At 36.2% G+C, this 144,179-nt stretch overlaps 1 protein-coding gene across 1 annotated transcript; it reads right to left on the reverse strand.

The window, feature by feature from the left end:
- Positions 1-9,901: 9,901 nt before the first annotated feature.
- Positions 9,902-54,197, reverse strand: LOC150092541 (putative fatty acyl-CoA reductase CG5065). The gene is made up of 8 exons (XM_090414229.1): positions 54,117-54,197; positions 48,796-48,912; positions 48,019-48,194; positions 47,002-47,074; positions 44,014-44,120; positions 42,699-42,876; positions 38,174-38,292; positions 9,902-10,352 (listed from the first exon to the last, which is right to left on the reverse strand). The coding sequence occupies exons 1-8, from the start codon at positions 54,195-54,197 to the stop codon at positions 9,902-9,904; spliced, it is 1,302 nt and encodes a 433-aa protein (XP_090270355.1).
- Positions 54,198-144,179: the final 89,982 nt, after the last annotated feature.

The following is a 144,179-nucleotide window of genomic DNA, read 5'->3' on the forward strand; positions in this document are numbered from 1 at the left end:
ATGGCTGACTTGTCTCCTTTCAGGGAGATAGATACGGGATTGCTTTCATGCTGTTGGGTAGATGCAAGATCAATATGACGGCTTATACAGGATGAGCGTTAATTGTGGAGCCCAAGGTTTGAGTACAATTGGAGAAATACCATCTTATTCAGGAACCTTATTAATATCAAAATTAATCAGGATGTTTCTGTGGTTCTTCTAGTGCGCAAGATTTTCCTTCTATTCTCGTTTAAGTGACCAATGTAAATCACATCTGCACCACCGCAAGCTACCCCGCTGCATACTGATTCTAAGAAGTCTGCCTTATCCTGGAATGGAATTCTTAGGATATTTTCATTAGGGTGTGAGAGATGGAAACAAGCAAAGGCAGAAGATGCGCCCAATAGCCTTAGTAAAAGGGCAATAAAGCTCGAATGCGCTTTGAGCAGGAGGCAAGATCATTACATTGCATTCTTATACTGCTTTGGAGTTGAGTCTATACGTTTTGACTTGATCCAAGCTGTATTGGAAACTGAGTGAGAAGCTGGAGTTTGTAGTTTCGGCCATCGAACATATGCTGCATTCATATCATGGATTGCAGAGGCACATTTTAGTGAATCAAGGCCATGAAGGATGTTTTCGGTTTACATTGGAGTGGGGAATGAATAGCTTTATTTCAGAGAAGGTATGCGGATCAGGAGTGCGAAAATACTCTGGTTATCGATAGCACTCATAAAACATCCGGAGTCCCAGTTGAGACAATTGTAGTGCCATAGGGTTTGAGGCTGGAATCTATAGAAAAGAAGACTTGATAAAATATCCAAAAGGCTTCTGTTAAGTTAACAGCACCTATTTAATATACCTGCACGTTAACAGGCATAATCATTAACATAATGTTTTATTCAAGTAGTTTGACATACCTTCGTAATACAGGTGCCAGACGATCTAAATACAAAAACTTCTCTGGAAGCCCATTTATTCATTCGACTCACTTAAGAGGTGGCGTCATAAGCAACGTTTGGATATCTGATAGAATCAATGTGGCCTTGGATAGGAATGACCGAGAGAGAGAGAGAGAGAGAGAGAGAGATCATCGTGCAGTAAAAAGAAGATACCATTAAATTAAACCTACAGCTCTTTCAGGAAAACAAAGTCCGATTTTTTTTTCGATCCTTATCTGTGCCTTACACAAGGTAGATGTGCTATAAGCTCTCGTGTGTGGGATAAATAAATCAAAAATTGTAGCGGTAAATTTTGGTACGATGTGTTCTTCCTGAAGTGTCGGTATGTCGTCTTGGTTTTCGACATAGTAGGTAGCTTTTTTTTCATCACGGAGGATTGTGAGCGATCGCCCAGCACCCACAACTTGTACTTCAATGACGACTAACTCATCCTCTCTTTACCACAATATTCTCATTCCAATATCAATCCTACATTTATTCCTACAGTGGTTGTTCTATTGCTGTTATCTAGGCTTTATTCAACTTATTTTCTGTAACCCAGACTACTACATTGTGTCTTCAGTCACGTGCATGTGTACGATAACAACAGCAGCCAACGTTCCTACACTCTGACAACTTGCTTTGCAGTTCTTGCTATTTCCTCCCGGAATGGTACGAGCTAGACAGGAAAAGCATTGATTATCCTAATTGACTCTGTTATCGATGGATTCTTTAACCACTGTCCGTATTTAATTATTCCGATATTAATCGAATTTATATCAAACTATTGATAATTAAATATTTCCACTTCCTTTTTCTGGATGTTTCGATTTATCATCCTAATTAAGAGCTGTTGTTTAATTTTGACGGTATAAATCCGAAAACAGAATTATAAGTAAAAATTATTTATTGGCTTATTGATGATATTTCGCTGGTGTTATACCAGCATCTTCAGAGCACAAAAACACAGTTTGTCACAGCACGCGAGACTACAACAACAACATGGTGTAACAAAGCGACTAGTTTAAAAAAATTGTAGTAACAACACATAGATTAAAGTCCTAATTAGTCGCCCTCTCTCTGAATTAAAATAAAGAAAATAAACAAAGAGAGAAAGCAGGTTCTACTTAGGTCTTAAGATGACTGCCTCCCAAATCTTAGGCAAATTTATACAGCCATATTTGTTGAGATTCGGAGTATGTTTCAGGGCTTCTGTTGCTTCTAAGAACAATCTCTTTGACTTGTAAAAGCTTCTGTGCAGTAGGGTTGTTTTCTTCCAGTTAAGCCTGTGTGCCGGGGTATCCAAACATGGTCGTCTAGGCCCGACTTGCCATAGCAATAGTGCCGAATGTATCTTTTATGTTCACTGATGCGGATGTCCACAGTTTTTCCTGTTTGACCGTAGTAAGCTTGATCATGTGATAAAGGAAGGAAACTGCCCTTGACATATCCTTGTCCTTGAAAATCAGCAATAAGTCAATAAATAATTATTTACGTATAATTCTGTGTTCTGGTTTATACCGGCAAAATTAAACAACATGTACGACAAACACATAAGCTTTTCTACACGTTTAACTAAGAGTTGGTGTTGCAATTTCTCTTTCGATCTGGTTTAATCTTTTGCGCATTTGCTTTTCAAATAATTTGTAGCATTAGTTTTCATTCAGGGACACTCAAATACACTCGATGTTTGATTATCATTAATGTCTTCTTTCGCTCTTATGCCTCTCTCTTTCTCTCTCTCTGTCTGTCTGTGTAAACAACACTTAACACAAACAGACAATTTTCTTAGAAAGTGACATTGAAATGCACGAAGATAAATTTTCTTTCGATGAATTTTCAGTTGATGTTGAGTTACTAGGTGCTGATAAAAGATAAAAAGCGAAGGATATTTCCTTCATAACTGCGCGGGGAATGTGCCAGTAATTGCTCAGATTAAAATTTGCCAGCATTAATATAAGGTTTAATTAGCAGTAAGCTGCTTAGTGATTTCATTTTCCTGTGTTTAAATAACGGATTAACTCTACATCATCGTAATTTTCGTTTAGTTTCCTAGACTACAGATTTACTTATATTTCAAGTCAAGAAAATGGCCTCTTCTGCAAGATATTAGCTATGGAGGTGCTTACAAATATAGGAGTAAAACAGAATAGGTAAGAAGATTTCTCAGTTTTCTTACAGAAAGGTTAGACTAATTCATCAGTTGTTTTACTTAATATTCTACAACTATGACCACCCATTTATTACTTTTGCTGATTATTACATTTATTGCAGTTTTAAGTTTTGTGTGTCTTCTGTTTGTGCATATTTTCAATTATGTTTGTAGATTTTTATGGCAAGCTCACCCAGACAATTTGTACATGATGATGGTTTCAGGTGACGAGAGGATCGAGGTTCATTTGCATTATAGCCGAACAAGTTGGGCTATAAAGAGAGTATATTGTGTCTAAACTGTGAGTAATTTCGATCCATTTTATTCTTGTAAGATGAAATATCTGAGTTTCCTTGAGGAAACACCGTGCTACTTCTGTGACTCACGTCAGATGAAAAAAAAAATTAATGAAGATTGGCTTCATACATGGGATTCGAAGCCAGGTCTTTTCTGCCAGAGGCTACAGAAGGTGAGTTGACAATTCAGAAGCCCCTCTCTAAATACCACGTATTTATTTTTCTCATCTACTTCAGGCTTAAATTAATCAAAATATGGTCTCCACTGGGCTATGCCATTCATCTACCACCTCCAGATGTTTCACACCTACGTGGGATTGAAACTCACTTTTAACCGCCAAGTCATCTGAGGATATTTCGTCGATTTGGAATTACAGCCGAAGCAGTCTAAGAGGAGAGCGTATCATGTCTATAAATTGAGTGTGTTAGAATGGTCAGTTTGCCTGTGTTTCGGGATGAAAGTCATCTGAGAACGAAGAATTTTGTTCCCAAAAACTGAGCGAATATTACTTTCACAAAGCAGAACGGTCGGTCCAGGAAGATGTGCAGTGGGCAGGCAGAATACACCCAATCACTATTTAAGCAACCAAGATGATCCAAAGGTGATGGTAAATATCACCATTCTAAATTGGAAAGGCAAATCAATACAAAACAAATAGATCTGACTGTGGTTGTCTGAAAGGTATCATCTCAACTCTTAAACCTGTTGCTGCTGTTGGTATCCGAATCGCTCTGACACAAAGGTCTGCAAACATCCTTAGGTAGTAGATGATTTTTAATCCTTGTAATAGAATTATTGCCACCTTGTATAGTGGGGAAAGGTCTCTCGAGAGCAGATTTCTACATTTCTATCCACATACTAATCTGCAGTTATTGGTTTACAAATTTTGCAGTATGGAATTGTCATAAAGAATATACAAAATTTGTAAATATTAAAAACTATGTAAAACAAACATTAGAATTGTAATTTAGTGACGTTTAGTATGTACTAAGAATGATTCATTTATTTAATTGTAGTTTCGCAAAAAAAATTTTTTTTTCAGACTTAGGACAGACCAAATGGCTTCAATACAAGTAAATTTTGTGCTGCGGTTAGCCGAGTTAAAGTCTGTTTTCGCAGTACAAAGAATATGTAGACCCTATTACAATAAAGATACACCACACAGGAATTCGATAACTGGAGGAATAAATTTAAAGAAACAGGTTCGATCCATGATGAACCGCGATCTGAAAGACCAAGTGTAAATGAGAAAAGTGTGTTTATTGCAAGTCTACAAAAATAAATCAAACAGGCATCTTGGGAGCCGGTAGATTGATTGGAAGAAGCGAATCGATCTCTGAGCCCATTGGATGTTTTCTATGGAAGCATAAGGCTATCGTTATTCAGCAAAACCTAGTTTTGGATGTGCGAACTAGTTATCCAAGATAGCTTATACTGAAAATTAGCTGCAAAACGTATATATAGAACCATTGCAGTAACAAGGATTTCATCAGCCCTGTGCAAGATTTTATTTTTGCCCCCCCCCCGCAGTTTTGGGGAAAAAAAAACGATAGAAATTCTGTAACGATTTAGATTAAAGTTAAATTTTCACTGCATCAATTAAAAAAATCGTTACTTATACAATTTCCATTTAATTGTTGTTTCTTATGGTCGGTTAATTTTTAACGTGAACCAAAAATGTTACAGAATCGGCTCCCACTACAAAATTTGAAAATAAAAATATAATACTGGTGATCTCTTGATATCCCAATTTCTGGGGCCCCTACATCCTGGGCCTTATGCCTGTGCAGCCGTTTCACCTGCCTAGTTACGGCACTGACTGTAGAACTCGACAATCGTATCTTGGTTTATATATGTACGGCAGACATTTTGAGCATATCCTAAGAATAAATGAATGTAGAACTATAATAATTCTTTCCTTACCTTTTTTCAGATTGATTTTACTATAGAACGGTAAGTAGGAAAATCTAAAACTTCACAAGGACTGTATAATAACCTTGGTTTCATTATAAAGTGTGTGTGTGTGTGTGTGTGTGTGTGTGTGTGTGTGTGTGTGTGTGTGTGTGTGTGTGTGTGTGTGTGTGTGTGTGTGTGTGTGTGTGTGTGTGATGCGAAGATTTAAATGACTAGAAGCCGAGAAATGACAAAACCATTTATTTTTGGAACGCACAACTAGTGTCGTCTTCTTGTAAGACTTCATCGGATGCATAACATGAAAATAGCAAGAGCCAATGCTGGTATTGAAATTCATGCTTTCTCTTGTTATCATTCAGGGAGTGAGAGGTGGGATTGAAGTCTGATTAGCGGAATAATGAATTACTGACCATTTAAAACTATGTATTTAGAAATTTATGTACATTTAATCATACAAATACAACATTTATTTTACAAATGATATTCTATTTTTTTCAATTTAGCCACTTGAATACAAATTCTATCCTACGGTTCTTCTTTATGAACTGGTCAATAACATCGTCATAAAAGTTGGTTGTAACTTAATTTTCCCAAGCAACACGCACACTTGTAAAGGCTGGCTGAAGCTCACTGGCTAGAGCTACGATGACTTGGTATGGCCTGTGTTTAAGCAACAGAGTGAGACGACGTGAAATGGATATGCGCGCGCATGAAATCAGAGTGCTGCTGCGAGGACCTGGAAGCTCCTACCACCGAGTAAGTCAAAGTAGCTTTGACTAGACGAGCAAGCATCGGCCTTCGATACACAACGCAAAGCTCAATTATTGCCACGCAAGCTTAAGACGTCTTCTGTCTACAAAAATAAAAGCCTAAATGGAATGCTTATAAATGCGTGCATTTATTAACAAATCGATATTACTTCTTTCTCAGTTAATCAGCATGCGCAGCAAGCATGGAGAATTCGCCCCTGGAAAACAGAAATACAAAATGTTTTTTTTTTCAGATCACTGGGTGAGCGATAGTATCCTGATTGTCAGAGCTATCAGATGTGTGAGGCATCAGACATGTGAAGGGATGGCTCACATGTCCTTCCTTGAGCAGTTCAATAGATTTTTCCATCTGACCGAAATAGGGCACATTGCAGTTACAAAGACGATGAACTCCAGGATACTTTAAGATGTCATTTTAGGTTTAGCTGTACCAAGAGCAACAGAGTTTGGTTATAAAATTGAAAAAATTGAGGGTTTTATGATTTTTTTTTTAGAATTTTAATCAGCTTTGGTGAAAAGGAGCAGATAAACGGAAGATTATATATTTTATTTTCTTTGACTACTTCTTAGTGAAACGTACTACTGAAAAGTTAATATTTTGTAAAGTGTGTGTGCAATATTCATTTGATTGCATACACGTTTGGAGAACAAAACGTATGTGTTTGTACTGCTAATTAACGTTTTAACCGACTTGACCAAAATTATCAGGACGGTTCAGGTATTAAACAGTTTATTACCCAACAGTACAACAAAAAATGCCAAAATCAAATGCATGGATGGAGGCAAAGGAACTAAAATATTTTTTAGTTTCTTTCTTAGGAACTAAATTATTTTTTAGTTCCTAGAAACAGCTCATGAACAATTTAAATCAGCCTCTGTCTATATAAATGATCATTTAACAAAATCTAATAGACAATTCTCTTTACCATACATAACAAACGAGACCAAGTAGGGAACTTAAATGTGTGGTTAAAAGACGGGAAGATATTCTTAAGAAAACAAGATAACAGTAAAGTGATACGGATAAGAACACCTGAACGAATACTACAGAAAACCGAAGTGCTTTGTATTCTTTGTTATCTACGTGTTATGTATTCTGTGACCTAAGTAAAACAACGGACACGAGTGGATGTAACAAGTCGCTTAATTAACCTGATGCCGAGTGCTTCCACCTGCGAACAGCTCTGCAATCTGAACACTTTTGGAAAAGCGTTTCTATCTATCAGCCACAAGCATCACATATGTCGAATAAATCTGATAAGACAGATTTTGATAATTGTGTTATTATTATTTGCAGAGATCGAGCAATACATCTACACAAAAGTATATATAAGTACCAAGTGAAATATGGGTAAAACAGTTTGAAATTAGTAGCTACTCCTTAAATGGCCATCACAGTGTTACGATTGCCGAGACTGTAATCGTTCAGGAGGAATAATCATGCGTACTAAAAATGAAACTTTCTTCTTCTTCTTCGCGTTATTGCCGCTTCCTATGCAGGGTCCGCGTGTTACTTAGATGCGACATCTTGTTGTTAGTACTACTTCCAACCGACCCGTCGCCTGGTCTGCCGCTGGTGAGGGGGGATATATTTCTGACTGTAAAGGCGTATGTTCACGGGATGAAAAACGCCAGATAAAATGGCGGAAAAAACCCTACTGACCGCGCCCTAGACCGGCTAACTTGGCTATGCCTGAGGAAGATCCTCAAATTCCTCACGTCTACAACGGGATTCGAACCTGGGACACTTCTTCCCGAGGTATATGGTTGCGAAGCGCAAAGCCACTAGGCTAACCGCGCGGTTCCTAAAAATGTAACTTTACCAACCTTAATACAAATATTCACTGTGGTGAATTAGCAATGGTGCAGGATTCTTTGATTAACGTACATCTAAAAGCTGTTTATCGTGCCAATGATGGTCCAAGCAGCACAAATCATAATTCAGTTGGTAATATTTAAAAAACATCGCAAAGTTATTTTAGTGAGCGACATAAATTTGGATCTATGCAAAGCTGATAACACTATTGAGGAATATAAAAATATTCTCATGGGTTACAAGATTACAAATTACAAGACGATAATACGAGGGAAGTGAATAAATCAGTATGTTGTATAGACCATGTATTTGTAAGAAATACATGGACCTGTCGTTGGCAATCTATTTTAGCAACATCTCAGATCATGATTTAATATTACTAAGCCTCTCCTTGCCACAAGGCGCCAATTTAAACTGCGCTGATCATCGTGAAGGGACACAAATCGTGTTCATTTGCAACTAATTTGACAAATGTATAAAAACGTTCACCTCTGTTTTCTTACCCCCAGGGGCACACATAGGTGTGCACGGGAACTTCTGATCCCCGGATACCCGAGCTAAAGATACCGAGTCATGTCGTATAGCCATTACATCTGGTTGGAAGGTAAAACTCGGTAAAACACTTCACAAAAATGTCCACCACACCAAGAAGGCAACGAAGAACCCCGGTGCATTCTTTCTTTTTTTCACCAAGTTTATTTATCTATTTCTTGTGCAAACTACAGAAAATACAAGAGCATACATGTAAATCATTAAACGCATACTTTTAAAGAAATAGACATTAAAAGAATAGGGATTAAAAGCATACATTAAAGGACAAAAATGTCACTTGCATGAAATATCAAGGTTTGACCTTGTGCAATATGCTACCAGGGAAGGGATTTGTAGATTTGTGTTGGAGTTCCAGGAGGATCAAATCTGGAATGAGCTGCAGGATCAAAGCTTCTTGAAAGTTCTGGAGCTGATGTAAGGACACAACATAAGAAAATGAACCTCAAGGAAAATATACTTGGAATTCAACTCAACCTATCAAGCAAGGAAGATGATCGATGTGGTCAGAGAAATGAATAGAATGAATATAGCAGTTCTTCGAATCTCAGAGGTTAGATGGAAAGGGACAGAAGATATAAGAACAGATAATAGATTTAGATTTATTTGCTCAGGAGAAGAAGAACATCAGAGGGGTACTGGAATGAAGCTGTATAAAAGCATAGCCGATATGATGGAAGGATATTAGCACAGAGATCTGAAGGAGTAATTTGCTTTGAAAATAAAAGCCCAACTTAGAAATATCCTAATAATTCAAGTATACCTGCCTACAACAGATCATATAAGGTACCTGAGGCAAATGAGGCCCACCTTATTTAAAATGCGAATAAATTAGACAATTATTTAGATTAATTGAAACAACAGTGCTCATATTAAAGTTTGTATTATCGCTAATTAAAAAAAGCACACAAATGAGAGCAATTCTTGCAGTAATTTATATGTTAACCACGTCTTTAAAAAACACCTTGTGTGGGCCTTATTAAACCATAGTAGTTTAATAAACCCCTTGAACAAAATTAATTTAAAAACGAATATAACAATTATTTTAATTATTATTCATTTTAATCATAATTGTTAGCTTACGAACAGTCATAAGGGCCAACACACTCTTCATGGTACCGTTTAAGACACTGTGTGCACTGCCTCATATCAGCAACCGTTTCTTCTCTGCATTCATGGCAATACATATCACTCCTATTTTGATACTCTGTGTCTTCCTTTATTACTTTTTTTTTTTTGGTTCTTCCTGTTTTTTAGTGCCAGCCTTCTCTTTCTTACTATCCTTTTCTTTGAAAAGATCTTTGGTCGCTCTCTGGTCCTTATAATTTAAAGCTTTTCTTCGTGGTGTTGCCTTTACAAATGCATAATTTGGCGTTGTCATTAACTCCTGAAACGATGACTTCAACTTTAGATTTTCCAGTGGAATCTCATCATCGGATTTATCTGACTCACAAGATGGAGGATTAGGACATGTTCTTACAGCTCAATCAGGATTCAAAAATAGAGCTTTACATTTAGAAATTGTTGGATTTCTCTTTAAAAATAACTTCAAAAAATCTTTTCCTGCGAGCCCACTTTCTTTATTGAAGTTATTCCTAATTTCATTTTGTTCGCGAAATATAAAAGTTTGCCTACGTATAGCTTTTGGAGTTAAAGGGACACCAATTGAAGCAAACTTTGCTATTATTTCTACCATGTTCTTCTCTTGTTCTTTTGTTAGCACAGTATATCTTTTCGTCTTCTTCTCTGTCTTTAAATGGTTCCTCGATGTTCTTCTAGATACTCCATAGTATTCTGATGCTGCATGTTGTGATAGTTGTCCTCTTTGTACAGCTTTAATAGCTGCTTCTAGTCTTTCATTAGTCCAAAGACCTTGGTAGTGACTAACACCTGCTTTCAACAACACAACAGAAGACTGTATACTTTTAGAGCACCTGGACAGAGAAGTGAAGAAGTGAGAAATCAGATTAATTACATACTAATTAACTCAAGACATAAATATAAGAAAAGTGCAAAAACTTATCCTGGAGCAGACTGCAACAGTGACCATAACTTGCTCATAATTAAAGTAAAAATCAGATTAAACGAATAAAACAAAAAATATAACTAGAAAAATAAGAATGGATGGACCAAAAAGAAAAGAGATCAGAGAGAAATATCAAGATGAAATATAAAATAAGGTCAGCAATATTGATACTGATAAGACAGACGGATTTAAGAGAGAAAATTAAGGAATGTACTAAAGGTCTTTTGGATGAGGCAGAGAGGAGAGGAAGGAAAGCCCTGGATTACTGAGGAAGTGATAGAAAAAATGGACGAAAGAAGAAAGGAAGAATAAGAACAACGACGAAGCCCATACCAGATATAAAGAGATCAATAAACTAGTAAAACGTCTGGATAAAAAGGCAAAGAAAGACTGGCTCAATCAGATCTGCAATTTAATAGAGGAAAACGATACAGCAAAGGATTGAGAGAGGTCTATGAAGGCTCGAACTTGATTTCAGGGAAGAGTAGGACAAAAAGCGTGGCTTTGAAAATGAAAGATCTTGTTGGAATAAAATAAAAATAATAATAAGCTGGAAAATTATGTAACAGGGCGTTATGGGCATGAAGATAATATGGAATGTGATCAGATAGAAAATGACGAAACCCCAGAGATAAGGAATGGGAAACCGAAACACCATCAAAGGAAAGCTCCTCGATGATATTCAAGAGGAGATGCTGAAGGCATCGGGAAAAGAAAGAATAAAACCTCTATCCATTTTGATAGAAGTCTGGAGGAAGATAGAATACCTAAAGACTTCGTAAGGTCTATTTTTGTTCCTATTCTCAAGACTACAGGAACGATGGATTGCAATCAGCACAGAACTATCAGCTTGATTAGCCACGTTGCAAAAGTCCTAATCAACATAATATACAGAAGAACGGAGCAGACGATAGAGAGAGAATTAAATGAAGCGCAATTTGGTTTCAGGAGAAACATGGGACCCAGGGAAGCCATCACAGCACTACGGATGTTGTTGGGAAGAACTATCGAGTGCAATAAAGATTTATATCTATTCTTTGTGGATTACAAAAAAGCTTTCGATAATGTTAATCACTATTTTTGTGATATTAGGCATAACATGGGAATATATGAAATGATTGTCGGACTGTTGTGCCAAATATATATAAAACTCAAGAAGTCAGGGCTAGATTTGAAGGAGAGGATACTGAATGGATCCATAAGGAAAGGTGGGAGAAAATCTTTACCTGACATTTATGGCAGAAAATCAAAACTAATAATTACACTTCACGACTAATAAGAAGACAAGGAGGAGTGCAAATGAAATTATAATGACAGAAAAGTGGATACATGAAACAGAAATGCACCAGTATTACTAAGAGAACCAGATTCTCAGCCGTTGTTAGTTAAGAGATTAAAAAATGTATATTACTGTTTCAATTTCTTGTAATTTTGTTATTGGCATAAACACGAAATTAATACGAAAGTTAATTTTAACTTAAATTTTTTTTATGCATATAACCTCAAGTACAGCTACTACATTTCACAAGTACAGGTCAGAGGTTCCATGAGTCACTAAGCACTTGTTTTCTAAAAAAAAAAAGGCATTGGATTAGAGCTGTAAAATTCTTTTCAAAACTCAATTTTATAAACCAAAATCCTTTGGATTAATTACAGTACTTCTTATCGATCATAAAACGCACTTACATTACAGAAAGTGTTTTATTCAGCTTAGAAATTCATGTTCATCAAGATTTTCTCAAGGAAGCAAATGAAAAAAAAAGGGGGGGGAGACGAAGTTCCTACTGGTATTAGACTCCCCTAAAATCATCATCACTACTATTGCTATTTTCCATTTTTTTCCTTTCTTAAGAAGTGTATGCTACATCTTCAGCAGCAGAGGCATTATTAATCCCATTTCTTGAAAGCCCCCCACAAACATCTTGTGTTTTAATAGACGTCCCTAAATTTTTACCCTTTGTAACTAATGATTTTGATTTGAGTCCATACACGAGAGGCTGGTTGTCAACCTATAGTACGTTATTACCCCGTATGGAAAGTGATTTGAGAAAAGGGGAAAAGGGTGAACGTGTTCACATTAGATCTGGAAGTCTGTACATCGCATTTCTTGACAGAAGGCTGCTCCAGAGAACAGCATTAACAGGAATGAAGGAGGAGGAGGAAGAGAAACTTGTTCTACGAGTATAGAGTGAACTGTAAAGGATGCTGAGTGGCAGCCATACGTAGATTTGTTAAAGGCAATTGTAAACTCAGTTGCTGTGAAGGTCAGTTTATACCCCGCTAAGTTTAAGGCATATACTTTGATTCAGTTATTACTTGGGGATACTTTTAACTGCCTTTTATTGTTTACAAAAAATGCCATTTAGCCCTAAACGATTTACAGTGCGCTTCATTAATAAAAAAAAAGGAATTAAATTAATTAGAATGACTGATAGGACGACGAATATTTAACGCGAATGCAGAAAACTATTTGTAACAGAAAGTTTGAATTGATATTTTGAAAAAGAAAAAAAACGAAGGTCATAACTTTAACCATAAGACTTTTTCGCACTAATTCAAATATAACACGAGATTCATTTGGTACAATTTATTATCTTTCAAAACTATTTATATTCATTTGCAAAGCTCAGGAAGAAAATAGCAGAAAGTATACAACTGGGCAAGTAAAAATCCTCTTCTAAAAGAGATTCCGTACTTTCGCAGCTGTATATTTCTATTTTAGATTAATTCTCTTCACCTATTAAAGTGAAAGAGAAAAATAAATAAGTGCTCCACATGTACAAACCATTTTACTAAATCATATCTAGTTTACGAACTTACTTTCTTCCACGCGTCGTTAGATGTACATTTAAATTGCAGTATCTACTGAGCTTAGATCAAGACCTCAAGGAGCCTTTATCTCAATACCAATGCTGTAACTGTGATTAGTCATTTACAAACTTTAACTTTAAATGCCTTGTGCATTTAAAGTTATTTAAAGTCATTTCATGGCATTTCGTTGAGGTTATTCAAACGAAATGTCAAGAAACGTAACAAGAGCAGTTAACAGAAGTATTCGAGTTTTATTAAGCTTCGGAGAACAGCGAGTTGACTTTAACAAATATAGAGACTAAGACACGGGAATAATTCTAAGAATTGTTTTCAACTTTATTAGTAAAAAGCAATCGAACATCTGAAAAGGTAACAAAAATATCTCAATCTTAAAATTAACGATCATTCAAAAATATCCTCCCATAAGATCTTCGAATTGCATGGCTGCCGACGATATCGCAAGTTGTAACATGGAAAAAAACGGAATTTTGCAAGCAAAAAACTTCCACACGGCAAACAGCATCAGCACATTAAGGAATTGGGACAGCATGAACTTACTACAAAGATAAAACTTCAAATTAGTACTCAGAATTCATACATTAAAAAGTGGTTCCAGATATTTTAAAAGGAAGCATTCTAGATAGCTTATTTACGTGAAATTGTCTAAATTATATAAAATAATACAATAATAATTTAAGTTCAAATCAGCTTGATGCTCAAGAACTTGTTTGAGCTTACGATATGTTCAATTTTTGTGAAACGTAAGCTGACATCTGTGATCTGGTTACACGAACTTGTTTTGTAATAGAAACAAGAATAAAAACTAACAACCTTAATAATAAAAGTTATTTTCTAATATGACATTTATATTCTTAGGAATAAATCCGTCAATTTTTAATTCAATTACACGCTTTGATTATTAAGAGGAGACACAACTTCTCAAAAGCTGTCGAGGATGTTATTTGAGAAAGAGACTGGTCACTTGTTATTCGTAGAAACTTCTCTTCAGGTTTATTGTCTTCAAACACATCCTAAGAAATAATAAAGTAAATAATTGTGAATATTTAAATATGAGAATCCCTCTTAATGAAGGCTCCTCGCGTCACAGACGAGACACAAGCCTAGGTCTTTCCGACCAACGGCTTCGCTGACTCATATATAGAAGCTTTCTTTCAGATTTTAGGTGCTTCAATTGCGATCGGATTAATTATATCGGTAACTACTTAGTCGTAGTCCCCTATTTTCAGCCGTTTATAGAATTTCAAGCACTTTTGCATTTATATTGTTAATCGATCCATACGCATCTCTTTGGCTAGATAAGAGTGGTATTTCGCATTTTTTTGAATTCATTGGCCAGGCTTGAATTCGATTGAAATTGGGAAAAAAAATTACAAGAAATATTAAGTTCTTATTTTCTTTTATGTGGGTCTACTCCGCGAACCTAAAGTGAACGGAGTAAGGATTTTCGATTACTTACTTAATACTCTAGAAACCAAAAACAGAAATATTTCAAGGTATATTTCAGCCTCTAATAATCAGGATATTAATCTTACATCAAACATAAAAAATAATGACAACTGGAAGCATCTTTGCCCACTTAGGACTACGAAGGTTTGGCGTACTGTGTGAAGAGGTATTACGCTATCATGACTCCACCTGGCAAATAGGATCGGCCCATGTTTTCGGACTCTCATTAATTGTGCTACAATAAAGAGTACTTTGGGTTTTGTTGTTTTTATACTTTCATGTTTGCAGATTAAGCAAGTCGGTGGCAAGTAGACGTTGAAAAATCTCTTGCGCGAATGAACAGAAAGATAGAAACTTATTAACACTGAATTTAAAGACCTGCAGATTCTACTCTTCGGGAAATAAAAGAGAGAAAGATTGTTTTCAAGAGACAGCATCAAAAGGAATTAATAAAAAGGGAGAAAAATGTAGCGATATATTTGGATTTGATCTGAGAGCGTGTGTTGGCTGCACGTAACACCTGTTAACAGGTTTAGAAGAGAGAAGAATTAATGTTAATTCTGATGATTCAAATGTTGGCGAAATATTCAATCATCAGAAGCTACACGTCTGTGTGAAGGAGCGAAGTGATCAGAGTAGGTTATTAATAAGCTAAGTGCTTCCTTTTCTAGTATATCAAGAATTTTAACGAACTCTTAGAAGAATCAGTTGAAATATGACTGCGATTAAGGGATTAAAGGGATTTGTGATTTTTATTGCTCTTATTGTTGTGTGTCAAAACTTTAATTTTTTGGGTGATGAGGAGACGATGTTTGTAACAGTTACCCTTGCTGTTGCCGGTAGGATTCTTTCTTCGTTACTTTCTTCTCTTCATTCCATAAATTTACCAATTAAACTTTGGATTACTAACATTGTTATGTTAGCAGAAAGTTTACTGTCTGAGCAGAAACACCTTCCTAATTGAGAAGATAGAGAAAATAGTCGACAAAATCCGTTTTTCTTCATGAACTGTTTATAAAAATATGAACATCTCAAATCGAGGAAGCAACGCGAAGCAGGTTTGGGTTTAATTGACTACATTCAGAGTGCGTTCATGTTATCTGAGTGAGTTGTGATTGTTGCTGACAGAAATCGATTTGCATATCACATTCATAGATAAATAACAGCGAAGAGTGTACACCACGTAGTTTTTATTTATAACAAAGCTTTTTGCCAAGGCGGCAAATCATGATTTGCCTCATTTCCATGAGTGCCTACTTTTTCACATTTCTGAGTGGAGCGGGAAATCCTTAGTTTATTATTATTTGTTTGTTTTATAAGTTATGTACGGTATTCTGTAAGAGGTTTGTAACAGATTTCCCTCAATTATGTGTAGCAGGAGCTCGGTTTTAACATTTTAATTGCATTCTGAATGTCTCTTACAAAATGGGTATACGTTTATGAAAGCAATCTAGAGTATTGAATTGGATTGTTACTAATTAAATAGTCAGCAGTAAAAGAATATTAATTTGCATACAAGTATCCGAGAGTAGTCAAAATCTAAAAATATTACTTACATTTTTAACAACCTCCTCGCTTCCAGAATTGTCGAATGGCTTTCTTTCAAAAGATATTTTCTTACGCCAAGTACGTGGTTTTCCCAATAATTCTGCCAGTTCAGAGTGGAAATATTAAAACCAAAAGTCTGAAAAATATTTAATTACAACTGATTTAAGTGAATGATTAAGTCTCGAGACTTAGATTTATACATTATTTAAAACTGAGTTTACATAAGTCAGGGTTCGAAGTGTACAGTTGTAAACCTCTTTAATTTTGTGACTCATTTTTCTGAATTAACAAAACTAATTTAAAGTTATCAGCAATACTTTTCAAAAAAATGGTTACAGCTAAAACACTACTAAAAATTCTCTAAAAGACCTCAATAAAAAACAAAGAGAAACCAGACTACAATAAAACTATAACCATTCCTTACATTTAAGGGACATCAGTTAAAATAAACAGAATATTACAAAAATACAACCTCAAAGCCGCCTTTAAACTTCCTGAAAATTAAAAAGCTTACTTATCTCATCCAAAGACCCACTCCTTACGCTGGGCCACCCTGGAGCATACCGTATTTACTGCACTTGTAACATACCACACATAGGAGAAACAGGACGCACATTTCCTATCAGACAAAAAGAACATAAACGACACATCAAATATAATACTTATGGTGAATCTGGCCTTTCTGATCATGCCCTGAACACCTTACATAGAATTGACTGGAAAAGCACTGGTTGTCTATGTCGTGACGTTCTATTTTCATGTTGTGTTCTAATCTGCCATCTTGTTTCAAGTCACTCTTATTAATTAAACAACTAATTGCAAATTGATCACCGATCCAAAAGTAGGGAAATTTATAATTATACTGCGCCACCCTATTTTTAGATTAGTCTATATAAAACAGTAGGATCAATTCTTAATTAAGTTAGCAGTCTTCTCATTAGGCCGAATCATTTATTATTATTCTACTTGGGGCACCCGCAAGATTCGAATTTTTTTTATGAACGGTGCAATAAAATGGAGTTCAGGCAAACACAATATTTAGATTAACAAAATAAAGCATTTAATATACGATATATAGCAAATACATGAATTCTACTTTTAAATGAAACAATACAAATAGCTTAATACATCTTGCTAAGTCACTCATTCCAATTCAATGTCTAAACTTTAACATGCAATTCACTGCTTCAAAATTATAAATTTTCTTAATTCAAGTTAATAAAACAAAACTTCTCATTTGATCAGTCTGCACACATCTATTAGTTGTGATTAATGTTTAAATTCACAGCAGGCATTAATCAAGGTAGACATTATTCCAAGCAATCTTATTTCGGACCTTGAACTTCGAAGATACGCTATAGTTAATGTTAGAATAAACAAACATGTATGACTACTCTTACCAGATACAATCTTCAATACATCAATTTATTGCGAGCACACTTATGAATTAACCTTATTTGAGCTAGCGGAACACATTAAATAAAATTCTCCAACGCTTTAACTGAACTACTGTTAATCGCGCTTCACTACTCTGAAAAAACACATCAATAAGGCACTGATATCTTTCCTTGTTTACTTTTCTCAAACTAGTTAATTTCAATATAATTCTTCTCAGGGCAACATAGAATTAAGACGTAATCCTAGACTAACTGGAACTAATCAGAATTTTCCATTGAATGTCCAGTTCTATATTTATCCGGTTACGGCATTAATTTTCCTTTACAACACAGCTGACTTTACTTGCGGCTAAGTATATGATTCACTATGTTTTGGCTCACTTCTAAACACTATTCTCATGAATTTCTGCCCTAGAGAACTTATAATTTTCTTCCACTTCCTTTGCTTGTATCCTACCCTCCTTCCCTCTCCGCAAAAACTTCCTCTTTTCTCTAATTAAAAACCTTATATTTCTTTTCCTCTCCTTTCAGTCCGAAGGTCACAATCTCTTCGACTCGTGCTTGCTTATTTCATGAGTCTCCATGACAACAAATGAACGCAAACATTTCGCTAATGTAATATAATGCTCTACTACTACATGAGTGATTACATAACGTTTAATTTTCACAAATAAGAATAAACAGAATATTTGAACTACTTAATCAGCTTTTTCATTACGTATAGAATTAATTATAATAATACTTTTCGTTACATCATATATATATTTTAGTTATTATAAATTCTGCACATATTATTGCTTAATAAATTAATAGTAGGTTAAATTTAGAATAAATATTTAAATAGTAATCCTAAATTAAGGAATAATAAATATTTTTTATACAAATCATGATTAATACATAATAAGCAATGTTAAATGTGAATGAAAAAAAAAATAAATTACACAACATAGTTTCATTCACAATTTAACATCTACATCACACCAAAGCATGGTATGAACTCAAATTTAAGGAAGCCTGTGAGATTATTATCACCCCAATCTGAACAATAATGATGGTCTAAAAATCTCAAACACATGAAAGGCACATATTCGACCCACGGAACCTTCCTCTCTAAGAGTAACTATAATCAGGGCAGTAGATAATCCAGGATCCAAAATCAAAAATAACAATTGTAATACTAAAAGCAGGACACATTGTTTCCGAAGGAAAACTATCTGTAAGAAAGAATGTTTATTCATCTTATCAGAAATAGAATTTAGCTTGATGTAGTTTATAAATAATGATTGTTACTTTGTTTCACTAGACGTCATGCAGTAGAATAACTTGTGATCGAATCATTGTTTCTCTAGCTCACTGTATATAACGCAATTCAACTTGTCTTGTATATTTGCATATGCTCCAGATGATTATCTTAATATGAAGATTGGCCATACGAAATAAAAAGAGTTATTTATAGCACGGTTGTAAAGTGCAAAATTTCTAAAATAAATGCTTATCGCCATGCAACACTAAAAGAAAGGATATAATTTTGTACTGAAATGGCAATTATATTCAAATTCCTAAAAATATTTTTCCAAACTTGAAGTTAAAGTACCGTTTTCAGAAACAAGACGGTAGTTTCAAATCACGCAAACATCCTTAATTTAAGTTTTCATGGAACAGATGGCTTCATGCAGCAGTGTCCACATGTGGAAGAGTGAAATAATTTCGAGAACAGTTTTAGTCAGTTGCAAGTATTCATTCTTGATTGTTTTATTTTATTTATTTTTTATTTTTTTTGGCTGAAGTAACCTGCCGCATTTGGATTATTCAGGTTAAGTGGGGTTAAAAAACTAGAAAACTTCCCTTTCTTTATTTTCTCTTCGAGGGATTTCAATATTTACTTGCTTTAATGATAAACAGTAATAAAATCATGACTCGAAGTGCATGATACTAACATAGGTAGAAGTATGTCTTAGTCATCTAAAATCCCTAATTACAAATACATAAATATATAAAAAGCTTTTGGAAACCATTAGAGAGTACAAAGTTTTGAATAAATCAAGGTTGATCTTTTTTTTTCTTAATTAATTTGCTTAGTGGTTAGCTGAATATTTGGCAACAAACAACTGCCCTTCGGACATTTGTTTGGCTTTTCAATTACAGTTTTGCTAATCTTCGGGATCTCATCATCTTAAGAGGGATGTAGAAAACTGCCTGCCGTATCAAATGTACACCTGTGAAACATACTTCTCATATATAAAATACATTTTGTATGTATGCGAAACTATGTTTGGCTTATATCCTGAAATAACAGTCCTATAATAACTTTAAAACATTAAGAGATGTAAGTGTAACAACGCATGACATTGCGAATACACTTATATTTCCGGTGAATTTGAATGTCGGGATGTTAACTTACAGGGATAAAGGGTAGAGTACCTTGTCGATAAATCAGCAAAAACCAAACCGTAATCATAGACATGGGAGCGAAGGGAGAGAGGCACAGATTTGGAAAAATGTAACAACCTCGGTATTTTGTCTCATTTTAGTCAATTCGTAATAGTACTAAAAATAAGTCCAACCCTCCATAACCAAAGCAGAAAATGGCCTCCTGTATGTCGAAAGTAGTTCAAAAACAAACAACTGAAATTTTGTTCCGATGCTGATAAAGATACATCGTATAATATTCATGAACAATCCTATAGACAGTACAGATTTTTTTTCAAATGTAAATGCATTGCAGATCTCAGGACACATCTTTAAATCTTGAAGTTCTTAACGATGTTATAATATTAAGAATTATAATAATAAGAAGTTTATTAACGGACAATTTCTTTTTGAATATTTCAGAATATCATAGAATACTCTAAGCTAACAGTAGTTTCGTACTTTTTCATTTTTTGCTCTCAATTAGTGAACTGAAATGAAACAAAGCACCTGGTTAGCTAACCTAAAATATGATGTGAAGTGCGTAGAACAAATCGGTTTCAATGGCACAGTTAACAGGTATTTACTTAATAGAAATCACAGAATTGTAGTTTATGGTTGAATCATGAATTAAAATTATTTATCATAATAACAGTAATTAAAAACAAATGTTCTTACTTCTTTTTCTTTTTCGAGCAGTTGCTCAGATAACATGAGAACGTTATCGCACGAGAATTTCCATTCTTGGGTCGTGAAAGGTTCTAAAAGCCTCACGTGATTATGTATCTTCTGGTACATTCGCAACAACCTAAATAATGACATTTAAATGTAAGCCTTTTCCAGGAATGCTGGTAAAGTATGCACAGATTATTTGGATCCTGTTAAAAATGTTATTTTAAAATTCCATATGCATTGTAAGATTCAAACTCCAAGTAAGTTTTATTCAGCCCGATTGTTGAAATATTCTGACACTCAGGAAAGCTATGATGGTCAACGAGACTTCAGAGTATCATGACTTAATTGCCTCAAAGCTTTAAGGTAAGTAAAACACTTGCGTTTTACTCTTTCTTGCTGGCCCCTAATTTAAGTATAGACTAGACATTTGGGGAAGTCATTGGCACAAGTAAACGGATTATGATATTATAGTTTATATCATTATACATACATAGAACTGTAAACATAAATTAGCAGCAAGCAAGAAAGAGTAAGACAACGCCTATATTATCAACTATTAAGAAAACGCGCGACTCCTATCACTTAGCAGAAACTACTGCAATTTTGATAAAGAAGTTAATTTTTGTTGACGGAAATGCAGATGAAGAAATCCACAAAACTTAAGGATGAATCAGATGCTCCTAACGATGATTTATTTACGAGTAATGAAGTCTAGTCAATATTAAGATCGGTATATCAAAGAAAAACTCTGAGAAGGATCGAATAACCAGCGATATACTCCTAAGAGCGTTTGTCGAATTCTCCGAATTCATAACAGTTTACAACGAATGCCTAAAAAGAGGAGGATTACCTTTATGATGGAAATGCTCGAAATTTATTCCCGTGAACAAAACTTGGAAAAGAAACAAAAGAGACGAAATTAACAGATGCGGGATTATCAGTCTCGAATGTAGCTGGTGCTATAATAACTCCTGATAAAGTGACTAATGCACTTTGGGTAACACAAGAGACCTATTAAACAGCAACCAATATGCATTTAGACCTCGATCAAACACAATAGACGCAATTATGGAAGTAAAGAGCTCAGAGAAAGCAATCTACAACAAAACTAAAGACTTCCAACTGATCACACTCGATGTACAAGGAGCCTTCGATGCTTAGTTGTGGTCAGACATAATTAATCAACTAAGAGATGTCAAATGTCCAAAAACTACTCTACCTTACAATCAAAATTACAGACAAGAAGAGCAGCTATGACATTAAAAGCCGGAGCTGAAACGAAAGAAGTCAAACGAGGCTTCCCACAAAGGCTACTGCTGTGGACAGCTTTCAGGAATATCCAATACGACTTGCTATTAAGACAAGAACAAAAGTCATTGCTTTCGCATGTGATGTGATGACTCGAAGACGCGAGCTTACAGTTAGAAGTAAAGGCCAACGAAGTAATGGTCTTCCTAAACGGGGAAGTTCTCCAATAGCCAGTGAGGTAAAATCCTTAACAATAGATGAAAAATTTACTTTCAACAAGCACATCTCATATGTTTGCCAAAAAGGGTTAGAAATAGTAAACCTAAGTAAGCAAGGATCCAATGGGAATTAGGCCAACGAGTGCTGAAAACAATATACGAGCCAGTATAACGAGCTATTCTACCTTTGATAACTTGTGTTGCACCTGCGCGGAAACATGTACTAAAATCAAAGAAAAACCGACAAACGTTAAATAGAGTTCAGGAGCTATACGAATAAAGTGTTTGACCAGCAATAAATAATTATTGCTGGTCAAACACCGATATGTCTGCAAATGCAAGAATTCTTCTCTCTTATGTATGAAGTCACTACCGGAAGATATAACGGAAATTCAAACATTGATCCAAATTGCTACGAACGTCTGCCTCACAACATTTAGACCTCGCCCAACAAAGAAAATATTAAGGAGAAGGAAAACTGTGAAAGTGACGATTTTCATATATATACACTGACGGAAGAAAAATCGAATGGAACATCAGTTGTCCTTTCATTGCATATAAGAGATAGTCCATTACACGAACGGCTAGAAACATTATCAAAAGTACTCGAAATCTGCTATAAAAACACGTGCAGAAGAAAGAAGCCTAGACTTGTGGGAAGAAGATTGGAAAACATCAAAAAACGGATCAACCACAAAAGAATTTTTGTCAAGTATCAGAAACTGACTATGAAAAAGACGCCATCTCCACAGCTTTAACCACACTACTAACGGGACATGGAAAATCAAGACACTATCTACCAGATTCCAGATCCTGGAATCCCCCATCATGCATTTGTTGCCCGCACCTTAAATAGATTATCAATCACATACTTCCTTTTGTCAGCTAATGGACTCCATCCGGATGTCTTTAATACAACACACATCACTTCTGGAGCCAGGTGGTCAGAATCAAAACTGACTTACCCAAATTTATTACCCAGAAATAATTTTGCCAATAAGATTAACTTCCAGTCTTTGTAACGTAACAATTATTGATATTGCGTGAATTATATAGTGTAAATATATGTGTATATAAAAATATAAATATAAAACATTTATATTTTTATATAAATTTACATTTAAACATATAAATGTGAATATGAATATTGATTCAGAAATATAAGTATAAATGGTAACAGAAAAATGAAACTACACGTAATACATGGAGGAGGAAGGAAAAAATTACTTCCTGGTAGGGTTACTTTGGGGAGGAAAACACAAAACGCACACACACACCCTCGACAAATACGCTCGCCCACTTGTAACCTGGTGAGTAATACCAAGCTGGACAAAAATATTATATAATTTTTTATTTCATGAAAAGGAAAAACTTTCTGACCAAGTCTCTAAGAAAACATATTGTATGTGTGTGTGTGTGTGTGTGTTTATTGTTGACTGATTGACCGAGTAGTATTACTAATTTTCCAGTTTGCCAACCAGCGGACATATAGTTAGAATCGCACCTTAAGAGTGGATGTTTATGATTGCTTTTACGTGGGAGATCATAGCTCGGGCGAGTCCACCACCCTGCTTATCGAGAGCCTGAAGTGGCTTCAAAATGTATTGGGTCTCCAAAGCAGTTTCTGGACTCTGTCAAATAAATAATGATGAACAACTTTTGGGAGGGAGCCACGTCGAAACAAATAATTTTCCTGATATGTTACCTTCAAATGTTTTGCAGGATAAGAATAAGCCACTAGAGGGCTATATGGTATGTAGTGTCTGAGGACAGCTCCTGACCAGATAAGTGATATTTCAAGTAAAAATTGATGAATTTGCATAGGATTGTTTACTTTTAGTATTTTAACATGTCTGGGTGAGTTTTTTGTGTTTTTCGAGTATTTTAATAAGTAGATTTATAGATACGATTATCTGTGCACATGGAGTCCATAAAGAGGACTACAAAGATGGCGTCCAGGTTGCCATATTTGTCTGAAAATCTTAACTTAAAAGACTTGATTCAGTGTACCGTTTGAGAAATGTATGCATTGCGGAGAGCGGTTGAAGTCTGGTTAAACATCGATAGTGGAGTGAATGTGTGCAAAAAGTATAAAGAATGTGAGGATTTAAAGAGTGTTTCAGGTCGTGTGCGTAATATCGTTGTCGGATGATGATATTTGCGAGGTAGTACCTGATAGCTGTGAGAGTGGCGTTGAAAGAGAGAATGAAGTTAAGCATACAGAACGATTGAATGAGAGAGTTAGGATGGTGAGTCTGTTGCTGCGGCATGACAGTGAAGAGTATAGAAGGAGAGCCATAATTGACAGTAACTTTATACGTGAATTATGTTTGATGAGTGGTGGGGAATTTGTGCATGGGTGGAATGAGTTCGATGGGCGAAAGGAGTTATATAAAATGGATGGCCCCCAAATCGACAAGGCCATAATCATAGACAAACAAGACAACGAAACAATGCTAAGAATATTCGAAACTATTGCCATAAAATGCGATGAAAATTCTATCAACGTCCACAGCCCCTACCTAATTTCCGAATGTTGGACGATCCAGAACCTACAAATTAAGCCACGCCTCCGGCCATGAAGCGACAACTAATGCCCTTATTTGGCAGTTGCAACTTTGCCCTGACATAGCACTACACTCATTTCCGAAGATGGTCACACGACCGAAACGGTCCCACACCCCGTTAACCCTGCCCCAGTTGCCACTATAGTTTTACCCTTCCTCCCCTTCCCCCCCCCACAAAAATGTGCCCTAATTCAAAATAATATATGTATACATTTATATATATATATTATTAGTATTAACCCGGGTTATCCAATCTTATTTTCCTGCCTCTAAACACACCCCAACGCTCCCTCCCTCTTCTCTTCCCCCCCGTTTGTAAACAACCTTCAGCGAGATAATGGAAGTGGAAGACATCGTAGAATCAAAAAAGGTATGTATCAAATTTTTCACCTCTTTGTTCTACCTTAATTGCCTTCTATACTCACCAATAATGCCCTAAATATATATACCCCTCTTGAGTATTGATAGCCAATGTATTTAAATAAGGGACACTCCTAAACAACAAAAACAGGCTATAATAGCCGCAATTATCATAAAATGGATGGTTTACATTTGAATGGATTTGGTGTATGGAGACTTGAAAAGGTGTTGTCTAATGTAGTGGAAGTGAATGTACAGAACCAGGGAAATTAGAGTTATTAAGGGGGGGAGAAGATACGCAGATTTTAGGGAGACAGTTGAGTGTGTGAATGTGTGTAATATTCCCAAGCGAGTAGGAAAGACCCCGAATCAGAATGGGACAGGAAGTATAAGGCATAAAAATAGGGATAGGACAAATCGGCTCCTGCAATTCATGTATACAAAGGCCAGAAGTGTTAGGAACGAGAGAGAAGAATGTTTGGCCATGGTTGGCACTTCCAGGCCACAGGTTATTGGTATTAGTGAATCATGGCTGACTGTAGATGCTATAGCTAGTGGGATTGAATGTGAGGGGTATGGTGTGTTCAGGAGAGACAGGGAGAATAAAATGGGGGGAGGTATGTTATTGATGATAGCTGATGAGCTACAGACAAGACGAATAGAAGTGGAACTGCAGGATAGAGAAAAGAGCACATTTGAGGCTATTTAGTGTGAGATATAGACCAGGTGATGGAATAGATGGTGGAGATAGTATGCATAAACAAATAGAAGAAATGAGTGGAAGGAGGGTAATTATTATGGGAGATTTCAATTAGGTAACATTGATTGGAAGGAGGAGAGGACACATGGGAGGAAGGAATTGGATTTTATGCGGTTATTAAGGGATAACTATCTGGGCCAGCATGTAATGGAAAATACTAGGGGTAATAGAGCGCTTGACCTGGTAATTGCATCTGAGATTTTGGCTGTAACGAATATGACCACGCTGCCACCAATTGGTGAGAGTGGTCATGGGGGTCTTGACTTGGGAGGTGACTAAAGGTGTGGAATTAACAATTAAGACAGGGTACATGTGGAATTATCCGGCTGATAAATATGACAAGCTTAGGAGATTGATTGGTTCAGTGCCATGGCATGTACAACTGCAAGGGCCAGAAGTTGATAGTGCATGGGAGGCGGTTAAAAAGTGTTTGTATGAAGCAATGGCTGACGGTATACCTAGAGTCCGAATAATAAATCAAGTAGGAGTTAAATGGATGAATAACACCATTAAGCTTGAGCTTCACAAAAAGAAACAACTATGGAGGGAATTTAAGGAGAAAGGTGACCGGCAGGCACATGAATGGTATAAAGTGCAGGCCAGAAGGGTAACGAGTGTGGTAAGAAAAGCAAAAAAGGATTACGAAAGAACATTGGCCATGCAGGCTAAAGAGAATCCTAAACAGTTTTTTCGATATGTTGCAAGTAAAAGAAAAAATGTATACGGCAGAATGATTTTAAAGAATGCCGATAGTAGGAGGTAACCGAATCAGTTGATATAGTGGAATTACTGAGCGGGCACTTTGCAAGCGTATATCATCCAGGTGGTGACATTGCAGAAATGAATCAACCAATATATTATACGGGAATTGTGGTGAATGAGGTGGAGGTGAGTAGTCTATTGCAAAACGTCAATGTCAATACATATGTGGGATTGGATGGTATACCAGCTCGTGTCGTACTTGAAGCGGCTAAAGAATTGCCAGTACCCTTGACCATTTTGTTTAATTTGAGTCTCGGGTCTGGGTTAGTCTCGAGGGAGTGGAAAGAGGGGAAAATAGTTCCACTGCATAAAGGAGGAATCAAGACTACTGTTGTAAATTACCGACCGAATAGCATATCAGGAATCGTTGTCAAGGTCTTAGAGAAATTAGTCAAGAGAAGAATACAGGATTGGATAGATGAAAATGGGATACTGTATGGGGGACAACATGGTTTTGTGAAGGTTAGATCTTGGCTCAGTAACCTGCTCACGTTTTATAACACAGTGACCGCTGAACTGGATAAGGGTAATGGGTTGACAGTGATTCTACTGGACCTTGCCAAGGCCTTTGACAGGATACCACATGGAACTCTAATCAGTAAACTGGAGCAGATGGGGATGGATATAGCGTTGGTGAGTGGATAGGAGGGTGGTTGATGGAGAGATATCATTGAGTGGTTTATTCAGGAGTGGAGTCCAAAAGACGGCTGGTGCCTAGTGGTGTGCCGCAGGGTTCTAGTCTTGGACCACTACTTTTCAATTTGTTCATCAATGATATAGGACAAGATCTGAGAGGAAGTGTTCACTTGTTTGCTGATGACGCAAAGTTGGATAGAGCAATAGTGTGTGCACAGGATGTCAAAATTGGGCAGGATGATTTGGATAGTTTGGAAGACTGGGCTAGGGAAAATGGATGTCAATTTAATGTGGCAAAGTGTAAGGTTATGCATTTTGGAGTGAAAAGATTAGCAGCAACAATATCACATTGGTGGAATCGTGCTCCAGGAGATTGATGAGACCAGGGATTTGGGAGTGTTGGTGGATAGGGAGTTGAAGTTTAGGGGCCACATTGCAAAAGTGGCTAAATCAGCTCATCAAATCACTTGGTTACTGAAAAATACTTTAACAAGCAGAGACAAAAAAGTTATTGTTGTATATATGTCGTTATATATATATAGTTATGTATAGTTATATATGTCGAGCCCTGATAAGACCCCATGGGACTACTCTGCCCAGATATGGGTGCCAGGGTTTCTTCTTGATTGGGAGGAGGCGGAGAGGATCCAGAGACGAGTGACAAAGCTGGTGGCAGGTCTGTGGAATGAACCTTATGAGAACCGATTGAAGATTTGTGGGTTGCAAAAATTGGTTAATAGGCGGAAAAGGGGTGATATGATTGAGACATTCAAATTACTGAAGGGTCTCTATAAGATCAATCCAGAAGATATTTTTGAGAATACGACTGGTAGCGGGAGGGCTAGGGCCCATACATGGAAGCTGGGAAAGAATGTGGTTAACATGGGTACTAGAGCTAGGTTTTTATCTTGGAGAGTGGTGAATGAGTGGAATTAGCTGCCAGAATCTGTTGTGGGTGCTACGACTGTGAACGAGTTCAAGGCGAGGTATGATAGATACTGTGTGAATGTCGAATAGTTGTTCTTGACATGATGTTAGGACCTCGCTCGATGAGTCTGTCGACTCCTTGGAGTTACCCGGAATAATAATAATAATAATAATAATAATATGGAAATAATATACGATTAAGTTTATATTATTAATTATTTGCTATCAGCAGTTTCCTCTAAATTACGCTATGACTTGTCACTGCGAGTATTCATTCCTGGTTTATCTGGTTTTTGACAGAACAATTGAACACAGCCAGATGACTCACTTTAACTGAAATTTAAAAAAAAAGCCTAGAAAACCGTTTTCCCCTTTATTACACCCTTGTAGGGATTTCACTGTATGATTGCAAAATTGCTATATCGTATATTTCCTATATGAATCTTGATCTTCCTGTGAGTGTTTTCCCTACCATCTCGTTATCATACGAGGGCGCTCTGAAAGGTTCTCGGCCAAACAATGAAAAAACGAATTTATAATTTCAAAATTATTTTTATTTTTTAACATAATCTCTCTTCAGAATAATACATTTATTCCTGCGATTTTCCAGCGCCATTATCCCCTCCTCGTAGTGGTTCTCAGTAACATCTGCAAAATACCCCTCTACAGCTGTAATCACCTCTTTATTCTAAGAAACTCCTGACCAGCGAGGAAGAGTATTAGTTTTGGGAAGAGATAGAAGTCAGAAGGAGCGAAATCTGTGGAATAGGGTAGATGTTCCAACAATTCATAGTGCAGATCCCTTAATTTTCCCATTGGCAAAACACCTTTGTGGGCAGCTGCATTGTCCTGATGAAAGATGATTTTTTCTTCTGCAAACCGGGTCTTTTCTCACGAATTTTTTCGTCTGGTCTGGTTAAAAGATCGGAATAATATTCTCGGGTTATATTTTAACATTTTGAAGATAATTAATAAACAAAATGCCTTTAGCATCCCAAAACACGACGCCATGACCTTTGCTGCTGATGGAACCGAATTTGTCTTCTTTGGCGCTGAACAACTGGCTTCTGTCCTCTGTTATGGCTGTTGTTTGGATTCTGGTGTATAATAGTGAATCCAAGACTCATCCTTAGTAATAAGTCGACGCAAAAAATCAGTTTAATTGTTATTAAAACACTCCAAGCACTGTGCACAAATTTTTATGCGAGTGCGTTTTTGATCTTCTGTGAGCAAGCGCGACATCTTGCACAAAGCTTTTTCATTCGCAACTCTTCATGCAAAATATATCCTACACGTTCTTTTGAAATGCCCATAGTCTCAGCAATTTCACGCATTTTGACTCGCCAGTCATCTAATACCATACCGCTCACTTGATCAATGAGGGCCTACTCTATCGACTGTGCAAGACGTGCATTTGCACTTTTTTGGGGGCTGCAAAATGGCATAAACTATACGAAAAATAATGGAGAAGAATGGTGGCAAAAATCCTAAGGGCGGCCCTGCTAGTACGGCCATGTTTAAACTCAGCATCCCATTTCTTAATTATCGCAAACGAAGGAGAAGAGGGCCCGTAAAGTTTTATGAACTTCGAATGAATTTCTTTTGGCGTTAAACCTTCTTTTAAAAAGAATTTTATAACCGCACGATACTCAATTTTGTCCATTTCAGACAGCTGTAGAAAACAAACTACTTAATAGAATGACTTGCAATTTCACAGGGATATTTACGGTAGATGTACCAACTTAGAAAAAAAAACTTGCCGATAGTGTTGCCATCTTTGATTGAGGCCGAGAACTTTTCAGACCACCCGCGTACGTGACTGCTGCTTTCTTGTTTCGTTCTGTTTTAAGTGGCATAACCTATTTACTATGCTCACGTAACAATGTTCATTTCGTTCCTAACATATTCATCTTAATGATTCTGCCATTGATTCCATCTGTTTTCTCCTCTAGTCTGGTCAGAACATTCATATCAACCGTCTATGATCTTTATTGAAGCATTTATTTCTAACCCACTGAGATCCATAACTAGCTTGAGCAAAATGCATAACCTTACATTTTGTCACATTAAATTGACATCCATTCTCCTTAACCCAGAACCCCAATCTATCTAAGTCATCCTGCAAGAATTTGACATCTTCTGCATTCACTATCGCCCTCCCCAACTTTGCATCATCAGCGAACAAATGAACTGTTCCAATTAGATCCTTCCCTATATCGTTAATGAACAGATTAAACAGCAGTGGTCCAAGAACAGAACCCTGCGGCACCCTACTAGTCACAGGCCGTCTTTTGGACTCCACTCCTGAATAAACCACTCTTTGATATCTCTCAATCAACCACCCACCTATCCATCTCACCAACCCTATATCCATTCCCATATGTTGTAGTTTACGAATTAGAATTCCATGTGGTATCCTGTCAAACGCCTTTGCCAGGTCCGGCAGTATCCTGTCAAACGCCTTTGCCAGGTCCGGCAGTATCACTGTAAACCCACATCCCTTATCCAGTTCAGCCGTCACCTTGTTATAAAACTTGAGCAAGTTACTCAGGCATGATCTATCCTTTACAAAGCCATGCTGTCCCCTGTACAGTATCTCATTTTCATCAATCCATTCCTGTATTTTTCTCTTGACTACTTTCTCCAAGACCTTGACAACAACTTCTATATCGGTTATCAGTATGTCTCATTTACCCCGTATAACTGCTACATACTTAACAGTTCATCCCTTGGCATCTCTTCGTATGCCTTTTCCTCCTCATCGAAACTTAAAAAAATAAACACAGGATATATTCTCACAATTTCTCAGCTATATATCTTAACATCTTAACATGCAAATCTCATCATGGAAACTTCTATTTGGCCTGATTCTGGCTTGTTCTTCTACAAGTTGCACTATGATTTTTCTTCTCGAGAATATTTGCATAAATCTCATCTGGAATGTTTAGAAGATAAATTTCTCTTTAAACCCACATTCAGTTTTATTTTCCATTTTATATTTGGGAACTATTAGCGCTCTTCTCCAGTCATCCGAGCCTTCTGACCAGTCTGTTATTTCCTTTTCATTCGACTGGCCGTTCCTATGGTAATATATGAAGGATTAATTGCAAAATGCATATTTACAACTGCTGTGGAGATTGCACATGTTAATGTCAACCAAATATGTCATTTGTCTTTGTCATTATTATTATTATTTTGCAAGCGGTCGCAAGCACGCTATTTCGATGCTCCCATATTTTAAGTTGCAAAGTATATCTTTTCTTGTGAATTAAAATTTAAAGTACATCAATGAATTCCGTTCTTCAAGGCGAACATACTGATGTAAAAACTGTAAGTATCTGTTAAGTAATAAGTAAAATATAAGTATTCAAAGTTCGAAGTATACGTTGGTCAAGTATGCGAGAAGAGAACAAAGGAAGACGCCATATTAGAAATTACAGCAAGATCGTCAAACAAGAAGTAAGAAGTGCTACAAATGCCAAGAAGACTTAACGGGAGAAGAAAACCACGTAACATGTAGGAACTGCCAGAGAAACATGTATTTTCTATGTTCCAGATTGTCTGAGGCTAATTGGCAGCGAAAATCAAACAAGAATCGTAACGATTGGAAGTGTCCCCATTGCAGAGACAACAAAGGAACGTCGCCTTCGACTGAAGGCGGAAAACAGCCAATGCAGAAAACAACCGCAGACAGTAAACAGCTATCAACAACAGAGGGAATTAAAAAAACAAAGAAAACAACAACAGAAACCCAGGTGAGCCAACTTTAAATGAATTACTTGAAAATAGATTACAAAACCTAAAAGACAGTTTAATCGATTTGGTTGGAGAACTATTTAAAAAACATACCGCACAAATTACAGAAAAATTCAACTAATATGAGAATTTATTAAATTAATATGAGGAATTTATTAAATTTAATAATAACTCGGTAGAAGGTGTATTACAGACCGTTAGAGAAATTAAAAACTGCGTCAAAGAGCTAAGGGAAAGACAGCATAATTTAATTAAAGAGACAACGGAACTACGGCAAGAACTAAACTCTTTAAAGCAACAGTACGAACTCTCAAACCAACAGCAGCACAAAAATGATCTCCTCATAAATGGTCTCCCAGAAATAGCTACGGAACATCTAAGAGACACCGTAATACAACTAAGCCAAAAAATTGGCTCTCCCATTGAATCAAGAGACATACAGTCAGTGCTTAGGTTACCACAAAAAAGTAAAAGAGATAATAATACCCGTCCTTCTCCCGTCGTAGTGCGACTCACCAACAGCCCAATAAAAACTACACTTATAAAAGCTAGCAGGATTAAAATACCAGTAGTCAAGGATCTGAAAGGAGACCACGACAACACCCCAATATACTTGTCCGAATACCTAACGCCATATTACCAGAAAATATTCTACCAAGCAAAGAAGGTAAAAACAGAAAACAATTACCAGTTTATATGGATAAGAGACAGCAAAATATTCCTTAGAAAGACACAAGACGCAAAACCAATCGAAATAAAATCCGTAGAAGACTTCAATAGGCTGTCACATTGAAAGGAATATTGACAACTCGTAAAGAACTAACAACACACCAACCAACATGAATACAGACCATCAAGCAGACGTAATCACCCCGGAACATGATAATTGCCACATTCTGAAATCAATAACGGAATGGAAACAAGTGACAATTCCCAAAAAAGGACTATCTATTCTCCACATCGACATCAGAAGCATTCAAAAACACTGGCTGACTCTGCAAGCTTATCTGAAGGAAGATATAGACGAAATAGACATTTTAATACTGACTGAAGTATCTACGACAAACGAAGAGGCATCCACCTACCAAATGCCACACTTCCAACAACACAAACACTGCAGACAAACAAAACGAGGCGGTGGTATAATATTTTACCAAACATTAACTAGAAGTAACAGAAATAAACTATAAATTAGAATACGCAGAAAACATATGCATCGAAATTAAAAACATCAAACAAGAAAACTCCCTGATATTAAACGCAATATACAGACCACCCAACTTAAGCACCACAAAATTCCTAGAAGAACTAAACAGATGGCTTTCAACCACGGAAGTGGGTACCTCAGAAAACTTAATAATAATAGGAGACATTAATATAAACATTAGGAACATAAATAACAACACAGAACAATACCTAGACCTACTATCAGCATATAACATAACCCCATCCATACAGTCGTATACACGAGAAGAGATAGTCAGAAACACAACAACCTCATCCTGCATTGATCATATAAATATAAAGGCCCCTCCAAACAGCTACACAGCAGCCGTCATAACATGCAAACTGGCAGACCATTATTTCACAGCATTACAGTTACACACGGAACCAAAACATAAAAATCACTGAGACTACAAAACAATATTATAGCATTCTAAACGAAACAATAGTAAACGATGAAATCAGAAAAACAGGCTGGATGCAGATAGCATCTTTAGATCCTGCTTAAGCTGTATATAATAATCTTAAACTTGCTTTTAACAAAATATATAACAAAGCATTAACAAAAATAAAAATACGCCCCCAAACGAAACAAAATGCATGGATAATAGACATACAAAGAAAAGATACCCTATGGAAACAACTTAAGAAATCGCCGAACAATATCGCTTTAAAAGCTGAATACAAAAGAAAACGGAATCTCGTAACACAGATTAGAATGGCAAAAAGAAACTATTACAGCAACAAATTAACAACAGCACAGAACGACATAAAGGAAACCTGGCACCTGATTAATGAAATGCTGGACAATATACACAGAACCACTGCCTCAGAAACAATAAAACACAGCTTTGCCTGTGACCCCAAATCCCTCAAACAGTTGGCAAACAACTTTAATCAGCATTTCGTGAACTCTGTTCAAAAGCTACAAGAAACAACCTTTCCTCACACAAACGAACATTCTCCACTAGATCCACGAGTAACCCAGTCGATGTGGTTTCCCACAGTAACAAAAGAAGAACTAACACTGGCAATTCAACAAATTAACCCTAACAAAGGACCGGGGATAGACGGAATCGGACCAAAAGACATCAAGAAACAATCAACCAACCTACTTCCAGTTATACAAAAACTGTTAAATAAAATCTTAGAAACGGGACACATACCTGAAACACTGAAGACTGCATTAATTACACCGATACACAAACAGGGAAAAAGAAACATTATAAGTAATTACAGACCTATCGCCGCTGTCTGTAATCAACCAAATCATGGAGCTCATCGTGCATCAGAAACTCTCCTCATACGTTAAAAATCAAATCATACCCAAAACACAGTATGCTTTTAAAAAAATAAAGGAACAGCAACACTCCTGGAAGATTTCACAAATCTAATAAATGCTGCATTGAATAAAAACAGAATAACATTAGTGGTATTCATTGACCTAACAAAAGCATTTGACACACTAACACACAAAACCTTGTTAACGAAACTAACCCATATCGGAATTGGAGGTCGTCTACTCCAGTGGTTTAAAGCATACACGAAAAACAGAAAGCATACCACACATATAGGATCAGCGTATAGCAAAGAGGTACATGTAACCTGTGGAGTACCGCAAGGAGATGTCCTATCTTCCCATTCTATTTAACATATACACACACGACATAAGCCAACTCTCCCTAAAAAGTAAAATCTTCCAGTATGCAGACGACACGGCCATAGTATCCATTCACAACAACGCAAATATCGCTTAATATGCAACACGAACATCAGTCAAATCACTAACTAGTTAACCGAAAACGGCATAAATATAAACCCTGGAAAAACAAAGCTAATGATATTCAAAACCCCCCAAACGCTGCCCATAGAAACTAAATATCTCACTATCCAACATTCATCTTCCTATACACAAAGCGCAGAACCTAAAATTACAACCATCACACAGGTGAAAACAACACGCTATCTCGGACTTCGCTTCGATGCTGATCAAAGTTGGAATAGCCATACAAATTACCTACATACCAAGCTTAGGATAATAGCAAGCAAACAATACAGATTAAAAGACATTGCCCCAACCCACATAAAAATACTAATCTATAAAGCATTATGTGAAAACATTTTAAGATACACAATCACATCATATGTATTCTGTGCTGACTACAGACTTAACAGGTTACAATGGTTGCAAGATAAAATGGTAAAACTGATATTCTGGGAACAACCCACTCTTATGCAGGAAGCACGGAAAAAACACAAAATATTTAAGGTGAAACACTTATGCCACTACACAGTCATGTTAAAACACTACTACAGCCCAACATATAGAGTAACCAGAACAACATATCAAATAACAAGACCACAGTCAACAAACTACATAACATATAAATAAAACAATCACTACGGAAAAGCCACCCGAAACTTCTATGTACCTGACATGATAAACAAACTGCCGTTCGACAACAGAAACCTAGGAACATACAGAGAGCTGAAACAGGCGCTATATAAATATTACAGCGAGAATGAAAATTAGAGCAATTCCTGTTTCTCTCTCCTTCCCCCACACGCACCCACCCACCCACACACACACCTATGACAAAGCCCCTCTCAAAAAACCATCACTACAAGAACATAAAGAAACAAACACACCATGTCTACATCCAACCCTATCAGCACAAAAAAAAAAAGTTAACTGTAATAGCAGTCGAAGTCTTCCAAGTACGTACTAACAAACAGTAAAATCAACAGCTGGCTTGCGACCAGTATAGGAACATAACCAAGAAACTACCATCATCTATCATCTATTATCTTCCTCAGATAAGCTCTGCTAAGCTTCGAGGAAGAAAATTATTAACTTGCAAGTATCTGTTATTCGCAATTGTAATATGTTATACATATTATATATATACATAATTATTACAGCATCTATGTATGCAATTTATCTGATACATAAAAAAATAATAAATAAATTAAAAAAAAAAAATAATAATAATAATTATTATTATTATTATTATTATGTATATTCTGTATTCAAAAATTCTATATAATCTTTATTGTAAATATTAGAAGAACATGTGTTGTAAATACATAATACAGAGGCAAAAAGTATTTTTAAAAATTTTAATTGAAACCCAATGTAGAAAATGTAGCACTTGGTGCTGAATTCTGTAAAACTATAAGTTGCAATGTCACTCAAAATGTTTATTGTACGTATAAATATTTTAACGGATCAATAAAAAAAATATATTATTATTGCATGGGAATCTCCATTGAGTCCAAAGGCGCATCATTTCCAAAAAGGAAGTATTCTTTGTCAAATAATAATAACGTTACAACAGATCCACCTTTACTGAAAATAAGAACGAACCTCTGAAGAGTGTCCATTTCCTTGAGAATAAAAGGATGTGCGTGAATATCACATCTTAGAAATATTTAGCATCAGCAGTTACACCTGCTCTTTCAGCAGAAAATCATAGTAGTAACATATTCATTTAAAACTTCTGTGTGCGTGTGTGTGTGTGTGTGCGCGCACATGTTTATTTTACTAAGACGTTGCATAATGTGCTTCGATTACATGATGTTTGTGGCCTCTACCATATAACAAATTAGGCGTATGTTTTTTCACTCTAACTCATAGACGGTATCATCAAAACGAGATTTTATTGTATCGCAAATATTAGATTACTTAAAGTATGCTAACAATATCTTAATATGAATACATTAAAGTAAAGGATGAATAATATCCCAAAATTCAATGAAAACAAGAGAAAACATTTTATTCCTCAATGTTTGCTGAATTATTGAGGTGTGTAAGAAAGCATGATGTTATATAGATATTTTCTTTAAACTGTATCAAAATGTACATGGATTCACGATTCCTATTTAAACCGAATTCGACAATACATTACGAGTATGGAAGAAAGTCTTCTCTTGGTTACAGTTGAGACAATTTTACACTTACCCCAAGCGTAAGCAAACAAATTTCACGTGATATATCCTCTCCATTACTACATACATATAAGGCTGAGGACTTCACACCATTTGCCTGCCTTAATATCCCATAATACACAGCACGCTTCCTTTCATACGTGTATTGTTATGCATATAATGGGAAGGGTCGTTAGCCAGATCGTTTACACGTTCATTGAGATCCATTAGGTTGTGTTTATGCTGCTTGCTTACTCTTGTGTAACGAATTAAAATAAAATTAAAATTGCAAGTCTACTTTAATTTTATGTGTTACTTTCAAAACAATAACTGCACATTACGATCACTTACCTGGGTTTCCGTTGACAGATCACTGCTACGAAGTCAACTACCAAAGCTGGAATATAATGATTCGTCACTACACACACCGCATTCCATATTCTATTCCTTTTAAAATTTAGAACAGGATGACGGAAGATCTCCCTACTGGGATACCTCTGAGACATTGTCACTACGTAAACCATAATTTCGTTCCAGGTTATTTTGTTGATAGCTTGGGATGTGCAGTTGTAAACCATGATTCCGTTTGTCCTAGAGAGGGGGAGCAAGCAAGGATGAAGCGATTACTAAACTGAATGCAGGTATGTTAACATTTACTATGAAGTCAATGTCTGATGTAGATTTCTCTTAATTTGCAGAATTGATGATTGACCATTTAAATAATCTATTCCCAGAATAGAATTAAGCTAATAAATACCGAAGTAACTTCATAATGTTGACGTGCATTTTTGTTTATCTTAAACTATTACAACATCGTTTGTCTTTTTTTTTCTCTCCTGACTTAACATTCGATAGTGCGAAGAAAATTAAGTTCAATTTCAAATCACTTCATATTAAAATCCCTTCGTCTTCACCATCGTGGTTCATTTACAAGACTAATGCATTAATAAAACACTTTAGAGATGATTGGAATATAAATTAAATTGGAACAAATGACCAAATATGTTTCACTGATACGGTGAAATAAAAGCGTTTACCTTTTATTTGCAGTGTGCCATGCTGCTGCGATCATCAGATTAACAACCACGTCAACAGGAATTACGTCTGCCGTTTTCTCGTTATGCATAATTCCTGTTCTGAGTAGCCCTTGGCTAACCTGAAATGTAGACCAAACATAGGTTAAGTGCATTTACTTGACAAGTTTATTTTAAATTGTGTTTCATTTGCACACAGTATAGTGCAATCATCCATGGTCGGGAGCAATTTCGATGTGTAGAGAATAAATGCGCAGTTTCCATGATGTGTTCATTATACGCAATTTTTAAGGATTTTTTAATATTTTATTTTTAATTTATACGTTTTATATTACAGCTGTAAAATCTCTCTCATAATTAATTTTTGTAAAACTTTTTAGTGTACTAAACGAGTAAATAATTCTGCAGTAAAAGTGCAAAGAGAAAATCAATGTAAATTGACCTGTATGTAATAAGATAGAAAAGGGATTAATCTAGATTATCGCGATGAGGAAGCAACATCGAGAGATCTTAAGGTCATGCGATGTTAGAAAAAGGCATCCAACAACGATTTTAGTGACTCTGTAAATGCTGAGGGTTTTCTTCCCCAACAAGTGTTTAACTCTGATGAAACAAGCCTATTGTGGAAAAAAATTTCCAAGGAGGACCTACATCACTCAGGAGGAAAAAGCATTGCCAGGAGACAACGAAGGACAGGCTGACTCTTTTCCTATGTGAAAACGCAACTTCAAGGTCAAGCCATTGCTTATGTACCACTCCGATAATCCATGGGTGTTTAAGAAAAATAGCGTGATGAAAAGTAAATTGTCTATTAAGTGGAGGAGTGTTGTAAGGCTTGGGTAAGCAGGAAATTTTTTATTGAGTGGATCCATATGAAGTCTTTGCCATAAGTGTGAGAAAATACCTCCAAGAACAAAAATGCCAATAAAATGCCTTCTTTTGATGGACAAAACTCCTGCTTTCCCTTCAGGCTTGGAGGACGAGTTGGTGAAGGAATTTGATTTTATCACAGTGAAGTTCCTGCCCCCTAACACTGCCCCTCTAATCCAACCCATGGAGCAGCAGGTCCTTTTGAACTTTGATAAACTCTACACCAAATTACTGTTTCAAAGATGTTTTGAAGTGATATCTGACACAGAATTAACACTCAGAAAATTCTGGAAAAATCACTTTAACATCCTCCATTGCTTAAGTATCCTTGACAAAGCCTGGTTGCAAGTGACTTCCAGAACCATGAACTCGGCCAGACTGTGTAGCAGACAGAGATATTGAGGGCTTTAAGACGGGATATGTTGCTGTTGTCGATGATTATTTGTCTCTGGTCAAACGCAATGGGCTTGGAAGTTGACAATGTTGATGTGGAGAAGTTAGTGGAAGACTACAGGAATGAGTTCACCATAGAAGAACTAGAACACCTTCAGAAGAAGGAACAAAAGACAGTGGTGGAGGAAATGTATAGAGGGACAGAGGGCGGAAGGGAGGATGTACCTAGGTCTTTGATCAACGAAATCAGTGCGAAATGGGGTGAGATGCAAACTTTTGTGGAAAGATATCACACTGACAAAACTGTAGGATATGGTGTCATAACCCTTTCAATGACAATGCCATGTCTCACTTGAGAAACATCTTGAAACGAAGGCTAAAACAGATCTTATTGTATTGGTTTTTCGTCAGACAGAGACCCAGTCTGTCTCAAACAGAGTCGAGTGGTGCCAAGAGACTGAAAATACAAACAGAAAACACCCCAGAAGGACAGTTGCCCCTGATGTTTTTTATGGAAGGGGACTGCCCTTCCTCAACCCCTTCCATTTACGTCAACAACACTCCTCCTTACAAGTAAATTGAAGTTAAATTCCGTCTATATTTTATATATGTATTGTGATTATTCTTTTTCTGAAAGATTTTATGCATTTTCATTGTTTTTATATGCAATTTAATGCACGAAGTACGGTAATAAAAGGTTCAGTAAACAATCTTCTGTGGTTCGGGAACGAATTCATCCATTTTACATTAATGTATGGGAAAGTGGTTTCAATATTCAAACAAATCTGTCTCCAAACTGCATTTAGGAACGAATTATGTTCAATAACCGAGGTTACACTGTAATTTTTACAATGGCACAACCGATATATAATATTTACACAGTGACGGCTGAACTGGATAAGGGTAATGGGTTCACAGCGATACTACTGGAGTTTTCAAAGGCCTTTGAAAACTCCAGCAGTACCACATGGAATTCTAATCAGTAAACTGAAGCACATGGGGATGGATATAGGGTTGGTTCAGATGGATAGGAGGGTAGTTGATAGAGAGATAGAGTAGTTTATTCAGGAATAGTGTCCAAAGGAAAGCCTGTGACTAGTGGTATGCCATAGGGATCTTCTCTTGAACCACTATTTAATTTGTTCATTAGCGATAAAGGAAAGGATCTGAGAAAAAGTGTTCAGTTATTTAGCGATGATGTAAAGTTGGTAGGGTACTATTGGATACACATGATGTCAAAAATTTGCAGGATGATTTGGATAGATTGGCAGACTGGACTAAGGAGAATGGAAACTGTAATGTTATACATTTTGGGGTAAAACGATTACCTGGGGTATACCACATTGGTGGAACCGTACTCCAGTAAATTGACGAAGCCAGAGACTTGGGAGTGTTAGTGGACAGTGAGTTAAAGTTTACAGGCATATTGAAAAAGTAGATAAATCCTCTCATCAGATCACTTGGTTACCGAAGAATACTTTGAAGAGCACAGACAAGCAGGTTAATCTTGATAACACCCCAGTTTGGCTACTGTGCAAAAACCTGGCCGCCAGAGTTTCTTGACGATGCGGAAGAGGTGGGGAGGATCCAGAGTTGAGATGGCAGCTGGTCTATAGAATGAGCCGTACAAGAACAGGTTAAAGATTTGTTGGCTACAGAAACTGATTGTTAGTCTGAAAAGGGGGTCACATGATTGAGACATTCAAATTACTGAGAGTTTTTTACAAGATTAATTCAGAATAAATTTTTCAGAACAGGTGTGGTGGTGGGAGAATTAGGGAACATCCATGGAAAGTGAGCAGGAGTGTAGTTAGCAAGGATGTTAGAACTAGTTTTTTACTTAGAGAGTGGTGAATGAGTGGAATAAGCTGCCAGAGTCTGTTGTGGGTGCCATGACTGTGAATGAGTCCAAAGCAAAGTATGATAGTTACCGTGCGAATGCTAAACAGTTGAGATAATGTTTAGGGCCTCCCTCGATGAGTCTAAGGACTGTTTGGAATTGACCATAATAATAAAAATAATAATTATAAAGTATTGTTTAATCAAACTAATAATATTGTAGTTACTCTTCATGTGAGTTTCAGTGATTAAAAAAAATACATGACATTGAATAACAGAATTGCGGGTTTTAACTACAGAAGTGTGAAATGAAATATCTTAAGAACTAATTGCAAATGACAGCTATTTACGTTTCTTGAATATCAGTTAGCAAATAAAATATTATTGCAAAATGGAAAGAAGAAGACATATATATGGATAATAATAATGATTTTCAACAAAAGGATAATAATGAAGAAAACAGTTCTCGTGTTTTAGGTAATGACCTTAAAAAAAAACGAAGACACTTACAGCAAGTAGAGCCCCTGTTGCTCCTCTGAATGTGTCAGGCCATCCCTGCAATAGAAATTTAGGATTCCACTTACGTGAATTCACGTTTGAAAATAAATATACAGAATTTATACATGATATAATATCTTTAAACAATTTCATTATTTTTTTCGCCATTTCGACAATTAAGTTCTTTAGTCAAGTGACTAACTTTCAAAGTTCATGGGAATATGTTCTAGTTTTTAGTAAAGCGAATGCAGGAGGTATATGTCATTGATTCTACTTCACTGGAAATTCAGAGATGTTAATACGTGTAACAGATATACCGCTTTATAGCCTTGAACAGTTCTACATTAATGCAGTAAAGTTCAAATTTGAATACCAAAAACTCGAAATAAAAGAAGAAACAGGTTGGATAGTTCTATCCAACGATCATCATATCACTGCAATGCATTGTATAGCTCGTCTCCCTCCCTCTCAGGAAGATACCAAAGTGTTCACAATTAATGTGCTTCAGCAATCACCGTTGTCTAATTATTCTAATTCGCTCCGATTTGTATCTGCAACATCCCATAGTTGAAGATGACATCCGCATATGCTGAACAGCCAGACAAATACATTTTCTAAGAGGCCCATTTCCCACCAAGTTATCTGTAGTTTCTAAAACTCGAAATACGAATATAAAGTTCATTTTCAAAGACAAAGTTCTTTTAGAGTTCTACTACTAATCTATTCTTAAAAAATTTAGCATTGGAGTAGCTTGATAAATTCAGCCTGTAAATAAACTCATTTAACATCATTAAAATTAATCTGTACATAAGAAATACATATATTTTAAAACGGAAGATTCATTATTCAGTACACCTTCAGAGAAACAGTATAAAGATGTGATTCTTAAAGTTGCGTTAATTAGATGAATTAAGGAAGGCATATTTACTGGATAAGGTTCCTTCCAGGACGACATGACAATAGATGGCCTCACTATTGCTACAGGGAGACCTTCGCATTCTTCCTCCACAATATTTTCCGCTAATGCTTTAGTAAACGTATACGTGTTAGGCTTTCGGTCCAACAAGTGAGAGGAGATTATTTCACTGACTTCCTCATTCATGTCTCTAAAACGAAACGACAGTCAACAATTTAGGCAAGGTAATTTACAATTTACAAGGTAATTTACGAGAATTTGTATAATTCTCGTAAATTACAAGGTAATTTACGAGAATGATACAATATTGGTATTTATATTAGTACCAATAATTTACTCTGTTCGACGAACTTCTCACACGTTTTTGGACTACGTGAGTGTTTCCGGTAGAAATTATAAGAACAAATCAGAAATGAAACTTTATGAACCTCACGCATTTATACACTTTTATAGACAAAAGAAATTTGATGAATCATTTTAAACCACATTTCACGTTCCTCTCATACTTTCTTGTAAAAGAAAAATTTGAAAGAAATCCTCAGAATTAATATGAATTGAAAAAAAAGTATCTTATTCAGATTATTGCTGATATGAGTTTCGCAGCCAAATCTCCTTGCTGCTCTCTTTATTACAATGCAGATTTTACTGCATGGACTTCAATCGTGTAGTGATGGCAAGTTTATTATCCACGTAGAGGAAAAATTACCACTAACGTCACCCGGAAAATAAAATATTTGAGGAAATAGTACAAATAAGATACATACTAAAAAAAATGAAGTCCCTCAGGACACAGTAGTTGAAGTAAACCTTTCTACTTCAAATGATAAATTCTTCGATAAAAATCACGCATTAAGAAAAGGAAAGTTGAACATCTTCAACATGCATTAAAGAACTCCAAATGTTAGATCAGTATTCCCTTTAGTGCTTAATAAAAAAAAATAGAAGCCATGGTTTTATAGCTCAAAAAAGACAGAACCCAAAAATTGCATCATAATATAAGAATATCTTTAGAGAATTTGTTAAACTTCAAGTTCTACATTTTTAAAGTGAAATCGTTTCCATTTATCTTTCACATATTTAGTAGACAAATCTCTGCCTTCAACGACTGTACATGCTCCATGAAAGGCTTAACAATTACTTTAAGTAGAAAGAAAAAAATCGCGAAGGTAAACTGAGTAGGATTTGGTGGAATAAGTTTCATTTTACCTCCAAAACACTTTTTGAAAGCTAAGTTTCAGTTAAATTTTTAATGGTGTCATCTTATTTAAACAGATATAAAAAGAAGACAGAGTGTAAGAAATTAACTTACTGAACTCCCCATACTTACTCTAAGATGCTTATTACTTTATTGTATGAAATTCGCGGAGGATACACCATTTCTTCTATATTTTCACGATCACAGTTAGAATAAGCTGTGGAGACATGAATTAGAGCCTGCAAGGATGAAATTAGTTTCTTTAGGTTGAATAATTTGACAATTATACTGTATGTACTAATTTTGTGTTTAGCTATAAAAATATATACAGAGACCGATTGCAACGAAATAGTTCTTCAAAGTAGTCAATTTCGAGGTTGCCCTGTTTATTTATTATAGTTGTTGCGTTTGAATCAGACAAGAAAGTACATTCAAAATACTTTAGGAATCGGTTTAAGATTAGAAGTCTATAACACAGTTTGATACTTATCCAGATTTCTCTCGTGGATTTATTGTCCTGGCTTCTCTTCCAAAATGAATATTATAATTTCAAAATCTTAGGATTTAGTTCCGTTTCTGAATAAAGATTTAAATCAGTGTATGAATGAATGTCAATCAGCTCCACTAAATAACTGATAAGCAAAGAATATAAAGAGCAAATACCAGGATTGTAAATAACGTAGTGGCAGCATATGCACAAAATGTGAAATAGTTTTTCTTCAAGTCTATACAATTACATCCCCTGAATGTAACTGCTGCCATGTACTGCGCCTGTTATCAAATTTGTTCGAGCCACTGGATAGTACTGGATCGTCAATACTATTGTGCGTTAACAATTTTCCCTTGGAGTATACATGAAGAATGACACCTTGAATATCGTAAGCGACTATCAGCATGGCAAACTTTGCTGGGTTTCTGGTGAAGTTTCTTCGGAAGGAGAGATCTTGAAGACGCCATTCGTTGAATTGTCTCTTCAGCTCATAAGTCCTTACCCAAGATTCATCGGTGAGTACGGTACTATTCAGGAATGTATCGCTTTCATTTCTCTATGGTTCCAGATGGAGGCCAGCAACCGCATGACTGTTCTACTTCTGCATCACAGTCAAGTAACGTGGGAACCCAACGAGCTTAAATTGAGAAAATCGAGCCTCTTTTAGCATATGTCAAACACGTTTGTAGTTTTTACCAATTTTTAGGTACAATCGGCGTGCAGCTTATTGGCAATCAACCGCGAGGAGTCTCCGAACAAGCTCATCATGTTCATCTGAAATAGCAGGTCGTCCTGCACGGCGATTTTCAACCGGGTGATCTCATCCCGCACGAAATGCAGCGGCCCATCTTGCGATAGTCCGGTATGATAAGACACTGTCACCACAAGCTTCTGTAAGGCCACAATGCCATTTAACACTTGCACCCAGGACCTTGAACGTTGTTCTAATGTTATGAACATACCTTAGAGCGCTGAACACTAAGGCGTTGACTTTAACCACTTTAGATAAGCACACTTGTTTAGAATGGACTGCGTCGACTTGTGCGCATGTATAGTATACATAATTATCGCTTCTTTCAAGAAATTTAGGTCACCTACTACATTTCCTGACAGTGTTTCTGCTGCTTTATTTACAACCCTCGTATTTTTGCTACGACAAATCAGATTCGAAAAGGAAATTTAAAAAAAAAATAACGTAAGACAGTTTTCTACTTTACTTTCTAACAAGAAATAAATCAATATTAGCCGTTTTCTTATAAGCACGTTCTTATAAATAATAAAACGTATTTTAAAGGATGTAGCCTTTTCTTAAACACTTTACGTTGGGAAGAAATCAAGTTAACCGAAGAAAGTAATTTTAATGAGATATGAGATATGGAGCATTTGAAACTTCATGCTCCATATCTCGTCATTGATCCAATTTATGATTTATTCGATGTAGTTAATTTTTTTCCAAAAAAATAAATATTACCTAACTATATTTAAACAAACGAACGTGAACTCCAGAGTTTCCTTTATTACTATATGGTGAATAAAACTTTCTGTAAGCTGTTTAAAGAATAAACAAACTTGCTAGTTACTCAGATCTAACCAGATCTGCTGAACCTACACTCAGCAGATCTGGTTCGAGCTCAGTAATTTGGTTTCGAATGGGCTACGCGGCTAAGCAACAATCTCCCATCAGGCGACGAAAATTTACGTAAGTCACGGCGTACAATTTAGTGCGATACACGAGAATGAGATGGCTTCAGAATAATTCGAATTACTGAGTCATAATTACTTTACGTTCAAAACGAGCACGAGATCAGCGAAAGAATAATCACCTCAGGACGGTCTGAAGAAACAGCAGACTATTTGAAGGAACTCTGAACTGCCCACGATTACGAAATATACAGTATAATGTGAATTCCACCCACTGCAGTTTGTGATCTATAATGCATTTTATTAATGCAATGTTAGAAATCTTGCAATAGACACCAAACGTGAGTCTTTTGCGGATCCTTTAACTCCTTCAGTCAAGAGTGAGAGCACAACTTCGTTATGCTGTCACTCTTGACGATGAAATTACCACCTTGCAATATAAAAATAACCGCCATACCGCCAGTGAGAGATTCGAATCCACAGTCCATTGGTTCAAGAATCCCATCCATTGCTGCAATGCAGCATGATTAATGTCTTTGCTATTACTGGTGGGTACAACGAACTCAGACGCTCCTAATTTCAGATTTTTCACTTACTGTCTACTTCATTCCCGGTACTCGCCAGTCCTGTTCAGCAGAAAAGATTTTTACTACAGAGTATCACTCATAGTGATGTTTGCTGATACACCAGCACCAGTTGATGATGTATCAACTAGTAATAATAGTCGAATGGTAGTGGGGAATATATACTTTAGCATACTACTTCACTCCTAGTTTCTCTCAGTATAGCTTGTTTTACAAAGTTGTACTCATCATTGCGACCGGTCAACTCTTAAATCAGTTGCATTTTACTTTTACCATATCAGTTGAGTGTGACATAAAAGATTTATTTGTTCCTATATTTGGGGTTAAAAAAGGCTTAAAATAAGCATTTAAAATGCATATTCATATTAATAGCTAGGAGAATATCAAAGTGCTGAGGTAACTTACCACTAACTGAGGCATTCGTTTGCAGAGTTCAATAACTGCTCTGGTGCCCAACATGTTAATATCGACAGCTTTTCTGGAAGCAAAAATCTGCTATTTATTTGTGCCTTCACAAAAATTAAGTAAATCTGTTTTAAAAGTATTTATGGCACTAGGAGAAAATTAGGTGCTAACATTAAGTCACAGAAAACAAGCGAAGATACTTTTGAAGTAGCGAATATTCTATCAAAACGCACTAATTGGTAACATTCATATAACGTATTACAGTAGGTTGTTATAATTGTTCTATTTTATTATTAGTTATTGTTGTTAATCTCTTACTGTGCCTAATTTATAAATTAAACTATCGTAGGTATATATGTATAGGAAAACAAAACATAGTATCTATGGTACGATACTATCTGCGGTTTCAGGTATCCCCGGAGTGTCTTGGAACATATACCCCAAGGATAAGAGGGGGGCTGCTGTATATAACATCATCCTGTCAGATTTGCTTAACTGCCTCAATAAAGTATTAAGTCGAATTTCGGAATCAAATCGATAAAATGATTACTATGCACTAAATGCGATGACAAATGGCAACTCCTTGAACTTAAAAGGATTAGCCTTTCTACCTTAAATAAAATTTGAGGAATATGACGTGAGCATTCGATTATAATACAATACAAAATGAATTAAGTTTACTTGCCTGAAGATATTCCGAAAAATTATATTTCGGAAGGTTCTATGCTTTCAGCACAAGTATTTGATTATTTGGAGTATTCTGGTGAACGCCAGTGTGGTGGAGTTAAAAGATTATATTATTACATTTTAAAATCTGGAGTTGGGTAGAGATTATAAACCATGTTGGAGTCTTGGAATATCTGTCTTCTTCACTCTTCACCAAAATCAGACTAGAATAGGCTCTAAAGTTTAATAATACAGTTTAAATGAATCTCACTGTTAAAGTATCGAATAACAGTCCTTAATGTAGCTTATTAACAAAACTAAAGAAACACTGCAAATGGCGCAATCACTTACTTGATGGGTTCATTAAACCGAACTGTTGCCGCAGCATGGAATACCACTGACACTTCTCTGACGAGGATTTCTTGGTCTCCCTGACTGAGTCCTAAACCCGGTAGGGTTATATCTCCACGTATAGGAATAATCTTGTTCACTGCTAATGGACGCTCCGTTTTTAACCTTTGATATAACTATTAAAAGAAGGAGAAACTTTTAATCCGAAGAAAAAGAATCTTAACAGAATTTGAAAGAACACGGCATGTGTGTGCGTGAGCGTGCATACTTGAGTTGAGCCAAACAACAGCACGTCTACAGCAGAAATTACTATCGAAAGTGTGGTTATCAATAAATAAAATTTGAATAAGTTTATTTAAATTTAATTTCAAATTTAAATTAACGTTATGTATTATACATGAATTTCAATTTAATTATATTTGTAGAGTGACTAACCACTACTAGAAAAGACATTATAATAAAGAAAACCGCCTTCTGTACTAACCTTTTAATTCGCAAAACATATTTTATGTCAGATAATTATTATGATTATAAAATCACACTCCGTTTTCATCTTCCTCTGTGAATCCCAGTGTGTCATCCTGTCCTTGCAAAATGTTATTGAGACTATTACAGAACAATGTTTTGCGAATACAGTTGTCCTATTCAGTGAGAAAAAAAATGGCCATCGGCTTATATCCTCTCGATTAGTTAAAATTCACGAGAACAGTATTCATGGATTTCAGAAAGTTATCGTTATGATTACTGTACTTATATTATTCATTAAGATATACTTACCACCTGGTTAAGCTGTTCCCGTAACCGTTCACGAGGATCCTGCCCTCTGTATGGTCTTAACAAAACATACACACGTTTTATCTTAGTGCAAGATCTCAGCAGTTTCTCCAGAAGAACCTGTTAAGAATCAAAATTCCGTAAATGAATCGTTACACTATGTTATTAAGTAGATGCAGTATAGGTTTCCATTAAAATTTTGAAAGAGAAATAAAAAGAGTTTGGAAATGAACTCAGCGAAAACCCTTTTGTCAAATATTAAATAAAGTGCAATTCAAAGCTTTAAAACATCAAAATTCAGTTTTTGCTTAGAAAATCAATTCTCTGTCACGAAACAAGGGAATGTGATTAAAAACGATTTCGTGATACCAATTTTCTATGGAAAAATTTCATGAATCTACATTACAGTTTGGATCAGGTCATTTTAGATTATCTCAATGAATTAAAACGAAGTTTACTACGTCAGTAAACTGGGCGTGTGTTCTCTTGTGTCTGGGATGGAGGTTAAATATTGCCCTCGAAACACGTATGGCCAGAAAAAGTCGAGAACGTTCTAATCCTAAGAATGAAAAAGTTGCCATAGTAAACTCAATATTCTGACCTTAATCTGAATATAATTATGCAAGAAGAGTAGCTCAGGACACGTGAGATAGAGATGAAAATAATTTATGAATCTGAGGGAATATTATTCAAATTTAGTTTTAGATATGCAGTGTCATAAACTTAGAAAATATGTGGGGAGGAGCACAGCAAAAATTGTTTTAATTGATGTTTGTAAGTAATATGGGAGTTCATTACTTGCGTGGAATTTCAGTCAATTGTACAATGCTTTGTCTTCGATGCAGATGAACTACGAACAAAAATGTACGATGTTCGGGTTGATGATGAATACTACACTTTGATCCATTACGACTGTATAATATGCAGAGAGAGAAAATGAGCGATTAAATTATATGGCAATCTCGCGACCTATTAGTTTAATATTCGGAAAAAGCTACATGATGAAGAAAGCAATGCAGCAAATATCTGGACAATAAACAAATAAATCACGATTTGGTATTGAAGTAGCCAGTTTATGGAAACACTGTAATCATTATTACTGTCCCTTAAATAATTATGGTGTGGTCAACAAAATACATGATCGATTCAGTAAATTAGGATGTTTATATTTAAATGGAAACAACACAGAATTTTCAATAAATATATATAAATTCGGGTTTATGCAGTTCAAAGTAGAACAAGAAAAGTTACAGATACCGTGATAGCGCCTAACACAAATTGTCAAATATAACAGCGAAACATCATGATTCGTATGTGTTAGAAGAGTGAAAGAATTAAACTTAATTTGTAGGAAGAAATTATTAAAATTAACGGGGATATGGCGATTGAGCAGACCTGGTTGGAATAGTAATTAGCATATCCACTCTTCAACCAATAGGCTGCGAGTTCTAATCGAGTCTTAGACATGAAATTCATTCATGCATATACATTCAAATACTCTTCCAAGGTGGACTGGTTGGCCAATGGAGAAGTAAACCCAATCCTTCCGGATAGGAGTGAAGCCTTTGCCCAGCAGTGGGGATTTGCAGGCCGAATATCATCATGAATATCATACGCAGTCATCATTATCATTATGACTGCGTCTCACAGCGATAAATCATCGAACATTCAGAGGAAATGTTGAATGTTTGTGCCCGCTCTGAGGATTAGAGACAGCGATTCTGTTATCAGACTTGCACTGCTATAGCTGGCAACCAAATTAGAGGATTCATCTTTCACACAAGAAGAACCTCTGGAAATAAAGAGGATGCCAAACCTGAAAAGAACGATACTACCACAAACATAAGAATTTTAACATGTAACATACGAGAAATAGCACACCAAGATGAAGGTAGAGAAAATACTAAACAGTATATCAAAATAGCTGAAGTAACTTAAGAGAAGACCTCAGTGATAATGGAAAGAATAAATCAGGTATAGTAAAGATAACTGAAGGAATAGAAGCAGGAACAGTACTGAAAGATATCTAGAGATTGGAAAATAAAATAATTAACTACAAATACTGGGATGAAACAACGGTAGAAAAACTAAAAAAATATAAAGGGAGATAATGACAATATTCAGAGTTTATATTCTTCTAGAGGTATAAGCCGATGAAGAAGGAATTTTAAAATCAACTTTGACAAATAATTTACATCACAAATAAAATATCATGCATTTAAAATAGGTCTTCCCAATGCTAGAATAGGTAACAAACCAATAAAAAGCTGTGTGAAATACTGGGGAACATCGGAATATGAATGGCTTATAATTAGTTTATTTTGTTCTATTTAGTAATTTGAAAATAGCAAATTCCATTTATAGCGTAACGAAGTATACACATAATATATCAGATAATCAAGAGATCGCTTAAATCTATAAATTGATTACGTAATAGGAGATGAAAAAATAAACCTATTAACAGACGTCAGAGTTTACAGAAGTTTATATTTACATACAGATCGTTATGCAGTTATTGGAAACATGAATATGGCCAAAATGGATGAATATGCAAAATGTAAATAAATAATAACTGTATTGAAAATTAAATTGTTAGTTTAATATATTCATTTTGTAACTCCTACAAGTAACATAATAAAGCAACCAATTGCAGCCTAGGAAAATACGGCACAGAAGAAGCAGTGTCAGAAATTGGAGTGAACATATAAAAAAAACAAGAGAAAAAAGAAGCTTATTGAGAATGGTTTAATTCTAGTTAAGATGAAAATGGAGTAAATTACAAGAGAAGAATGTTATAGCTAAAATAGAAATCATAATCTTAAAGAGAATAAGTAAAAAAAAAAAAAGATAGAAAGAGAATTCAATAGAACAGTCATCAACATAAAATCTTCAAGTTCGTGAAGAACGCAATTAAAAAAGTAAGATGTTAAAGAAAGGAATGGAATAATTATGAAAACATAACTATATTAACGCTTCTAATATATTAACACATTGAAATTAGTATAACATCAGATGAATTAACAATTTCTAATGAAAAAGAAGTTCTCAGAAATTATAGACCATTTGATTTTAGATGCAAAATATTTACAGCAATATTAAAAAGAAAACAGTTGTATAGAATATTTAGTAGATGAGCAAAGCGGATTTCAGAAAGCGTATCCCATTTATTAACTAGATCTTCACTTTAAAATGGGTAATTGGAATATAATTGATATCTTATTCACAGATTATGAAACAGCCTTGTTATAGTAAACAGAAAGAACTATTTAAAATATTAGATAAAACTGCTTAGTCTCTCCAGTGAATAAAAGCTGTTGATAAATACCAAAGGAATTAAAAGCGAGCAATTCATCCACAGCATGTATTACTATAGATTTAGCTTGTCTTAATTACCTTTTTTTTTACTATACATATTAATGAGATATTAAAAGAATGGAAGTGTGTGAATAACACAGTATTCGATTAGAACGAAATTACCAGATAAATCAATTATTATATGCGATTATATGTAATATTTTGCATCCGAAATCAAATCTTAATTACCAGATAAATCGATTATTATGCGCGATGATTAAATTATTAAATGCTAATTTATGGCGAACTACACTTAGCTAAATATAACCTGAACAAGATTGTTACCCAGTATGACACATGTGAATATCTTCTGATGAAACAAACTTTATGGATTATCAAGGAAGGGAGCCAATAAGAAGTGTAACATTTTTAAATAACTAATTAAAATGCAATTTTCTTGGATGTAACATAAGCAGAATTGTTGATGATCATGATGAGCATGCTGGGAGTATACTGCTAATGATATTAGATTACTTGAATCCTGTAAGGGTTGAGACCTGTGACTGCAATACTAGTAACAGTTTTCCGTGTAAGAGGAAGTTTGAAGTCATTTAGTGCTAAGGTGGAATCCAACAAGATTAAATACATAGTAGTGTGTTGTTACGGACCCAGTGGATCGGATGGTAGTGACGAAGAAATACATGACTACATGAAGAAAATGGGTGCATAGATAGTAATCAAAATTGGGAATTAATTGCCCGAAGATTTGTTGGGTAGATCAGATATTTTATGAGAAGAATGAAACTGAATTTATTGAGCTGTTTTGGGACCGAATCAGGATCGGGGAGTGTTGAATCTGATTATAGTGTCATAGGGGATTTTAGATAAAGATATAATCATTCTGCCTCAGGTTGGCTGGGTAATGATTCGTGAAGTAATCACTTGGAAATGAGTAATTTGTGAATATTTTAATCAGGAAAGGTTCTGTGCTGAACTACAAAGCAAAACGTAAAGGCACTCAATTATAATGTTGTTTCTTTACATTCAGAAGAACATTTACATGAATTTATGTCAAAATATTCAATTTATGTCAATCATGAAGACCAACACTATCGTTCCATGGAAATAAATTCCTCATTACATTGTCAATCGAACTAATTTTATTCAAACCAGATAGTGCTTATTCCAGCTGATTGTTCGTTGCAGTTCAATCATCAGTTCGAATTTCAAATTTGAACTCTTAACTCAACTGCAACATAGACATTATTGGAGTTCGCTTAACACTTCAATCTAGTTGAGAAAGTATTCTGGATATATTTTAATATTTTTCTTAGGGAGTGGACAGAATCCCCACTCTGTAAGGTTCTGCTTGTTGGTTAGAATATTACTATGATATACTGTAGATGTTTATGCATATGTTTAGCTGTATGGATTCATGCATCATTTATTCCAAAGATGGACTTTATTGGAGATACTCTAAGTCGGCAAACAAGTTGGACAGAGCGACTGCAATCAGTCATCGATAACTAACATGCTATGACTGTTCTCTGTAGCGAGATTTCTAGGTTATTAACAGATAGGCTGTCTGTGGTATTAAATTTAATGTGGGTATAACCTGGGAGGAAATGACAAAATATAATAAAGAGCTTTTACAGGAAGTAGTGATATGCAGCGGAGTTCCTATAAATGGAACGAACTGGGACTAGGCTTGGATATCAAGGATGAGAATGAATGAAAGGATATTCGCTGTTAAAAACAATATCCGCATAAGCACCTTTACAGTATTAGGTACAAGTTCCCTGAATGGATGAAAGAGTAGGTTTAACTTAACAAATCATTATTCCTTTCAAATGAGTTTCCATGCAAATTTATACATCGGGTACAAAGTTTTTAGTTTTAAAGAACAACCTTATTTCAAATTCATACTGACTAATGTTTGACCTTCTATAGCCATGGCTGGCAGTCCTTCTAATAGAAAATGAATGAGAAAAACAGTCTTTACTTATGACTATTGGCAAGAAGATACATACCTTTCCTACGAAGCCTGTGGCTCCTGTGATTAAGATGGATCTGTTGCTATAGAAATCTTCAATTGAACCTTCCTCCATCATCTTTGCCTATCAGTTGAGTGATGATGAACTAACACCAGGAACAGCTGAACAAATGAACAAAACTCAATAATTTTATTAATTAAACATTATGTATGATAAATATTTTCCACTATAGAAACTTTGAAAACAACGAATTTCAGTAAGGGTGTGCGTTTACTCCCAAAGAAAACTGACATTTTTCACAATTGAAAATGGGAGACAAAAACTTGAAGTATATTCTTCACACTTTTAGAACACTTGTGGAGCTCTTGGTGAATGCAATTCCCACATTCATACCTATTATATGAGGGAAACCCTCATACAAGAAACGTTACGATTTGTTATGAATGGCAGATATCTACATGAGAAAGGTTTGATTTTGTCATTTTGTTTTTTTAAAGGTTTTGAATGTGTAAGATAGACATCTAAACAGCAACATCTTCCCTTTCTTGAAACCCATCAGTTGTGTAGAGATTTGTACCAGGCGAAGAGCAGCAGCAATCATATCGCATTCTAAATTACCATCCTGAGGATATTTGTGTTGGAAGAGCCCAATGCAGATAATATTTCTCTACCGCCAAGCTCTATGGCTATGATAGACTATAAGGTAAAGAGACACAGCCAATATAACTCCAGACCTTCAAGGAAGTCTTAAAAAATCTCAGGTAAAAACTCCTCTCACTCAATATTGAATACTTAAAATATTTTAATGAAAATTATGAGTGTTACCAAGTAAGATGAATCATTACTTGGATACGGAATTTGTCAGGCAACATCCTCCTTCCCGGTTAGTAGAATATTATCCTTCATCTATTTGATACAAGCGGAAAGAGAAAGCATCTTCATGCCCAAATGTAGGCGTTATATAAGGAGAACAGAAATATTTGCCAGAATGATATTAGATGGTGCATCTCCTCTTCCAAAAGAAGTGAAAGAGGAGTTTCTGAGCTTTGTTAGGGATGTCGTTTACAATTCATCAACTGTAACTACCTGATTTAGCCCCTTCCATCTCAAAGACCATTGTCGAATTAGAACTTTTAAGGTCATGTTTTTAGCTGAAATAAATCCTTCATTTTCAGTTGTTTCATTAGCTACGGTCATGGGTCTTTACCTGATGAGCTTCAGCTGGTTCCTTCATCATATCCTACAAGATCTAATTGGTGGACTTCTGCTTAGCATATTTTATCATTTACAGTCAAGCACAGTGTTCATTCCAAAGAAAATCTGTCCAGTCTCCAATTGCAGCTGTCTACATAAACTAATACTGGTTGCAGGTAGAGACGTCGTCCCTGTGGATATCTGTGCTGAGAATGTCTATCTTCTCTTTGAATTCACACGCAAAATTTATAGCATCCCTGAACCCACGGAAAAATTTTGACAGCATCTTCCTTTATGGGATACTTCGAGTGCTGCCTTTTGCAGATATGCAGAAGCTTTTGTGGCCTATGTTTTGGAGATTTACTCTGAAAATCCTTAACAACCCGCTTGGACTCCAAATCCCAGCACTTAGGAATGTACGCTACGACTGTTTGGCTCTGTTTACTTCAAGTATGTTACTGTTGGGTCTCTTCTCTCCTTCAGGCGATATTTTACACTGTGAACTATTAGGGAATGCTGGAAGGAACTCCTCTAACCAAACAGTCGACTTCTCTCAAGTCTGAAGCTAAATAGCCATGCGATGAAGTCAACGCGTTCTCTTGTCCTTCCAAACATACAAGAAATGAAAGGTTCAGAATTTCGAGTTTTCTCTGTTTGACCTATCCTTGCATTCTATTTAGGTTCTGGAAGAACGAAGATATCATGGCGTTCTCTTCTATCCGACAGGTCGTTCCTCTTTTTCCATTCACTATAGGATCTTTTCTCTTCTTAAAGCCCCACTTAAATTTCAAGTGCCTCTCTTAATTACTTGCATTTTCCTACATTCTACTATATTTAAATATTTGGGAAACTCCCACACATTACAAAATTTTCTGCTTCTGTTCATTCGGTACTGTTTTGGATTGATGTAGCCATTTTCTCAACTGTTTTTGTTTGGTTAGTTTTCCACACGATATACCACTTTTCCAAGCCACTATAAACCATGGTGGTCTTGGGAATTGTGATCGTAAGTGCAAAATATCCAAATTATAGAAATGTTTCCCTCTCCACGTTTGCTTCCTGCTCTAGGACTTCATGTAGGAAGCATAATTACTGACATACCATTGGTTGGATGCTGAACCGAAGGACACCGATTACGTCTGCATCACTGTGTAGAAGGTAAACTTTGCTGTACCATTCAGTTGCAAAGCAGCATTGAAAGAATCGAAGCATGTACCCTCTAATTTTCAATCAGTGATGGGACATTCCCGCTCCCAGCCTGATTTTGAATACATAGATTTAATCAAGACAAGAATCAATGCTCTGTGAACTTCAGCACGTCCAACTCGGTAAAGAATGGATGACATGTACTACCACGCGAACTGTAAGAGTATAGAAACTGATACATATTGCTCAAAGTACGAGGGCGGGGGGGGCTAAATTGTTCTGATAAAAACCTAGAACAAAAGTTATATTAATTCAACTGGTATAACCACAAGAAAGAACATATCTTAGAATTCTTTAACCACCCAGGTTTCATAAAATTGTAATAATCTGTTCTTTTCTTTTACGATATATAAGAGTTGTTTTGATATCATTTTTGTTTATCAGAAATTTTCAGCTCCACTCCCCCCGTCGTATTTATAATACACATGGAATACGTATCAGAAGAACTAATACAGTAGAGGGGATTATGGAGAATAGGTTGAAAATGATAGGTTGGATAACAGCAGTGGAATCCCATTATTGAACTAAAATAGGAGTAAAATAAGCCTGATTTTGTAATACAGAGAAGAGATGAATTAGTCGTTATCAACGTACAACTTGTGGATGCTGGGCGACCATTTTCTTCCCTCCACCGTGCATAAGGCTGTTTACTACAAGTCATGGTAAGTCTACTTCAAGAAACCCCTATATCGTACCAAAATTACCTCCAGAACTGTATCCTTCATAAGTGTATGACATTAGAAAGGTTAATAAGCCTTTTATTATATGGACTTTCCCAGCTTTGTACCTTCGAGTTAATTTTTTAATTTTAAGACACTTTTCTTACATGCATTGCGAAGTACATTGCGCCGTACACACAACTTATCAAAGTATAACTTCTCTATTCCAAAAGGCCTGGAGTTGGATAGCAGAGGATATTGACAGTGCTTTTGCCTCTTCTGGTCCTATGTGAAGCAGTGATCTTAGCATATGCAAGAAGAAAAATAAAAATTTAAAACTTATTGAGAGGAGAAATTTCCTTAAAATGTGTATTGCACAGTTCCATTCCAATGCTTTTAGGCTGGAAAGATAATATCCATTTTCCACTCAACCAACGTTGGGTCTGATTGACCAAGTGGTTGATTTATATGTCCTGAACTATTTTACAGTCGTCAAATTATCTCCAATTTCCTCCTCTTAGGCCTTAGTCCTTATCAGATGCTTTCAAATTAAAAACTACGCAATCAATTTTCATAATTAAAATGATGTAGTCTCAGCGGCATTATTATTCTGTATAATAATAATTATATGGAATATTATATAATAATAAATTCGATTTTCTGAGACTCATTAAAAACCTCGATGAGCAATGATGAGTAAAATAAACCTTAATTCTATACTAAGGTTTATTTTACTTAACTTAAGTACCCTCGACATTTCAGATTACCCATATCTTTGACTTTACCAACTCTTGTAAAGGGCGTGCACCTTTTAGCACTTGAATACTATGTTCTCACCAAATCGTTTATGACTGCATTTGTTCGCTTACCACTTTAAATCTATTGCCATTTTCATTCTTCGAATCACTCAGAACGTAACTCAGAAAGAACTCAGCTTAACGTCGTCAGCAATAAGAGCAACTTTACTAAGTGTTGTATCTGAAATTTATAATATGAAAAAAAAATAATAATAAACCTAGATTTACGCTTGTGGTAACTCTTTTGTCGCTTAAAAAGCTGTCCTCGAACTCTATTCACTGTTGTATGTCAACCATTTACCTGCTCACCACGCTAGATGATTGGCAATACCATTTCCACACATCGCAAAGTTCATCAGGAGGATTTGCGGAATTGAAACGCTTTTATAAAATTCAAATACTGCAAGCATACTCTGGACACCATTCCTAACGAACATTTTCCTTACACTGTGCTGTAACACGAATAATAATAAATAGTCTACAGTTTTTCACATTATGTGCTAAGATGTAATTTTCAATGAGAAAGTATATTTCTAATCTTCACGATTCACTGAAGATCAAATATCACACACATCCATCTGCTTATCGCTGAACGAATATATCATTTTATCTTACAATTATTTCAGATATCGACTGTTTCGTCCTCCTGAAAAACGTCAAGTAAGCTTGATCACTGAGTCTTTCATGTTGTAAGTGAATTCGCCTAACTTGCTGCAAAATACAATTTTATTTTGTCCTGAACGCAGTTTAATCACTAATTGTCGCTGACAGCTCCTTTAAAAGGTGACGTGGGATTCAAATCCAACTGAGTTCGCATGGATTTGTCAATCCCTTCATGTAGTAGATACTTACTAGACCTACACCAAAGATGATTGCGCTGCTTAAATGGAATCCTGAAGAGGCGTAAATCCGTTTTAACTCCTTCAAAGAACAGTTTCAATATTATTTTACCTTAGCTCATATACTATTATAGTGTATGTTGACAACCGTTCTTGGATAAGATTTATATAAATACGTAAATATATATCATTTGACTGAACTGCCAACTTTCTCTTTGCTCATTGCGTGTCATGGTGGACGTTTCCTGACATCGGATTTCTTTATCAGTGATGAACTGAAGTTTCTCTACTCTCATCTAGTCTTAATCTTTATTTAAGAAACTCATTCGCACATCACCATTCTCAAGAGTGGTGAAAACAACTTAGTTATTTCCAATGTAATTAAAACACAATCCTGTCTTATTACGATAAACAAAGATCCGACTTCACTTCCTCTTCAGAATGGTTCGTTTTAAGAGATTTTATTTCTTGTTTCACAGGACGTTTCCTGCTAGAATAATAGCGATATCATCAACAAATTTATGCCATGTGTGTATTTAGAAATAGGTTAATATTGAATGAAGACAAAGCGTGCTTTTTCTTGAGAACAATAGATGTTATATACACACTTCAAAAGTTACTGGGACTCTCTTAGATCTATAGATTGATGCTGAGGGAATAACTTACGGGGAGCTGCTCAGGTGACGGAAATGTATAAGTCTAAAACGTATATAAACTAATGATCTAGTTGGAGGTCCGAGCAGTTTGCCTAATTTTCCAAATAAAATGCTCCGATTTATATTAAAATGTTGAGACGATCATTAATGTTATTGGAAAGCCTATATATCAAAGTTCAGTAAAAGCACTGAAATGAAAGGGTTGGAAACATACAAAGAGTATGCAAATACAATCTCTCTGCTAATAATTCCAGTAAGGACATTGTCACACAACTCAATTGTCGACACATCGCTTTAATCACCTGTTCATGCAACACTTCGTAAATAGGCCTCGTTAGAAATGAGGTCCTTAATATCATGAATGTCATGAAGATCGTCATTGTGGTTAAGCCGCTACTCCGGATTTATCAATATCGATGTTTCTGGTTTAGTATTTAAGCTTCTGCCCATATGTTTCTTGCAGCTGTTGATTTAACACAAGTTAAACTTCGAAACTCGCAAATATAAAAGTGTCTTGAAAGATGCAGCAAATGCACAAAACTCCAGTAATTATTATCTATGCATTACTGGTGTTGCTATCTAAAATTGCAGAAATTCCAAGCATCACTTGCGAAGTGTTCCAAACTATAAAACAGATTCTAACCAGCTCTACAATTGAGTTTTCTATGATGCGTTTTCTAATACGCATTAGTTCTTTACATAAAAAGTTACACTTTTGATGCATTTCAACAATGAAATTCTTGTCAGTAACATTTTTTTAATAACGCCACCTACCTTTTTATTTTAATGTCAGATATTTTACTAACGGCTCACAAAAGATAAAACAATTCTACTATTGATTTTTCAAAGTGAAGGAAGCGTGCTCAGAAAGCAGACACATTTAAAGTGTGTGAGCACTGACGTCACAGCAGCTTACCGTTTCATAGAAATAAGTTGACGTGGAGCAATCAGATCTGATTTAATCCGCGTGACCTTGTATACCGAATACTGTAAGAGACAGAGAGATCCAAGCAAAACATCATGGAAATACCAGTAAATTATTAAAACAAAAGTATGATGAACAATTAGACTTTGTCTAAAGAAACAGCTCCTTTGGGTTGTTGCAATCTTTCAGCTACACTCAAATTCTCATTGAAATAACACTGAGGTTTCACTTTTACAAGTCATTACAGGATTGCAGAGGAATTAATCGAATTAAACATAAATAAAACAGATTAAATTCTGATACCATCCAAATTTACTGATCTCTAATATGTTGCTATATCGTGAAAGAAAACTATTTTACCACATTGAAATTGATTTTAGAATCGAAAGATTGACAATATTGTAATTCCTCAAGATGATATGGAATCAACACATGTTTTACATGTGGAAACCGTGAACGTTTATATAAAAACGATACTGAATCATAACTGCTACTTGCATTCATAGATGGAGAGTTGCTTTCCTGTTTTAGATGAAACCATCCACAAATTTTAGATGAAACTTAGTTCTATGTTTATTCGTCTCGTAACACTTGGCCTATTCCATATATACAATAAACAGATCTATTCTCACAGGCTGAAGAAAACAATTATTGGCAATATTATTAGCTTATAGAAATCTGAAGGTTCTATCTCGACTGTCTGTCTGTGTTCACTGGGCCTCTACAGATGCCGTATGGTCACTCCGATGCTCGATGATGTTCCACACTGGGCCTCGCCATGTAGTCCTGTTGTTTGCCCTTCTGGCAGCCTCAACTCTCTGAAGATCAGTGACTCCACACACGCCATCCATCCATCTCATTGATGGTCTACCCCTGCCACTTTTTCCAGGAACTTTACCTTCTATTACTGTTCTGATAAGTCCCCCTTTCATCCTTTCTATGTGTCCAAAATATTTTAGCTTTCGTCTGTCAATATTCTTAAGGAGCCTTAAAGTTCTACTAATCTTTTCTAACACCCATTCATTTGTACGCCTTTCAGAGTATGATATCCTCAACAGCCTTCTGTAACATCACATCTCAAAAGAAGATATCCGTTTCTTATCTGACTTCTTTGGGTTCCAAGTCTCGCATCCATAAGTCGCTGTTGGGAAAACAACTGCATCTAAAATCCTCAACTTTGTGCCCATAGAGATAGATCCATCCTTCCAGATTTTAGACAGGTCTCTGACTGTTGTTTTAGCCATTCCGAACCTTTTTCTGACATCTTCTGAACAGCAATTCTTCACATTAATAATGGATCCCAGGTACTCAAACTTGCTGACTTCCTCATTTCTTTCTCCATTAAGATACATTTGTTTCTCAAGAGCTTCTCTGTTTGTTTTTCCTTTGAGAACCATGATCATTGTCTTGCTAGAATTGAGTTGAAGTCCTCCGTTATTACTGATCTTGTTAACTTTGTCAAGAATTAGTCCTAGTTCTTCCATGTCATTACAAAGGAGTACTGTATCATCAGCGTACCTCAGATTACTGACCAATCTACCTCCTATCGTAATTCCTCTCCTGAGCTCATCCAATGCTTCACGCATGATGTCCTCTGCATATATACTAAACAGGTGAGGAGAAAGAAAACATCCTTGTCTAACTCGTTTTCCAACTTGAAGCCAGTCATTCAATCAAGCCAACACCTGTTCTTACTGTGGCTTCTTGCTCCTTATATAAGTTGGCTATCTCAACTCGAATAAAAAAAACGTATGTGAAGATAATACCTAAGGAATAACACTGCAGATATTAAGCAGGATGGGTACAGAAAATTCTTCCAGTAGACGTAAAAAATCAACTACAAAAATTTGTAGTTGATTCTTTGTGGATGGGTTCATCTAACATTTCTAGATGGCTTCATCTAAACATGAAAGCAACACTCCATCTATGAATGCAATTAACAGTTATGATTCAGTATCATTTCTATAGAAACTTTCACATGTAAAATATGTATTGATTCCATATCATCTTGAGGAATTACAATATTGGATTAACTTAAGAGCTGCAGTCTCAGTCCGTATGGACAAGTAACGTTGGGTTGGGTTTTGAAATTGAAACCGAAGCAATTAGTTGTCTGAGGCTAGTAGTATTGTCGATCATTAAATGTGTTCATTGGGCTGTTTGCTTATTTTAAACAATGCAAAATAAAACGATTTTTGGAATAAAAATCTTTTCTCCCCATATAAGAGCGACTAACTCGCATTCAATTGTGAAGAATGAAACGGACAGCAGCTCCCATAAGGGAATCATAAGTGACAGTTACAACTAGAAGCTTTAAAAGTGCAAGGAATATCGTGACTATCACACATTCGTAGTGTTTTCATCTTACAACATTGTCTCTGTGTAGTGTAACGACTAACATGAGTGGGAGAAAGCCACAATAATACAAGGTTGCATCAATCCAACTGTGAAATTAGGTAACAGGGGTGAGGTGATCTGAGGCAGTTTCATCTGATGGGAATTTGATTTCATTACGTCAGTGGCTTGAACATATCTCAGGTCAATACCTTCGGATGTACTGCAACGTTGGGTGCGGTGCCGATTAAAGTTTGCTGTGTGTACATGCTGAAACGATTGGTCATTTTGAAGAAAGAATGATCGGAAACGCCTGATTAATCGTCACAAACTAGTGGAAAGGTTGCGAAGAAGAGCGGAAATGTCGCCAAGGGATTGCTACATTTTATTGGTTTGTGTGAAATTTTGTTTTATTTTTATCTGGAACAGATTTAAAATATTTTTCTACAAATCACTTTTGTTGCCTTTTGAAATAAACTCAGTTTATTCTTATTGAACGAAATATTTCTTCTACCCAAAATTTTTTTCAATCCACGTGCCGTATTCGTATTCATATCTTCGCTTCTATTCCTTAAACTCTATACAATTTCGTATCGATATTCAATTCGCCACTTTTACAATCTTCTCTCTCTCTCAGGAAAATGTATAGTTTGCTTTTCATTGTCCGAAAACGTTTCGGACAATTTAAATTAGCGAAAATTACGTTCTTAAAAGATATCATGAATTACTTACGAAATTGTTTTTCTTATTGCTTCTTACTAGAATTAAAAACACACTCTTTTCTTAGAATGCTCTTGAAAAACACCGAAGTTCTTCTTACGGAGTCTTATCACAGTTGAAACCGAGTTACAGCTGTTAGGTAATAAGCTGAGATCATCCTCATCAGCATAACTAGTTTTCTTGCAACCCAGTGGGGGGATGGAAATAAGGGACCTTCTAGACAGATTAAAATAAGCACGACACTGCTATATGATTTGATTGCCCACTCAGCTGCTCAGTTCAATTTTCCTGTAATCAAGTTAATGTATTTGTTAATCATAATGATCTTATTTTTATTTTCCTGTACTGAGTTCCTTCTATTACAGATCGTTAAAAAGGGAACTTCTGCAAACTGTCAACTAAGTTCTTAAAAATGCATGAAATGAAAAAAAAAAAGAGAGAGAATTGAGCAAAGAAGCTCTCTCCATTCAATCTTATTCAAATATTCAGGACTATTGAGCATTTAAATATTTTAGTTTTTATATGTTTGATTGAAAATTAAATCATGATTAATATAAGAATCATTTTTATTGGATTTTTATCCAACAGAATTTGCAAACCTACAGTACATTACTACTGTTCGGGGGGAGGGGGAGGAACACGTGGTTGCTTTGAATTACGACCGAAGCAATTAAGGCTATAAAGCCAGTATATGAATATCTGTTCAATGCATTTCCTTGCCTGTTTGTTTCTCCTCCTTTTGATACACGTTTATTCTTCACATGAAAAAAAAACTTAAAGGTTATTGGCGTTCTAGTTGGGAATTCGAACCTAAATCTTTTCAACAAAACAGTCGAAACCTGCTGGACCACGAAGGTCAGCATATTTCTGGTGACCATGATTGATTATAGTTCGAAAACTCCTTTCTAGAGACCAAACACGTAACTATTAAGCCTTATGCGTTCAATATTATAAGTGAATGTCACAGTGGGCGGTGAAATTCATCTCCTCCCTAAAGACATTCACAAGCATCCCTGCTCCAGTGAATTTTGAAACTCACTGTTTGTGACTTAGAAAGCGAAGACATCCAAGCATGTCAGCGGATCCGCACAAATGTAAGAATAATAGGCACCCAAATTAAATCATAGGTAAAAACAAACCTAGATACCGAAGAATTTCTGAATCTGTTTATTTGGTGCGGAATGGGTAATCTAAGGAGAAGTTTTGCCGCTTAAAGTTCAGGTCAACTTAATACAGCAAAGCAGCTCAATCGGTCTAAGAAGACTCCCAGTAGACAGACAAATGAGACCAAATCAGAATTTCAACTAAAAATATAAAACAGGTAAGCAGATCCATGAAACAAGCGAAAACAGAACCACACCTAAAACGCCATGGTTTAGGGACTTCAAGGATTTAGGTCTATTATCTATTATGATCTATTTCGGGCTCAGAATCGGAAAAGTTCTTCATTGGAGGAACTAGTCTTCTCTTTCTTGAAGGCTTATAATGAAGGACCATATGAATATCGTTTCTCTTTGCATTCTCTTAACATGCTCCATCTCCAGCGGTATTTACATTTTTTCGTTGTCACTGTCACTGGTCCTTGATTTAATTCTTTCATTATTTCTTCATTTCTAAAATATATAAAGAAATAATGAAGGCTTGAAGAGAAAAACAGAATTTCTGCTCGCAGCAATTGACCGAAGTATTTAATGAAGGCTGTTCCTGAGCCATATCGCACCAAATTATGCGCAGTGAATTGAATAGGGTCGTTATTGGCAGTCGCACGCTTATACGTTAAACAGAAGTTTCTATTCAGTGGATGTATACAAACTAATCAGTCGAAGTCCTTTATTATCGTTCTATTTTTGTGGTAATCTCAAACTTCTTGGGAAGTTGCTATAGTACTTACATGGCATTTGCACAGTAATACTAGATAACAGTAGGGATATAACTTTGCAGCTGTTCCTGGGTCGCTTTCGTCAATGTGTGTGTAGCAAGGGACCCACGAATCCTCCGATGATAAAAAAAAAGGCAGAAACCAGGCTATTACATATGATACATTTTGGATGAGAACTAATTTCTCTGCTTTCATCCTCGAAGCTTATATGTAAGCTTGTCTGAGGATGACACCAGTTGGTTATTATTTATTGTTTTTTTTTTTGCTGTATTGGGAAGCTACGAAATCTATGATTGAGAAATACCGCGCGCGCACGCACGCACGCACGCACGCGCGCGCACACACACACACACACACGCACGCACGCACGCACGCGCACACACGCACGCACACACACACACACACACACACACACACACACACACACACACACACACACACACACACACACACACACACACACACACACACACACACACACACACACACACACACACACACACACACACACACACACACACGCGACAACTTGGAATGTATTGATGCGTCGCTGAACTGGAAGCCTGAACGAATATATTGTGTTCCATTAAGTTTGTATGGTATTTTAGGTGCGCGTTTCTTGTTCATAGTATGTCCTTAGAGCTCTTTTCAGGCTATTGTAGTTTGTAAGGTTTCTGTATTTAAAAGGTAATTTGTTTATCATGTCTGGGATGTAGAAGTTTCGCGTGGCCTTTCCGTAGTGATTATTGTATTTATATGTGATATAATTAGTTGTCTGAGGTCTTGTTATACGGTATGTATTTCTGACTGTCCTGTAGTTGGCATCGAAATAATGTTTTAGCAAAGCTGCATAGTGACATAAATGTTTTGCTATCAGTATTTTGTGTTCTGACATTGCAATGTATATGAGGTCGTTATTTTCTCTTTGTTCCCAAAAGATCAGTTTTGTCATTTTGTACTGTAGCGACATTAATCTATTTAATTTGTAGGGTGCACACAAAGCATACGTTGTTATAGCGTATCTTAGTATATTTTGGCATAGTGCTTTGTATATTAGTGTTTTTAGGCGTATGGGAACTATGTCTTTTAACTTGTAGAGTTTGCCATTTATTGTTCGGAGTTTGTTGTGTATATAATAATAATAATAAAACGAATTATGGATGAACTGTTTTGTTGGACTACAGTTTAAAGATTATTTCCATAATCTTAACACTAAAATAAAAAATAACTTTGTACTCTTCGTATCAGGTTTTTCAGCTATTTATCTTTTTCAGCTAAATGAAAGAAATTCTTCTCCTGTGTATAACATATATCTAGGATTTTAACCGACTGGGAAGATCTAGGATTCTTATAGATATCCCCGTATTTGGTCTAGATTTGATCTCGTGCAGGATGCGAAGAAACTTTACACGTTTTTCAACTGAATCTGAGTTGGCCACTCTCCATACAGAAGGGTGGGGTAGCTTTCATCTGAGATATCCGGGATTTTCATTTTGCCAGTTGGCTGTTTCAAATCATAGCCGAAACAGGCTGTGAAGCCAGCGCATTTCCTCTATAATTTGAGTGTTCTGTCCAGTTTGCTTATTGTGTAGAGTGGTAAACCCCTTCTACCTTCAAAGGCCATAAAGATTCTTCATGTCCTCTAGGGGATACGAACCTAGATATTTTCAACCCAAGAACATCGCCGACACCAAATGCGACTTACCTGAATAATATACAAACCATCCAAAAGACTTTTCCCACTTAACTAACACCGTACACTAGAATCACACATCTGACATTAATGTCATACATCTACACAAACGGAACTATCTTGTAAACTTTCATTAAGTATCTGATTTACCTCTGTTAGATGAAATCAGCAAACCATCCGATTCCAGTACTAATCTTGAACTAATTTCTCCAGGTATTTAGTAAAACTTCTATAAACACTTTCAAGTCGAAAAAAAGGTGTTGATAAGTAAATTTGTGTATTAATCTAATATTGGCTTTATCAAAAACTAATATAATACTATCCTAAGTTCTGTTTTCGTACAACATAAAAGGTCATTTACTTAAACTACCATTTACGGAGCTGCACTTGTTGATTTAGCAGTGTTTGAATTTGTTCACAATAAAATTAAAACCTCACTTGCCTTTCGCTCTTCATCGCCTTTAAACATTTCTTAAAGATGCAAATAGCCAATTATGCTACAGAACTTGACATTATGAGCAGGGAGAAAATTTGTGCACTTACTGTTCGACCAAAAGTTATTCGTGAATATATTAAACAGCTTTTTAATAAAGAACCCTGGGGTACTACTCTCCTGATAACCGATTTCTAGAAATTTGGAATTATATTTGCGCCTATTTTTCACTCAGTTTAAAAACGAACATTCACCATGATTTCAGTAATAAATGTACTACACAATTTTAAATAAGCATGTCAAACAATCTTGATGTATTCTATATCAACTGTATAATATGAAGTGCTAATATTAATAATATTAATATATTATTTATATTATAATTATTAATATATTAACATTATAATAATATATTATTATAATATTAATAAAAATATTAATAATATTTTTCAACACAGTTACTGGTTTGATTTTTTTTGTTTTATGGCAACAAAATATACTGATCAAATATTGAAAAGGTTAAGGGAAGACTTTGAAACCACCGTAAGCCGCACTGTACTTGCTGATTGCCTAGTACAATATGGCAACCAGCCATACTGTACTACGAAACCAGTTAATTACTTGGAAATAAAATACCGAGAAAAATATTAGGGGCCTGCACATAAACGTTGGACAGATAAGAGATGTTGAAGCTGGGAATGCGTCCAATTCCATCACATCTGGAATTTAAATATTCAGAAATGCTGACAAAGATGCACTGAAGCATATATGGATTATGCAGTAAGTTGATGTAAGAAAGAATTATGAGGAAGGATTAATTTCTCGTAATACACCACGCACAGAGCTAATGTATAATTTGTGTTAACGGGAGGGGGGATAAGTAAATTCACTGAAGCATTGACGTTAAATACGTCTTCCCATTGAAATTAACAATATAAGGAGAAAATACGGCAATGGACTCGTAACTGCATTCACCAATAGGGTTAATTGTAGATCTACCGTGCTATCAGCGAAGAAAAGACTGCTTTACTTGTTGGCAATATTTACAGTTGTGTGCCACACTGGAATTGGGGAGGGGAGGGTATTACCTAGAATGAAATATAAAACGGAATGCTTTTGAAGTAACAGCAATGGAAAAATAGGTATTTGTGCGGGTGGTACGTAGATCTTCGATATCGAAACGATCCACCGGGAGTTCAAAGAATCTGAATAGTCATTAGCGAGTTGTAAATTCGTCGATGAAGTACATCGTCCTTTCCGATCTTATGAGTGAACGTGAAGGATCCTTGGAGAACCTCTTCCCAGATATATTTGGTGATGAAGATGGACTGGAGTTATTTATTCTGGAATAAACCAAGACGATTGGCTATGGTGTCTAGAACGATGAACATTAACTGATACGCATTATATAGCGATACTCTCTACATCGCTTTCAACACGAAAATGCACCCTATTCCTAAATTAGTGTTAGGGCCAGACGGTTTGAGGAAAACGATGCCGAAAATATGGAATTGCCTGCACTGTGTAAGAAACAACAGTGCGTTCATTAATGATTAGGCTGAAGGAAGAATGGTCCCAAATACCTGACTCGAGATATCATACTCTGGTAGAGAGCATGCCTACAAAGCAGGTGTAGCGCTATCGGCAAAGGAGAAGCTATAGGATATTGAAATAAGAGCAACTTCGTTTGAACTGAAACATGTGAGGAATGAAAAAAGTTATCTGCAATTTAGAAGCGAAGTTAATAAGTAGTGGTAATGTTGTTGCGTCTGTTATTGTGTCGCTAGAATTTCAGATAAGAATTTACGCTCTCCATAAATAAAACAATGGCAGCCAAGGAGACGATTCTAACTGCAGTCAAACTTGTGTTTGCTCTGTGAGGCTTGATTCAATTTTTAACTCTGGTGTTTTTATATAATATTACTTTTTTAAGTGAGTAAAGCACAAGCCTAATAACTAGCTGAAATCTCTTACGTTATGCGATCCGCCTCTGTGTTCATCCGATTTTGGATTACAAATGTTCTCCAAAGCGGTTAAACTTGATGCCTCTACACTGGATGAGGAAACTCATGGGTAGGAGGAGGAAGTTGCTACATAAAAAAAATTAATTATACAAAGAGGACTAATCTGATATCAGCACGTATGCTAAACGAGTGACCAGCTCAATTAGCTATGCCTTGAACTTGGATGCTTAATTTGAGTCTCCGCAGATGGAAGTACGTTTCCACAGGAGTGGAAAGATTATATTCTAATCCATCGCAAGTTAGTGCGAAGACTGTTGTTGACCTATCAGAATCTCTGGAGTGGTAGTGAAGATAACGCAACAGTCGGTTAGAGCTCACATAAGAGATGGATTGACAGACAATCTATACTTTGCAAACTATAAGCGAATAAATACTACCTGGAGTCATTGGCGGCTCGTCCATAAGGGCGGCAACAGTGCATTGAATGCAGCCCTTATGGACGAGCCGCCACTGCTTGCAGTCCAGTATAAAAAAATTCAAAAGGACTTTCATAAGTCATCATTGAGGGTACCACAGGCTTCACCCATTTTGGAATTATTGGAGGCCATCTAATGGTCCAAATTGAATGCTTTTGGTTATTTTATTCGTGTATTTCTCTCTCTTATGGTATTTTCACTGTCTTATGAAAATAAGTATTCCGGTCAATTGCGAAAGTAACTCTTGCTTAGAAGAGTTACTTCAGTGAAGAATTATCTCTCTTGGTTAGGGAAAATATGCCAAATAGACGAAAAGCTTACTGCAAGTGATTTGAATCAAAATTTCACTATTATCGTCCACTCTCTGTCTCTCTCTCTCTCTCTCTCTCTCTCCACTGAGTGTAGGTAAGAAAAAATAATTAACATATATCTAAGTATCCCATCTATATGAAAGTTGCATAGAAGAGCCTCTGCTCAAATGGTAATTGTCGTATAGTTGAAGAAGTAGAATCAATTGATATTCAGAGCAAATTCACAGCATGAGGTTAACGCATCCGCGTTCCGAGAAGACGGATTCGAATCCAACGATCATGTGTACTTGGTATCTTCAGGTGACAAATGAATGTTATACTCAGGTGTGAGGCCACTTTCTTATTGAAGGCCTGAATTAGCTTGAAAAATTCTGTTTGTTTCTTTAGTAAGGTTTCCGAACTACATAAAAAAATAAAATGAAAATAATAAAAAGGAATTAAAAACAGTAGCCCATCAACAGTATTGATGTATAGACTATGAAAACAGATTTATACATCAAGTCTTGTATAAAAAAAGAATCGATTCGCTTGTCCTTACTCTTAGGATGTTTCCGAATCTTCAGAGAAGATCAGATTACCCTTCTTGCACTGAAAGATGCATTTCATGACACGTCAGATCCAGTTTGCAAGAGCAGGGCACTGTTTTCTGCTCAAGGTGCTACTTCTCTCTTGACAGACGTTTGCTAATCTATCATGCGCTTAATCTTCGAATTTTCATATTTAACATGGTGCCTGAAACACCTGCTTAAAAATCGTTATATTGCAATTGGAGAATCCGGGAAAAGTACAAAGTTTCTACCTCAAAATCAGGAATTTCAGATTGAAATACGATGAAAAAATTCATTTGTGCTTATCAAAAACGTGGCCTGTCTTCCTCCGCCAAGAAGAAGATGGAATGGTAATTTCTTACGTATAATTGTTTGGTAATTACATTTAAGACTGAAATAACTGAGGATAGTTTTCCTGGAATATTCTTATCCAGAAAATGACAAATTGGTTATTTGGCAGCGAATATCAGTCATTAAAATATGCTTTGAACTGCATCTTTGATTTCAAGATGCAGTTCTTGGTGTCACTTTGATTTCGGAATGTGTCCACAATTAACTTCAATATTTCGCCCTCCCCCGTGCTTTGCATTGAATCGCTCTCTGGTGAACGGGTACACCCAAATCATCCTCAGCAAATCAGTTGAAGGACAAAAGTCTTGAAACATTCGCTTTCATTAGGAAAGTCGTAAATAACATTCCGAACACTGAGTATTACTTATCATATATTTTTAGAGAAAGGGCAGTGAAAGATAAAAAGTTTTCTTTACGCCTCCTTCCAGGCCATTTTGCAATTCACAATTTTCTTCATAAAATTACTTGATATTTGAATTTTTTCTCATCGATTTTCTAGTCGCTGAGACAATAAAAATGTAACTTCAAAACCTTCCATACTAATAACAACAAATGTTTTCGCTGATGGGCAACAGAAGAATTTATTTTCTGGAAATGTCCAATTCCTGTTTTTCTTGATTCTCGTTTTCACGTTTTCTTGATTCTCAGGACATGGCGTTTCATGGGAACAACTCTATCTTCCTCTTGCCAACTTTCAATCTGTTTAGAATCCATATTTTCCTCGTTATCGGAGTAATTATCAGTGGTAGATTATATTTATCTCTCGCTCTCAGACCACCTTCCTTACTGGTCTAGCGAAGTGAGGTTAAATGCCTTCCTCGTTTTGTCTCTAGGTCAAGGTGTTCGAAGACCTGTCCAAAGCTGTGAATCAAAACGGTGACTCCACACACGGAAGGTTGCAAAACTACAGTACGTCTGGAATAAAATATTGCGTGGGCCATACTTGGTTATGATGTTAAAGAGAACAGAGAAGAAATCGAATAGAGGAAGTCCCTGGCAGAATTAAAATTAACGCTTATAATCCTGGCAGAAGGTCACGCTGTCTTCTGAAGGTCACCAGATGACAGCAATCAATGCAGTCCACATCCATTAACATTTCGCAAAAGTTGTAAAGATACTAGTAGGAACTAGTCACCTTGTAAATAAGTAGTTTATCTTTTGATTTCGCTGATCCTCCCCTTTTTTCTCTCACTCTCTCTATTGTTGGAATAGTCTTCAATGCTCAAATTTTATTCAACAATCAGCAATTAAAACTTAAAACTTACTGCCAAAAAAAGCTTTTTTCTTTTCTAAACCCTTGATTGTTTTACGGAAGTTTTTCTCGAGATTGTTACTGAATTTTAGCAGAAGTGTGATCTATTATCTGTGTGTAAAGAATTCTCGAGTCAGGTGAAGGAAGGCTAGCACAACGGTTTATCTGATAAGCTGGATTCAAATACGTTTTTTGAGAGCGCTGGTTTTAACTTATGTAGTTTAACTGGTCTCTGTAGAAACACAAAAACATGATGCGCTCTTCGATTATGCCTTCTGGTTGGAAAGATCTGGTTCGACTCCCGTCAACGATGCGAAGAATCTATCAAGAACGGATTTTCATCAGACGGTTAGTTAACGAGTTTCATAAGGAGGTGCTAGTGTTTTTTGTCTCTCAGAAAATGGGGGTATTGCATCTAACAAATTAGGCGAATCGTCCACAAGAATACACACAAATATACAGACATAGAAGGAGACTCCGAGACTAAGAATTAACCACCCTTGCATCGAATCTGGTTTCGAAAGCCTTTGGTACGGTGTGGATATACGTTTCAGCGTGAAACAAAACACGATTCTCCCAATATTTTAACAAGACATTGTATTTTGGAACGAATTACAAATTTCTGCTCCATCATTTGATTCATAAAATTTCCTGCTTCGTGAATTTTGTAGGAATTTTTTAATCCAATTGCAATCTTATTAAGGATGAAAAAAAATTAATACAATGGAGGAATCGCGAGTTTTATAAGAAGAATAAAATTAAAACCGTACACTGCTGTAGACGTATATTACAGCAGGAGTAACACTAAATGATTAGAAATTCAAAATGAAAAATTAGCGAGGTACTTGTGTAAGAGCAATTGAGTATCAGTGCAATAATGTCTCTTGAGTTAGTAACAGGCCATTAATCTTTTTACTAACTTGTGTTTAGCAGGATGATTTCTCCAACATTGCGAAACCTAATCAGTTCATCTTCACAGTAGACATGAAGTTTGTGAAATCTTTTTTTTTTTTAAAAAAAAAAGAGGTGGCAACGTTTAACATCGTGAAATATCGGGGTGGTTAATTTGTTTTAATTTTTCGTTGAGGGCAGCACTATAAAGAAATTATTATGCTACATTTTTAACTGCAATAATCGAAATGTAAACTGAAAGTGTAAAATATGTTCAATTTTAAATATTAAAATGCCTAGAAATATTATTCCTACTTTAAATACAGACGGCAACGAAGTGCGACGAGTTAGAAATCAATATGAAGCGTATAAGAATACGGGAATAAGAGACTGGTTGTTTTCGCCATGCAAGTTTCATCAGTGTCTTCAAGAAACTGTCAAAGTGTGTTACTAATAGAAACTGAACTTCATATTTAGAAAAATGAAGTTTTCCACAACGAACTTCGTTGCTTTTTATTGAACTATCGGCCCCAAACAAATATTACTAAACCAACGTAATATCAGTTTTCATGAAACAATTATATTGGTGGCAAAACGCAAACAGCGTTAGGAGATTTCAAGTCTTCTCTGCTGTCTGTTACTGTTTCTCTTCAACCAAAACGAGAAACAGGTAAATATGTGCAGCTTCATAAGCAGAGTAGGTCTTAGACTAAAATTCTCTGTAATCGTCAAGACTTTTTTGTTTCCGTTTTCCTCGAAGGTACTTTTTAAATTGCAATTATATTCAAAGTATCACATAATCAGCGACTGAATGAAATGTCGAGATTTCTAATTTCACCTGAATATTAAATCGATACTAAAATTAAAAAAAAATCCATAATCAAAGAAAAGTCTCCATTTGAAATTAGCTACAGACACGTGTGCGGTCAGAGTTTACGATAGATAAAGGGGGCATTTATTCACGTCCTAATTGCTACTATTTTAATCAGACTTTGATTTTTTACAGGTGAAAGACTGGAAACCTCTCTGCTCCACTAATTATAATTTCGTTTCAGAATTTTCATTCCCATGTGAGAATCACATTTGGAGGAAATGCTGGTGTGTTTCTTAGCAGCATATTTTACAAGGTTGGAAACGGTAAACAGGAAAGCCAGCCAGAAGATCTCGCCACACATTAGCCAAAATACGCTATGCAAATGGGATTAACCGGCACATCAGAGCATATAGGTTTCAAAGAAGGCAAGACAGTTTTCAAAAAATTCATGTACTACATTTTCCTTGCAGGTTTAATTTTGTTGTCAAAAAAAAAATCATCTAACGCCTTTTTATTCCCGTATACGTGGAGTAGGCGAGGCCATTTACCCTATCTAACTATTGGAGACTGAGTGGGCAGTTCAATCTCCACTGGCACCAATCAGAGATAGATGACCCAAGGCTATCACTAATTAAGCGGTACACAGTGAAGAGAGACGGCTCAAATGTGCTGCCATTTCGTGGTCCCTAACCCTAACACAATATATTTAATGTCTAAAATAATGTGGGTTCTACGGTCGATTTTCTTCAGTTTACGGGACGAAAAACCGAGTTTCCGTAATTAAAAACCCGCCTGCCCGTGCCAGAGATCGACTAGCTCGGCAACCGGTCGAAGAAAGGCTTAGAAAAATTTCCTGTAGTCGCCGACTAAACTCGAAACCAAGTCTTCCTTCGTGCGGCCAAGCACCGTGGTATGCAAACGCCACATCCACTGGTTCCTTTCACAGGTTTAATTTTTTATTGTTTTTTTAAAACTTGAATTGTATATTATAAGAGTCAGGTCCATTATTTGCATGAAATTAATGTGATCTGATTATTTAAAAAGAGTAGCATCAAAATTAATACAGCTTCTGCAGGGTACAGGAATGAAAAAAAAAATCGGAACTTTAGGGAATCATTTAAACTGTGTCATCTTCCAAGTTTATTTTATTCATCCAAAAATCTTAAAGATAATTGAAATAACTGACTCAAATGAAAGCTTCCTTCTCAGTTGTACTCAAACTCCAGAACTCCAGAGTCATCCAAGCATTGCCTCAACAAAAATTAAACAAAACAATTACCCAAACACAATCTTTCGGGTCCAGTCTCTCAGAATAGTTTGGGAAGGTTTGAAATTCAAATGAGGGAAGGCTTAGACAATGAAGAGAGCAAGTATAATATATAGTAGGTATCAACATCGTCGTTCCACGCGGAGATGTTTTGAGAATTCTATATACAGTTAATGAAGTTACAAAGCAACGTGCTATAATTTGAGGTTTATCGTTTATAATTGGTAAAGATATAGGAGAAAGATACTACATCTTTGGGAAATGAAGAAATAATTTGACAGTTGACCAAGGTCTTTCTCGTCAGTCTGACGTCGTTCTCGTCAGTTTCTGAGCAGTGGTCTGCTCAGAAACTGACGCGAACGACGAACTAAAAACATATACACAACCCGTTTTACTGTAAACCATCAGCACGCTGAGACAATTGGAAAATATTGTGGCACACGGTTAGGAACATTCTCCATGATGTTTGATGCTAATAGTGAAGACAGGAACCAATGCATTTCTAACATTAAGTTAAAAATAAACAGACTAATGCAGTATTTTTAACTGTGACTACATTCGTTTTTCTAGAGGAAACTGGCGCGAGAGAGAAACAGAAAAAACTTTTGTTCCAACAAAAGTTTCTATCAAGACAATAAAAAAAAAAACGAAAATTGGAAATGGAAGGGAGACAAAAGTGTTTTTCGAGTCACCTTTTTACATCAAAAGAAAAAATAAATTAATATCTGCTATTGAGAAGTCCCAGTCATTCTGAGGACGCACACAAACTGACCGATCTCCAGATATTTAATAAAGGACGATTGGGTTGATCGGAATTTCAGGCGAAACAACTAATACATGGTAAGTTTTTTTTTTTTTTTTTGCATGCGTATATTAGAATATACGCGTGCTGATTTTACCTGTTTTCGACGGTTGGAAAACAGGTTTTTGAAAAGGTTAAAAAGACCTTCCGCATGAAACGCTTAAGTTTCGTAAGCATGTACGAGGCTTCTTTAAACTTTCTTGTAAAGCAGTTATGATTAATAAGCTTTTTTTTGCCAAAGTACTTCATAGCCTGCAACAGTTGAGTGGAATGCCAGGCCTGATTAATGCTCTTTTTTTTTTTTCGTGTCTTTTACGTGTTCATACATACTGATCTCTCCTAACCTTCCTGCCTGGCCTACATAAAACTGCCTCAAGAGCAATGAATCTCATAGATGCTCTTTTCTTTAATGAGGTGATATCGAAGTTTTGGTGCATGTAAGAATCTTGAAATACTTTGTAAATATAAAAAAAAGCCACTTTTACGTTTTTTTTTCGCGGAGCACCGCAGCCACTTTGTGATATTCTTGATTTAAGGCAGCGTGAATGCATTCTTGAAATCTTAAGTAAGGGAGTTGCAGATGTATTAAGAATTAATCGTCTTGGCTTCAAAGCATTAAGAGCAAGATTCTGTTGCAGGTGGTACAGTTCTTGATTCCTTTTAATTGACTTTAATTGGTGTATTGTACGTCCTGTCTCTTAAAAATTTAATTATGCCTATCTTTCGTAATGGATGGTAGTGTGAAGTGGCATTTAAATATCTTCTCGTTGTGGTAGATTTTCTGTATACACAGTGGAACTACTTGGAAACCTTTTCTCACCAACACTATACGACTATTCAAACACTGTATGGAAAATCTTTTTTTTGTATTTCATATATATTGGGAACAAATAAAGGACTTGCCATGGGTTTTCCCATTTCTCTAGCCTTAGCCAACCTATTTATGGAAAATGTCGAAATTACTGCATTAAAAAAATCAGAAGAAACCAAACGTTTGGTTACGTTACATCGATTATAATTTCGTTACTTGGTCTAAAACAGATTATCTGAACACTTACACCCCAATACATAATTCACTCTTGAACTAGAACAGCACAACAAATGACCGTTCCTTTAAGAGGGAAAAAAGATTATCCTTTTCCGTACACAGAAAACATAATTCTCTTATTTTTCATTAAACTCTGTTTACATCATACTGTGGTCTCAATACCAAAATTTTCCCACAAACGTGTTGTTTAGTGAGAGTTTGGAAGTATAGAACGATGAAAACTAGAGATAGTAGGGGAGACGAAATCAAGCATGCCTCTGGCCACCCTTCTGATAAACAAGCATGGGTAAAATAATGATTATTCAATGCCGAAAGGGATTAAAAAGGACTCCAATTTAAAATGGGTTGGTAATGACATTACACGTGGGTAAGTATGGGTACAAAGGGACGTGAAATGCACGTACACGAAGGCAAGAAATATAATGAATAAAGATGAGGAGTTTTTGCCGTTGGTAAGCTCGACATGGCCAATGCCAAAATGTCAAAGGGTATTGTATTTTCAGGGAGGATAGAAGGAACAGGAGAAAAGGTGGGATATAGCTGATGATAGCTGCAGAATTACAACCAACAAATTAGAAGGTAAAGTGGAATTCATGTTTGATGAAGATAGTTTATTTGCGGCTGGCTGGTGAACTAGAAGCAAAAAGGACAAATTACGTTGTTGGGTGCTGCCGATACATCCACAGGATATATCGGCAGGTTAAGATTGTACCATATCAGTATCAGGTTAAGATAGTACCATAGTATAAACGATGGATTCCAATTAATATAGCGAGAGTGTTTGTTAAAGTACTGCAAAGGTTGGTTAATGTAGGCATCTATAGTTGACAGCAAGCTTTGTAAAGGACAGGTCCTGTCTTAGTAAATTATTCACATTTTATAATAAAGTGACAGCAGAATTGGACAACATAATGGCTACACCATGACACTGCTCGACTTTATCCATGTATCTGACAGAGTACCATATGGAAAACTATTACGAAAATTGGAGAGGATGGGAATGGATATGAGACTAGTAGCATGGATAGGAGGGGGGGGGTTGCCTGACAGACACTAGAGAGAGTAGTCCATAGTGGAGTAGAATCTAGAAGAGTGGTGAGTAGTGGAGTAGCTCAGGATTCGGTACTAGGGCCACCACTTTTTAATTTGTATATCGATAACAGAAATATTTAAGAGGGGATATTCAGTTGTTTGTTGTTGATACAAAACTATTCGATAAAAGTGATTTAGTTATCTTGCAGAGTGATTTAAATAAATTAGCATTGTGGGAAAATGATAACGATTATCAATTTAATGCTTCAAAATATAAGGTTATGCACTTCGGAATGAAAAGGTTGGAAATTGGAAATTTCAGGAAATTGAAACACTTTGGTGGGATCAGATACCACAATGTCGTATTATATTAGTGGAATTTTGCTTGAAGAAACTGATGAGGACACGTGGAGATTTAGTAAACAAGAAATGGAAGTTCAAGGGCCATTGCAAAAGTTGTATTTACAAGTCAGAGAATAATGGCAATGCTGAAACGAACCTTGACATGAAGATAAGTCATTTTGTTTCTTTTCAAGGCCTTGACAAGATCTCACTTGGACTATTGCGGGCAGGTTTGGTCTCCTGGTTTCTTTGGTGAGAGAGAGCGCAAAGGAGAGCACCAAAAATGATACCAGGATTGCGGAATGGTAATTATGAAGACAGATTGAGAATTAGTAGGCTGCAGACACTAACAGATAGGAGAAAGAGGGGAGATATGATTGAGACTTACAATAAAGAGTTCTTCTGATACGGTTGTAAATGGAATTTTTCATTTTATGGAGGTAGGGAAAGGACCCCAGGGCATCCATTCAACTTGAGAATGAATGCCACTAACGGGGGGGGGATGAAGGATATATTTTTCTCTCGCAGGTTGGTGCGTGATTCCCCCGTTGGATGTTCATTGTGCAAGAGTAGCGTGAATGAGTTCAAGAACAGGTATGACAGCTGCAGTGTGTAGTATGTGGCCTCCTTGGAGGTCTCTCTTAATAATTATTATTAGTAGTATTCATTTTTTAATGCATTAACACGATCGATGAAACAAGGTTTAGCGAACAGTGTTCTGACACTAGAGCTATTATGGCCACGGTACCAGTCTTAACCGGTAGATGGCAGCAGTTCCTATTCTTTGGTGGAAGCGAACAGCAGCAATTTCATATTTCTGGAAGCAATGTCGAATACAGTAACGCGTTATGACTTCAGAATATTTCTATATTACGTCAAATCAAAATGAAAGTAACTCACGATAACATCCTTAAAATATGATACCGCTGTGCAGGATTTTGGAACAGACACGCGGGAATATTGTTAGCAAAGGAGCTGCAAATGCCCGCCAAGATTATTGCAGATAGAGATATGAATATTAAAACAGCACCTAATTTGCTTGTATGAATTAGACGTAGACCGCAATACGTAATGCGATGTGGGTAAGTGGAGGTAGGAAGGAGAATGACCGGACATGAATACAAAGGAGCAAGTTAACGTTTGAACATCCTGCTCACGTAATGAGTATTCCACACATTTAAAAAGCTAATTTTAAAATGACATGCAAATATTGAAGAAATTTAGCATTCTTGTCGTGTGTTAATGAATGATAAATGAAAGATCCTAATTCTAATTGTAAAATTAGAAACTGGTGAACTGCTTAGTTCTACGCCGATTCATATCTGTAAAAAGAAATTATCCGAGGGTATCTTTTTAACCTTCCCCGTCTGGCGTCCGATGAATAAGAATAGCCTGACTGTAGTCCATACATGTCGTAAGAGGCAACTAAAATGGGTAGCCTGGTGGTATAGATGGGTCACCCTCTCTTCTTAGGTCATAAACACGGAAGCCTGATCCTCCATTTTCGGAGTTTGGCTTGGGGCTGACGATGCCACTCTGAAAAAAAAAAAAAAAAACTTGTGGCGAAATCTAAAGAAGTAACTGCTGGATGGACTAAATGGCAAATGTGAATTGGATCATGGAACACACCTTATCTTTACCGATTTGGAGCTTTAAAAATGCTGCTGGAGCAAGTGGATAAATACACGCTACTTGTTTCGGCTATTCAAAAAATGAGAAGGATAGGAGAGGGGATTATGGGAAAAAAACATTTTTTATAGCTGTCAAAGGAAAGATCACTTGTTTGGAACAGAATTCATTGTAAACAAGAGGATACAACATAGTATCATGGACTTCAAAGCAAATTCACCTGAAATTTGTAAGTTTCGATTTAAAGGACAGTTTTATCTATGTGCATGTACCAACTGAAAAGAATGATGCTGAGAAAGAGTCCTTTTATGATGAATTAGATAAGATCTGTGGGAAATGTCAAAGAGCGTTGTACAAATTATAATAGGTGATTTAACTGCCAAGATAGGCAAAGAGGATTCACACTGGCCATCCATTTGGAAATATAGTTTACATAATGAGATTAATGATAATGGGACTAGATTGATCTCCTTTACTTCTTCAAGAAATAGTTATTGGTAGTACAATGTCTAATCATGAATATGTTCATAAAATGATCTGGACGTCTTCTGATTGAGATACCTTTAACCATGATCATCCTTTAATAAATGCAACATACCTATCCAATTTCATGGATGTTAGAAACTACAGAGGAGCAAATATTGACTCTGATCACTATTTGATTATATCAGAGATTAGAAGCAGAATCTCTGATTCAAGGAATATAAATGGATCCCATGCTATTAATAAGGAATTGCTGAAATCCATTTCTAATTTATAGCATACGAAATTTCTTAAGGCAATGTGACGTACATCATACTCTGTATTCTGCAATTCGACATCACTATTTTTATGGTGATAGACATGGGCCAGCTATCTCTGATTAGCTACCGATGGAGATTGAACTGTCCAATCAGTCTCCAAAAGCTAGATAGGGTTGAAAGGCTTCGCTTACTCCCTATAAAGGAATAAAAGGCTTAGTTTTTATTTTTATGATTTCCTAGCCATTAAATTTCTCATTATTATGGGAGTTTACATAATAATGATATTGCTATAATATATTATATAATAATAAAAAGGTGTTCTAATATTTACAGCATTAAATTCTGTTCTCATCAAATGTCAAAGGAAGATTGCGTTGATTTAAACTGCTAATAGTATTGTGTATTTAAACTATTTCATTAAATTTATCAACATTTACGATTCTGATGGAAACAATACAGCTTGTGTTTCGCCTCTACCAACTGCGAGAGAAATGTTTCTTTACAAACTGCGATGTCCAATGAAAATAGTGGTCGCCAAGATTCCTTTTCTTGAGCGAAAATGCCTAGAAAATTATTCAACATAAAACTTTAAGAAAATTTAAAATGGAATTTCTGGAACAGTTTTTCATGTTCAAATTTTCGAACTACATTTCCTTTTAAGGAAGTCTCCGATTGCTGTTCTTGTTCTGTCAGTAATAAAATGTTCAAGTCGTTTTTCCTCGTTTTCTTGGCAAAGTATGATTGACTACAGATGGTGTGCTATCTTTGACATGCATTGCGTTTTATTTCTTCTCTTCAAAACTACTTTTGGTCAATGCGTCCTCTCCGTAAATGTGTTAGCATTCTAAGCTTCATTTGAAACCTCGTGTAGCATTCTATATTTGCACGAAGTGGTCATTTCAGTACTTCACTGTTTGCCACCTGGCGGCAAATATTGAAGAGAAAACCAATACAAATTATAAAATTGCAAAAATTTTGAGATACTAGTTTTATTACGAAAAAAATATTAGAAATTATAATATAATTAGAAATTATATTAGAAAATATTAGAAATTAGAAAATTATTTTATTATTATTTCTTTTAGGACACAATACTCATCGGATCTGAGATCGATGATGGAGTTCTCTTATTACATCACGTTTGGAACCCCAACTTCGTGGAGTTACGGGTTCACCGCATATACGAGTGGATTATAGCGATATCGATTCAAAGTTTCTGTTTTGAAAGAGAGAAGAAATCAATGTGTTTCTCCGATCAATACTGGGACACCATTCCGACGGAGTTTTCACGGTTTTTCCTCCGGAAACCGAAGGTTTTCTTCTCCTCTGACAACACAGTTGAAGAAAAGAATAGAAAACTTCCACACCTGAAATGCGTAAGTTGGAACGTCGTCACCAAATGTATGCCATCGCAAATCCTGCTGTCCTCCTCAAGAAAAGGACAAAATCAAAGCTGAAAATCCAACTGAATTTCAGCAAAATATGACCTGATTTATTACTTATTTCTGATGAACTGTGGCTGCATCATTTTCATTTGAAGAATGCTTATCTGTAATTGATAAATCGAGCATCGAATAAAATCGTTCTGTATGTATTTCCACATTTGTTTACTTAGTAAGCCAAGCATGTGACATTTCACTGTCTCCAGGTTGCGTGAAATCATTGAGTTTCAGTTCATCGAGTGTAACCGGTTAGCCATCACAAAATAGTATATTAAAATTGTTTTTCAGGGCTCTTCACCCTCTATCGTCCACTAAACTCGATATCATTATTTTCTATGTTTCATATGCTATGGAACACTTAACACATTTATTTATCATCTCGCAGTGCTTTTTAGATGAATTACAAATACGTTGTTATAAGACAAACTCGACTGGCAACAGATAGGAGAAGATTAAATAAAATAAAACACAACAGATCTCAAATACGCAAACAGTGTTAAAGAACGAAATTTAGAATAAGGTGAAAAAATTAACGCAAACCATGTGAATAATAGTAGTGATAATTAAGAACAATAATGAAAGATTAACAAAAGAAAGAAATAATGTTACATTTAAACTATCGTTGCATTTTTCAAATGATGTTGAAAAACCGAAGCTTATTGAACAATCCAAGATAGCCTATAGCGCTTGTTTGAGGTCTCTTCATCGGTGGCTGCCTATAATGATTGTTTATATAATTGCGTATTTGAGAGTATTTTCGGTACTTAGTTCTACGAACAAGTTCTGTGTAGCTCAGTGGAGGTGGCGCTAGGGTTTTCTTCCCGGAAATTCTTGGTTTCATCCCGTAATCTCAAGAAAGTCGAAAGTAGAAGCCGAATTATTTCAGACAGTAACATATCTTGTTAGGGTTAGGTACCAAGAGATGGCAGCACTTGTATGCCAGCCTCTTCATCGCTGGCTGCTATAATTAGTGATAGACATGGACCAGCTATCTCTGATTGACTACCGATGGAGATTGAACTGCCCAATCAGCCTCCAAAAGCTAGATAGTGTTTAAAGGCCGCGCCTACTTCCTATAAGGAAATAAAAGGCGTTCTTTTTTTTTTTTCAGTTCTATGAACTACTAGTAAAATATCGTCAGAAGTGGGAAACAGAGGTTTCACACATTAGTTCAAACTGGAACACGTTTACAACTCTTATATGAAAGTCTTAAAGTATTTTTCTTCTTAAATATGTCATGTGGGAGAATTAGTTAAATGCACGGATTTTATTCTGAGAAAAAACTCACGCTACCATTATTATTATCGCTGTGATACGAATGTCTACTGCTGATGAGTGGAAAACCAAATATGACGCAGCCCAATTCGAAGACAACTGACAACCGATGCACAATGGAGACTTTCGTTTCACAGCTTTCAACAAATCATTCTCGCAGATCATGTTAGGTCTGAGGCCATTGGCCTCAGACTTAACAAAATACTTCCTATTTTTAAGTTCTCTCATATCAATTTCCTTAACACACTTCTTTCATAGTCCAATTTATTTTTCATAAATATCTTACGTACAGATTTCAGCATGGCAAAGTTGAGGATTTAGTAACTGGACTTAAATCTTCTTGGCAGCTGAGATGAAATAGGAAAAAAGATAAACCCCTTTTTCTTTCCAAGTGTAATGACGCCTGTAAAGATAAAGGGGAGGTCCAGCTTTAAAAATATCACACTGCAAAACTTTCTCAGTATAAATATACCAAATGAGTTCTTGCCTTTCGTGATTCTGACAAAAGCACTTAGAGTTTAATTCAGGGGGTTACAAAAGGGACATATGATGTGTAGTTGTTTTTTTTTAATTATCTTGCCTATTAGTCTCCCTCTGAGCCTCCGTAGCTCAGTCAGAAAGTTCGACTGAGAGCTTTCCTAGTTGGAAAGTTAAGACCTGGGTTCGATTCCCGTCCACCCGTGAGGAACCTTTATCTGGTCTCTACCGACTAAAGTTGAGTTAGCTGGTCCCATACGGCGGTAGGGTTTTTATTCTCCCCAAAACTCGGTTTTTCCGTCCACTAAAACTGGCAAACCGGCCTGTTAACACACACACACACACACGCGTGCGCGCGCGCATCTTTTACAGTCATAAAATACATACTTAATCCCTGATTAGGGGGGGCTCAACCAGTCCAAAGGGACGGAATGAACTCCATACGAATAAATAAAACATTCTCCCTCTGTATTCATGGTTGGAATACATAATTTGTTTTCCGAGAATAAAAACAGAGATGTCCGATTTGAATATTTCTTCTTTATTCCCAGCCTTCAAATCATTCGCCGGAATAAGCAAACACTTTAGTCCAATAACCTTTCGCCTTTGGGATTATCATCAAATTAAACCATTTCTCAGTAATTATGCAGCAACAAATAAGTCGGAATCAAGATGTTACTAAACCACAGTTTCTATGGGATACGAAAACAATTGGGAGTTGCGCTTGGAACGTTTGCTTTCGATCTGATTCCGTCCCTGTCGGGGATTTGACCTCTGGAAATAGAGGAGAAAGGATTTTCAGGCCTTACAAAGACTGAGAATGAACTTTAAAAAAATATTGCCAACTAGGAAAGGACATAAGCCACGGACAGGGAGGGGAGATTACATGGAACATCGCATTCGACTATACAGTGTCAAAGGAAAGTGACGATCAATGGGTTCGATTTAATAAAGAAGACTTTAGTGTCGTTGAATTCAGAAGGGCAAATGTTATTTCGATCCATAAACGGGGACCTAAAAGTAACATAGGGAACTGTAAGTCTAACATTCCTAGCCGTATTTCTGCAACATCGAATTTAGTGAAAATATTGCAGTATTGCTTATAATTATAAGTATTGCTTATAATTTAAAATATAATTAAAAAGAAGCGAAATTAGAATCATAATGGGAGAAATATACTCTTAAGAATAAAGTTAATACAAAGATAAAATACGGTCTAAAAGACGATTATGGGTTATTAATGAACATAAAATAATAAAAGTTATTAATTGGTAATATATATGTCGCTGTTTTAAAATATTCCATTTTAATTTGTTTTGTTTTTTTACGCCATGAATAATTAAAAATATGGATATGATGTTTTAACCAAACACCTTACAACAATACATCGTTAACAATGCTGAAGCGAAAGTGAAATTCACTCCTTTGTAATTGTTACCCATAGAACAATACTAAACGGAATAAAGGCCTTTTGCACAGTGTTTTTTTAGGCTCACAAATGTCTACAGTGAGTACGTTGATTTATAGAAAGAACAGAAAATGCTTGATTGCGTGACTTGTATGATAATTCTTTGATGTTTAGGGCTTTTCATCTACATTAGGCAACGGTGAGTGTAGTTTCCAATATAATTTCTAAAACTTAAACCAACTTAAATTCTAAAAGGTGTAACAAGTACAAAGAATGAACTTTGGCTAACGGAGATACCTGACTATTGAAAAATGTTCACACTAATAATTGAGGTTTATTTAATAGATAGCCTTAGTTACAATATATATATATATATATATATATATATATGCATTTTTCATGGTAAAAATAATGATTTGTTTTCTAACAGATTACAATATTGGATGTTTAGAATATTAAGATGAAAACGTAAATCTGTGAAGATAGGAAATATATATAGACAGTTGTGGTTCTACTGGCAAGCTAATGAAAAATATAATAAACTTAATACTGAATTTTTAAAGATACCTTTACGACCGTATGCCGTCACCTAAGGCTGCTTATATCAGCCTCGTTTGAATGATCTGCAGTTCACGATAAAACAGAAAATGCGGAGAAGGTCATTCAAACGTGTAGCAGCGCAATGAGGAGTTTTTTAAATAATTAAAATACATAATTAAAAAATTAATATTATACATTAATCTTGTTCATTGTAGTAATTTCAAAGCCTCTCATAATTAACAATTGCATTACAAAATTTCTCAGGTCTCGCTAAAGTAAAATGGAAAAGAAAAAACAACAACCGAATCAAAATCCTTATTTTTACTGGTGAAAGAAAGAAGAAAAAAGCAGGATCAGCCGTAAGTACATTAAGATAGATCTTCCTAAATATTTGAAATGCTAAATTAAACGTTTATTTTTCGTTAGGAATAAATGAAATATTAACGGTGTTATTGTGTGTAGAATGAATGCAGTTCACACAACCAATCACGGAAATGATGCTGTTCCGATGAAGAGCACATCGCTCTAAACAGATTAAATATTTCCATTATTTTAATATATTTAGTTTAAAAAAAACCAAGGATCCTTAATCTGCTCTACTAATAATTGCCACACGAGTAAATTACGAATACAAAAGTTTCTTGCGCAGTCTGCCTGAATTGTATTAGATACGCATACGTTTTTAAGTGTTAAACATATCAAAGTCAATGCAGGTTCAGGTTTATAAAGATTTCGAAGGCTAATATAAAGGTGTGTAGCGTCTCATCATATTGTAGTATGTAGAGCAGAGACATGCAATTTTCCTACAATAAACGGAGGATGTCAAAATAATTACATTTGTGCATAGGAAAGGAAATGCAAAAGACAACTTCGCCAAGACGCAACCTTCAGTTTATATGAATCCCACTCTAACCTAATGAAATTAGGACTGAAGGCCAACCAAAGAGAAAACGTATTAGGCTAGAATACATTTTCAGTTTTTTAGAAAATGTGGGAAAAAAGAAAATTCTAACTACACAAAAGAGGATAAAGACTTTGATCGAAATGCTACGGAAGTTAAATCAACATTAACAACAAGAACGCGAACAACATTTGGCATATGAAATTGTAATCCAATGATTACTGTTTTATACGACAAACAACAATCGCCCGTCTAAATACATCATAAAGGTAAGTACACAAACAAAACAACAGAGCTCATACTCAAAAAACAAAATATGAACTCGAAATACACAAATGCACAAAGTTTATGCTCCAAATAGAACTACAGATAACAAGTTGAAAGAAATCTGACGAAAACAGAAAATAAAAAGGAAGAAACAGGGCTAACGTGAAAAATCACTAATATAAAAATTACCCCAGAAAACAAAAAAAGAGGAAGATAAGAAAGTCACCAGATATTTTACAGCATTTAAGAAAATTACGAAACAAATAACACAGGGTAAGAAAGCATTGAATATGCAATATTTAAAACCTGTCCAAATAAAGATATTTTAGATATTCTAAGATAAACATTGTGCAGAGAAATAAACACACAAGAAAATAAGTTCAATAAATTCAATTAGTATAATGTGCCTTACAAACATCATTTCTCGTCTTAACAGAATATATGTAAGAATAACAAAATCTCACAGGATAAGATTAGTGCATGCAGGTTACCGAGATGGTAACCTGCATGCATTCACGATATTAGTACAAGTTGTCTTCCAAACATATGTCGATATCGCAGCTTACATTCACTTTATTTACATAAGTTGATGGTAACATGAAACACTCAGAATAAGAGGTCTTGCAAACGTTACAGGATATCAGAGCATTGTATATAATACTTATAACGTCTCAAGGGTTAAGATATTAGAATATCATTATCGAAAGTGTAGATATATATATACATAGATATCATAACAAAAATCATATCATAACACTTAATTAGTATAACGTGTCTTGCAAACGTTTCTTGGCATCATACCATTATATATGTAATAATTATAACGTCTCTAAAGGTAAAGATATTTCAATATTCTTATCTAAAGTGTGTATGTACATGCAGATATCGTAACCTAACCTACACTTACTTAATTAGTATAAGGTGTCTTCGAAACGTTACTTGGCATCGTAGCATTGTCTATGTAATTATTATAACGTCTCAAAAGATAAAGATATTTCGATATTCTTATCTAAAGTGTGTATGTACATGCAGAGATCGTAACCTAACCTACACTTACTTAATTAGTATAAGGTGTCTTCGAAACGTTACTTGGCATCGTAGCATTGTCTATGTAATTATTATAACGTCTCAAAAGATAAAGATATTTCGATATTCTTATCTAAAGTGTGTATATACATGCAGAGATCGTAACCTAACTACACTCAGTTAATTAGTATAAGGTGTCTTGCAAACGTTACTTGGCATCGTAGCATTGTCTATGTAATTATTATAACGTCTCAAAAGATAAAGATATTTCGATATTCTTATCTAAAGTGTGTATATACATGCAGAGATCGTAACCTAACTACACTCACTTAATTAGTATAAGGTGTCTTGCAAACGTTACTTGGCATCGTAGCATTGTCTATGTAATTATTATAACGTCTCAAAAGATAAAGATATTTCGATATTCTTATCTAAAGTGTGTATATACATGCAGAGATCGTAACCTAACTACACTCACTTAATTAGTATAAGGTGTCTTGCAAACGTTACTTGGCATCGTAGCATTGTCTATGTAATTATTATAACGTCTCAAAAGATAAAGATATTTCGATATTCTTATCTAAAGTGTGTATATACATGCAGAGATCGTAACCTAACTACACTCACTTAATTAGTATAAGGTGTCTTGCAAACGTTACTTGGCATCGTAGCATTGTCTATGTAATTATTATAACGTCTCAAAAGATAAAGATATTTCGATATTCTTATCTAAAGTGTGTATATATGCATGCAGAGATCGTAACCTAACTACACTCACTTAATTAGTATAAGGTGTCTTGCAAACGTTTCTTGGCATCGTAGCATTATATATGTAATTATTATAACGTCTCAAAAGATAAAGATATTTCGATATTCTTATCTAAAGTGTGTATGTACATGCAGAGATCGTAACCTAACCTACACTCACTTAATTAGTATAAGGTGTCTTGCAAACGTTTCTTGGCATCGTAGCATTGTATATGTAATTATTATAACGTCTCAAAAGATAAACATATTTCGATATTCTTATCTAAGGTGTGTATATACATGCAGAGGCCGTAACCTAACTACACTCACTTAATTAGGATAAGGTGTCTTGCAAACATTTCTTGGCATCGTAGCATTGTACATGTAATGATTCTAACGTCTCAAAAGATAAAGATATTTCGATATTCGTATCTAAAGTGTGTATATACATGCAGAGGTCGTAACCTAACTACATTCACTTAATTAGTATAAGGTGTCTTGCAAACGTTTCTTGGCATCGTCGCATGGTATATGTAATGATTATAACGTCTCAAAAGATAAAGATATTTCGATATTCTTATCTAAAGTGTATATATACATGCAGAGGTCCTAACCTAAATAAACTCACTTAATTATTATAAGGTGTCTTGGAAACGTTACTTGGCATCGTAGCATTGTACATGTAATGATTATAATGTCTCAAAAGATAAAGATATTTCGATATTCTTATCTAAAGTGTGTACATACATGCAGAGTTCGTAACCTAAGTACACTCATTTAATTAATAAAAGGTGTCTTTCAAACGTCTTTTTATCCGAGAAGTGTTTATTTAGCAAGTTATATCTTGATAATATTTTGATGTTATATTAGCGTATTCTTTTCTTTTTTTTGTTGATTTTTATTTTGTTATGTTTTGTGATATGAATTTCTAAGTTTGTTTGTTAAAACATCCTTAATTTGTTTAAGAATTTAACCACCTCACCGGCCATTATGGATCAAATATACATCGCATACGCTTCGTATCCATCATATATTTCAATGTAGTGTAAATGGTATTAAAATTTTAATATGCACTTCGCATCCATGATAAACTTGACGTCTATAGACGTCTTGGTCGGTAGCGTTGGTGAACAGGTCGATGTTTTTCTTAATGTTATGATCTTATTTTTCTTTGTTTGCGTTGTGTTATGTAAATACCAGCATTTTTATTTAAGAGTATGTAGTCTTTTATTAATAATTTGATGCTTTTTTGCTGGTTTCGTTTCTTGCTCTTCTCCTGTCAGTAAATTCCGCTTATTATTTGATTCTCTGTACAATTCACTCTTAAGTATATACATTGCTTTGATCTATTATGAAGAGGTAATAATGCAGCTTAGGATATTCCACAATAGTTCAATATTAAGTTAGAGAAATTTACATTTTATTTTCCTGTATTGTTATTCTTAGCTATTCTGTTTCTTTTTAATTTCTAGCAGTATATCTCTTCTTTCATAATCAGAAACATGCACGTCCTGAGTTTTCATTCACTTTCTCTCTTCGCATACAATTCTTCATTCTTTCTAAAACCCGCTTTGTCCAGAGGACGATTCAGATTTTTCAAATTGTGTGGAACGTTTGGTCTCCAATATGAAGAATGGAAGATATTCTAGATGTCTGCTCGAATCCAATAACTCTGAGTTTCTTTTGGATTCATGTTTTCTGAATTGGGTATTGTATGTTGCATCTTTAAATAAAACCTGATGAATACTTCACAACTTTTGTTTTAATCAACGTTTTTTGCTTGAATCCATTCGGTCCAATACAAGGAACGGGTTAAGTAAATCTACTGATCATTATTTTCTTACATTGATAACTCTATTGTGTCTTAATTAACGTTTTTTTTTTCTTCCAACAACTTGACCGGAGTTTTGAAGACATTGCTGTTTAAAGATGGACAAGATGGACTATTTTGGAAGAATCTGTGTTCACTTACTTTTCCTCATAGAGAAAGTATTCTCATATAACGGACCAACGCATTGCAGGTAATTACAAAAAAAACAAATATATCTATAATCTTTGAATAACATCTAAAATACATTTTTGTGTTTAATTTTCAGGTTGCATTCTTTAATCAACCTCCTTTAATCATAATCCATCCTTTATTCAACTCTTCAATCAACATCAAGGTTTTTTATTCCAAATTTTTATTTCAGAATTATCAGCCTTATTCGTTTATTTTTAAGACATCAGGACAGCTCCAAATCTGTGGGTGGCATCTTACGAAATACTGTAATTATAATAACATTTTATAATGCTTTTGAGATTTATCCCTGATCAGAGTGAAAATGAAACAGATTCTCCCACATTCGAGTATGTCAAGATCTTAAGATTTCAACCAGCGTTCCATCAGCGTTTGCAAAAGATAAATTTCGGTCGACTTTTCGATATGTTGTACTATACTTCGTTAATTTGTTTGGAGATGTGTAACTTGTTTTTTTTTTTTTTTATTTCAACATTGGATTTATAATTTAGCAGCCTGTGTAGCTCAGTGGATGTGGCGTTTGCACACCATGGCGCTTGGCCGCACGAAGGAAGACTTGGTTTCGAGTCTTGTCGGCGACTAGAGGAAATTTTTCTAAGCCTTTTTATGACTGGTTCCTGAGTTAGTCGATCTCTGTCACGGGCAAGCGGGTTTTTCCTCCAGAAAACTCGGGTTTTCGTCCAGTAGACTCAAGAAAATCGACCGTAGAACCCAAATTATTTCAGACATTAAATATATTGTGTTAGGGTTGGGGTCCACGAGATGGCGGCACATTTGAGCCGTCTCTCTTCACTGCGTACCGCTTAATTAGTGATAGCCTTGGGCCATCTGTCTCTGATTGGGTACCAGTGGAGATTGAACTGCCCACTCAGTCTCCTAAAGTTAAATAGGGCTAAACGGCCTCGCCTACCCCCTATATACGGGAATAAACAGGCGTTAGCTGATTTTTTTTCATGTGTTTAGTTATCTGTTTCCGTTTATTTTTTTTATATCCTTTCTATTTTTTAAGATTCATTTCACTATTTTTTAAAATCAGTTTTCCATGTATGACCGAAGTTTTATAAGCGTTATCTAATGTTCTATAGATTGCAATTAATTCATATATAATTTAATTTTTTTATAAATATAGTAAATTATTCACATTTGATTTATGTCTCTTTCTTTATCACCCTTTCCAGATAAATTTTAAATGACGGGAAAATAATCGCATTATTCTGGTTTTAATCCTCTACATGTCTTCAAATTAACTTTTTTAGTTACCGTAACCCACTTACCTAAAAATGAATGAATAGCGCTAAGAACAGTGAATAAAGTAATGTCTAAAACAAATACTTAAAAGATGTTTTTCTTTGAAATCAAACTAGAATCAAATTGAAATGTAGCGTAACTGCACTAGAAATTGTGTTATTTCTTATTGCTAATTGACAACTGACATTTATGTCTTTAGAGGTGAAGCAAGATGCTTTTCATATTCCCTGCTATCTGTTGCGGTTACAGTGAGGGTAAAATTTATGAGCAGTTTGCTCGCCCTGATTGGGCATGGAGATTATGCATCGCTACAGGAGGTTAAAATAGCTGTTGGTGTTCTATGTTTGAATATATCCGTTACCTCGTATGCTGCAGCATTCTGAACCAAATGATTGTGTGTGTGGACGTCTTTAGGAAGAGCGTAGATGCTAAGGATTGTAGGAAAGAGACAATATAGGGAATATTTGTATCTCTATGAAGTTGATTGTTTCTAACATACCATGGGGCATTCAGAATTATTCTCAAGCACTTGTTTTGTACTCGTTGTATTTTGATAATGTTAGTATTGGAGGTGTGGCTCCAGGCTGGAGAGGCATAGGTGATTATAGGACAAATCGTCATCTGGAATAGTTGCAATTTGATTCTGTTACTTAGCTTGCTATTTCTATTAACACGGCCATCGTTAATAGATTACCAATCACGCGATATCGCGTGTTTCGAGCTCTCATCTGGTGGTCGATCACGTGTTATCGCCTGAACGTCGCTAACTAAATTTTGGCGTGGATGGACATCACATGAAATTCTAATTTTCAGCTTGGAAATGAACGTTCATTGCCTATCGCGCGATGCGAGGTCTCACCAAACGGCCGATCACGCGTTATCGCGTGGACGTCGTTAACTAAATGAAAAAATAAAAAAAAATTGGCCACCACACGAAATTCCAATTTTCAGCTTGGCAATGAACGTCTTAATCAGCGGATAGATCTGAGCGATGGCTTTAGATGCCTTTGCGCACGAAGACTTGATGTGTTGGTTGAAAGTTAGCTTGTTGTCGAGAATTACACCCAGGTAATTTGTTCCTATCTGTCAGGGAATTTTAGTATTAAATAGTAACACATCTCCTGCAGGAGATATTGGCCTCTTCGAGAAGAGAATGACTGAGCTTTTTGGGGGGTTGACTTCCAATCTCCATTTGGATAACCAACCCTCCAGCTTTAGAAGGTTTTCTTGAAACTTTGTGGTAATGAAATGGGGTCGTAGAGATCTACATTGCTGTATCGTCCGCATACAAGGCCAAGATGGAAGCCATCGGATTGTATGATGTCCGACATGTAGATAGAAAACAGCAATGGAGCTAGTAGGGATCCCTGCGGCACTCCAGCAAAGATATGCCGCTGGGATGGTAGAAGCATTAATTTAAGCTTGTATTGATCTATTCTGAAGATATGAACGGATTAGATGAACCATGTTTAGTGAGATACCGGCTGAGATAAGTTTGTGTAGGCGTCCGAAATGCCAGATTTTGTCAAATGCTTTGGATAGGTCTAGAAACACAGCTCCTGTGTACTGGCGCCCGTTATAGCCGGTGATGATGTATTCCACAATTCTGCGGATTTGTTGGGTAGTACTGTGGTGTTGCCGAAAACCAAACTGTTCTTTAGGGAGGATGTTTAGGTCATTTACTGAGGTTTGGAGTCGTGAGAGGCTCTTATTGCTAATACCCATGTTTTAATTCTAATATTAAAGTTTTATAATAACTGAAAAGGTGTTTCAATGTCTTTTTAAACAATTTCAACAGAGTTACGAAAATTAATAGAATAAGGAAGATGTATAATACCAATTATATTTCTAGACAGAATTTTTAAAAATTAAGATAAATTCGATTGGTTGGCTGACACTATCCACCAGACAACTAAACTCAGAATTCACTTGTTATAATTTCTAAACCCTGGTCGTGCTTGATATGATACAGTCATAAGTTTGAAATTTAAAAAAAAAATAAAACGGTAGAATACCGTACACTTTCTTCTTGGGCTTTTAGGGTTTATCTAAAATAAACCGAAGTCTAAAATTGTTATTCATTATTCTTTCTTTCAGGAAACAAAGCTCATAAGATCCGAGATCGATAATGAAGTTCTGTCCTTTTCCATCACCTTTCCAACTTCCTGAAATAAGTGGTTTGCCGCACGCCTGCTGGATTTCAATGATGCAGATGCTATGAAAGAGAGAAGATTTCTCTGTCTATCTCCGATCAACACTGAGATAAACCCATCTTAAACCGATTTTGCAAGATGTTTCTCCTGGAAACCGAGATTTTTCATCCTGGAAAAGAGGTACACTTCTCCGTCAACCTATGTAAAGGAAACAAGAGAAAAACTTCATGCCTGAACTGTTTACATTTCAACTCATTTTCACCAAACGTATGCCATCGCGAATCCCATTAATCGTGTCACGAAAACGGATAAAATAAGCAACACCAAAATTCGAAATCTGAAAATCAAAATAACCCATGAAAAATATGTGCTTATAACTTATTTCTGATGAATGATGGATGTAATATATTTCTCATTAGAGTGCTTGACTGTAGTTTACAAATCAAGCGTAGAATAAAAGTATGCGTCATTCAGTATGGATTTCCATGTTCACTTAGTAAACAAAGCACGTAACAGTTCACTGTCTAAAGTTGCTTGAAATAATCGAGTCTCAATTCATTAATTGTAACCGGGCTGTCACGAAATAGCACAATAGTTTAATTTCCTTCTGTCTAACCCCCTCCTCATCTTCAACTGAAATTAGCTTTTTTATGCTTTAAGCGTCCGTCTGTTGAGGCTTAAGTGGTGTGAAGAATTCATGTCGGAGGTTTAATGGAATATTATCAGCACTGAAAAAGGATTAAAACCAATTTTAATGTTTCCAATATTTTTTCCAATTCTTTTTTTTTTAATTTACTATGGTGGAATATGGTGGAATATCAATAGATCCTGTGGGTTGTATCCAAAAACGAGTCATTTTTGAATAACGAATCATAGACTCTTCCCCTCTAAAACCTTCTTTCTGGCTAAGATATGCAGATGATGTGTTCTCTATTTGGCCTCATGGCCTAGACACATTAGACTCCTTCCTCAGTCACCTCAGTAGTCTACATCCAAGAAACGTTTACGACGGAAAAGGAAAATAACAATAGTTTACTCTTCCTAGACACTTTAGTAACACGCCTCCCTAATGGTAACCTTCCTTTCTCTGTATATAGAAAACCTACTCATACGGGTTATTCTATCTTCACAAACTCTCCCAACACAACCCCTCTCAGCAATATGGCATTATTAAAACTCTAACCAATAGAGACCACAATCTTTGTTCCGGTGACTCTGCCCTTTCAACCGAACTGAAACACATCCACAACACCTTCCTTTCCAATGTCTACAATGATTGCAGAATTAAAAAGATAATCAAGTCCTTTCCCATTCCCCGACCATCTCTTCAGAAGGATTTCGGAAATGCCATCACCATACTTTACATCCGTGGCACATAAAAACAAAATAGATCGTTAAAAAAGTACAACCTCCGTACAGCTTTTAAGCCCCACCGTAAACTTGCTACCTTTATCCGTTCCAAATAAAAGCTTCCTTCTCTCTCAGTGCCTGGAGTATATAGAGTACCTTGTTCCTATAAATTGGCTTACTTCGGACAGACAGGCAGATTAGGAACCATCCGGTCAGAAGAACACAAGTGATACATCTGCAATTACGATTATGGTTAATCTGTCCTTGCAGACCATGTTTTGGATATAACCCACAGGATCTACTGGAAAAAAAAAACACACCATGCTCCACCATAGTAAACTCAAAAAAAGGCCGTTCTTTGAATCTGCATCTGCACCCAGGAATCAACCTAATTTAAACAAATACGGTTGCATACAACTTCCCAAAAATCAGAGATCCCTCTTTACATCCCAGGCCACGTGCAAACGCCGATAGCGGGCGCACCACCTAGATAGGTCTTTAGTTTCACCCACTGTTGTATTGTATTTGTGTGTGTTGTTAACAAAAGTATTTTGTAATCCCTGAAGATGTCTCGGTGACTGAGACGAAATATTGGAAACATTCAAATTTGTTTTAATCCTTTCTCAGTGCTGTTAATATCCCATTAAATCTCCAACATGAATATATGCTTTAAGCGCAATTAAAAGCTTATTACATTTAAAAACAATTTCAAAGTAGCTTTTAAATCAACACGATCATATTGCATAAAGAAAATACACGAGTTGCAACAGGGTATGGGAAAATAGAATTTTTTAAATAAAATGTATAAAATACAATTGATCGTAATTAATAAGTAAATTGTGTTGAAAAGAAATCTAGAATAAGGAGAAAAAAGGAAGCAAACCATGAGAATCAAAACGTAAGGTTATCATGCACTTCGTGGGTTGAAAAGCTTGCATACTTCGCATTATGATGTGAATAGAAACGCATTGGTGTGATTAGATGTCGTATTATATTGGTGGAATTTTACTTGAAGGAACCGATGAGGTTAGGCATCTTGGAGTTTTAGACAGGGAATGGAAGTTCAAGGGCCATATTGCAAAAATTATAAATACAAGTCAGAGAATAACTGTAATACTGAAACGTACCTTGACATGCGGAGATGCGTCAAGGGCTTCATAAGATCTTACCTGCACTAGTGTACGCAGGTTCAGTCTCCCGGTTTCCGTGGTGAGAATGCAAAGAAGAGTATCAAAATTTTCATTTTATGGAGGGTAGGGGGAAGGAAGCCAGGGCATTCATTCAACTTGAGAATAAATGCTGTCAAGAAGGGTGTTAGGGTTTGATTTTGTTCTCTTAGAGTAGTGCGCGATTGGAATGGATTGCCGTTATAGCGTGAATGAATTCAAGAAGGTATGACAGCTGGTGGTGTAGAAAGTGGCCTCTCTTAATTGTTATTATTCACTTTTTTCATACACTGTAACACGATTGATGAAACAATTAAGGTTAGCGAACAATATTCCGACTCTAGAACTATTATTTTCACAGTATTAGTCTTAACTGGTAGATGGCAACAGTTCCTATTCAACGGTGGAAGCCAATAGCAGCAACTTCATATTTCTCGAAGCAATGCCGAATACACTAACTCGTTATCAATTAAGAATATTTCTGTATGACGTCAAATCAAAATTAAAGTAATTTAATTAAAATTTCACATTCTTAAAATATGATACCGCTGTGCAGGATTTTGGAACAGACACGCTGGAATATTGTTAGCAAAGGTGCTGCAAATGTCTGCCAAGATTATTGCAGATAGATATATGAATATTAAAACAGCACCTAACTTGCTTGTATGAATTAGACGTAGACCCGCAATACGTAATGCGATGTGGGTAAGTGGAGGTAGGAAGGAGAATGACCGGACATTAATAGAGAGGAGCAAATGAATGTTAGAACATCCTACTCACGTGATGAGTATCACACATTTAAAAACTAATTTTGAAATGACATGCAAATATTGAAGAAATTTAGCATTCTAGTAGTAGACTAATGAATGCTAAAAGGAATGAAGGTCCCAATTCTGATTGCAGGATTAGAAACTGGTGAACAGTTTAGTTCTATGCCGATTGATATCTGTAAAACGAAACAATCCCAGGGTATCTTTTTAACCTAATTTTTAAAATTTTCTAATTTTTGCATTCTGTTCTGATGCTTCGTAAATCAAAGTAATCCAGAGAATTGCAGCACCCATAATAACATAATGATACAGATTGATGTGTGCAAAGTCATTTTTGTGAGGATCACTGTAAGCAACCCACTTTAAATTGTACCAAATTATTACTAATCAAGCTCATAGTGTGCACACAAGTGTGTGTGTGTGTGTGTGTGTGTGTGTGTGTGTGTGTGTGTGTGTGTGTGTGTGTGTGTGTGTGTGTGTGTGTGTGTGTGTGTGTGTGTGTGTGTGTGTGTGTGTGTGTGTGTGTGTGTGTGTTTAATTCAAGTTTAATTGGCCAAGATGTATGTCGCTTGAGAAAGTCTTTTTAATAAAAAATGTTGTTTTCTAAGAAATAAATAGATGAAACAATACTAAATCATTCACCATACTGAACAGCCAACACCAGTAACGTGCGCTCACCTAGAAACAAATACCTTCGCCCTATTGCCCTCTAAAGCGAACTTGACCTTTTAAAATGAATGAAGCCAATGTGTCATCCCTCTGAGAACAAAAACGCCCAGAAATCAGATGAAAATCGAAAGCTAACCTGACCATTTCTTCAAACAAGAAGCGCAAACAAATACATCCCATTTTATTTTATTTCTTATCTGCACAAACTGACTTAACCATTTAGCCGACCAAAACGCATAAACGAAACATCGCCATTTATCTCATATCACATTTTCCCACTGCGAATAGCAAACCCTGGTCCCAGATTATGAGATTATGAAAACCGATAAATGAAATTATGAGTGTACGTTATTATACATCTTGAATGTGAGTAAGTGACAATATTATTTTAGTTAGCATTTCAATTTTAGAGCGAGCAATCATTTGCTTTGGGAAAGGTAAGTTTTAACGCCAGCAGCGATACACTTTATGAATTTAATATTAATGGCTATATACTTACGCTGCACAAGCATTTTCTAAGACCTTTGTTATATTATACCCACTTTGAACGCAGGTCAGTAGGCTACGGTAACTGTTCTTAGCATTCTGTGGGTTTGAAGAGACGTTTTACCATTCTGCATATACAGGGTGTCCCAAAATTCACGCAAGATTTAAATGTAGCGCCATTTGTGCGGTAAAGTGTTGCCAACGAGAAAAAAGAGACCGCGTGACAGCTGACAGTTCAGGGTTATTAAAAATGGAGCGCTACACGAAAGAATAACGCATTTTCATTGTTGAGCAATATTTTAAAAATAATGAAAGTTTGGCAGCTACAGTTCGCAATTTTCGTACAAAATATGGTCGGAATAGTGACTTAACTTCATCAACTGTGAAAAGAGTAATTAAAAAATTCAAGGAAACTGGATCAATTCGTGATCTTATACACTCTGGCCGTTCTTTAACAAGTCGTTCAACAGAAAACATCGAAGCAGTTCGTGAGAGTGTTGCTGAGAGTCCAGGAACATCAATTCGGCACCGTGGTCTTGAATTGGGCATTTCGAGAAGCTCTCTACAGCGTATTCTCACGAAAGATTTTCATCTTTATGCTCACAAAGTTCAATTGACTCAAGAACTGAAGCCTACTGACCACACACGGCGAAGAGAGTTCGTTGAATGGATTATGGAACAACAACAAGTGGATGCTTATTTTTCGAACAAAATCATCTTCAGCGATGAGGCTCATTTTCATCTTGATGGCTTCGTTAATCGACAAAATTGTCGCATTTGGGGTTCAGAAAATCCACGAGTGATTGTTGAGAAGCAAATGCATTCTCAACGTGACACTGTTTGGTGCTGGAGGCATCATCCGTCCATTCTTCTTCGAAAATGCGGCTGGTAAGGCAATAACAGTTAATGGTGCTCGCTATCGCGACATGATAATCCAGTTTTTTTGTGCCTAAGTTGCAAGATGGATGTGGACGACATGTGGTTTCAACAAGACGGTGCCACATGCCATACAGCCCGAGAAACAATTCAATTACTGCATGAGTCATTTCCTGGTCGTGTAATTTCCCGTTTTGGTGATCCGAATTGGCCGCCCAGATCATGTGACTTAACGCCGTTGGACTTTTTTCTTTGGGGTTTTTTGAAGTCTAAGGTTTATGCCAACAAGCTCACGATCACCCACGCCTTGAAGGAGGAAATTGAGCGCTGTATCAACGAAATTCAGCCACATTTATGCAAAACGGTCATGTAAAATTTCGACAAAAGAGGGCGTATATGCCAGCAAAGCCATGGAGGCCATTCACCCGATATGCTATTACATGCATAACCCTATACTGTATACTTTATGAATCAATAAAAAATTACACTTTTTAAATAAAAACCTGTGTTTTCCATCAAAATTACTTCTTGCGTGAATTTTGGGACATCCTATACATTCAGCCTTTAAATGAATTCATTTACATTATTAAAACTAAGCTATATATTAGAAATATGTATATTTTAAAACGGAATATTCATTATTCAGTACACCTTAAGAGAAACAGTATAAAGACGTTATTCTTAAAGTAGCGTTAATCAGACGAATTAAAGGCAAGGCATATTTACTGGATAAGGTTCGTTCCAGGACGACATGACAATAGATGGCCTGATTATTGCTACAGGGAGACCTTTGCATTCTTTCTCCACAATATTTTCCGCTAATGCTTTAATAAAAGTATACGTATTAGGTTTTTGGTCCAACAAGTGGGAGGAGATTATTTCACTGACTTCCTCATTCATGTCTCTAAAATGAAACGACAGTTAACAATTTAGTCAAGATACTTTTCATATAAGAATTAAAAGAAGACTGATATTTATATTAGAACCGGTAATTTACGCTGTGGATGAATTTCTCACACATTCTGGAGTACGTGCATGTTTCCAGGGAAAACAATTGAGAATTGCGTCAGAAATGCAATTTTCATGAATCTCAGAACTTTACACTTCACTTATAGACAAATGAAATTTACCGAATCATTTTAAACCACACTTCTGTTCGAGTCCCTCTCATATTTTCTTGTAAAAGATAATTGAAAGAAATCCCCAGAATTAGTACGATTTAAAAACAAAAACGTTTCCTCTTCATACTACTGTAGTTATGAGTTATACTGCCAAATCTACTTGACTCTAGATGAGTTTCTTGATTCCAGGCAGTCAGAAAACTCATCGAGGAGGCCATATTATTCGCGCCAGCTCTCGCCTGTTTTTAAATTCATTCATGCTACTTACACGCAGCATCATACAGCAACCCATTCAAATCACACCCCGCCGTATGAGAGAAAACACTAATCATCACCCCTTGTTAGCGGCATTCATTATGTTCCAAGGACGCCTTCGCCTCCTTTCCCTACCCTCCATAAATTGAAAAATTCAATCAAAGGCTTTCAGTACTTTGTAAGTCTCAATCATATCAACCCGTCTTTCTCATGTTTGCTAGTGTCTGCAGTCTACGAATTCTCAATCTGTTTTCATAATCAGTATTCCACAATCCTGATATCATTTTAACACACTGCTTTGTACTCTCCCCCTTTTTCAGAATAACCACGGATACCAGAAGCCGAGATCTGGCACTAATTCAAGTGTAGTGTTATCTAGGCCTTATAAAATGTAAAATGACTTGCTTATCTTTTCACATCAAGGTTAGTTTCGGCATTACCATTATTCCCTGAGTTGTATTTACAATTTTTATTATATAACCCTTGAACTTCAACTATCTATCGACTAAAACTCCAAGATCCCTAGCCTGATCAGTTTCATCGATCATAATCCCACCAATATAATACGACATTGGACATCTAATCACGCTAAAGTCAATATTTACTGACATTGAAATGACATCCATTTTCCCATTCCCATAATTCCAGCCTATTGAAATCATTCTGCAAGTATTGCATATTAGCGGCATTCCTGATTACCATAAGTTTTGTTTTTTGTTTTGCATCATCAGCAAATAGCTGTATGTCGCGTGTCAAATCCTTCCCAATATCATCAATGTATGCAGATTGAATAACAGTGTATTACAAGAACTGATCCTTGTAGCAAGCACACCACCACCACTGTTACCTTAAATCTTGCAGTTTCGTATCCTGGTATACTACTTTTTGATATGTCAGTCAACTGTCCTCTTATCTAAGCTAATATTTTATAATCCAGTCCCATATTCTCCAATATAAGCAACAGTCTTCCATGCTCTATTCAATGAAAAGCCTTAGAAAAATCCAAAAATAACATAGCAGTGTATTCCATCCCCTTATGTAACTCAGTGGTAATATAATGTGAGTAAGCTGATAAAACATGACCTTCCCTTAATACATCCATGCTGTTCGTTGCAAGTTAGAGATTCTTTGTCAACATTTCTGAATTGCTCCCATTTCTGAATGCGAGCCCTAACCAAGTTTTCCAAAATCTTAACCACCTGTCTTAAGACTGATTAGTCAATAGTTGAATTCGTCGTTCTTGGAACTACCCTTGTGCAATGAAATTACCATACATGCTTTCCACTCCATTGGAATCTTCCCTGTTCTGCGACTCAAAGCATAGAACCTGGTCAAAGGAATAGCCAATTCAAAAGAGTGTCAGCACAGATGACACTCTTTTGTCATCTGTGCTGATATCCCATCAGTTCTTATTGCAGAATTCTGATTTATTTTGCGTACCAGCTCTGTACTACCTCCTCATCCACATGAGTGTCCTCATACGGCGAAGAGGTAGAAGTCAGTTCAATGCTGCATATATACCAGGTTGTTAGTTTTTAACAAAATGGTTTCTCATTATTTGAACAATCATTTCTGCTTCAGTCACATGCATACATCTGCATTCAGTAGAGTTGTTCTTTCAAATTCATTCTTTACTTTACTTGCAGCATAACGATAGAATTCTTTTTTTTTGGGGGGGGGGTCTTTATCTTGTGGAGCCAGTTTCGTTTCATACTCAGAGTTAGCTTTCCGTACAACACAAGTGACTCTTCTGGACTGCGCCTTATAGTTATCATAACTGATATCATCCTAATGCACGCGATATTCCTTCCACAAAAATGTTTTCTTACGAATCTGCTATGAATCATTTCACTCTTACACTGTTTCTTCTTCGAACTCTTGTGGCCCATTCTGATATCGCATCATTTAAGTATTTTAAAAAACTTCCCACGCAAAGTCTCTTTCCTTCTCATCCAATAACTGATAATATTGCACAGAACCCAGAATATCTCTCAGGTGGTCATAAGTTTGCTTTGTAGTTCAACGCGTAAACTTTCTCAATGGAACTTTCATAAACTTGGTCACTTCCCAAGTAAGTACTGCCTGATCACTGTTCCCAACTGGAGGCAGAAGAGTTACGTCTTTAACTAAAACGCACGCTGGCACTAGAATCAAATCTAGCACTTTTTGACCTCGAGTTCCTTCTATCGCATGCCGCTTGAGGAGGTTGTCTCGCAACAGCTTAATAAATTGTTTCATTTTTATCATGCGATTTCATAGCTATCCAGTCAATGATGGGATAATTAAAGTCCCTCATATTACGAATAGGAAAAATGACCACTAATGTTATCCGTTCTCTTCGCTGAAAAAGAAACGTTTCGTGGCAATAGCGCAAACAAGATACATACTAGAAACTTCCGAAAGACATCGTAGTTCAGGTAAACTTCTTTACTTCAATAGATGGGTTCTTCGATATAAATCACGCATTAGTAACAATAAAAGTGGAGGTATGTATCTTCAAATTAATATCATCCTCACGCACACGATATTCCTTCCACAAAATTTTTTTTCTTACGAATCTGTTATGAATCATTTCACTCTTACACTGTTTCTTCTTCGAACTCTTGTGGCCCATTCTGATATCGCATCATTTAAGTATTTCAACTTGCATCGTAGAACTCCAAGTTAGATCGAAATTCCCTTGTTTTTATAGCTGAAAAAGACAAAATCAGACGTTACCTCATAACATAAAAATAGTTTTAGAGAAATCATTAAACTTCACGTTCTAAATTTCTAAAGTGAGTATCTATTTTTTACATATTTCACAGAAAAATCTATCTCAATCATTACACACGCTACACGAAAAGTCTTAGCAATTACTTTAAATAGAAATAAAAAAAAACTCGAAGGTAAACTGAGTAAAATTTAATGTAACAACAACAACAACTTTCTCTTCACCTCTAAAACACACTGTAATAATAATAATAATAATAATAATAATAATAATAATAATAATAATAATAATAATAATAATAATAAAATAACCCTTTTTATTCCCTAATAGGGAGTCGGCGAGGCCTTTAAACCCTATCTAGCTTTTGAAGACTGAGTGGGCAGTTCAATCTCAACCGGTATCCAATCAGAGATAGCTGTCCCATATCTGTTACTAATTGTAAACGGCCACCGACGAAGAGACCGGCAAACAAGTGCTGCGATCTCTTAGTACCCAATTCTAACAGGATACGTTACTGTCTGAAATCATATAGGTTCTACGGTCGATTTTATTGACTTTATGGGAATGAAAAACCCTACTTTCCGGGAGAAAAAATCCGCTTGCCCGTGTCAGAGATCGACTAACTCGGAATCGGTCGAAGAAAGGCTTAGAAAAAGTTCCTCCAGTCGGTGGCTAGACTCGGACTGAAAGTCTGACTTCGTGCGGCCAACTGCAGAGGATGCAGGCGCCACTTCCACTGAAGTACACAGGCCTCCCAAAACACACTTCGAAAGCTAACTAACTTTCAGTTCTATGAAAAATATTCCATTTCTTAACGATGTCAGTTTTGTCAGAAATACATTTAGCTTATTTAAACAGAAGAAGAAGAAGAACGGGTGTAAGAAATCAAATTACTGGACTCCCCATACTTACTCCAAGATGCTTATTACTTTATTGTGGGAAATTCGAGGAGAATACACGATTTCTCCTATATTTTCACGGCCACAATTACAATAAGTTGTGGAGGCATGAATTAGAGCCTGCAAGTATGACATTAGTTTCGTTAGACTGAATACTTTGACAATTATACTGTATATACTTATTTTGTTTAGCTATGAAAATAAATATAGAGACGCCATTTTCACGACATAGTCCTTCAAATTAGTCAATTTGAAGGCAGTCAGTGTATTTTTGATTAGCAGTTTATGCGTTTGAATCAGACAAGAGAGTATATTCAAAATACTTTAGGAATTGGTTTAAGATTAGAAGTCTATAACACAGTTCGATACTTTACAGATTTCCACTGTGGATTTATTGTCCTGGCTTCTAATTGTATGACATTAAACCTGAAATTAAACACTGGCATTCTGGTCAAAGTACAAAGAGAAGGGAGGAGGTTGTTCTTGTTAGGCTCCGCATAGGTCACAGTCACCTTACGCATGCTCACTTACTGAGAGCTGATGACCCTCCCATATGTGACAAATGCAACAGACATCTCATTATTCTTCATATTCTGATAGATTGTCAAAAATTTACACGAGAGAGGAATGAAAGTTTCACCTATCTAACCAAGCCAAATACACTCAAGGAAATGCTAGCAGATTCAGGAAAATTGCGTGATGTTTTTAATTTTTTAGAAAGAATTAATTTGTACAAACACATTTGACTATAAATTTATTTATATCTAAATGCTGTTTTGTAATACATACATATTATTCATTAGGTTAAATCGGACCAATTATGTATTACATAGGCGTATATTTGTATCACCCTGCTGTAATTTTATAAATAGTATAATGCTAAACTTAAATTTTATGCATATATGCTGTACAATAATTCCTTTTTGACTCCTTAAGTATTAGAATAATAATGTTTGTTGTAATCTTACTATACGTAGATACTGCTATCCTTGACTTATTTTGTATATACATGTATTAACCTGTTTATCTATTTATTTACTGCTGAAACCTCTGCAGTAATTTGGTTTATATGTACATACCGCATTTCTTGACATAAATTTTGTGTATGCATCTTATTTACTACTTTATGTTTCGAATAATCATGAAGTACTGTAGGACACCTTGTCTATTTGTGTACTTTGTAGTAATTCTGTTTATATGTATTGCTAAACTCTGTTTATACTACATTGCTAAATTTACTTTTCATCCATGCATATATGTATAATAATTTCTTTTTGCCTATTTTTGTACTGCTATAAAAGCATCAATTATAATTTTACATACATGTAGATACTGCTTTAGTGTTGGCTTTAGTGTCTCGTATTTTGTGTATTAACTTATATTACTGTAATAACCTCTGACCTTGTGTGTTGCTGTGCCCTCTGCAGCAGTTCTGTTTTCCTATAGATGCTGCTTTGTGAAACTAGATTCTTGTACAGACATATTGTTTACAATTTTCTGTAAATGCTAATATTGTAACCTTTAGTATGGCACAGTATGACCTGTGTTGTCTTTGTGCCAAATAAACTATAAACCGAACCAAACCAAACTTGACTTCTTTTCCAAAATAAATATTGGTTTCCATATCTGAAGGTTTAGTTCGGTCTTTGAATAGAGATTTAAATCAATGCATGAATGAATGTCAATCAGCTCAACTAGATAATTAAGCACCATTGAAGATAATGAGTAAACACGAAGATTGTAAATACAGTAGTCACACCATGTGCACAAAATATAAAATAGTTTATTTATCAAGTCTACACTTACATCCCTTCGATGCAACATCCTACCAAGTTTTGCACCTGATTTCAAATGTCTGGGAGCCGCTGGATACCATCAGCAGATTGTTGCCTGTTGATATCATTGACAGGGCGTGCGATATAATCCTCTAAAAAATTCTTGCACATCGTGAAACCGCTAACCTCTGAGAGGCTTCTTTCATTTTGGACAACAAGTGGAAGTAGCAAGGACTCATATCCGGTGAATTCGGAGGATATTCCAATTACGTCCCTTTGCTACTTGCCCAACTTCTTATCATCAAATGCCACGGAACATCGTGCAACAAACACGGTGCAGATTTCGTGAAAAAATGTGGTTGCTTTCTCATTAAAGCCAGACATAAATGGTTTTCCAGAAATCGCCGATAGACTGTGCGTTAAGAGTTTGCCCTTGGGGTACATTATGATAAAGAATGATAAAGAAAGTGTGGTTATCATTAAATAAAATTTCAATAATCAAATGTAATGAATTTTAATGTATTATGTACAATGTTTCATTTAATGGTAGCCGGAACGGCTAACAACAACTAGAAAAGACATCATAGTAACGTAGATCGGCTTAATTCACAATATAGAATCTATATTTTATGTCAGATAATTAATAATTACAAAATCGCACTTCTCCATGTTTTTATGAATCCCAGTGTTTCAAACTGTCATTAGATATTGCAAAATGTTTTCGAGAATACTACAGAACAGTTGTTTGCGAATACAATTCCTATTCTGTGAGAAAGGAAAAAAAAAACTATCCATCGGCTCTTATCCACGCAATAAGTTAATCTCCGCGAGAACAGCCTTGAGGGCACTTACATCATTCATCAAGATATACTTACCACCTGGTTAAGCTGTTCCAGTAACCGTTGACGAGGATCCTGCCCTCTGTATGGTCTTAACAAAACATACACACGTTTTATCTTAGTGCAAGACCTCAGTAATTTCTCCAGAAGGACCTGGTAAGAATCAAAATTCCGTAAATGAAGCTGTACACGATGCTATTAAGTAGATGCAATGTAAGTTTTCATTAAAATTTTCAAAGAGAAATAAAAAGGCTTTCGAAGTGAACTCAGCCATCTAAAATATTAAGTAAAGTACAATTAATTTTAAAACATCGAAATCCAGTTTTTGCTTAGATAATCAATTCTCTGTCACGAAACACGAGAATATGTGATCAAGAACGATTTCGTGATTTTAAATTTTCGATAGAATAATTCCATGGATCTACATTTCAGTTTGGGTCAGGTCATTTTAGATTTCGCTCCAATCGATTAAGTCGAAGTTTACTTTACTACGACAGCAAATGTTTCCCTTGAAGCCGGTATGGTCAGAAAAACATCGAGAACTTTCCATTGCTGAGAAGAATAAAGTGGCCACAGTAAAGTCAATATACTGACCTTAATCTGAATATAATTATGCAAGAAGAGTAGCCCACGACACTTTGGGTAATGATGTAAATAAATTATGAAATTGGGGGAGGGGGGTATTCAAATTTAGTTTTACAAATGCAGGGACATAAACTTTGAAAATCTGTGGGGAAGAGCACATTACAAAGTTCGTTTTAATTGATGTTTATAAGTAATATGGACGATCATTACATGCGTGGAATAGTAGTCAATTGTGCAGCGCCACTTTTCAACCAATAGGCTGCGAGTTCTAATCCTGCCATGGGCATGAAAGTTTGTGATTGTCTCATTCATTCACGCATACTGGGTAGCCATACGAGAAGTAGACCCAACCTGTCCGGATAGGGGAGAGGCCTTCACCCAGCATTGGGGATTTAGAAGCTGAATACTAGCTGAGGTTTCTTTATAAAAAACCCAAAACAGGAATAAAGATACTTCCAAAACATAAGAATTTTAATATGTAGGAGAAGTAGACCATAACGGTGAAGTGAGAGACCATGCTAAAGCAGTAATGGAGGAATACTACTAATGATAGCAGATGAATTGAACCCAAAAAGAACAGAAGACAGCGAAAGGTGGCTGTTCATTTGAAGACATCTGGTGTGAGATTAAGGCCAGTAAGATATAATACACAGACGGTTGTTGCTATAGGCCAGGGGGCTCCACGGATGATCTGGAAGACATGCATCGCCAAATTAGTACAATGAGTTCGAGTGATTATTATGGGGGACTTCAACTATGGAGATATAGACTGGAAGGAAGAAAGATCACATGACAGAAAGGAAATAGAATTTATACACCTCCTGAGATATAATCACTAAAAGCAGCATGTGATGGAAGGAACTAGGGGTGGGAGAGTATTGGGAGCTGGTGATAGGATCCGAAGAACTATCCATAACCAAGATGACAACATTGCCTCCAATTGATGAAAGTGACCAAGCAGTCTTGACTTGGGAGATTGTAATAGTCAGAGTTATTCTTGATAGGTTAATCTTGAATTTTTGTTTTTTAATTGAATAATTTTTATTGATCTCTCAAATATTTATATATATACAATGATCATCTTGAATTGCATTCAGTATATTACTAAATATACTGAATAGCATTCAGTATATTATTTCTGAAATAATAATTCATCATTATTATTGTTGAAAACTATGTTATCAGCAATAATGTTGATGATAACATAGTATTTTTTGCTATTTTTTAAAATAACAATCACAGTAATAATTTACAATTATATAGTTCAGAGTTACACAAGTTATATAATATGACATGCAGTTTACTATTTTTTTTCAAAGTTTGAGAAAGAGTGATTATACAACAGTATTTACACTTATGCAATTAAAATATTATATTTCCTATTTCTCACAGACATACAGTGTAAACTGATTATTTACATAATTTTTTAATAATAAGAATAATTTATTATATTTTTTTCATGTTACATTGTAATATTATATTAATGATATTATCACGTAATAATCAGTATCTTCAGTATCTTCTTTATTGTTATGTAGTTTACTGACTGTTTTGTTACATTTCTGTATTTGGTTATAAGGGTTACGTGTAGATGAGTGAGGCAAGTTAATCCCACCTACTTCGAAGCTTGGGTTGCCTTTTATGAAGAGAGTGGGATTTATCCTTCACTATTTATGTTGTTGTTAATGCATAATATGTAGGCATTGGTTGCTGATGATTTGTGATGTGTATATTAGTGTTAATGCTATATTAACTTTGTTGGTATATTTTCTAGAGTTCGTTTTTTAACGTTTTGTAGTTATCTATGTGATTTTAATTTCTTGGTAGATTGTTGAGTTGCGTTGGTATCTGATGTGATTTCACAACAAAAAAAACAAAACAAAAAAACGGTATGAGTTGTTGAAGGGTGTAGGGATGTAGAGAGTTGTTGTAGGTCGTGTTATACGATATGTGTCTCTGTTGTTTCGATAGATGATGTTGAAGTAATTCCTTGTTAATATCATGTAGTGTTTCAGGTGTTTAATGCTCAGGATTCTGTGTGTCGCCATCTGCTGGTCGGAGATTGGTTGTTGCGTATAAGGTGTCCAAATCACTGTTGACACAATTTTCCTATGATATTTCTAATTTTATTAGGTGGCTGTTTGATGTGTTTGCATAGACTGTTATACCGTATCTGAGTAGAGATTCGCAGATACCGTGGTATTTTTTTTTTATGTTGGCTGGAATAATGTCTTTAACTTGCAAGAATTTTGCTGCGATGATCCGGAGTTTAGTATGTAGGTATTATATATGTTTCTATATGTTTTGTCCATTTAAAGTGCCAATCTATGAAGAGACCAAGGTATTTTGCACGTGTTACAGGTTTGATTTAGGAACGTTGGCAGGTATTTTTGTTGTTGATGCAGCGGTATGTGTGACAGTGTATCGATAGTGGTGCGGGGCGGTTGATTCTTGGGTTGTGTATTACCAACATCTGTGTTTTGGTACCGTTGTTGCAATTACGTTTTGGTAGAAGTATGTTGTGATTTCATTTAGGTCTTGTTGTGCTTTGGGGAGAGCCGTGTTGATGTCTGTGTGGATTGCTAGTAGTGCGGTGTTATCTGCATGCTGAAATATTTGACTTCTTATGGCCATGTTATGAACATTGTTAATGTATATGTTGAATAGAGTGGGTAATAATATGACACCTTGAGGAACACCGTGTTTTATTTTTATACCCCGGCTGTGACATGTACCTAGTTTTGTTACTTGTGTTCTGTTTGAGAGGTAATTCCTCAACCATGTATGCAGCGTTCCTCTTATACCTATTGAGTATAGTTTGGTGAGTAGTATGTCAAGTTCAAGTGTATCAAATACTTTGGTTAGGTCCAGCAGTATTAGGACGGCGTACTTGTTTTTGTCGAGAGCTTTGTGTATTGCGTCGGCGATGTCTTCTAATAAAAGCGATAGTGCTTTTTCTTTTCTGAAAGCCGTATTGGTTTTGGGAGATGATGTTGTACTTCTGTAAATAGTTCTGTAGTCTGGTGTGTGTTATTTTTTCTAGAACGCTTGAGATGACTGGTAGGGTAGCTATTGGTCTGTAGTTCTTAGTATTGTTTCTTTTACCGTCTTTGTATATTGGCGTAATTATTTTTAGTTGTTGTGGAATAATGCCTGTGTAGAATATTATGTTCCGAGTCTCAGAATTATTGGATTTATTTGTTCGAAGTGTGTTATAAGGTCTGTGAGTCTTAGTTTGTCTATTCCTGGAGTGGTCTTTGGTTTGAGTTGTACGAGTGCTTCTTTCAGTTCCTGTTTTGTTACAGGTGGAAAATACATCGTTTGTTTTTGATTTTGTGTCGGTAGTTTTTTGTTGATCGTTGGTAGTTTGTCATTTTTGAGTTGTGTGATATTGTTTGTGAAGGCATGGTTGAACGAGTTTGCTAGTTCCTCTTGGTTTGTGTCCTGACCGAAGCTTTTTGCAATAAAATCTTGTGCTGAGGTTTTCTTTTTTCGGGTTACTAATTCGTTGAATGTAGCCCAAGATTGCTACATGTTGTCGTTGTTTTCCATGAATTTCTGGAAGTAGTAGTGTCTTTTTGCCCTATGAATTTTTGTAATTAGTTGATTTCTTGTGTTTTTGTATAAGGTTTGCAAATATGTGTTAGTGGGTGACTTTTTAGGTTTTTTCCATAGATTTTCTTTTACAGTAATAGTATTTAGTATGTCGTCATTTATCCGTGGATTGTTGTCTGTTTGTCGCCTCGTTTGTGTAGGTTTTGTTGCTTTTTTGTATATTTCTGTGAAATTTAGTTGAAAATTCTTGTATAATGTTACAGGATCTTTTATTTTAAGTAGGCAATTCCGGTCTGTATTTTTTACTTGGTTATGGACAATGCTCTTTAGTATAATCGAGTTTTGTCGACTTTTGTGGTGGATGGGGGGATGGGGGAGGTAACGTAATAAAACGAAGTTGAGACAAAGTAGTGATCGGCAATTTTGACGGTAATTACTTATGATGTATATGTATGGATGGGAGCCCGTATATTGATGTGATCAATGCATGATTGTGTCAGTGAGTTACTGAGTATTTCTTGTTTTGTTGGGGAGTTAATGGTAGGGTTTATGTTGTACTGACTTATTACGTATAGCAAGATATGTGTTTGTGGTTGAAGAAGCGTAGTCAAGAGTATTTATGTTAATGTCTCCTATTAGGATGAGCCTGTGTGTTGTACGCGGTTCGATGCCGCTTAGCCATGTTTCTAATTCGTGAAGAAAACTGAGTGGATTATTTTTTGGGGGTCTGTATATTGTGTTTATTGTGTATTTGGTACTGTTGTGGCTATTTGTGATTTTCAAAATTTGTGTTTCCGCATGTTCGAAATGAGGTTTTCTTTTCGATCACATTGTGGTTTTCTTTGATAAATGTCACGATGCCACCTCCTCTTTTGTTTGGTCTACATAAGTTGTAGGTTTGGTAATTATTAATGTTGTATGCGTGCATTTCTGTGTCGTTTATTGCAACTTCGGTCAGTATCAGTGCATCTATATTTATCATGGTATAATTGAGCTGTGTTTTCAATGTAAGCCAGTGTTTTTTCATACTTCTTATGTTTGTGTGTACGATAGTGAAGTTGATATTGGTGGATATGTTGCCTGACCATTTCTTCAAAGAGTCAAAGACCTTGAAGTTTATACTGTCTGGCTGGATATGTTCGCCTATGTTTGAGATCTCCATTATTTGGTTTACACTAGAGACCGCAGATATGAGAGTCCTGAGAAAGAATAGAGGTGTGAACAGATAGCATCAAATGCCAATATCATATTACAAATGAGAATATTAAGAAAGAACTTCACATTATCAGCATCCAGTAATGCATTGGCAGAGTTAATCTCAGGTGGTATGGTCACTTAAACAGAATGGGCGAGCAAAGATTAGCAAAACAAGTGTTCTCTGCGAGGTTAGCAGGAAAACGACCCAGAGGAAGACCAAGATATAGGTGGATTGATACGGTACAAAGTGCCTTAGACGATAGAAATATAAGATCTGAAAATGTTAGGATCTTGACAACTAACAGACTGATTTGGAGGAAAATTGAGATAGGAAGTTAGTAATGACGTAAATTTATACTATCATATCTTGTACACCCCTTGAAGTTTTGAAGGTTTTGATTATAATGATAGTACGCATCGATATAAATGCCCCTGTGATCTGAGTTTGTAGCATTTATATTTCTTTGCAATAAATGTACTATCCAATACAGTTTCAGTTGTTGTTGTTGTCTTGTCCTTTGAAGAGTCTTAGATGTTTCCGTGCGCTCTTTGTACTGCTTTGGCTATGTCTGTGATTTTGTTTGTATAGAGCTGTTGTTCAGGATTAGGATCTATTTCTTGCAAGGCTGCTGTAATTGCTGGACAGGTAAAGATGTGAGTGGGTGTCAGTTCCGTATTGGGGCAGTTGTTGCAGTTTCTATATGTTCTCGTATCATCTGTATTGATCTTCATTCCTCTATAATGTCCTGTTCGTAGTCTTGCTATCGTAGTGGAGGTCCTTCTGTCAGCATTGATCTCGGGAATTTGATGTTGTATCACTGATTTCAATGGAATTAGTTTAGCTTTTGCTAGTGCATTGGCATCAGCAAGAGTTATCATATGAGTTTCTTGGTTGAGTTCTCTGGCCTCTTTTGCTAATTTATCAGCTGCTTCGTTGTAATCAATGCCTACATGAGCAGGAATCCATTGTAGAATGCAACTTTTACCTAAACACTTTAGATGATTTAAGAGTTTATGGATGTCTTGTGTGAGCTTGGTATTGCCATTTTTGATTGCCTCCATAGCTGATCTTGAGTCACTGTAAATTATAATTCCTTCAGATTGTTGAGATGATGATAGATTTAAGTAGGCTTCTAGTGCTTTAATTATTGCGTAGAGTTCGCTGGTAAAATTGGAAGCGATTCTCCCAGATCCAACTTTTATTGAAAGTTTTTCACCTTTCGGGAGTAGAAGGAGAACACCAGCGCCTCCATTAATCATATTGGTGTCTGATGATCCATCGGTATAACAAATAACCTGTTTGGAGGATGAAAGAAGGTTGATGGTATTTAGGCTTTTTTCTTTAAGCATTTCTTTTGGTTCTTTTTTTGTACAGAGTTTGGTAAGGTTTAGATTTATGAAGGTATTTGAAGGTAAAGGACTGGAAAATAGAGGTTCTTTGTTTATGTGGACATTTAGCTGATCAAGACCTATTTCTTTCCTGATAGTGTCATCATATTGTAAAGTCGATGATCTGTGAAGTCTGCAAATTTGGTTCCAATGTTCATAGGTTTTTAGGGAGACATGATCACTTTGGTAGCTTCTGATATTATTTATGAATTTTATGGTGGCAAATTTTCGTCTGTCCTCCAGCAGGTCAAGCCCACATTCCTGTTGGGCTCTGATGTTGTTAGTGGATGAGACTGCACCAATGATAATCTTGGATGCTTTTGCTTGTATTTTGTCTAGGTTTTTCTTTACCGATGAAGCCGAAGGTGACCAGATAGGTGCTGCATATTCCATTATTGGCCTTATTAGTGTAGTGTAAGTAGTTTTGAGGATTTTTGGCTTTGCACCCCAATTTGTTCCACAAAGCCTTTTCAGTATATTTAATTTTTTTAGAGCTCTGTTGGAAGTGTTAGAGATGTGTTGTGCAAAACGTAATTCCTGATCAAGCGTAATACCAAGGTATTTTGGATTTGTGACTTTTTCAATTAGCTTGTTATTGATCATGACTTTGGGATTGTAGGAATGTCTATTTTTCCTGTCTGTACTAAATGTACTTAGTTTTGTTTTGTCTGGGTTGATTTTAAGTTTGAGTTCGTTTGACCATTTTTCTAATCCTCTCATGGATTTGTTTAGAATTTCCTCTGATTCTTTGATTTTAGCACTAGTGTGCCAGATGGCTATATCATCTGCATAGCAAGTTACTTTTGTGTCTTCTGTAAGGTAGGGATGAATATTATTGACATATAGAAGGAATAGTAAGGGACTGAGTACTGAGCCCTGGGGAACACCAGCCCAGGTTCTCCGCTCTTTTGATATTGCTGTACAGTTTCAGTAATCTCATTATAATAGATTTACATCATTCAATAATGTATTTTCTGTATCGTAATTACCATCACTCATGTAAATCCATTGGACTAGTATCACCTTCTTTCAAAGTACAAAAATGCATTACAAAATGGATACTAGGCCAGTTATTGATTTTAATGTTTTCAATTTCTTAACAATTTTAAACTACGCTTAAAGATATTCAATGTACTTTTCTTTTCTCAACTAAAATGAAATAAAAATATGCATGTTAGGTAGCGTTTTCACCACGTTTACCATATTAGCGTTGTATGCAGGATGGTTAAATACATCAAAATGGACTACAGAAATAATAGATCAAAATCCTCTCAACGGTTATAAAATCACTTGTTTATATTTAGTCCACCTGCTAGGAAATCACTAATCATTTTTTTTAAATTAATATAATAACTTTCTGTTGGATATTTGTCATTATTTGTCCTCAGCTACAATTGTTTTATTTTTTGACAATATTCATCTATTTTGAGAGTCCATCAGATACATTTGGTTTTAATTCATCTAGCAGACATTTCATTCTCTCTCTCTCTCTCTCTCTCTCTCTCGAATTTGCATATCAGTAAACCTTTACTGAAAGAAATCGAAATGCCTTAACTGGTTCATGTTAAAGCTCTTATCAAGTTCACAAAGGTTACTCACATATGAAGCTTCTGATGTTATTGACCACTGATATATCAGAATCAGCAAATAAAATTTAGATCAGTGTAGGTAAGGACTACTACACTGATCGAAATGAATTTGAGAATCGTAATCAGAATTCTTTCTGTCCGATTCATCTGTTCTACCTCTGAATAACAGGGCCTTGATGCTATAACATCTGCATTAAATGCTCAGTTGAACATAGACGATTTTATGTTAGGTTTAGGAGTACTTTACTTCATAAACACGATCCATATGCATAGATGAACAACAGTGGAGATATGTATACCCTTACCTTAAACGTAATTTTATATCAAGCCATCTTTCTATACATCCTTAAGTCATTTTAGATGGAGGGTTCCGTATATGACATATTATTGAAATTATTTCTATAATAACGATAATACTTAAGAGATTTAAATCTAACTTGGAATGATATTGCAAAAGTTTCCGCCGCCAATTGAACACTTCAGACATTTCGAATACATATGACTGAGGATTAATCCGAAAGGAAGTATGTGGACATGAAGGTTTAAAAGTGGTACCCCCTCTATTAGAGGATGTTACAAGGCCCTTATCTAATCGAGCACATAGAAATGTGCAGTATGCCTGTCCTTGCGCCGTGTCTTGCATACTGCGATTAAAATTTGGTATGGACCATGTGTTCGTGCCTAATTTAATTACATACGTGGGGAAAATCCTCATGAATGGAGTCATGCTTCATTGATTTAGTTGGTTTTCCCATACTGATAAAGAAACCAGGTCTTCCACATTCAAAGTCGAAATTGATGGCCTCATCAATGACGAATGTTATTCCTACACATCGTTACCACGATACCAAAATGGCATCTTGGTATCGTTCGAATAACGTCCATGAATTCCTGAGCACATCTCTCTGAACAGATACAGAAAAATTATCATAAATGTTTCCCACACATTTCAAATATCTTATGATAACCTAAAATGGGTATTTGTTTCGATAGTATGCTGAATTAGAGATATTTGGAATGGGATATTAATCGATATTGTTTGCTACTTTTTTAGAACCATTTAAGTATCCCTGAATAATAATAATTTTATTATTAAGAGAGACCTCCAGTGAGTGAGGGACGCCACATACTACATGCACCAGCTATCATACTTATTATTGAATTTATTCACATTGCTTTCCCTCACAACATCCAAAGGCAATCCACTCCAATCACGCACCACCCTGTGAGAGAAGAATCTAGCCCTAACACCCTTCTTGGCGGCCTTCATTCTCACCTTCCAAGGATGCCCTCTCGTCCTTTTCCCACCCTCCATGAATTGAAAAATTTCTTCAGTTGAAATCCTGTATGACCCTTTCAGAAGTTTGTAAGTCTCAATCATATCACCCCTCTTTCTTCTCTTTGCTAGTGTCTGCAGTCTACAAATTCTCAATCTGTCTTCATAATCATAATGGATTGAACACGTTCAAAGAATGAAAACAGAAAGATTACCAAAACAAGCCTTAAAGTACAAGCCATTAGCAAAAAGAAAACCAGAACGTCCTCTTAAGGATTCAGCGATGACTTCTAAGGCCGGAACAGGCCATGCTAGGCCTAACTCCTTGATACGCATGATGATGATGATGTCTTCATAATCAGTATTCCACAATCCAATATAATTTTTACACTCTCCTTTGCAATCTCTCCACCGTATCAGATCACCACGGAAACTAGGATACCAGTCCTGCGCGCAGTAATAGAGTACTTGAAGCGTTCCCTCTTATGCTAATATATAAACAACACACATGGCTAGTACCTTTTTTGTTGTTGTTCCAATATTTGAATCGAAATGAATGTACCTCATTAGGTATCCGAGGAATACGATGTACAAGTTCACACACCAACTGATTAGCCACGGCAAGTTAATGGACACTCTTAATAGTAGCATTCTATGAATTGTGTTAATAATTGCATCATGTTTTTTATTTTTATTTTAGTGATGGTCGGTAAAAATCATTTTCTTACTTGTCTCAAATTTGGAAATTCCAGATAACTTATATAAGAATAATATTGGACGATACATTTCCATTCTTGGATAATATTCCAAACATTTCAGGTGTTCATGCATCTCCTGATACTTCGTTAAGAATGTATATATAAATATACACAATCCTTTGTGATTATTAATTTTTAATGCCCTGTAATACGATCGATAAAACAATTAGCGAACAGTATTCAGACACTAGAGCTATTATGGTCATAGTAGCAGTCTTAACCAGTAGATGGCAGCAGTTCCTATTCTTTGGCTGAAGTGAACAGAAGTAATTCATATTTCTTGAAGCAATATCGATGACATTTTAACGAATTGTGACTTCAGAATATTTCTATATGACATCAAGTCAAAATGAAAGTAATTTACATTAACCCCATTAAAATATGATACCACCGTGTGGGATTTTGAACTATTGTTAGCAAAGGTGCCTGCAAATATCTGCCAAGAATACTGCAGCTAGATATATGAATACCAAAACAATACCCAATTTGCTTGTGGGAATTTAAAGGAGACCCACAATACCTTATGCGATATTAGTAAGTGGAGGCAGGTAGCTAAAATAGTTTTAAAACAAGCACTATTTCATAGCCGCTTATTGCTACTACGCTACCTGGCTTGCATCTCCTATTAACACCATATCAGTATTAAGTTTATCAATCTTAATCTACCGGGGCAGCGTTTAACTCTCTTTATGTAGCAAATTAGCAAACTATGTATTAACTATAATGATCGAAATCTGATTATGAATTCAAATAAACGTTTTAGGCACATTTCACAAAATGTATAAACCTATCAAAATAGCCTAGTTTTGTTCCTGATCTATTACATATTAGCCTTAGTCTCATTTTCTTCCTCTGCGCGTTTATCCCTCTTCCACGTCACCTACGGGAATCGAACCGTAGGCGATGTGAGGAATCGATGGGTCTTTCTGACCAAAGCGCTTCGTCTATACCTAGCTATGGAGGCTCTGCCGTAGACTCATCATGGAAGATCCATTTCAATTGCATTAATCAATAATTATCAATGCCTGTACAATATGTCATGTTGCTTTGATATCATTCACCGACAAAGCACACAATCGACTCGGAGGCTATCTACCTTCGATCTATTCAATCTATTCCAATCTTTCCATTCATTAACCACTGCTCAAGCAAACATCTCGTCCTTGCTAACCACACTCTTACTCTTCACATTATTCGTGTGCTGAAATATTCCGTCCACAACAATCCTATAAATCCTCTAAGCAACTTAATATCTTTTTCATATCCCTTATCCGCCGATCAATCCGCTTTAGCTCGTCCACATCTCCAAGAAACCCAGGCTGCCCAATCTGTGCGCAGGATTCCAGATGAAGCCTTATCAAACCTCATTTTCGTTTTTCGTTTGGTTTCCATGATAAAGTTGAATAATAACCTGCTTATCTCCGCATGTCAGGGTGTTCTTCAATATCCAGGTAATCCTATGAGATTTTTCACGTTTACTACACGCCCTATGAACTTCAACTCCCTATCCACCAACACCTTCCCCCCCAAATCTGCTTTTGCATCATTATCAAATGAATATTTCCACTGAGATCATCTCCTATATCATTCGTGAAGAAATTAACTAGTGGTGGCCCAAGTACAGAGCCATGTGGCACGCATCTAGTCACAAGCCATCTACAGGAGACTACTCTTCTAAACTACTGTCCGGTATCATTTCAAGAACTCTCATATCCAAGTGACCAGCTTCTTGTTCATACCCATTTGATGTAATTTATGTATCGGGATTCCATTCAGTATCCTATCAAAAGCCTTTGCGAAGTTCAACAAAATCATCGTATAGTCATTACCTTCATCCACGTCAGCTGTCAGTTTGTTATGAAACGTAAGTCACTGAAGTAATTTACACTTCACAAAGCCATGATGACCAATAAATATCACATTCCTGAATTTTGTCTAACCAACTTCTCCAATGCTTTGACCACCGCTCCGGAAATGCTAACTGGTACACAATTATCAATGGAACGATTTTCACTTCCATTCCTTTGGAATTCTTCCCAAGCTGAGACTCAGATTAAACAATCTGGACAAAGCGACTACCAATTCCCTAGTACATTCTCTCAATACACGAGTTCATATCCCATCCAACCCGTAATGTTATTCACATCCAGATTCTGTAATATATGATGTACCTCGACTTCCTCTATCAACATTTCAAATTATATCTATTACGATAATATCTTCATATGGATGCTGCTGCTGTTCCTGTATAAACTCCTGCCTGGAATCTCTCCAAAACACTCTTGTAAAATGATCACGGGATAATTCAAAAGAGCTCGGAATAGGGTGAAGAGAGTACTTGCATCGGCTGTGTTTTCGCAGTCTTCGAACTGGCCTCAAACGATTTAGGGCGTGATCCGATGTTCGCAAGTGACTGCATTAGCAGAAATCGAAAGTCAAGTAGAAGTGTATGGAGCAAACGTCTCCTCGAATTTCAACTGAAATAATAATAATAATAATAAACCCAACGCTATCAGCGAAGATCTTGGATGAATACGGATAAAATATCAATAAATGACAGCAATCTGATATTCGTGCAGTCAATAATACGAATGTTAGTGTTTAGGACTACGAGTTGATGGCTATGTCTGCCGTACTTTCTCTTCATTAAAAAGTTTTGATGCTTTGACAGCGTGAACTCCTCTTCAGTGAAAGCTTCAAGGACTTGAAACTGGCTGCCCACTTGTCTTGAAAAAATTACTTAGTGTGAGTTCTTACCTGTTCCCATTTTAGAATGAAAGAGTTGATAAGGTTTATTTATTTTATAGAACTTATCAAAACACTATGTATTCTCATATCGCTCAAAAGGGATGAGATTATCAGGTTTTGAAGAGTTTGAGAAGACTTGAGCAATGAAAATAAAGAGCTAAGGTTGTCTAATTTTCTAAACTGCACTTAATACTGAAAAACAAATAGCTTCGATTGTATGTAATTTCTTGCGAATCAGGACATCTGATATGGAGTAGTATTGAAAATGACAACTCCTGTGCAATGTACGAAATCACTTCTTAAATAAAAACTATTTCATTGATTTGTTCAAAAGAACACAACCAGTTTCGTCCAGTTCTCTCTCTCTCTCTCTCTTTCTTTCTCTCTCTCTCTCTCTGTAACCTAGAGGTTGGGAGTGTTTCATGCCATAAGAACTGATGCAGTAAGGAAGATCACATAATTGAACTCCCGCATTAAATTAATCCAATAAGTAAACTCTACATAATAGCAATTTAGGAATTCATGCTGCCAGTTAATCTACTCTGCTTGGTAATAACAAAGTAGAGGAAGTAACTTACTTTATTCCGAACTGAAATGAAATTTGAGTTTTGTGATTCTAAATTCAAACAGACGAACTGTATGAGGAACGTCTTCAAGTCACTCTAGTGAAGAACAAACAGACACAATGACCTTATTTCAAGGCAGAGAAAACGAATGAGAAGCAGTATTTACTTAAGGCTATCTAGACGCGTTAAGGTACAACCTTTCCAAAAACGTTTGTGGCTTCAGCGATCAATACAGTCTTGCCTCGGTAGAACTCTTCAATTGAGTTTTCCATTATCTTTCGTTGGCGCTAATAGCAGGAACAGATGAGAAAATAAACAAAATTTACTCATTTTAATTATACATATGCATGATAGTTTGATAGTTTGCATATGAAATGTTGAACTACCCTGTAAAAAATCTTACCAAGCATACTTTGGGGCGCGATGCCTATAAAATCACCTACGCTCGTAAATGACTGAATGGGAAAACCAGGTTGTAAAGTTTAGTAAAGTGGAGGCTCTATCCTCTTCCCCCACGAGCTCCAAAGACGACGCATTGCCGAAACGGCTCACACCCCATTACTCCCACCCCGATCTTATCCCATTATATCCTTCTTCTTCCTAAAAAATTTCTATCTTTCACCCCCCCCCCCCAAGAATTCTCTGCCCAGTCTTAAAAAAAGTCTTAAAAAAACCAGCGTTTACAATTCATACACCTCCTGCCTCACCGAAAATTCTCCCACATCTCTCTCTCTCTCTCTCTCTCTATCCCCACTTTTCCAAAACCCCCTTCCTTTCAGTCATACTTTAACAGCAGATAAATGTATATCGCCATACGCCGCTGAATAAGACAATCAGTAACACCCTACAAAGGTACGTTCGAATTATGCATCCTATATATTCTTCATATATCTGTCTTTAAAACATCACCCTAAAAATTGAGTAAAAAGCCAATGACATTGTAAAAAAGGGGCGCTCCTAAACCAAAATAGGCTAAATAGCCATACCAATAATAAGTATTTATTTCTATGGAGTTCATCATCTACAATATTTACTTCAAAACAAAGATAAATCAAGCACCCCTCCGTCTCCAAGTTTCAAATGTTATTCACATGCTTCTCGTAGCTCTGCGTATTCATTCTTGTCCCCTTCTTCATACAGTCTTTGTCTGTTAACTCGGCCTTTCTCTCTTTAGTAAGCGAAACCGCATTCGATGCAATTTCAATCGGACACATAAACTAAACTGCGGCGAAACAATGAAAAACACAAAGCAAGACTAGCCTCGTGTGATGCGTCATGCACACATCAAATCTTGGAATCATCCACGTAATTTCATTGGTAGTTTTTGAGAGGAGAATTTTTAAATGTGTCAAACACTCCGTGATGAAAATGGATTATCGCGGAAATTTCACTGTCAAAACAGAAATGGCGATTAAATCAAATAAACACAATGTATCTGTGTCAAATGGCAAATAAATGGCATGTAATCTTCTTATCAATTTTGTGTCATCTGATAAACTACACGAAACAAGTTTTGCACGAGCATCTTTTTAAGTACATAAATTCCAATTGGTTATTAAAAATTACCCAAACGACAAGGCTATTATAGGCTTCAGCGACGCCTAGCAACTAAAATCTATTTGTGTGCCAAGGTTACAATGGTTAGTATTCTTGCTCGGTATTAACAGTTGGGGGAAGGGGGAAAACTGATTGGTATTTTGTATCGCTAAGCCGAAAAAATTCAATTCAATTCAAATAACTTCTATCCAAAAGGGTATTCAATAATAATAAACAGAAATCTATGATGTGTGTGTGATATTCAATAATACATGAATTCGACAAATTCGTTTAAAAGTAGATTTTAGTCCAATAAAAAAACAGGTGATGCAGAAGTCAGGCAATTTCTCCCTAAAAAGGTTTTTTTTTCCCCTTCTTTTATAAGAACAGTCAGAATTAGAATATTGATAGACACAACACAATATTTGAGACTTTCAGCTTAATGGATGCTATAAAATGCTTTGTTTTGAAATGTATGAAATGCTTTGTTTCATGGAGATATACGCTTAATGCTTTTCAACGAGGAAGTTCAGCCAATGAAGCACGTGTGTCAGATTGAGCGCGACCGTCAGATGACATCAATCTTAAGAGAATATGATTCTCATCTAAATTATTCACTGTACATGGATCGCAATTGCATCATTAACTACTCTTCATTAACTGTGATATCGTGCACATATATCGATTAGGAAACCACATATTTCTGGAAGTTAGAAACTTCCCTAATGTTGTGTGCAGTGGGCAAAGGAAGAGGGAAGATAAGGTAGCTTTCCGACTGCTGATTAAGTTGTACGCTCAAATAACTAAAATTCACCACATTGGTTTGTATTAAGGGGGATTTGTCGAACATCATTAATCTCACAGCAAATCTGAACAAACCTTTGGTTGATGTAATGGAGGAAAATATGTTATTTTGTCTCTTGGCGATCGTGTGGAATTTGGTTTTATTGTGATATGAGATGTATTTTATGTTTTTATTTTTTACATACATAACTTTATTAAGGGGATTTTTGGGCTCTTTTTTTCTGAATAAGAGAAATTTGTTTTGATCTGTAGTATCATAGAATTCATTCTTGATGACTTGCATGATGACATAAAAATGAGTTTGATAAACAGCTGAGGCATACTATCAAGGGTGGAGGTCACACACACAAAAATTGTCTATAGAAGACGTGGTCTCTGGTCTCTTCTCTTGGCAACCCATGCATAATAATATATAAGTAGGTATGAGAAAGATTACACTCCAGCCAATTAGCAACCTCCCTGAAGCCTTTCCATCACGTCTGTCTTCATGTGAAACTAGCATTTGTACACCGTCTTAACCACATATTTCACATGATAATGAAGTGTTTTACTTGCCTCGCATTTAACAAGAGAGCGGTACAGAAAAACAAGATTTCCGCTGAATACTTTTCTCTTCTTGGGTAACGCAAACACCTTCAGGTGACCCTAAATTACAGCAGCTCTTCCCGTCTGTTTCAACCTCTTGTAGTACTTTTTGCCTTGCTCTTTTTTTCAACTGACATCATACCAGAACACAAATGCATTTCATAAACAGAGTTTCCGGAATAATCTGCTTCTTGTCAGCACTGAAATTGTTCAGAAATAAAGATTTTTCCTCGATTATTGAGTACGTTCCATGAAATTACTTTCGAGCGAACAGCTGAACGACTTTATTCATCAAAACTTTACATATTACATAGACGCATCCATTTTTTTTATAGTCAAGGGGAGAACACCCATCATTGGATTTTCTCAGATGATTTTATGAATTGTATACCATTTAGCAATAACTTCATCGTTTCTTCTTCCATCTTAATAGACAAATGGAGTCAAAATATATAACACGTCGCAAGCGATCAACAGAGTCGCTTGGAATGAAGTTTTGAAACATGTAAAGCCTATCTCACAGGTGGCGCAGTAAGCAAATATTTCGGCATTCTGATGTATAACTTCCATCTGTACCGTGTTAGACCATTATATTCCTGGTCTTAAAGAAGACTTGTTGGTAGTTATCTACCATCACAAGACCAAGTATGTTATCGAAAGGTACAGTTGGTGATTATATTAAAATTCATACTTCTAGAAAGCAAGGTAAGCATTTTAATCTGCTCTTATTTTCTCATTCTTGATCTTGAGATATCCACGACCTTGAGATATCCTCAAAGTTAACCTTCGTCCCTTAAATTAGAGCCTCAGGTGAGCTAAAATTTCGTTTGGATGATATCACAATTGCGCTGGTGATAACAGGAACACATTGACCGCACCGGCACAGTGCAGGTGCAAGGAAAACCCATTGTTGCAATCAAAGCGTAATATCACAATCTGTGTTCAGGAAAAATGAATAAAATAAAAAAAAAAATTTGAACACACACACACACACACACACACACACACACACACACACACACACACACACACACACACACACACACACACACACACACACACACACACACACACACACACACACACACACACACGCACACACACACACACACGCACGCACGCACCCACACACACACCTTCGGCAGTAACTCGAGAATGGAGGAATTGCAAGTGCCAAATAATTACTAAGACAAAAGCACCAAATCCAAATTTTTATTCTAACACAAATTTGAAACAACACCAATGTTCAAATAACGTTTTAATTTTTAGTGGGAGTCGATATATTGAACGAGTATTCGTATGTGCCAAATAAACTTCTCTTTTTCTGGATGTGATTATTTTGATTGAAAACAAAGTCAATGAAATCATAGCTTGAAAAGATGCAATTAGAAAGATTCCTAGCAGAAGGAAGAAACGAAAGTGGAAAAAATATGCCATACAGGACACTTTGGTGTGGTCAAATGTGACAATTTATTTCTCCTCGTCATTTTACGCGCAATAAATAACCTTTGACTGTATCAGTAATGAACTACAAATCCAATTATAACTCACCTGTTGCTCATCCTAACAACCAAAAACTGAAGAAAAAAAATTCATATTTAAATATTTCTCAGCTTAATATTTCAATCTATAATTATCGATAATGATTTCGATATCCTTATACAAAAAGAAAAAAAAAATATTAAGCGCTTGTTGGAATACAAGATTCGTTCGAAGATATTAATCTCGCATCAGTAAAATGTTACTGATTCCTTATTCTTTGCAAAAGCAAATACGCCACATTAAGGCAGGGATTGACAAATTTCCTATTGACTTTCACTGGCTATTTCAAAATAGCAAATTTTAAACAAAAGCTTCTTTTTGTAGGCGCTCCTAGAAAATTTACTCATCTGAAGTTTCTCATTCCTTCTTCCTCTGTTCGTTGAAATATCTTTTACTGTGTTCGCGAATGAAATCAGTTGGAAAAATGCATCACTTTCTCCTTTATTCTGGCATAACATAAAAATATACTTGTATCATAACAAGTTGCAGTATGCCACCAGCAACGCTTCCAAAAATACTGTGTGATATTGCTAGTGATTACTTCGTCGAAAGAAACTTTCAGGTACTGCTGCCATCTATCGGTGAAGGCAAGTACTGTATCCAGTATCGGAATATGGGTCGCTTAACCTGGTTGCTTTTTCAATGTTACAAAGTAAACTGTATATACAATTCAAAAAAGATAACGTAGGAAAGTATTGCATTTTAATATCATTCTCTAGAATGTTCCGATTATATTAGAATATGCACGAATAAATGATGGGTCGAATATTTCTTGACTTATGACTCATATTAGCAACTACTTCAGAAAGACAAACAAGTCAGAAATTTTGTTTTTACTTAGCCTCATTAAAATCAATAAACTTATAACTGTTCTCTGCCGTGGCATCTCGCCTTCAAACAAAATTTGAAGACTCTGAGAAAAATAGAAGGGAAAAAAAATGGAAGAAAATTACGATCTGAGTGGATTGATGCTGTTCATAGGGCCTTTGAAAACCGAAATATAAGATCTGACATTATTGACGTTCTCTCAAGTGTTGTATTTTCTGTCTATTTTTATTCATTTCCCTTTATGAAGTGTCGTATACGCAAAACTAGTAGTGGTTTGAGCTCAATTGATTAACAATGAATTTTCAAGTGGAAAACTCGCATCATTATCAGTAGCTATTTGCTGTCCACTGCTAGACAAAGACCTCCCCCCAAATCAAAGTCCTCCATTTATTCCTATCGCGAGCCTCTCTATGCCACTGCGTTTCTGCCATCTCATCCTCCCACAGTCTCTAGGATACCATTCAGATATGAACTCTGTTCATTTTTGAGTGTTACTTCCTGCAATATGATCCGCCTATTGCCATTTGGATCTTTTAATGGCAGTTATAATGTCTAGTCTGAGCTGCGATCCAAGCATTACGCTTTCTATCAAGAATGATAATACCGGATAATGATCTTTCCATTTTCCTCTGGATAATCCTCAAATGTGTGGTCAAGTTTTTAGTCAAAGTCCATGTTTCACTTCGATATCTCATGATATGAAGTATACAACTGTCGAATAGTTTATTTGAAGGTAGACTGGAATTTTTCAAGGCTACCAAGGTGGAATTCTACGTTTATTTGCTTCTTCTTCTCAGCCACCTTCCACTCTGATCTTTTGTCCTAGGTAAAGAATTACTTTTATTACTATATAAAGAATTAATTATCAATTTACTGGTATTCCAAATGTACCGACTTTTCGTGATGTGTTTATTATACATTTTTGTATTGGTTTGAGGATGCTGAGAAAAATAACCAACCAGACGAAAACCAAGCCTGAATGGACTTCGCCACAAAGCAAAATCTGACATTATTAATGATATGACAAGTATTACATGTAATCCTTTCTTTTTCATTTATGCATTTAGTTCATTGAAGTCCTTCCGCAGAGTTTCCTAAAAGAATAACGTCATTAACAAATCATATGCGACTTAGATCTGTCCCGTTTACTTTAATTTCTCCATTCTAGATGTTTGAAATTTTCTGCTAGGGTTGCTGTAAATAATTTTTGTGAAATGACATCTTCTTTATCTGACTCCTTTTTATAGAACATTTCCCATTTATTCCTGATTTTATAGATGCAGCTGAATGTGTATATATACATATATATATATAATATTCATCCAAGCTTGATTTGCTTCCTCAGCCTTAAGTAAAAAGCTGGTTTTATATTCCACTAATTCGAGCCCTACCCAAGGGCCTATGAGTTGTGGAAATACTTTCTGAAAATGAAAGCTGTGCCGAACAAAGCGGCCTTTTGCAGCTGCCCAATTTTTAATCCATCTAACTCGAGTGCTTCTAGATGCTTTTCAAATGTTTTAGGGATGGCGCCTAAAGCACCTATTATTATGGGACCAACTTTCGTTTTCTTTTGCCAGATTAGTTCAACTTCGATTTGCAAATCGCGATATTTTGTAATTTTTTCATTTTCTTTGTTGTTAATCCGACTATCTCCTGGTACTGATATTTCGATAAAATTAACACCCTTGTTTTCACTTTATATATATATATATATATATATATATATATATATATATATATATATATATATACAGGGTGTTCGGGATAAATTTGACATATTTATAATTAATTATATTTTTCCGTAAGTTACATGTATTAACACACACTTCTCTTCATTTAAGTTTGGACCCTTCTTCATTCATATACAAGATGTCAGAAAGGATGGATAGCTGGAACCCACCTGAATCATGGAAGAGAATAACTTGTATCATGATGATTCGTGCCCGCCATCAAAATAAGGATATTACGACTGCTGCCCAATGCTCCCTGAATACAGTAAAAACAATCAGGCATGAACTAGAGACTTGCAATGGTGACTACGAGGATGTAGCAAGAAGAAAGATCCCTAGCAGACGATCTGATTGCGTTCGTACAGCAGAATTCCTCGCAAATCTGCAGGAACAGGTGTTGAAGAACCCTGGCATTGGAATTCGGGCTTTGTTCGTGGAGTTGCTAACTGTAGTCAAGCCCTGGATAACAAGGGTAGCCAATGGTAGGCCGTATGTATGGCAGCAGGATTCGGCCCCTTGCCACACCTCTGGGAAAAGTCAAAAATGGTTGTCTGAAAATTTCTACGACTTCACCAGTCCAAATGTTTGGCCTCCAAACTCCCCAGACCTTAACCCCATGGATTATTTTGTATGGGGCGCAGTTGAAAAAGACACCAATCGCACTTCCAGTAATACAAAAGCCCAGTTAATGGATAAAATTAAAACAGTTTTTGCGGCCCTTCCCAGGGAGACTGTAGCATCAGCTTGTTCGAGGTTCCGAAGCAGAATTGAAGCTGTGATCGATGCTAATGGTGGTTATTTTGAGTAAATCGTGTTGATAGTATTGTAATTAACTCTGCCTGTAATGTTTTTTGTCAATTCATTAAATTTAATAGATACAAAGAAGATTTTCTTTTTCCTTACGAAACTGTCAAATTTATCCCGAACACCCTGTATATATGTGTGTGTGCATGTGCGTGTGTGTGTGTGTGTGTGTTAAATAAGTTTTTTTACCTTGGGTAATGTATATCGGGGTTACCAAGGGTTTGGGTTATATATATATATATATATATATATATATATATATATATGTATTATGGATGCCAAGTCATTTTATAAACTTGGCTTTTTACTCCTTCTCCCAAGTAAGCAAAACAGTTAAGTTTGTGCCTGAACGTAGTTCAAGTCTAAAGGTAGTGCAACACCAGGACAACTCGTTGTAAAGGTGGGTAAAGATCTGATCACTATTCTTAGTATTTCCCATAATGTAAAACACATCTCACTAAGAGATGTATACTGCAATACATTATGGGTGGGGGGTCACTACCCAGAGAGGTTTCAACCTTTTTTGAGGTCTCCTCAGTGAGTAGCTTGACCCTGAAATACGAAGGTTTTTAGTAATGCAGAGCCTTATCAAATTTACCTATACAAGTTGCTACAAGGTGATTTTATTTTAAATAAGAAGGAGTAAAAAAAGCAAGTTTATAAAATTACTTGACATCCTTAATTTATATTATCCCCAAGATAAAAAAAAAAATTTTCACATCTTTATCTCATCCAGATTTTCTTATTTAAATTGAAAGCACCTTGTAGCAACTTGTATAGGTAAAGTTGATAAGGCTCTGTATTACCAAAAACCTTGGTATTTCAGGGTCTACCTACTCAGTGATGAGACCCCAATGAGGGTTGAAACCGGTGAGGAACGGATCTGGCTTTGAGAGGCTCCGCCTGGAGGTAGGGTTTTGCCTGTCTGTGAGTGGGGCCACTGCTGAGATTATGGCTGTATTTGGTGGTGGAGTGAGCCTGCCACTGGGTAGAGCCAATGTTGAGACGTTCTTCTTGGTGAAAGGGTGAGCCTGTCACTGAGTTGACCAACGCTGAATTGGGCGATCGTTCGGGATCGTCTTATTTTTAAAGCCAGCTTCACCTATACATAAAGGTTGAAACCAGTCTGGGTAGTGAACCCCACCCCCACACCCATAATGTATAAAGTATGCCTCTCTTAGTGAGATATGTTTTATATTGCGGGAAATACTAAGAATAGTGATCAGATCTTTATCCACCTTTACAACGAGTTGCCGTGGTGTTGCACTACCTTTAGACTTGAACTACGTTCAGGCGCAAACTTAACTGCTTTGCTTACTTGGGAGAAGGAGTAAAAAAGCCAAGTTTATAAAATTACTTGGCATCCTTAATATATATTATCCCCAAGGTAAAAAATCTTTTCACACACACACACACACACACACACACACACACACACACATATATATATATATATATATATATATAATATGCCTAAGTATGTTAATATACTTTTTTTTTCAGTTCCTTGATTTGTTATGGCTTCTAAAATTGCCATCGCTCAAACCTTGAATGCAATGCATTTTCAATATCAATGACGGCCCTAAGGGGTTTTGGTATTCATTAATCTTTTCAATCATTTGTCTTGTATGTATGTGATCGATAGTGTTTACCTGGACTACTTGAGCAATTAATGGGCAAGGATGCGCAATATACAATCAACCTATAAAGTCAACCAGGCCTTCTCGTGGTGTCGCCTGTTTCCATGAAAGTAGGCTCTGGCGCTTGCAGAAAAGGATATCTTCCTAGTTGAAGGAAATGCCAACTAGATTACTAGGTGGAGATGACCTTTATCGCCAGGTAAAACACCACCACCTTTCTTATTCTAAACTTCTTTCATTTGGCTTATACTGGAATCGAATACTTGGAGAATTATTCTTATCATAAGATGACCCGAAATTGTATGAAGCATTCCCCCATTTTTTAATCTAGATTGATGCATCACCACCATGAAGTATGGTGATGCATCTATATAGCTTACTCAGCTTCTAAAAACACTTGGCACTCTTTTCCGCTCAAGAAGCTATTTTACACCCACCCAGCTACTAACTATGTACAAATCCCAAATCCTCTTATCCTTAGAATACTGTTCACGCATTTAGAGTGGTGCACCTAAAACCTCCTTAAATTTCTTGATGCTGTCCAGAAGAGAGCAATTCGGCTCATAGCTGACACTTCCCTTACAGGCTCACTTCAACCTCTATCTGACAGACGCATTAATTCAGCCCTTTGTAGTTTCTACATGTCACCTCCATGGTCACTGTTCCAGTTAATTGGCAAGCATCATTACTCCACTTGCTGTTAGGCCTGCTAAAACAAGAGCAGCAGCTGTTGTTCGGTATCCCTCTACAGCACAACTACAAACTCGTTGAACTTGCTTCTCCTTTTCCTCATATATTCCATCTACCTCTGTCTTCTGGAACAGCCTTCCCCGTGATGTATTTCCCAACAATTTCAATCTACCAGGTGGCCATAAAATAACCATCCCTCTTTGGGGACATCTGTAGCTAAAACCAATAAACGGAATGAGACCAAATTTTATATTGAGGCTTTGGAAGATGTGGGAGAGATGATTTCATCGAAAAAAAGATTTAATACCAAATGTCGCCGATAGGGGAAATTTTAGCCCTGGCGGAGCCGAAAACAAGCGGATAATTACATTAAAGGCAGATAAAATGGAATAATAATATTTCGACGGTGTAAGTGACAGCTACGTCACTCATTTGAGCTGGATATGTGATGCGTTACAAGGATAATAATAATAATAATAATAATTAAACTAAAACAACAACTTGAGAGAGACACAGAAATTAATGTGGTGATTGAACTCACAGGAAATAATGTTTTATTCATCAGAATCACGGTCCCCTGGACCACATACACGATTTTCAATGTGCTGACCTTTCATGTGTACAACAAATTGCATCCGGTGTGCGACATGCTCTACCGCTGAGAATAAGGAGTCGGATTGGATGTTCATAACAGCCCGTTTTATGTTCTCTTTCAAGACATGCAAGTTGGGAACGCCTCCAATATACACAACGGATTCCAAATACCCCCACAGCCAAAAGTCACATGGAGTGCTGTCCGGAGATCGAGTCGACCAAGCCGTCGGAAAGAACTGACTGATAACCCTCTCATTACTGAAATGCTGGCGTAAAAGGCGCTGCTGAACATTTAATGTGTGGCCGTGCTCCATATTGCATAAAAATTATGGAGTCCAAACATTGTCTTTGCTGCAATGCAGGAATAACAAAATTTTCCGGCATTCATCGATAAATCTCTCCAGTAATGGACCAGATTACAGGACTTGTAGGGTAATACCCTCAAAAATGTATGGTCCTATTATGAAATCGGCTGTGCAGCCACACCATACGGTTACGTTTAGAGAATGCAGTGGTATTTGCTGTGGTTCAGATGCCCAAATTCTGCAGTTGTGAGTGTTGACCGACCCATTCAGATAAAAATGTGCCTCATCACCCCACAATATTCTCCAAGGCCAATCATTGTCGACCTCCATTCGGGAAAGAAACGTTAGCGCTAAGGTCATGCGCTTATCATAATCTGCGATAGTTAGTGCATGCACACGATTGAACTTATACGGAAAGCAGTGAAGCATTTTCCGTAAGATTTTCAAAACTGTACCATAAGGTAGATGAAGTAGGCGAGCTATGGCACGAGCGCTTGTGCCAGTAGTGGTCGCTGTTTCGTCGAACACCGCAGTAGCAACGTCTGTTACTGTACTGTCTCTTCTTTCACTGCTTTCCGTCCTCTGCGGTCTAACTGCTAGTGATTCAGTTTCTTCAAACTTCTTAATCATAGCTCTCAGTGCTATAGCTGACACAGAACCTGTACGCAGGTTATGAAGCCTTCTAAATTACCGAAGGGCCGCTACCGCATTGCACTCTTTAAGGAAAAACAACTTAACAATAAAGCACGCTGAGGCAAGGTAGGACGCATATTGAGCAAAATTCATCAGTCATTCGAATAACTGCCTGAACTTTCCCAATCCCTTTTTAAGTGGAATTGGTGGCGCTGCTGTCACGTACGCACAGTAAAATTTGCATAATCCTTTTCACCTGCTTTTACTACAAATATTTGACTGCTTTCGGCTCAGCCAGCACCAAAATTTCCCCTGTTTTATAAAATCTTTTCTTCGCGGAAATCATCTCCGCATGCCTTCAAAAGTCTGAATATAAAATGTGGTCTCATTCCGTTTATTGGTTTGAGCTACAGATGCCTCCAAAGAGGGAACCTATTGCTGAATTTTTATTCAGATCGTGTCACAGCTGTAATACCTCATTCTCATACACCTGAGTTTCTTCATGCATTGAAGAGGTCGCAGTGAGTTCAAAGTCACGTATACACCAGGTTTTTTTTTTTTATGTTGGGCCCTTATACGAGAGGTTGGCTGTCAACCTATAGTACTTGAGTACCGTAGCGGGATGGGAAAGGAGGAACTTCTTAAAATTCGATTTAAAAGCCTGTATATTGTATTCCTTGGGAAATACTTCAAGGGAAGACTGTTCCACAGTACAGCAGTAGCAGGGATGAAGAAGAAAGAAACGAAACATGTTCTGTGGGTTTCAAGGTGTACTGTGAAGGGGTGTTGGGAGGTGGTTGTACGTGTTAAAATGGGTTTAGTAGAGAGTGGGGGAATTATTGATGTTGTTTCAGATGAGCATTTTCCATGGAAATATTTGTAGAATATACAAATTGCAGAGACTAAGCCTCTATGTTAAAGTGGAGGGAGGGAGTCTGTAAGAGATGGATCATTTATCAGTCTAATTGCTCTCCTCTGTATTGAGTCAAGCATTTTGAAGGAGCTTTTAGGAGCCGCACTCCAACGAAGGCAGGGCGGATTTGCGATTTGTACAAGGTTAACAGCTGTTTTGAAGTGAAGTGCGTTCCATCACACATAGTGTGCGTTCAGACAGGCAATCCATCTGCAGAAGAACTGAGTCAATCCAAATGATGGAAGTTTGCTTTGTAAGCCTTTGTGCCAGACCCACTCAAAGGCTTTAGAGATCTCAAGTGCGACTACTTGAGATTCACCAAATTTTTCCGTGGCATATGTCTAGAGATGGGTGATATATAAGAGCAGGTCACCTGTTGATCGGCATCGACGGAATCCCTATTGGTGGTCGTTTAATAGCTGGGTGCCTTCAAGGTAGAGTAGGAGTTGGGAATTGGTGGTTTTCTCCATCACTTTAGATAGGATTGAGGTGAGTGAAATAGAGCGCTAGTTAGATGGCAGCGATTTGTCACGCTTTTTTGGTATGGGTTGAATATAGGCCAATTTGGAGGTTTTGGGACATATACCAGTGTGGAAGGAGAGTGTGTACAGACGGCATAGGACAGGAGTCAGGTCTGCTGCGCAGACCTTCAGGACAATTGGAGGAATGCCATCGGGACCAGGGGCTTTTTTGTGTTTTCTAATTTTGAAAATAGGTTTATGATTTCTTTGTGGCAAAGGATACAGGGGACATTTTGTGTTGGACAGTTGGAATGACTGGGGGACATTTGCCATTGTCAGTTATGCGTGCATTGGAGGCAAAGTGTGAAGCCAGTAGATTAGCTTTTTCTGTGGGTGATGTTGCAATTGATTCCCATCAGGGTATGATAGCGGGGCGAGTTGTGTAGGGCAAAAGTTGCGACCAATTGCTTTGGCGAGAGACCAAAACGCATGGCTGCCACTTGGACAGGCTGCAAACTTCCTGCGTTTTACCCGTTCAAATTCTGTTTTGGAATCATTGATAATTTTTTTGCATCTGCTTCGGGCTTCCATATAGACACTGAAGGAGGTTCGAGTTCTTAATTTGAGCCAGTTGTGGTATCCCTCATTATTCGTTTGTAGAGTCTTGGTACATCTTTTGGAGAACCAGGGATTGGATAGGGGACAGCAGTTCAGGGTGGTGTGTGGAATTTATGTTGTCATGCCAGTGAGGATTACTTTGGTGATGTGTTCGGTGCATATGTTTGCATTGGAAGGCTGCAAACAGTGGTCCAACCATGGGAATGAAGCATAGTAGTCTCGGAGGCTGTCCCATTTGGCACTGTTATAAAGCTAGACTACTCTTGTGCAGGTGTGACTGTGTAAGCGTTGTTGCATGGGGCAGGAGATGAGGAATAGGTTGTGGTCAGAATTACCCGGGGGGGGGTGCTTATTATATTCACTGTACATTTGGAAGGATCGTTTGTAAGGAAGAGATCTAGGGTATTTGGGGAGTGATTTGGGTTGTCTGGTATTCTGGTCGGCCTGCGAACTATTTGTGTAAGAACGTTGGTGATGGCAAATATTTCAGCATCTCTGCCGGTAGGATCTGTACAACTGGAAGAGGGAAATCCAGTTGGTGTTATGAACATTAAATTGACCTAGGAGGATGACTTCACTATTAGGATGGTGGGACTGGAGGGAATCAACTTTTTAGGAGAGGAAATTAAAGAGGACAGAGTGGTTGGTGGCATTGGGAGAGCGATAGAGACAGCAGATGAATTTGACTGAGTGGGGAGGGATATTTTTAGCAAAGAAGGTCGACGTTGGGCGATTCTAGGTTGGGTACTCTCTGGCAGGGTATGTCAGAGCGAATATATATGCGCACATCACCATTGGGTCGAAAGGAATTCAATAGTGAATAGTTTGAATGGTTTAGATGGATGGTGCCGGGGGGAGGGTGAAATTTCGTTTTCTGTTAAGAAGAGTAGATGGGGTTTGGTTGACTGCAGATGATAGTGAACGCTATTGAGGTTGGAGTTGAGACCATGGATGTTGGTGTAGTGGATATGCAAGGGTCTATGGGGCATGGCTTTTACCGCTAGGGTCTTGCATGTTTCCTATGCAGTGCCTACATACTGTTCTTCTTGGTGGCTTCTAGTTGCGTCACTTGGTTTATGCACTAGTTTGGTTAGTTTGTAGTCCATGGTCCAGCTGCTGTCTCCATTTTGGCGTTTTTCTTCTAGCTGTTTTCGGAGTTGGCCTCTTTGCTCCCTTTGTTCAAAGGTTACGTCGTGTCGAGCACGTACACACGATTGGGGGCTACTGTCCTTTAGCTTGCTATTTATCGCCGTTTAGAAGTTTTTGTCGGCGTATCACAGATCACTTTCACGAGACGTGGATGGTTCATTCCGTTCTTTCTTCTGTTTACGGGACCGAATCAATGACATTTGATGATATTTTGGGATCGAAGTTGCATTAACCTGCTAGTTTACTAACTTCTTCTTTTAGAGCTTTAAGGTTTTCCTCCGGGAAGTTCAGAATAACGGCGTTGAGTCTCCTGTTTTGGCCTCGAGCACCGCGTGTACCTTTGACTCGATTAAATCACGGAGGTCGTTAGGGGGTGCAGATGCACTTGTGATCGGCCGCTGGTCGTCCAATATTTCGAGCTTTGTTTCTAACTTTCGGTTTTAAGCATATCGTTTGCCTAGGTTTACCAGCTGTTTAACACAGGGAAGGCATATCGAACAGCAAAAAGTCACGTGATACGATAAGTAACTTGAGTGCCGAATCCTCTACTTTCGCGCAGGAAGTATGGAGCCAGTTGCAGCATAAGTAGCACGATATGCCTTTTTTCCTTTCGATAATTTCGGTGCAACTGCGGTACTTCGTATTGTCTTTCAGTTTGTTGGCTATCGGCTGTGCTGCGCTGCGCTGGCGGGACTCGAAGTAATCTTTCGTTGCTGGCCTTTGTTGCTGCCATCTTTGATTAGCATGGTAGGCATATCGGGTGCTTTCACGTGGCTGTATTTTAATTGAAAAATAACTAATATGAAATACACTGGGTATACTTACGAGTTGTGCAGAGGTAGCTGGCTGCTTAGTACCCTCTGTATTCCGTTTACTTGTTATTTTGCACAAAAAAGATCCTTGCAATTTCAATAAAACTCGTGAGCACAAGTTTAACGAACTTATTCACAGGCGCTGCCTATCGGAACATGGTTGATAGCTTTTAACAATATGGACACTCATTAGTTGAACAACCTCTTCTGCTTGACGATGACAGCATCTTTCATCTTCAAACATCTGCATTTTGATTATGTTATTCTTTCATAGTCATTCTCTCTTTTACTTGCAGCATATCGATAGAATTGATGTGGTTTAAGCAAACAGAAAGAGTTGCTTTCCATACAATAATTCTGACTATTCTAGCCTGCTGCTTATAATTTTCATAACGGACATCATCCTTATGCAGAGGGAATTCCTTCCACATCCTTTTTCTTACGAGTCTCTTGCTTGATAAGATTGCACTTCCATTTGATTCCAATCTTATTTATTCTTCGAACCCTTGGGACATATATTGATATCGCATCATTTAAGTAATTCTTATTAAGTAATGCTTCTTGACAGCTTGGATTAGCATATCAGTGTTAACAGAAATTAACAGAAAAGTTTTATCCGACCTCACGTCTACGTTATTATCCGACCCCAAACCGAAATGAAAAAAATGTAACAAGTGAATCGAAATGCTTAATTTACGGATGAAAGAAAGAAAGAAGAAAGCGCGACAAGCCGTAAGTACATTAAGATAGATCATGAAATATTTGAAATGCTATGTAAAGGTTTATTTTAAATTAGTGCAAAATGAAATATTATTGCCTTTTACTGTGCGGTTCAGTTCACTCACAACTAATTGTAGATATGGTACTTGTTATGATGTGCAGTGCCCCGAAACGGCAAATTATTTCCATTATTTTAAGAGGTTACGATCAAAAGAACGTAGAAAATAGGACTAATCTGTCTTCATAGTAATGGCTACATTAATACTTAGCACTATCAACTAATTATGGAGATTATCTAAAGGAAATTCGATATTAAGACTGTTAATAGATGTAAAAGTCAATTCTGATTCACATTTAGTAGATCTATAATCATTTAGAATGAAAACAGAGTGCTATTTAGGAAATTGAAATTCATAAGGTTAATAACGTTACGAAACACGCAAACACATACCATAGACTTAAGAGAAGTATGGCATTGTAGCATAATAGAAGTAATTATAACGTCGCAAAGATAAATAACTTTGTACATTCAATTACTTGTATCCCAAAAGAGGCTAATAATATCTGAATGGTAAACAACATATATAAATATGTCCTTGTTATTGCATAATTTACCACATTTGTATCATATTTCACGTAATATGCGTTAGAAATTGATTGATAACTTATTGCATGATGGAAGAGATCATTCCACTTTCGTTAACAATAACACTGCAATGAATAAATAAATACAGCTATGGTCAGCTGTACTATGACTCAAGAATATCGACCGTAGAACCCACGCTATTCAAGACAATCACATATCCTCTTAGGATGGCAATTGTTTGTCTGTCGCTTCATGCCGCTTATATTTAGCGATAGCACATGCAATCCCTGCTTATCTATCAGAGGGGACTTAAACTGCCCATTGAGTCTCGATAAGTAGGAATAAAGCTCTCGCCTGCTCCTTGTAACGGAATTTAAGGCGTTATTTTAGTTCTTTTTCATTGATTTTGAATAACTTTTGATGGTCTAAGAATAATGATATTTTTGTACCATTTAGAATTTCCTTTAATGGGATTATGTCCCAAGGCTTGTTGCTTGGAGGTTAACTAGGATAACCACAATAGTCAAATTAAACGAATGATTGTAGAAGTGATATTATTTTTATTATCTGGTAAAGAGAAATTCAAAATAAAAAATTGTTTTGCTGGTGGAGAGATCAATCTTGTACAGTTGCACAAGATTGATCTCTCCACCAGCCGCTTGTCCTTCTGCCAGGAAGTGAACTAGACCTTTCCTTCCAGGGAGGTTGACCTCCCCTTCCGAGAAAACTCATTCAACTTCTTAGCACCCACCAACCACCCACAATTCACCGGTTTCCTTAAAGTGATGAACCAGGTTAGGAAGTCGCAACTCCGAAACCTATCTGTCCGCCCATCAAATCAAGGTCTGATCTATCCCAACCACCAGCCCACATTTCATTTCCTCCGATAGTCGAAGTGTCTCCAACCACTCTGCTCCTCCAAATACAGCATAACCATCTACATCCGCTCCTGCATCAAATCATCCCGTTCCAGACATATCATTACTTACTGTTCCTGCTGTGAGCATTCTACAAGAGGAAATACACAAATCTGTAACAGGAAAGGAGTGGTCGATTGACGTCACAGATCCCTGGCTATTGGACATTAACAATACTGATACAGTGTATTACTGGATCCTTAGTGGGCCGACATCATGTCAGAATCATGACTGCAACCTTTCAAACTCGCGTCCAGTGTACGAAGGGACCGGAGGAGAGAGAACTTAGACAAGGCATTTATCAAAGAAAGTATTTCACAGAAAATCATCGAAAAAACTGGAAACATTCTAGGTATTCTAGAGCTGTTGGATTTCACCCTTATTAGGAAGAGCATCTCAAATATGGAAATGCTGGAAAGGGGAATCCATCGTATCTGTTGGCAAACATTTGTGTGGAATTTATTCAGTTAAGAGGATAACATGTTCTTTGTGCAATTCTGGAAGAAGTGAAAGAGTCAAAGTATTATTCAATAAGAAGTGTAGATTCCACTCCAAAGATCTCACCATTGATCAACTGAAATTTACCGTCCTATATTTCCAGGATTGGAGTCTGTGCCCCTTTTCAACAAGTTCATCCCCGACTGTCCTCATGGAGTAAAAGAATCTAGGGGAACACTGTTGTGGATTTCCTGAATGAGAACAAAATTCCGCCATTAAATTGCCGTGATCAGTCATATGACAATACCTCAAATATGGCTGGAAGCTATACTGGAATGCGAGCACGGATCCGTCAACTGAATTAGTTCGCCGTTTGTGTTGTCTGTGCGGGAGGCAGCCTGATGTTGGTGGGAGTAAAAGTGGCAGAGTGCTTGTCTACAGATTGTAAAATTCTTTGACTTTCTTCGGCATCTATTCCTTTTTCTCGGTTTCTACATATCGATGGGATATTCTGGTGCCATCATTGGATAAAGTTCATTTTCAGGTCAAGCGTCTGGCTGACACGAGATTGACGTCTATTTTGATGCTGTGCATGCTCTGCATGGAGCTTATTTTGAATGCAGAATTCTTCACTGATTTCAGGAACTGTCACCACAATTATAGTGAGTCCATTAAAACAGCTCCAGAATGTCATCTCCGCCACCAATCTTTACAGTTCGAATCCTGGATTCAAAATAAGCTCCACCAGATAACTGCCGCATCTTCACTCGTCCACCAGACGGAAAATGAATTAATAGACCTCCTAAGGTCCTGTGGGTCAATTTTTATATTTCACACAACGGATTCAATCGTCTGTGTGGCATAACTGAAAAAATGTAATGACTAGAATCTAATTTCGTTCTGTCGTGACGTTTTTTCATTAAATTTCTTCCAATATATATATATATATACACCGATAGATTTAGATAAAAAATAATTAAAATTTATATTCAATGAATTTTTGAAGACATTTTACATGAAGCGAACAAAACATTTGCAGAATAAACAATTACTACAAAAAAATAATCAAACGTGGACAAGGAGCAAAAAGCTAAAGAAACGAATACCGCATTTCAAAGATAACTGAAAAACAAATCAAGGAAAATTTATCTACAAAAATGCAATATTCGGAATTAAGCAACTAGAAGAGAAATCATTGGAATCGTTAATATAATCCTGTTTGCATTTCATTTATTGATTTAAATGAAACATCTAACTAAGCCACAATAATCACGTGTTTGCCTGAGCGCGCGTGTGTGTGTGTGTGTGAGTGCGCGTGCGCACAGACACCATTATGGAAGAAAGTGGCATTAAACCTGACATTAAAATCGGAGAAGTCAAACTTAATATCAGGTTTAAGGCCACTTGAACTCCTAAATACATGCAATGCATATGTCCAGAGTTCTCTAGCATAACAGCGGTAACAAATCTGGCAATAAAATCAGCGATAAAAAAATCAAAATCTATGAAAATAGACAGAAACAGCAAATTTCAGCTTCATTCTAACTGGAGATCGTAAAGAACAAGTGAAATGTTTCGTCTATTTGGGCACAGTTTTTAGCGAAGATTGCAAATTAAATATGGAACCACAACAGAATTAGTAAAGAGGGAATGGTGAGGAGGCTCAACAAATCTATATGGAATAACAGAGAAATGTAGATGTAAGAAAAACTCTACTGAATGAAGATGATGAATGTGTGACAGATGCAGAAGGGGTTATTCAAGTAATGAATGCCCATTTTACCGAACGCTATCAACCTGGTGTACGAAACATCGAGCTCACTGATGCCCCTTCACTAGATGAAGATTCTCATGTGTATGTATAAGAAGTATTACAGTGTTGTTGCATGAAATGATATGAATTCATCAATATGGACTGATGGGATATGAATTAGGATGCTAAAGGAGTATTCAGCTGAACCGATTATTCCTTAGTCCAAGCTGTATATCATTTGAATGTGAGAAAGTGAATATTCCATAGCAGAGAAGAGAATGTATAGCAACTCTATTTCACAAGGAGGGTGCAATGAATGATGTATCCAGCTACCAACCTCTCAGTATCTCAGGAGCGGTGGTGAAGATTTTGAAAAAAAGGTCTCATATATAGAACTGGGTGGAAAGTGCGTTTGCATAATATAGACTCACTGCATGAATAGAAATGCAGTCATACGTCTAAAATTTAACCGGATTCAAGTCATCTAATATCATTAGCAGCACTCCTCCACCTCTCGTATCCTGTCAACCCTTACTAGCCATACTGTACACTTTACACTGGACACAAGTTAGTATGGTTGCCTCTGATAGCAATCTCACTATTGCCTACAGTCTGGGTTCCAACGTGCAATAAAACTCTATTGTTTTTTTTTTCTAATACTCCTACTATTCGTGAAGACAGATAATTCCCACCATGCTGTTCTTATTCGGCATACTTTCGGCGTTATTCTGCGTGACACATTTATACAATTTGCAGTTCTGCAACTCTGCTCTTATCTAGTGGCTTACGTATGCAGCCATTTTTGTACATATTCGATAGGTCCGAAGCGGACGAACACAAAATTGTTCTCTTCTCATAATCATTTCCGTGATAATACTCATTCCCATCATTCGCACAGTTTCATTAATTTGTCGCTCTTTCAGACAGATTCTCACCATTCCTCCCATTGTAATTTCATTTTGCTCTTTGTAGCTTATATCTCATAGTAGTTATCAGTGTTTCAAGACTCCTGGTGTCAAACGCCTTAACGTGGAGGCCGTCAATCTTATACAAATCCGTTCTTCCTCAAACTCACTCCACACGTCATTATTAATTTATCATTATCATGAATAATCATAATACAAGAGTATTAAGATAAGAAGTAAACTGCCAACAACAAATCAAAAATGGGCACTGCAAAGACTCATACATTAATGCAAGACGTCCACAACATGTGTTCTAAAAGAGAAAGCTACGGGAATAATATAAATGAAAGCAAGATGTTCGTCATAAATTCAAGTGATTGTATCTAGATTAATGTTTAATTAGTTTATGGACACAGATTAATTAGTCTGTGTCCATGATCTGAAATGAACAGATTCTATTTCATCAGGTAGTTTACCGCAGCCTTTTCTTAATAGGTATTCGAAAGAGTTAAGAAGTATTTCTTTATTACGTCTGACTTTTTAGGGATAATAACAAGAATGGTACTGTGATCAATAAGAAAATATTCGAAGATATTAGGAATGGCTCTATTATAATACTATTTTAGATTATTATTTAAAAAATTTTAACAAACAAGTATTTACACAGATAATTAACGTATTCACTCATATCCATGAATTGTTGGAAATGCACATCTCGTATCATATTTGTTGTTACACTGTTCCAGTTAGACAGTTAGTCCATTGTTTTTTCCTTCTTATTTCAATTGGATGTAATACTATACTATTTCATATTATCGTATTTGGATGTTTCCAACAAGGCTACCTCATGATGTACACAGAACATGCTTTACAAATATCAAGAGAATAGCTGTCTCGTATATTACTATTTTTATTCTGCTAAAAACAGTTTTTATATAATTGCAATAGCATGGTTTTGGTATTCCAGCACGATCTGAAATCCCATTGATTAAGCGAGTAAAATAATACGAATATTAAGTAGTTTTATAATCATTTACTGATCTTTATTGATATCTGAATTAAATTTGAACCTGTTAATTTTGACGAAATTGTCTGTAATTTCTAAATATCTACAGTTGGGATCGATCCCATGGCGTTTTACAAGTAGAATCACTCTGCCAACCAGACAAGTTAAATTGCAACTAATTTTTCGACGGACTGCACAACTAATGTTATAAGTATCCAATAAATTGAGATTCAAAATAAGGCATATCTTGATACTTTGCTAAAATATATTACACAGGATACCACAGATAATGAAAATAAGTTTCATTATCCTATTTTAAGATAATGAAACTTCGCTGTACACGAAGATATCAACTGCACATCATATGAATGGTAAACAGCAAATACGTAGGTATCTAATGTTATGCCACAAGGTATCATATTTTTATCACAATACACTTGTTGGGGTGCTTAAGAGTCAAAGCTGAATAAATGAGAGCAGACCTCAGCATCGCCTTTAAAGGAATGCGGAGGAATGCGAAGGCCTGGTCAGTCCTTTAAATAAAGGACTGACCAGGCCTTCCGAACTTATTGTCCAATCTTCACCTTCTCGTGGTGCACACGATTGGGTATCTACCTGGATACTGAACGAAAGAGGATGGGCTGGAAATTTGGGATTCAGCAGACCAAATCGTAATCTTATTGACTTAAACCAAAATTATGTGATATGTAATATGATGACAGAATTTTAAGCCGGCTGGGGCATCGCCCCAGAACAAGGACCCCCTTTGTTATCTCCAGGGAGCTAGGGCGAATAGCGAAACGTTAGCTACTGAAACTACTCCTAAAACAAACTCCAACTCGTCACCAGAGTTGAAGATCTGTACTATCAACATAAGAAGCCTGAACGGCAAAGACATGGAGCTAGCGGAGGAATTAGATAAGTACTAGATCGACATAGTAGGGGTGATTGAAACAAAAAATACAAAAACTGGTGAAATCTTTCTGAGCAATAAATACAAAATGTCATATTCAGGCAATGACAATCAAGGAAATGAAGGAGTAGCCACAGTATTCAACACAAAATACGAGGCTAATCTTCTTGAATGGCAGGCAGTCTCAAGTAGAGTGATATGGGCAAATATCAACAATGAGACTTATTTGTGCCTACGGTCCCAAAGAAGGTTCTCCTAAAGTAGAAGTGGAGGAATTTTTGAGGTTTTAGATAAAGCAGTTGACACTATGAAAAAAGGAAAAGTTG

Source organism: Typopeltis vanoorti, chromosome 25, assembly GCF_054136105.1.
Source record: "Typopeltis vanoorti isolate ZY-2024b chromosome 25, IOZ_Tvanoo_1.0, whole genome shotgun sequence".
NCBI lineage: Eukaryota > Metazoa > Arthropoda > Arachnida > Uropygi > Thelyphonidae > Typopeltis > Typopeltis vanoorti.

Bases quoted from the DNA above. Each gene is read 5' to 3' on its own strand.
- LOC150092541 (XM_090414229.1), bottom strand. From the start codon at position 54,197: ATGATGGAGGAAGGTTCAATTGAAGATTTCTATAGCAACAGATCCATC. The intron at 48,913-54,116 runs GTATGTATCTTC...GATTCTTAACAG, and splicing joins CCACAGGCTTCGTAGGAAAG to GTTCTTCTGGAGAAACTGCT. The intron at 10,353-38,173 runs GTAAACGCTTTT...TTCTCTGTCCAG, and splicing joins TGGCACACTGCAAATAAAAG to GTGCTCTAAAAGTATACAGT.